The sequence below is a fragment of the Rhinichthys klamathensis genome, unplaced genomic scaffold, assembly GCF_029890125.1.
Source record: "Rhinichthys klamathensis goyatoka isolate OS25496 unplaced genomic scaffold, OSU_Roscu_1.1 h1tg000105l_1, whole genome shotgun sequence".
NCBI lineage: Eukaryota > Metazoa > Chordata > Actinopteri > Cypriniformes > Leuciscidae > Rhinichthys > Rhinichthys klamathensis.
Window position 1 is genome coordinate 489047 of NW_026606644.1, and position 129768 is coordinate 618814.

Genomic DNA, 129768 nt, shown 5'->3' on the forward strand with positions numbered 1-129768 from the left:
ACAAACCAGAAACATGACAAAATGAATAACACCGTAACACCCGGCGCATGCGATTCTTTATGTCATCATTGTACCTTCATACATGGTCCGCCGAATCAGCGTTTGATTGACAGGGACCAAATTTGCCAAGATGAATAACAGCTGTGTAAGACATGTAAAGACAGTTATGTCAAAAGGTTCTGGAGATCAATGATGTGCTATGTAGGATATTTTGTTAATATTAAGTCATTGAAGAAAAAAGATATGGTCTGTTTTATAAAAATGTTAACCTCATAGAGGAGCATCGGTCAGAAACCTAAAATTTTGAAGCAGCCTTTATGGGAAGACCAGATGTGGTGGTATTGGACCCCACATTGGTCTAAAACGGGGGACTGAAGGGGGTGGATTGGGATCCACTGCAGCTTCAATGTATTTGTAATTATTATAATTATTTGTAGTTATTATAATCAAGGTATTAATCAATATTTTTCCTTCTAAATCAAATCAAATGAGTGGAATGACTTTGGAGATTCTACTGTGTTATAGAAGTTACCAGTGTGACTACTGAAATATTCTACCCTTACCTTACGGAAAGAAAAAGGAAAGAAACAACAAAATAGTTATTTTTAAAGGTTCTCTAAGCGATCCTGTGATTTCACTTCTTGTTGATGGTCGAACTCTTGTCAAACAAAACGGAGGCTAGCTAGACCCTCCCTCCTCCTCATCCGCTCACTAACCCCCCAAACCACACCCCCAAACCCTTCTTGTCGGTCATTGGCTGGAACAGTTTGTTATGTTTCGTGGTGCGGGTTAGCCCAGTTTGTTTTTGTTGCTGTTTGTGTAGCCTGGGCTGTCTGCAGAGACCGCGTTTTTTTTACAGTGTGTTCAGGGGACAGGCAGCCAGCGGATAGTGAGGAGATGTTTGCTGTATGTGACAAAAAAAGTTTTGGCCAAAAAAACGCGTGACATCGCTTAGAGCACCTTTAACTAGTCTATTGCCTCATAGACAGTAAAAGATTGCCTGTGAGCTTCTCCTCCTGTCTATATGGTAATTTCTCTATTGTGCGACAGAAAGTCGCGTGGTTATGACGCAATCGTTAGCCTATTTTTTACAAAAACGGCTTCTACGGGGCCATAACGTAAGATACAAAGTAATGGAGCCTTTTATAAAATTGTCGTGTTTCTTTGGAAATAAATAATGGACAAATGAAGTCTTTGGACGCCTCAGATGTAAAGTTATTCGCTGTCAAAGTGACGCCAAAATGAATGGGAGTCAATGGAATGCTAACAGCAGGTGATGGTCTGCTACAATGACGGCCCCCGCGAGGCTTCAGTTTCCGGCTGATGGATTACCCCCTTGACCTATACATATCTATGCACTAACAAACAGTCCAATCAATAACTGATCAAAGTTCAGGGCTGAGGGAAACAGAGAAATCCAAAATAACCTATATAGAAAAGAGCAGGCAAATAATCAAAAGAACCAGGAGATGGTAATGAACAAGTGGGAAGTGGTAGACAACAACCAGGGCACTCCAGCTGGTGATCATGTTACCCTGTATGTAATTAAACAGGTTAATCCCAGATATTAACATACACTGGACAAAAGTATTGGGACACCTGACTATTACACCAACAGGGACTGTAATGACATCACATTCTAAATACATAGACATTAATATGGAGTTTTTCCCACCTTTGCAGCTATAGCAGTTTCCACTCTTCTGGTAAGGCTTTCCACAAGATGTTGGAGTGTTTCTAAGAGTTTTTTCCCTACAAAGTTGGAGACAGTGTCCGAAATGTCTTGATGAAGCATTAAAGGGACATTGTGTAGGAATTTCTCCCATCTAGCGGTGAAATTGTATTTTGCATTCAAACGAATTGTGCTCTCCAGCGTCTCGCTTTTTCCAACGCGTGTTGCATCTACGGTAGCTGTTATGTACCAAAAAGCTATGCCAGGATGTCTTCTAATAGCACTTTGTCGAGTTTTCCTTCGGGTGAAAAGGTTTGTTATTTCAAACAAACTGCAACTTGACACAACGAACACACGAATGTTACAGTATGAATAATAACAGTGCAATGCAGCCTTTTAAACTTGCCGGGGCTGTGACAAGCGCCTCTCACTGCTCTGCTCCTCCGTTTCTGCTGCTTTCAGTCACGTGACGCTGGCTCTGAACGAAAATGCATTGTGGAAATGCGTTGGCCTATACTTTTTGACCCTCTCTGCTATTATAGTTTTTCAAGATGGCGGAACTACATGGAAGCCTCCGTGGACCTACCCGTCATATGTATATAAAGATAATAAAATTATTCGTTTACGAGGATAAGACATATTTATGAATAAATATATTGATTTTAGATAATAAAATACCTAAAAAACTACACATAGTCCCTTTAAGGCTTCCCTTCACTGGAAGTAAGGGGTCTTTTCACAAATCTTTGTAAATGCAGTCTGCATGGTGCTTGATTTTATACACCTGTGGCAATGGGTCTGAAAAAAACACCTAAATTCAATAATTAAGAGGTTTGTCCCAATACTTTTGACCTTAATGTGTATTTTGTTTAAGAGAAAGCAGCAGTCAAGAAAAGCAGCAAACAAATTCAAACTACATAAAAACACTCAATGAAGAGTGTGATTGCATTAACCTATATTAAAGTGCATGAGGGAAGCAGAGAAGCGCAAGTTCATGACATCTGCAGTAACCGAATGAAGTTCATTCACACCAGTAAGAGTACACTTCCACAAGAGTTAAATCAAGTACGCGAGTCCAGTCAATCACAAAAGTATTTTTATGCTTTAAGTCATGAGCAGATGAAGGTGTTTGGTGTCCTGCTGTACGGTAGGTGATGGTGGTCCAGGTATCTCCTGTCATCTTCTGCATCAGAGTCTGAAAAGAAATCAAACAAACCATCACAGATCATCACAGAATGTGAATGCGTTAATACAGTATTGGGTGACAGGGTAACATAGGGAACTAAGAAGTGAATTCAATGAAAACAAATCAAAACCAAAACAGGAAAACAAACATGATACATTCAACGACTGACAAGAACAAAGGAAACACAAGGGCTATACATAGTATACACAAGGAGTAACAAGCTAACAAGACACATCTGGGACAATCAGAACAATCAACAGGGAATAGGGCCTATTACAAAGGACTGCCAAACTGGCACTCGGAACAGGAAGTAACACAAAAAGTCCTAACAAGACATATAAAAGATATGACATTTATTATCTGTGACGTCTGCAGGAATAGATATGAAGTAATTTGAATCTCACCTCAACATCATCGTAGTCTGTATCATCACTCTGTTTGACACCTGAGAGGTCAGAATATGGACGTTTACTGCACAGATTACAGGTTTGTGTGGAAACATATTTCTTTGCATTTGATTGCTGTCAGATGTTTGATTTCTCTCATCTATCAGACTGACAGCTTACACGTTTAATATTGACCAGAGTTCTGGATTCACTACACAGCTCTTAGTAATGATAAAAGGGCACATTTATTTGAATAGTTTCTGCAGAAGTTATAACACATTCTCATTTCCCCTCGTCGCATTTGGAAACTTAGTCAGGACCCCTTGGAGTCACTTTTTAAGGTACAGGTTCCCCTTTAGTGCATTTTTCAATGTTCAGGGTATTCTACTGCTTTCAGTAAGAAACCTTCGGTGTCAATACACAGACACGATAGACATGGTTTTGCAATAAATACCTGGTTAGGTTTAGAGTTATATAATTATTAATCTCATTTTTGGCTTTGTAATAATCAAGCATGTCTTGTTTGCTCTTAAACCTTTGTTTCAAAGAAACTATTTCAGTTATAAATGTGAGATTTCAGTATTTCTGTGATGGACATACCTTTATTATTCTTGCAGCAACAGTAAAGGACCAAACTAGAAAACACTATAACTCCTACAACCATCACTGTAATGATCAAAATATGACCAAATGGTGAACTATGCCGGATTGCTCTTCTTTCATTCTCTAAAAAGCAAAAGATGAAGAACAGCATTAATCAGCTTATAGTAAACTATACAGTCACTTAATTATATGTAATATTTAACATAAGTATTAGTATTTAATAACGTGCCAAAAGTAGTATGATTTGTGAGAATAAAGACATGTAGATAATGCTCACTGAATGCACACACACATGTATTTAATATGATTCAATTCAATTCAAATCACTTTTTTCATCCCCAAGGGGCAATTTAAATGACACAAGGAATAGCATATATTCAACTACACACAGTACATCATTAATAAAACATAAATAAATAGATAAAAAATAAAAATAAAAGTGGATAGGATGAGTACATCAGTCTATGGCATGTTTAGCGCAGTTCAAAGATTTGGGGGGCAGATGGTGACTTGGAGTTTAGTAGCAGGACAGCCCTGGGGACAAAGGTCACCTTCCTCCTCTTGGTCCTACACACTTGACAGCGAAGTCTGCGCCTTGAGGGTATAGCCACTCAAACGTAGAATACATAGCATGTGATGGATCACGAATGATCCTACAGGCAGTCTTCAAGGTTCGCTGTTCACATAAGATGGGCAGAGCTCTCAGGGTGTGTCCAATAATTCTGGAACACACTTTAACAATTCGATGTAAACAGTTTCTATTTTGAAGATTAATAGAGTAAAACCAACAAGTAAAAGAAAATGTTATCACTTTCAATAAATGAGTAGTAAAATATGGTTAAAATGTCCTTGTTTACATCAAATGATTTCAATTTCCTGAGCAAGTATTGCCGCTGATGGCATATCTTCAGAATTTTCTCTGTTAGACGAAAACTTCAGCTGGTTATCAAGAATAGTCCTAAGGTATTTATACTCCCCTACGAGCTCTACCAGCTTTCCCTGGATAATAGTAGTGACTGCCTCAGACAGCTGTCTCTGCTTTGGTGAAAAGGTCAACTGAGCAAGCGACGTCTGTGGACATACAAAACAGGTTGATATCACGTCCGTCCGTCCAGGCCATAATCTGAACGTCCATTGACATCCAGAATTAGTTGATTAATGACAATGAGAAATTATGTCCAATCTGGCTATAATCTAAACGTCCACTGACAGCCAGAACTAGTTGAGAAAAGACGTTCATACTGGCTATAATCTGAACGTCCGGTGACATCCAGAATTAGTCGATGAATGACTTAAAAAAATAGGTCCAATCTGGCCATAATCTAAACGTCCACTGACAGCCAGAACTAGTTGAGAAAAGACGTTCATACTGACTATAATCTGGACGTCCGTTGACATCCAGAAATAGTCCATAAATGACGTGAATAAAGATATCCAATCTGGCCATTATCTTAATGTCCACTGACAGCCAGAACTAGTTGAGAAAAGACGTTCATACTGACTATAATCTGGACGTCCGTTGACATCCAGAAATGGTCCATAAATGACGTGAATAAAGATGTCCAATCTGGCCATTATCTAAACGTCCACTGACAGCCAGAACTAGTTGAGAAAAGACATTCATACTGACTATAATCTGGACGTCCGTTGACATCCAGAAATGGTCCATAAATGACGTGAATAAAGATGTCCAATCTGGCCATTATCTAAACGTCCACTGACAGCCAGAACTAGTTGAGAAAAGACGTTCATACTGACTATAATCTGGACGTCCGTTGACATCCAGAAATAGTCCAGAAATGACGTGAATAAAGATGTCCAATCTGGCCATTATCTAAACGTCCACTGACAGCCAGAACTAGTTGAGAAAAGACATTCATACTGACTATAATCTGGACGTCCGTTGACATCCAGAAATGGTCCATAAATGACGTGAATAAAGATGTCCAATCTGGCCATTATCTAAACGTCCACTGACAGCCAGAACTAGTTGAGAAAAGACATTCATACAGACTATAATCTGGACGTCCGTTGACATCCAGAAATGGTCCATAAATGACGTGAATAAAGATGTCCAATCTGGCCATTATCTAAACGTCCACTGACAGCCAGAACTAGGTGAGAAAAGACGTTCATACTGACTATAATCTGGACGTCCGTTGACATCCAGAAATGGTCCATAAATGACGTGAATAAAGATGTCCAATCTGGCCACAATCTAAACGTCCACTGACAGCCAGAACTAGTTGAGAAAAGACGTTCATACTGACTATAATCTGGACGTCCGTTGACATCCAGAAATAGTCCATAAATGACGTGAATAAAGATGTCCAATCTGGCCATTATCTAAACGTCCACTGACAGCCAGAACTAGTTGAGAAAAGACATTCATACTGACTATAATCTGGACGTCCGTTGACATCCAGAAATGGTCCATAAATGACGTGAATAAAGATGTCCAATCTGGCCATTATCTAAACGTCCACTGACAGCCAGAACTAGTTGAGAAAAGACGTTCATACTGACTATAATCTGGACGTCCGTTGACATCCAGAAACAGTCAATAAATTACGTAAATAAAAGATGTCCAATCTGGCCATTATCTAAACGTCCACTGACAGCCAGAACTAGTTCAGAACAGATGTTCATACTGCACTGTAAAAAAAATATCCTAATTTTACAGTAAATAACTTCCTATTTTCATCATTGTGGTGGCGTTCATGTGTGTTCAATTCGTAAATACGATCTTTATGACATGTCTTGAATGCATCAATAGCTCTATTTTAGGGACAATCCTTACAAACAATCATTGCTAAAATACATTACAGACTGTCACAGTGAGAAGATCTTTGTCCTTTATCAATGCTAAAGACCTAACCACTGCAGTCAACACCTTGGAGTATCCATGCTGTTAAATAAAAGTCTGTAGACAAGGGTTAAGGTTAGGGTTAACCCCTTAATTTCTAACCCCCGGTTTCACAGACAGGGTTTAGATATAAAGCCAGGATTAGGCCTTAGTTAAATTTGGGCATTCAATTATAGCTTTTAAAAATGTACCTTAGAAGAAAAAAACATTACTGGTGTGCATCTTGAGACAAAACAATGGCACTGACATAAGATATGTCAGTATAGCCTACAAGTTGCTTTCAGGTAATACAGCTCAAACGTGCATTTTAGTCTGGACTACAGGAGGAGAACTCCGGCGCAAAATGAACCTCGGGTGTAATAACACATTGGTACAGACTAAATCGTTCCCTGAGATTTGTTTTCATGATAATCGAATGTAAAGAGTTTTATCTCTAAAAACAGTTTAGCTTATAACGCTAGTATATTGGGCATCGAGTAAGCAAAAAGAGATCGCTAGTTAATACCATTAACAAGGCTCAAATTAGCCCCACACTAACACGGCAGCATAATGAGTGTCCTTACATGCAAACCGAAGCATTGAGAACTTTGTAAGTGTATAGACAGTTTAATAAGAAGATACTTTACACAGACAGTACAGTTAGCGCATACAGACAGCAGCCATCTTGGAAAACAGTCTCGCATAAGAGAAGCACTTAACGCAACAGAGAAAATAAAAAAATAAATATAATTTATCTTATCTTCAATATCTACACGTACTGTTCGCTCACTCTCGTGGTTCGATTGGTCGAGACTGTTTTCCAAGATGGCTCCTGTCTGTATGCGCTAACTGTACTGTCTGTGTAAAGTATCTTCTTATTAAACTGTCTATACACTTACAAAGTTCTCAATGCTTCGGTTTGCATGTAAGGACACTCATTATGCACTGTTCTGATAAATTGCTGTTTATCAGAACAGTGATAAATAAATGTTATTATATATGGTATACAAGTTACTGTTTAATCTTTCATTTTTTATCTTTCATTTTTTATCTTTCATTTTTAATCATGCACTGCAATGAAAACACATTTAAACAATTGATTAAATATAACAGCCAGCCTACAAATACAACTAAATAGCACGTGTATATTTTTTTCCTATTCTTTCTTTTAAAACATTTCATATTGTCCTGTTATTGCAATGTTTTCACACTATTGGCTGTCTCTCCGAGTTGTTTTGAGCATGATTGGTTATTCTGACTGTCATCCAGGAATCTGGCCAATGACAACTATGCGCGCCTTTACCAGTCAAGTTTGAATACGTCAGTTGAAGTGAGTGGGTGTCTGTGCTCCTGCTCGGGACCTACTTCGGTTTTGTGGCTTTTACATTGTTTAAAACATGGATTATTTTACATCGGACTGCTAAATGTTTATTTTGAGCGAGTTGCGGGATGTAAATGAAGAACAAACAAGGAATATGGACAACGAACAATGGACATATTGCAATCTACGGAAGGTAACGTAAATAACTTTTTATTTTATACAAATTCTAATACATCAAAATATAGTGTATTAAATTGAGAATCTAAACGCGATTAGAGAAATATTGATATTAGTACGGTATTCCAATGTATTAGGCTAATTATGTGCTGAGCTAGCATGTGTATTGTCAGCTAACTTAGTTTATGATAAAAAAATAAAATAAAACTCAGCATTGGAGCTTTACAATGAGTGAACTGAGAACATTGTCTCTTTAGACAGAAGAACTCGAACCACACTCCTTTACTCGAGTCTAGAAGAATCTGCAAACTAGGCTTTTAAATTGTTGATCGCGGGATTTAACGTTAAAGTTAGGCCTAACGTTATTGTCTTGGAGCTGGTGAGTCAATTTTGCAAGCTTTTGTAAATGTCTCTGTTAGTAGCCTAAGTAAAAACAAATAGCTAATATTGCTGTGTGTGTTTCCTTCATGATCCAGGCATTTTGGGAGTAACGTTAAATATTATCCAGCCACACGATCTTCAGATGGTGAGTATTGTCATAAAATACACGTGAAATAGAGGCAGAACATGGACACTCTGCTCAAAGGCACACTGGTTCAAACCCTCCAGACAATGTTTTATCTTCTATCTTCTTGAGTTTATACAGGCCTAGCTGACCCAAAAATAAATGTCTAACTTACTTTTGTGAAACACAAGAATGTTGGGAATAAAACAACTGTATGAGAAAAACAAAAACAAATAAGGCATTTCTCAAGATATCTTAATTATGGTTCTACATAAGAAACTCATACAGTTTCAACATGAGGGTGAGTAGGCTAAATAATGAGAGAACTTTTCTTTTTTTTTTGGATGAGCTGTTCTTTTAAGGACATTTGCTAAATTAACCATGGTTTTTATTATAGTAAAGGTGTAGAAACCATGTTTTTTTTATGGTGGATTGATTACAATAATTTATTACCATTTGGTTAGTGTCACAAAACATTGTTAATTTTAGTAAGGGTTCTCCAGATTTATATAACACATAACCTGTATAATTTATTTAAGGAACACATTCAAAATGGTCCTATGTCACCCAGATCAATAATTTATTAACGCACTTTTTAACTTTTTTTTTTTTTTAGATCAAGCATTGGAACAATGTTTACGGAGCAGAACAGGCACCAACAGAGAAACAAGTCCATCACTAGTAAGTATCCATTGCAGTATCTAAAACCGTAGTCAATTTTAAAGGCACAGTGCACTCCAAAATAAAAAAAAATCTATTTTTTCCCGTGCCATTCCAGATGTATATTTTCCACAAAGATTTTTTGAAAAATTATCCATTATTGTAAGCCAATATAATGCAAGTGCATGCACCAGAAACTTCATACAGTACAGCCTGCTGTGTTGTTCACACAAGATGTTTTCTGCATTTATCATGTGAGCTTTACAATGCTCTTGGACTTTTTCGACCTTCCGCATTTTGGTGTCTATTCACTTGCAGTATTTAACACAAACACAAGAGATGGATAATTTTTCTAAAAGTCTAGTTTATTTTTTCTAAAATGTGTTACTCTGAAGAAAGAAAATCACATACCCTTTCGGACGGCATAAGGTAGAGAAAATAAAGGGGGTATCAGTTTACTCTCCTTTAGCTACTATTTATAAACCTTACATGTGATTTAATAAATTTACAATTAAAGAGGTGTTCCAAGCAAACAGCTATGTGTGTTTATATTAGGGGTGTACGATTCAGAAAATGTCACGATTCCGATTTTTAGGCTCAAGATTCGATTCAATAGCGATTTTCGATGCAAAAACGATTCTCGATTTAAAAAAAACGATTCACAGTATGTAAATGTAGTTACTTTTCCTATGTAGGTATTAGGGATGTGCATCTCCATAACTGAGGCCGATGCGATACGCATGTCGATGCATAGCCAACGATACGATACATTAAAGATAGGCTACATATAAGCAGCTACCGATGCAATGCAATGCGATTCACTATTATTACGATGCGGTGCGATTTGATTTCAACTCAACGCGATGCGATTCAATGTAATACGATGCAATGGAGAAAAATATGATGCTATGCAATTCAATATTCAATTATTTTATTTATTTTGTTCATATTTTGTGCCATCTGACTTTTAACGCATGGCTCTTTCACATACAAAAGATTTGGTTTTCAAAACAAAAAAAAAACATAGCGTTGCGACGTTCGTCTGTTATAGGACAACTTAGTTTGAATAAACGAGCAGACACTGCTACTTGCTCTACGTTTATTTAGAATTAACAGCCAGACAACTAGCAGTGACTTGAGCTTTCCATTAAATGAATCACACACAGTAAACAAATCCTTAAAGACCCACTCCGATGAAAATAATGTTTTTCTAGGTGTTAACATGTTCTTGTGGCATTTTTCTGATGTTAGAGGACATATCTTGAGAAAAATAAGCTTGTATTTCTGAGTATTTCTACATTCAAATGGCTGTGAATCAGTAGCAGACGCTAAAATGCCGGCTAAAATAGACTGGAGTTGTGACGTAGTAACTCCACTGGGCGTCTCCACACGCGATGTCTTGGAGTGAAATAATGATTGGTGATCGGTGATAACTTTGATTAACTTCGTATAATAATAATTAACGTGTATATAATACTGTTGCCCCACCGGTATTGGGGGTGTAAGCTAGCGGGAGAGACAGAGCTCTCAGCAACGGGCAGGGGGAGGGTCGTCTCCGTGCCAACGGCACCGCCCACAACGCAGAGGCGATTTGCTAATGAGCTACTGCCACTCTGCTGAAGCGAAGTCCCAGAATACGGCACAGGTTTTGTGATTTTGGCTAAAAATGGCATAATCATAATTTAAAGACCACTGGGAATGTTTAAAAATAGCTCAAAATATGATCGGAGTGGGACTTTAACAAAAAAAAATCAAACAGGCCTATTCTGGTGGGTGCGGTGATGCGGTGGTGTAACATGTAAGGCTGGTGCTGCCAATAAGCACCTAAAATCTGTCACAAAGAACCGGCAAAAGTAATGATTATGAATATGTAAAATATAGCAATGAGATATTTTAATTGTTTATTAATAAACAAGTGTTTTCTTTGCCAGTGTCGGCTGCAAAGATGAAGTTGACGATGCTGACTCACGATCTTCGCAGTAGTCAACGCGCCAGAGAGAAATACACAATTCATACGGATTATCTGCTTATTACATAAGCAGAGAGCAGTCTGTATTCTTACGTTTTGAATTGTTCTGTTTAAAAGTAGACCTGTCTGTGAGGCAAGTAGGCTACCTTATATGCTGAGTTTCGGTTCATTTATGAGACGAGCTCCAGTTCACACGCCGGCGCCTCCGTGTTTATCGTCTGCTATATTTACTTCTTATTTATTAAATCCAGGCAATTGGTTGATGAAACATTGATTAAAATTAAGATACAATTAATACAAAACTAAATGCACTTTAAAGAAAGGTTTTGTGCTTTCTGTTTGGTGTGTCTGTGAAATTTTTAAAGCATCTTTTAGTGCCGCGTTCAGAGCGCTCATGTCCGTAACATTGTTTTTTCCTCATAAATGCAAACCCAATTTTTTTTTTTTTACAATTTTTTTTGTTCTGTGGAGACTACAGTTAGGCCTACTCATAATTTGTATTCTGAATACGTAACGCTGGTATATGTATTCCGTTACTCCCCAACACTGATATTAGTATAACCTTATCTGCAATATATTTTAATAACACGGTTTTGGCGGTTATAGAGTTTATTGTGGCAAAAATTCATCTCAAACAAACATCACTGCGTAAGAGACACTCAGAGTCAAATTATATAAAATAGAAGTATTTATTCTTGCAAGAATAGGAGCAGTCTAATACACAGTTGTTACCCTGTGCAGAAGAGTGACACACCCCCAGACAGACTGAACTAGCTTTTATCTTAGTTTCAAGGCCTTCTTCCCCCCAGAGCCTTCCTCCCAGTAGTTTTCCATAGACGTCACTAGTTGGCCCACTAAGCTCCCCTGCACTAAGTGGCCTTCTGACATCTAGGTCAGAGGTCCTTGTTCGTCTGTTCTCTGGAGTGTCTCCCTCTTCTGCCTCCCCAGGTACATAAACAGAATCCTCTCTCACTACAAGTGAGAGACACACATGTGACATTCTTTGAATCATCTATATTTAACTAAAGATCAATGAATATCATTAAAATTGCCACCACAAGTTCTAATGACGGTGTTCAACTATAACCATCGGTCTCACGGTTATATAATAACCGTCACACCCCTAGTTTTAACATAAACAATAATAAAAATAAAAAACCTTTCACAAACAGGTCTTTGATAACTATTCAAATGTAAATAAATATATATGTTAGGGGTGTGACGGTTCACAAAATTCACGGTTCGGTACGTTTTTGATACAGCAAAAAGAAAGAAAAGCCAGAGAAATTTCCTTGATTTAATTTTTTTAATAATTTTTCATCAAAGTATGATAATTTTTTACTTTGAGCAGTGATGGAGCTACACTTGACTCTTCTTAGGAGCATATAAAACAAAAACAGCTCCTTGCTCCTTGAAAAAAATTAATTGTAATATTGTAGTAGTTATAAACAAAGGTTTATTTTATTTCAGATTAACATTTGAGGGCAGCAATTTTATTCATAATGTCGAAATAAAACCGACGTAACGTTACTTGAAAGCATTATAGCCTACTATTCCTGCCAAACTTCCATGGTTACAGTTAGTAGTGTTACTACAGTAAATCCATGGTGAATGTTGCTGATCTGTGGGCACTGGATAGTTCATTCATGGCACAATGTTTATTCCTGTTTTCCACGTCAGCGCTGTTTGATCCGTTAATAACGGAGAAATGTGAATGTTTCTCACTAGATCTCGCTGCGATATTATTACTTCAGTGGCAAATTCAACTGCTTTCTTTACTGGATCTCTTAGTGCTGTGTAGTAACAGTGTCGCTTGATCAAGACGCTGGATTGGTCCAAACTGATAAACGATCCGTCAACCACACAATAACGAGTAGCGCAGCTGCAGTTTCGTTCCGCTTACATTACGTTTGCTATTTGATGTTGGGCAATGTTGTGGTCGCGGCAGCATCTCTTACATTATGAGCACGCTTGCCACGCCCCTACATTTTAAATAACGAAATTTTGGTCAGCAGGAAAAATAGTCCAACAAACCGTTCGGTTTGTAATGCACACTGAACCGAAAGCCTCGTACCGAACGGTTCAATACGAATACGAAAATATATATGTATATGTGTGTGTGTGTATATATATATGTATGTGTGTGTGGAATGCTTTATATCAGGCTTGATGTAATTTTACTTGATTTGTGATTTAATAACTGTTTCATTTCATTGATTCGAGTACTAAAATTTTCTATGCATCTCTGCTGCAAGCTAAACCACAACAGTGGCGTTTGTATTTATTTATTTTACATGTGTATTTTTTTGCTTTGATTGTAGCTGCTGTCATGAAATGGGACCCAGCTGCAACAGAGGCCCGAATAAAGTCTGCAGCCGATCATCTGAAACATGCCCCCGGGAGAGTCGGGGCTTGCCGCTATAAATGAAGCTTGTGAAGCTTATAGCAGCCACATTTTGTTAATTGATATGTTATACTGTTTTAACAACATTTTATAGATTATTTAAAGGGAAATTGTGTTAATTTATAACTTTACTGTTCTGGCTTTTAAGTTTTGGTCCAGTAGAACAAAATAGTAATAAAATATATATTTTGAGATTTAAATAGTTGATTTCTTGGAGTGATCAGTTTGGTTTACAGGCAAATGGTAAGCAGTTTATTACAATTATATTGATAAGATATACAAATGCAAGACTTGTATATACACTACACAGTTCCCGTATTCAATTGAGTATTCAATATTATCAAAATTCTTTCAAATCTTATTTAGGTCTATGGTCTGTGTGTCTGCAGTTTCATGACACGACAACCATTAACAATGAGTAACTGGGTCTTTCTCAGTGAGAACTAACTCACTGCCACTGTTTTGAAGTAAAGATTTTTTAAAGTTGGATCCTTGCAAAATGCACAAATGGGATTTCCGTTTCAATATGGGTCTTTAACAGTCTTCTTTGACATTTATACTACAGAAAACGTGACTAATACAACTTTTATTCTGGCTGCCTTTAGATGTCTAACAATTACGTCTGTAGCATGTCTTTAATTGACGTCTAAACAATGTCCAAAATTTTTTTATAAAAAACGTTCATTCTGGCTCCTGTGAAGACGTCTTCTGGATGTCTAACAATTACGTCTGTAGCACGTCTTTAATTTACGTCTAAACAACGTCCAGAAAAGACGTATAAAAACCTTTCATTCTGGCTCCTGTGAAGACGTCTTCTGGATGTCTAACAATTACGTCTGTAGCACGTCTTTAATTTACGTCTATACAATGTCCAGAAAAGACGTATAAAAAACTTTCATTCTGGCTCCTGTAAAGACGTCTTCTGGATGTCTAACAATTACGTCTGTAGCACGTCTTTAATTTACGTCTATACAATGTCCAGAAAAGACGTATAAAAAACTTTCATTCTGGCTCCTGTAAAGACGTCTTCTGGATGTCTAACAATTACGTCTGTAGCACGTCTTTAATTTACGTCTAAACAACGTCCAGAAAAGACGTATAAAAACCTTTCATTCTGGCTCCTGTGAAGACGTCTTCTGGATGTCTAACAATTACGTCTGTAGCAAGTCTTTAATTTACGTCTATACAATGTCCAGAAAAGACGTATAAAAAACTTTCATTCTGGCTCCTGTGAGGACGTCTTCTGGATGTTTAAAAATTACGTCTGTAGCACGTCTTTAATTGACGTCTAAACAACGTCCAGAAAAGACGTATAAAAACTTTCATTCTGGCTCCTGTGAGGACGTCTTCTGGATGTCTAACAATTACGTCTGTAGCACGTCTTTAATTTACGTCTAAACAACGTCCAGAAAAGACGTATAAAAAACTTTCATTCTGGCTCCTGTGAGGACGTCTTCTGGATGTTTAAAAATTACGTCTGTAGCACGTCTTTAATTGACGTCTAAACAACGTCCTGAAAAGACGTATAAAAAACTTTCATTCTGGCTCCTGTGAGGACGTCTTCTGGATGTCTAACAATTACGTCTTTTAGACGTATTATAGACGACTGTTTGCTCGCTGGGTATCATCTCTTTGGTCTTATCCAAATTCATCTCTAAACAAGACTCTTCACACCACTTCACAAACTCCTGCAGAGCTGGACTATGACCATGGAGGGAACCCGAGAGCAGAGACAGGACGACTGTGTCATCTGCAAATTTTACAATGTGACAGTTAGATTGAGTAGACCTGCAGTCATCTGTGTAGAGGATGTAGAGGAGGGAAGAAAGGAGGACACACCCTTGTGGCGAACCTGTTGACGTAATCCGAACTTCTGAGTAGGTGTCATTGACCAGAACCCTCTGTGTCCTGTTGGTCAGAAAGTCTATAATCCACAAGATAAGTTGATGACTAAGGCGAAAGTGGTTAATGAGCTTCTCTGCCAGGATGTGTGGCTGCATGGTGTGAAATGCAGACGAAAAGTCAGCAAACAAAATTCTGGCTGTGGAGTTTGGAGTTTCCAGATGTTTGTGGATATTGTCTAGGATGAAATTTTTTGCATCGTCGACCCCCTTGCCCACCCGATATGCAAATTGAAGCATCAATGGATCAGACACCTTGGTGATGTAATCCTTTATGAGTCTCTCCATGGCCTTCATTACCAGAGAGGTCAGGACCACAGGCCTGAGGTCATTCAAGATTTTGGTGGTACCCTTCTTGGGTATTGGAATCACCGTTGCTTCCACAGCTTGGGGACTGTGCTGTTGTTAATAGAACACTGAAACAGGTATTGGAATACACCCCCCAATTGCTCAGCACAGTGCCTAAGGGTCCGCCCACAGATATTATCTGGGCCTGGCGCCTTATTTACTTTAGTCCTCTTAAAGGCGCCGATCACTTCTCCAATTCCAATAGTGATACCACAATCATCACATTTACCTCCACAGAGCGATGTAATGTTTATTCTGTCTAATTTTCCAGCTAACCGGGTTGCTATGGTTACAGATGATGGATTCCTCACTGCAGTTCAGGATTAGAGTGTTGATTTGTGATGTCACTTCCTGTGCAGAGCATCTGTTGTTCTGATAGCTAGAGTTTATCATGAGGTCATGAGCTCTGCATGTGAAGTTCACAGTACAGGAGTCACTGCTGGAGTGTGAGTTTACAGTCAGAACAGGAGCCTCTACAGCGTCTGAAACACACATTTACTCCAAGATCAGAATCAACTCACAGCCCAGTGATGTAAAAAGGTTTAAATGCTTGTTTTGGCGAATAGAAACCAAAGTAGTGATGCAGTACACATTTAAATCTGAAGACAACACAAAGATATTTTTTTAAATTAATTTTTCTCTTCCCAAAAATACTTCTTTAACCACATTATTTATGTGCATAATATATAAAAGTGAAAATTAAACACAAATTACTCTTATGAATTGTTGTTTATGCAGGAACTCATTAAATCACACAATGAAATGAGACTCAACTATAACAGATACTCTGTATGTAACAATATTGTTCTCTGAATCTCCACTTGCTCTTGCTGTATAGAGTCCACTGTCTGTCTTCTGTGTGTTCTTCAGTGTGAGAGAGAAAGTTTCATCATTGAAATCCACTCTGTCCTTGTAGGAAGGGAGAAGTTTTACTTCTTTAGTTCCACGTATATATTTAACTATATTCTCTGATTTATCATTTCTCCAGGATAAAAGATCAAACTCTGGTAGTTTCTGTGTCTGTATATCCAGTTGAACAGAATCTCCCGTCTGCGCAAACACAGAGATCTCAGCACTGAACCCTGAGGAGAGAGAAACACATTCGGACCCATTTTACACCTCCATCTTACTCCATCATCAACTCTTACTCCTGTATTTGTTTAGGTGAATAAATAAATCATAAGGCTCATTGGTTCAGTAATTTGTTGGGGCTGTGCTCACAGTAATATAAATGTGGTATAAAGACACCAGACAGAAGTCTGATTACTGTAATACAGCATTAAGATCTTGGTCAAGGACATGGCAAACATCAAGTCAACCGGACCAACTGTCATATACTGTATGTTTTATTATTTTTACATCATCACCAGCTGACTGAATTCGTAAAGCATTTCAGAGTGAGGCTTAATCCATGAACATAAAATACTTGCTTCTATGATACATGAATCATGAAATATAACTAAAATATTTCTAAGTTACTGTATAACTTTAGGGGCTTTAAAGCATCAGCACTATCACTTTGTGTTTTAACCCCTGAAAAACTGGTGTATGTAAACAGATATACATTTGTTTTTCAATCCCTAATGTAACAGAAATGATTCTTTAGCACTCTAGTGTTAGTAAAGTTAGAGACGAATCACTTAGTGCTTTAGTCTCATCAGGAGCAGAACTAGCAGACTAAACATAATGCTTTATATAAGCGACATTATAGATAAAGCACTAGAGAACAATACATTTCAGTTATTTATACACATTTAATAACTGAGTGTATTACCTGTGTTACAGATGAGGAGAAGAATGAAGATTGTAAGCAAACAATCTACTGCCATTGTAACAAACATCAAGATGTTCCATAATGTTGGAATATGGAACAATAATTTCCATATTCCAACATTCTTTAGCTACTAAAGAATAATTTTTTTAGGTATAAATATCAGGGTTTTTAAATATTTGTAAGATGGATATACCTTTATTATTCTTGCAGCAACAGTAAAGGAGCAAACCAGAAAACACCATCACTATCACTGCCACAACACCAAACACAATAAACATACGACTAAACGGCATAAAATGGTGAGTTTTGATTTGTAGTCTTTCATAATCTGGAAAGTGAAAGATGAAGAACATAATAATTAGTCTATAGTAAGCAGACTTTATTTGTGAGATTAAAAATTAAAAGCAGATATTCACCTCTACAGAGTTGTTTTATATTAATTCTGACTTCCTTCCAGCTGACAGTGTTGCTATGGTTACAGAGGATTGATTCCTCACTGCAGTTCAGGATGAGATTGTAGTTCTCATGTGATGTCACTTCCTCTAGAGAGCAGCTGCCATATTGAAAAATGGAGCTGAGTGTGAGGTCATGACCTCTACATGTAAAACTAAAAACAACACAGGAAACACTGGACCAGTGTGGTGCCCCTAGGGACATTATTCAGAATTACCTTGCATATACATGTACTTTTCCTCTCACATACACATATAAAACCAAATTCATTCACATACTATAATGAAATGCTCACACACATACAAGTGAAATGCTTTGACAACCACAACTGAAACGCTCTCATACATACAACTGAACATGTTAAGCTCACACACACAACTAAAACGCTCACACACACACAACTGAAAATATTATGCTCACACACATAACTGAAACACTCACACACACACAACTGAAATGCTCACACACATACAAGTGAAATGTTTTACAAACACAACTGAAACGCTCTCATACATACAACTGAAAATATTACGCTCACACACACAACTGAAACACTCACACACACACAACTGAAATGTTCACACACATACAAGTGAAATGCTTTTACAAACACAACTGAAACGCTCACATACATACAACTGAAAATAATACGCTCACACACACAACTGAAACGCTCACACACACACAACTGAAATGCTCACACACATACAAGTGAAATGCTCTCACACACACAAGTGAAATGCTCACACACATACAAGTGAAATGCTTTTACAAACATAACTGAAACGCTCTCACTCACACAACTGAAAATCATTTCAGTATGTTGTATGCAAGCATTTCAGTATGTTATATGCAAGCATTTCAGTATGTTGTATGAAAGCATTTCAGTTGAAACGGAAGCACATTTCAGTTGAAACGGAAGGTGGTTAGAGTCCCCGCCCACTCCAGCAGGGTTGCCAGATGCCAAGGTTTTCCATCACAAAACCTCGCCAAAAACTGCGAGAATGCACAAAAAACCGCCCAAATTTGTTTTGGCTTGTTTCTCGTTTAAACACAGTGAAATCATTAACAAGCTTCAAAATTACCCATGGTCTGTGTACTTTTGCGTGCATTCGTTTTTCCCTTTTTAACCCGTAATTGAAAAACGAAAAATGGTTGTTGTAGGCCCTATTTTTAAAACGCAAAGTTGAACACCAAAATTTGAATTTGAATTGTATACACCACAGGGCTCGACATTAAGGCTTGTCCGGGACAAGTGGATTTTTTGTAGGACAAGTAGGCCTAGAGGAGAAAATTAGTTGTCCGACCGGACAAGTTATATTTCAAACAAAATAAAATGCCATGTTACTTCACGTTATGTGCCACTCGTTACGTCTATTTTACAGATTTAATTTTACCGATTTGAAACGAACACATTTTTTCGCGCTGCCTGTGAATGTCCTGAATGTGACTCACAGAAAGACGCGCGCCAGAAGTTCTCTTTCGCGCTTGAACGAACATCAACAACACACACAATTAAGCCAAAATGTCATTTGTCGAGTATCTTCATAACATAAGAACAGTCTTATGATGGACATAAAGAGTTGTGACTCGTGAGAGAATGAGGCGCGTGTGATATCCGCGTCTCTGTCCACAGCGGCTGCTCTTAAAGGGCCAGCTACCAATAAAGCGTTCTGTCAGTGTAGTATCTTGGAGTAACCACTAGGTGTCATTGTATTAAAAAGTGTTGTGTTTGATCCTGGAAGACAGTTGAAGAAGATGTGACATGCAGGAGGCATGGTGTGTGTATGTCTGTTGCAACAAACTAAGTAAAGTATTCACTTTAACTTTATTCATGTAGTAGTCTGCTTCTTGTAACGATACTACATTTTGGCGACGAGGATTGTGACACCCAGAGAAAAAAAAAGCCTATGATGACAACAGATTGAGGATTAACCATGGCTACAGGAACTATTGGCTCACTAGCAGCATTTGATGCAAAAACTCAAACATGGGAAGAATATTCTGAAGTACTGGAGCAATTTTTCGTGGCTAATGGAATCGAAGATGAGGGTAAGCAAAGAGCTATTCTCATAAGTGTTGTGGGACCACAAACTTACAGTGTGATGCGAAATCTTCTTAGCCCAACAAAACCAAGTGAAAAGACTTATCAGCAACTGGTAATGATGCTAAAAAATCATTTCAATCCGAAGCCAAGTGAGATTGTGCAGCAATTTAGATTTGATTCAAGAATGAAGAAGCCGACAGAGACGGTGACAGAATATGTAGCAGAGTTGCGTCGTCTGGCACAAGATTGTAATTATGGAGCAACTTTAAACCAAATGCTGAGGGATCGACTTGTGTGTGGCATAGATGATGATCGGATTCAGAGAAGGTTGCTCTCAGAAGCAAATCTGACATTTGAGACTGCTTTTAAAATTGCAGTAGCCACTGAAGCCGCAAGCAAAAATGTGCTCGATTTACAAAATAAATCCGGTGTACAGGCATGTAACAGCGTCATGTTTAAAGAGAGGAAACCTGATCGCTGGAAAAAGGGAGAAACTTGTGAACAAAAAGAATTCAAGGAATGCTACAGATGCTGTGGAACAAACCACAAAGCAAACGATTGCAGATTTAAGAAGGATAAATGTTATGTGTGTGAAAAAATAGGTCATATTGCCAGGGCCTGTCGCAACAAAAGCAAACAGAGTGGACCCGCAATAAGTGGAAAAGGGGTGCGTCCGCATCGAGCATTCAATGTAACTGAAAATAAGGATAGTGATGAATTTGAAGAAACATTTACTTTGGCATGTGTACAAACTGATGCACTGAAGAAAGTAAAACCCCTCACTGTTGAGTTACATGTTGATGGCAGACTGATAACCTTTGAGATTGATACCGGCTGTAGTGTCAGTCTTATGAGTCAGGAAATGTACAAGGTCAGCTGGAAAGACTCTGAAGCTCCCAAACTGAGACTTACAAAAATCAAGTTGAGAACGTATACAGGGGAGCCATTGGGGATAGTGGGTGTGGCTGATGTACAAGTAAAATACCAGCAGCAGGAAAAGTTAATGCCACTTGTTATAGTGAAAGGAAAAGGGCCATGCTTACTAGGACGATCCTGGCTGGAAGAACTCCAAATGCAGTGGAGTGAGATAAAGCTGGTGCAGTCGGAGATGACGTTGCAGCAGGTGCTATTCCAGCATGAGGAAGTTTTCAAGGAGGAGCTGGGGACATTAAGGGGCACTACTGCTACTCTTCATGTGCCGACTGATGCCACACCCAGGTTTTTCAGACCTAGATCTGTGCCATTTGCCCTGAAAACAAAGGTGGAGGAAGAGATTAATCGACTGCTGCGGGACAAAATCATCTCACCTGTTAAGTATTCAGAGTGGGCAGCTCCTGTTGTTCCTATCTTGAAACCAGATGGCAGTATAAGATTATGCGGTGACTACAAACTCACAGTCAACAGAGTGTCAACATTGGAACAGTATCCAATACCAAGGGTGGAGGACCTTTTTGCTCAGTTGGATGGAGGAAAACGGTTTACAAAACTGGACATGAGTCACGCATACCAACAAATTATCATGGATGAAAGCTCCAAGAAATACTTGACAGTGAATACACAAAAGGGGTTATTCACATATAATCGGTTGCCTTTCGGAGTTGCTTCAGCTCCTGCTATCTTCCAGAGAACAATGGAGGGATTGTTGCAAGGTATTCCTGGAGTAGTTGTTTATCTGGATGATATATTGCTGACTGGTGTAAATCAAGAAAGTCACTTGAAGACACTGGATGAAGTGCTGGTCAGACTGAAAGAAGCTGGTTTGCGATTGAAACGAGGAAAATGTGTGTTCCTGGCAGATGAGGTGGAATATTTAGGCCACCGAGTAGATGCACAGGGTTTGCATCCTGTGGCAATCAAAGTGAAAGCTATTGAAGAAGCACCAGAACCAAGTAGTGTTGCAGAACTCAAAGCATACCTGGGCTTGCTGAATTATTATAATAAGTTCCTTCCAAACCTGGCAACGCTGCTAGCTCCCCTACATCTGCTGCTGAGAAAAGATGTTCACTGGATGTGGAAAAAGCCACAACAAGAAGCTTTTAAAGAATCTAAATCCCTACTAAAATCAGCAGAGGTGCTATTTCATTACTCCTCCGATTCTGAACTGGTTCTGGCTTGTGACGCCTCTCCATATGGGGTTGGTGCAGTGCTCTCGCAGCGTAGAAAAGGAGAGAGTGTGGAGAAACCCCTTGGGTTCATGTCAAGAACACTTACGTCTGCAGAGAAGCGTTATTCACAGTTGGACAAAGAGGGCTTAGCTGTGATTTTTGGCATCCAAAGATTCCATAAGTACTTGTATGGTCGGGCATTCACTATTTGCACTGATCATAAGCCCTTGATCCATTTGTTCAATGAAACGAAGGCAGTTCCTCAAATGGGATCACCCAGAGTGCAAAGGTGGGCTGTAATGTTACAAGCATATCAATATAACATTGTGTACAAGCCAGGAAAGTATCATCAAAATGCTGATGCTCTGAGTAGACTCCCAGTGCCAGGTGAGGGAGAACCTGACGATACTAATGATCAAGTGTTGATGATGGACTTAATGGATGACTCGCCTGTAAGTGCAACACAAGTGCGGAAGTGGACGTCACATGACATAACACTCTCAGTGGTACATGAGTACATATTAAAGGGTTGGCCTGAGAAAGTAGAGCCTCACGTGTTGCCGTACCATCACAGGAGAGATGCTCTGAGTGTCAAGGATGGATGTGTGACTTGGGGAGCGAGAATCATCATTCCATCACAAGGTCGAGCTGCTGTATTGAAGCAGTTACATCAGACTCATTCCGGCATGTCAAGAATGAAGGGATTGGCCCGATCATACATGTGGTGGCCTGGTATGGATCAGGATGTAGAGAGAGTGGTTCAGAATTGTGAAGTATGTCAAAGTTCCAGAAAGGCACCTGCTCAAGCTCCTTTGCACCCGTGGGAGTGGCCGGGCTCACCCTGGGAAAGACTTCATGTAGACTATGCAGGGCCCTTCTTAGAAAGAATGTTCCTCATTCTGGTAGATTCTCATTCTAAGTGGATGGAAGTTTATCCTGTCACACATGCCACGTCCCGAATTACAATAGAGAAACTGAGAATGTGTTTCAGTACACATGGATTACCCAAAATGTTAGTGTCAGACAACGGAACATGTTTTACCAGTAACGAGTTTGAAATGTTCATGAAAAACAATGGCATTCAGCATGTAACGTCAGCTCCTTACCATCCTTCTTCAAACGGCCTAGCGGAACGTGCTGTTCAAACTTTCAAGGAGGGGATAAAAAAAATGAAAGGTGACACTGTGGAGACAAGAGTAGCAAGATTCTTGTTTAATTATAGAATCACTCCTCATGCAACATCTGGGTTGTCACCTGCTCAAATGCTAATGTCACGGAAGTTGAGATCCACATTTGATTTACTTATTCCTGATATGAAGTCCAAAATTCTGGAAAAACAGCAGAAACAAAAAGAAAGCCATGACAAAACCTGCAAACTCAGAAGTTTTGAAGTGGGAGATTCAGTGTATGTGAGGAATTATGGTGGTGGACCCAAATGGATTCCTGCAGTAGTGGAATGTTGTACAGGACCTCTTTCATACAAGACTGCTCTAGGACATGGACAAACGGTGAAAAGACATGTGGACCAAATAAGAAATCGCAGTACAGATGAGATGTTTGAGACTGCACTACCTACAGAGAATGAACAGGATGGTGACACTTCTGCATTACCTAGTGCGGATGTTGTTAATGCACCGGCCGAAAAGGAGATGGCTTCCCTTGAGGAACAACCATCACTAGAAGGGACTGTTGTAGAAAAAGAGACTAACCAACCTACAACCCTGAGAAGGTCTGCAAGAGAGAGACGTGCTCCGGCTCACTTGAAAGACTATGTTGCATGAGTCAAGTATGTAATGGACAATTAATATTTGTTGAAGTTTAACTTAAAAAAAAAAAAAAAAAAAAAATTAAGAATGTGGGGGTTACAATGTTTTATTCTGTAAGGTTATTGATATTTAGCTTAAGAAGGAGGGGATGTAGTATCTTGGAGTAACCACTAGGTGTCATTGTATTAAAAATTGTTGTGTTTGATCCTGGAAGACAGTTGAAGAAGATGTGACATGCAGGAGGCATGGTGTGTGTATGTCTGTTGCAACAAACTAAGTAAAGTATTCACTTTAACTTTATTCATGTAGTAGTCTGCTTCTTGTAACGATACTACAGTCAGTAAAGTTACTGAAAGAACAAAGGGAACAGAGAAAATTACTCACTGCTCTTGACTAAAGAACTTGTGTAGCTTCAATAAGTAGTCTATATAATTTATAATTTATGCAGCCCAGACTGTTTGATAACTTTATTCAACTTCTGTATATGTCCTACCTATTAGACAGTTAATTTTTATCCAGACATCAATGGCTTATTGATCATTATAGGTGTTATCAATCATTTAGTTGTTATTGCTAATTTCAGAATTATCACTAATCTGTGTGTGCATTTGGTTTAGAACCAAACAAGTTGACTCATGAAACCATTTGTTTATTATATCGCAATCGCATATCACAACCGCAATATTGAACTCAATAATCGCAATATGACATTTTCCCCAAATCGTGCAGCCCTAGATAAAATTATAAATCTTTACCCGGACAAGTGACTTTTGTGCATGGACAAGAGAAACATAAATTTACTTGTCCGAAGGACGTGCCTCAAAAAGTTAATGTCAAGCCCTGCACCAAATGCTACGCAAAAAAATAAATGTTGAAGTATTTTCCGATTTTTGTATGTGACTTTTTGCCCCTTTATTAAACATTTAAAATATTCACAAATTAATATGCAAAAAATTGATTTTACTGGTTTTCTAACTAAGGCCAAACCAGGAAATGATATTTTTCCAGCAGTGCTGAATGAAAAGAGCCATAGCCTACTCTCGAACCATACAGAGAGGTGATTTAGGCTATAGGTGATTTATAATCTGAAAAAATAACGAGGCTATACCTCCATCTCCGCTGTAAGGATGGGCCTTTAGAGAGAAATTCATATGGATTACATTATCAGACGGTATTTGCTTTCGATTCGAATTGGTTCTTTAAAAGTGGACATTTCAAGCTTTAGCCTACATAGGCTATATTTTGTTTCAGTTCATTTTTGAGACGCGATCACGGAGACCATGAAAGCTCGCCTGATTGTTTTATTTTATTTTACAAAAGCACAACGTTTTCTTGTTATTGTGAGTTTACACAAATAAAAGTAGTTGCGAATGATGTATTATTATTTTCTGTATGACCAGAAATTATAGAGTATTTTAAGTTGTTTTCACTGCTGATAGGAAAACGGAAGTGTTCGCGCCTCCGTGCCATGCAGTGCGCGCTCCACACTCGCACAAACCTTTGGATAAGCGTCACAATCTTTTGTTTATTTGTAATAATCTTAGCCCTGTATTATTATTGTCTAACCTGTATTATGACTGACATTTGACGAATGCTTTGTTCCTTTTTTGGATAAAACCGTCTTCTAGCCTAAATGTAGGATAATAATAATAATAGCCTAATAATAATAATGGCAATTATTATTTGCGGTTATAACTATAAATGAGTTCACTTAAGACAGTAATTATGTTTCTCATAAAATAATTTATTAATGTTTTATTTTTTATATAACCTGACATTTTACAGTTTTTGAAATGTTTTGTTTTATGTTTATTTTTTATATGTGAAGTCTTTTCTTTTAATTATTATTATATTATACTGAGCTCCCCCCCCCCCCCAAAATGACTTAAAAGATGTAAATGTTGTTTTTTTAGAAAATTCAAGAAATGACCAATTTTCAAATGTCAGTCATAATACAGGTTAGACAATAATAATACAGGGCTAAGATTATTACAAATAAACAAAAGATTGTGACGCTTATCCAAAGGTTTGTGCGAGTGTGGAGCGCGCACTGCATGGCACGGAGGCGCGAACACTTTCAGCAGTGGAAACAACTTAAAATACTCTATAATTTCTGGTCATACAGAAAATAATCATACATCATTCGCAACTACTTTTATTTGTGTAAACTCACAATAACAAGAAAACGTTGTGCTTTTGTAAAATAAAATAAAACAATCAGGCGAGCTTTCATGGTCTCCGTGATCGCGTCTCAAAAATGAACTGAAACAAAATATAGCCTATGTAGGCTAAAGCTTGAAATGTCCACTTTTAAAGAACCAATTCGAATCGAAAGCAAATACCGTCTGATAATGTAATCCATATGAATTTCTCTCTAAAGGCCCATCCTTACAGCGGAGATGGAGGTATAGCCTCGTTATTTTTTCAGATTATAAATCACCTATAGCCTAAATCCTCTCTGTATGGTTCGAGAGTAGGCTATGGCTCTTTTCATTTAGCACTGCGGGAAAAATATCATTTCCTGGTTTGGCCTTAGTTAGAGAACCAGTAAAATCAATTTTTTGCATATTAATTTGTGAATATTTTAAATGTTTAATAAAGGGGCGAAAAGTCACATACAAAAATCGGAAAATACTTCAACATTTATTTTTTTGCGTAGCATTTGGTGTATAGGCTACAGTTCAAATTCAAATTTTGGTGTTCAACTTTGCGTTTTAAAAATAGGGCCTACAACAACCATTTTTCGTTTTTCAATTACGGGTTAAAAAGGGGAAAACGAATGGACGCAAAAGTACACGGACCATGGGTAATTTTGAAGCTTGTAAATGATTTCACTGTGTTTAAACGAGAAACAAGCCAAAACAAATTTGGGCGGTTTTTTGTGCATTCTTGCAGTTTTTGTAATGGAAAACCTTGGCATCTGGCAACCCTGCTGGAGTGGGCAGGGACTCTAACCACCTTCCGTTTCAACTGAAATGTGCTTCCGTTTCAACTGAAATGCTTTCATACAACATACTGAAATGCTTGCATATAACATACTGAAATGATTTTCAGTTGTGTGAGTGAGAGCGTTTCAGTTATGTTTGTAAAAGCATTTCACTTGTATGTGTGTGAGCATTTCACTTATGTGTGTGAGAGCATTTCACTTGTATGTGTGTGAGCATTTCAGTTGTGTGTGTGTGAGCGTAATATTTTCAGTTGTATGTATGTGAGCGTTTCAGTTGTGTTTGTAAAAGCATTTCACTTGTATGTGTGTGAGCATTTCACTTATGTGTGTGAGAGCATTTCACTTGTATGTGTGTGAGCGTTTCAGTTGTGTGTGTGAGCGTAATATTTTCAGTTGTATGTATGAGAGCGTTTCAGTTGTGTTTGTAAAAGCATTTCACCTGTATGTGTGTGAGCATTTCAGTTGTGTGTGTGTGAGTGTTTCAGTTATGTGTGAGCATAATATTTTCAGTTGTATGTATGAGAGCATTTCAGTTGTGTGTGTGTGAGCGTTTCAGTTGTGTGTGTGAGCGTAACATGTTCAGTTGTATGTATGAGAGCGTTTCAGTTGTGGTTGTCAAAGCATTTCACTTGTATGTGTGTGAGCATTTCATTATAGTATGTGAATGAATTTGGTTTTATATGTGTATGTGAGAGGAAAAGTACATGTATATGCAAGGTAATTCTGAATAATGTCCCTAGGGGCACCTCATACCTCATACTCCACAGCGTCTGAAACACACATTTACTCCAAGATCAGAATCACACTCACAATTTAACAGCCCATTGATTTTTAAAAAAAAGTTTAAACATTAATTCATGCTGTATAAATATCACAGCAGAGATGCAGTATACATTCAAATCTAAAGATAACATAAAGAATAAACACGAACCAACATCTTTAACCACATTCTTTATTTAAAATGTTAGAGTAAAAATAAACAAAGTTAATAAACTGATGAATATAAAAAAAAGTGACACAAGCTTAAATGTGCACACTATATAAAAGTGAGAAATTAAACATAAATTACTCTTATGAATTGTCTTTTAGGAACACAATGAAATGAGACTCACCTATAACAGATACTCTGTATGCAATATCTTTATTCATAGTGTTGAGGAGATTCCCCCTTCTATGTGAAGCGCTTTGAGTGTCCAGAAAAGCGCTATATAAATGTGATGAATTATTATTATTATTATTATTATTCAATAATCCACTTGTCTTTGCTGTATAGAGTCCACTGTCTGTCTTCTGCATTTTCTTCAGTGTGAGAGAGAAGGTTTCATCATTGAAATCCACTCTGTCCTTGTAGGAAGGGTGAAGTTTTACTGTTTTAGATTCATGTATATATCTAACTATAGTCTCTGATTTATCATTTGTCCAGGATAAAAGATGAAACTCTGGTAGTTTCTGTGTCTGTATATCCAGTTGAACAGAATCTCCCGTCTGCACAAACACAGAGATCTCAGCACTGAACCCTGAGGAGAGAGAAACACACTGATTTGTTAAGCGTCTCATGCTCTGTGTTCAATACCAGAGTTGATCAAAACTACTGTCTCCATTCTGGAGTTGCAGTCTTGCAGATATTTTAGCCCTTACATTATGCATTGATCTCAGGCGGCAAAGTTAAATTACAGGTTAGATGTGTTTGATGAACATTGAAAACACACAAATAACAAAACAAACTATGAGCGAGTCGCGACGACAGTGAAGGACAGGCCTGGACTTTATGTTGTGTTTCTGATTTATTATGTGACAGCACTCGTCCGTGAGGGGATACTGCCTTTACTTTCCTTTTGTATTTGTTTATTTTATTATTAAAAGTCTTTGATCGTTCGCCGGTTTCCGCCTCCTTCCCACAACAACTGACTGTGTTACAACATTCATGAAATATAATCAAAATATCTCCTATAAATCTGATATCTGTTTTTCAATCCCTAATGTAATGGAAATGATTCTTTAGCACTCTAGTGTTAGTAAAGTTAGAGACGAGTCACTCTTTCTCTCTAGTGCTTTAGTTTCTCATCAGGAGCAGATCCTGTTCATCAGATGCAGAACTATAGCAGACTGAACATGATGCTTTATACAAGCAACATTATAGATAAAGCAACAAGACATTTCAGTTATTTATACACATTTAATAATTGAGTGTATTACCTGTGTTACAGATGAGGAGAAGAATGAAGGATGTAAGCAGACGATCTACTGCCATTGTAACAAACATCAAGATGGCTGAAGTTTTATTTAAAACAGGAAGTTGAATATGTTGAAATAATGCTCATGTAACCTCATTATAACTCTCTCACTAGCTCAGCTTTTGTCATGATCCTTGGCTGGACAATTATTAGTTTAGTTATATCAATTAGATTTAATGTTAATGCTTCTAAAACCAAAAAATAAAGCAGGAGATGTTTAAGAAAGATACAGGACAATTTAAGAAAGTTACAGCATTTTAATAACCTGCATATGAGACTAGAGTATGAAAACTGAAAACAAACATTAGTTTGGACCAGTCACAGAAAACATTCCAGCATCCAACAATAAACTATTTTAAATGAGTAACTGTATATAAATGTTGATCCCCATTCATAATACAAGCCACACACAGGTTTACATAAATGAAAGTGACATTGACATTTGTAAAGACCAACTAACATTGGCCAGTTTATCTGGTTAGAAGACCCTGAGCCTCTGCTGGTAGAAGTTATAACTAAACCATCTGACTGCAAAAAGCATTTTCACCACCAATGACTGACACCCATTCAAAATATCATTGTAAAAAAAAACAGCAGAAATTCATTTCTTAAAGCAATAACTTTCCTGTAATGTCCACAACATAAAGCTTCTGATGTTTTATAGTGCTTTCATCGAAAGCGTTATGATATTCTATATTATTTGTTATGGAAATGCTACTTAGGTATAGAAGAAATCAGTAAGAAAAGTGGTAGCAATGGCAAGTAAATTGTTAGGGACTGCATAACCTAAGCATAGAAAGTGTCAATGAAGAGAGAGCTTTAAATAAGAAAAATAATATCGTGAATGATAAGAGATAAGAGGCGTCTTCTCGCCTCTGCTTTTGAACTGTTGCCGCCAGCCATCGGTAGTTTTTACTCCATTGTAAGAAAAACACATTCAAATGGTCTTTCCTCAAGCAATTACATTTTTTTTTTTTTTTTTTTATAACTGATGATTTGGTCATTCTTGTTTTTATTGTATATGTTTATCTATGCATTGTGACCTCTGATCTTACTCACACTTTGAAAGTGCTCTGACAATTTCTAAATAACTGGTTTTTAAATAATGCTATACTTCATTTAGAAATGATAAATTGATCATTAATACAATTATTAAACATATTACAGATATACTTTTAAAACAAGAATAAAGCATTTATTATAGCTGTATTTATATACTGCTTATTAATGTCTATTAATGCTTCATAAATGATGAATTACCTGTTTACTAATGCTTAACCAATGATTGATAGCGTGCAGTTATTATAAAGTTACCAAAATTTCCTTATCTAAGCAGCGTGTTAAACAGCAGCTCTACAGTCTCAGAGCCTTTCTAGGACAACAAGCCATTCAAACTATAGAAAAGTGTGAACTCCTACAGGAGCACTGCTGATTATGGGCTTAAACACACACACACACACACACACACACACACACACACACACACACACACACACACACACACACACACACACACACAGTCACTTGGCCAAAAATGTAAAAAATTCACCAGAGCGTTTTTTTTAGCTGATTTTAACATGTTTTAAAGCATGACCAACAGGGGACTTGAAAAATGTCCCCACTTGGCTTGGCAGTCCACTGTTGATGAGTGTGTAACGACACCAAGGTCCCCACTTAAATAGGTAGACGAGTACACACACGCACACGCGTGTCTTTACCTCCACAGAGCTGTTTGATGTTTACTATGTCTTTTTTCCAGCTAACTGGGTTGCTATGGTTACAGATGATGGATTCCTCACTGCAGTGCAGGATTAGAGTGTTGATTTGTGATGTCACTTCCTGTGCAGAGCATCTGTTGTTCTGATAGCTAGAGTTCATCATGAGGTCATGAGCTCTGCATGTAAAGTTCACAGTACAGGAGTCACTGCTGGAGTGTGAGTTTACAGTCAGAACAGGAGCCTCCACAGCGTCTGAAACACACATTTACTCCAAGATCAGTATCACACTCAGCACAGTGATGTAAAAAGGTTTAAATGCTTGTTTTGTTGAATAAAGACCACAGTAGTGAAGTGACTCAGTACTCATTAAAATCTGAAGACAACATAAAATGAGTTTTCATCTCTACCAAAAAATATTTATTAAACCACATTATTTATCTGTATTCTCTATATAAAGATCTAAGGAAAGGACTCCAATGTTGTTCTTTTTCGCTTTAATTAAAGTTGCAGAAAAGCATAATGAATTAAAAAAAATGTGCCACAAGCTGATTTCAATTTGCACATTATATAAATATAAAAATTAAACATAAATTACTCATGAATTGTTATTTATGCAGGAACACATTAAATCACACAATGAAATGAGACTCACCTATAACAGATACTCTGTATGTAACAATATTGTTCTCTGATTCTCCACTTGTCTTTGCTGTATAGAGTCCACTGTCTGTCTTCTGTGTGTTCTTCAGTGTGAGAGAGAAAGTTTCATTATTGAAATCCACTCTGTCCTTGTAGGAAGGGAGAAGTTTGACTGTTTTAGATTCAATTATATATCTAACTATAATCTCTGATTTATCATTTCTCCAGGATAAAAGATCAAACTCTGGTAGTTTCTGTGTCTGTATATCCAGTTGAACAGAATCTCCCGTCTGCACAAACACAGAGATCTCAGCACTAAACCCTGAGGAGAGAGAAACACAGTTCAGCAGATTTTGGATTTGGACCCATTTTACACCTCCATCTTACTCTATCATCAACTCACTCCTGTATTTGTCTGGATAAATAAATAAATCATATTGGTTCAAAAGTTCAGTAATTTGTTGGGGCTGTGCTCACAGTATATGGTATAAAGACATCAGACAGAAGTCTGATTACAACATTAAGACCTTGGTCAAGGACACGGCATACATCACATCAAGTCAACCAGACCAACTGTCATCTACTGTATGTTTTATTGTTTTTATATCATCACCAGCTGACTTAATTTAGTTAAGCATATCAGAGAGAAGCTCAATCCACTATAAAATACTTGTTTCTGATACATGGATCATGAAATATAACTAAAATATCTCTAATAAGTTACTGTAACTTTCATTTCATTTATTTGTTTATTTTACAGGGACAGTGCTCATTAATTAACAGTAAAATAACTGTAAATGAGCCAGAGTTAGCTCAACAGGCTAATTTTCATCTGTTGTCCCTGGCCAGTTATTATGAAGGCAACCTAAAATCAAGATATAAAAACAAAAATGACTTTTTACAGTCCACAAATAATAACAGCATAGAAAAGTAATGATAAGACAGATACAACACACAACAATAAATAACAAGTAACATCAGCACACAACATAGCCTATAAAATGAGAGATAAACAAGTTTGACACAAGACAATCTGCTAGCAAGCAACAATTATCAGTAGGCAGTCAGTAGTCTAATGTGCACATTTCTGATTATCAATTAGCCAGTTCTTAAGCTGACCAGTAAAAGAACGATAAGTCTTTGTTTCTCTTATCAGACTTGGCAATAGATTCCACTGTTTAGTTGCAGTTACAGAGAACGCTGACTGACTAAAGGCGCTTTTTCGAGTGGGAATGATACAGTCCCCTCTTGTGATACCTCTGGTGACATGAGTGCCTGCTCTCTGCATAACAAATCTCTTCAGTGGAGGTGGAGCCGTGCTATGCAATATCTTATAAACTAGACAAAGGTTACTATAAGTGATCAAGTTTTCCCAACTCAGAAGTCTATGGGTATTTAAAATTTGACAGGTGTGAAAACTATTAGGTTTCTGAACTAAAACTTTAAGAGTACGTTTATAAAGACTTTCAAGTGACTTCATTGTAGACTTGTTAGCTTGTGCCCAGCTTGTCAAACAGTATGTAAAATGCGGGATAATCATGGCATTCATATATATCATAGCAGTTTCAAAGTTGAATGATTCCCTAACAAATCTGAAATTACTTAAATTAAATCTAACTCGTTTGCACATACTTTTTACATGAGTTCTAAAACTGAGATTTGAATCAATCCAAACACCCAGATACTTGTATTCAGTCACAACTTGCAAATTTTGACCTGATATCATTATGTCAGGGTCTGGAACGCTACATGGTCGTTTTGAAAAGAACATGCTAACTGTTTTACAAACATTTAACGTTAGACATGAAATGTCAAGCCATGTAGTGATATAGTTCATTGCACTGGTTAGTTTTAAAGCAGCTTGCTGTTTTGTGCTGCTATGTACATAAATAACAGCATCATCAGCATATAATAGGATTTCTATATCGGGACAAACTAAAGGCAAATCATTAACATAAAGACTGAACAGCAATGGCCTTTAGGAGCTTTAAAGCATCAGCAGTATCACTTTGTGTTTTAACCCCTGAAAACGTCTCGGTTACGGATGTAACCCTCGTTCCCTGAGTAGGGAACGGAGACGTTACGTCGGATGACGGAGAATGGGGGTTTCGCCAGAAAGCATATCATCTTCGAGTATTAAAAAACGAGCCTATGGCAATGAAATGCCATGGGTCTGCGGAATTTGCATAATGTATCTCCGCCCCACCGGGTGGGTATTTAAGGAGAGACACCTGCAACAGCAGATCATGTCTTCGCTGAGGAGCCGAGACTGAACTCAGGCGTCTACCCAGCGGTACAGCGGAAGTGGCAGGGAGACGTAACGTCTCCGTTTCCTACTCAGGGAACGAGGGTTACATCCGTAACCGAGACGTTCCCTTTCGTAGTCACTCCGAGTTACGTCGGATGACGGAGAATGGGGGTCCCCGTGTAATCACGCCACCTTCACAGCTGTCTTCAAGTGCCCTGCGAAGTCTGACCTCCCTGTCGTGATATAGGCACGGACGAAGGAGTCCTACTTAACACAGGAATACCAAGGTACACTGGGAAGCATATCTCAGGGGAGATATGCCGCAGCATGCCTACCCATAGGGAGGACTTAAGAATACACATATGGCCGAGGGGGCTTCATATGGAGGAACACTGGAGTGACCAGCCCGTGGGGTGGCAACTTTCAACTCCAGGAGTGGCAAGGTGGCTTGCCGAGGGAAAGACACATGCTCAAAGAGGCTTACAGTGGAAATACACATGTGGGGGTTACTCAGAGGAGGAACCATGCACACGGAGGCACCTAGCCGACGCACAGGCAATAGTGCTGGAGGAACTCAGGGCTTCAGAGAGGAAGGCTCACCTGAGGAAATATCGCACGTATCCAGTCCGTGGATTGGAATGGCGAGCAAGCGAGACACCTAAGGGCTCCCATGTTAGCTTGAAAAACACAGTACATGGGGGGAGACTGGCTCCACTCGGAGATTGTAAAATCTGCGAATGTGTTGGGTGTCGCCCAGCCTGCAGCTCTGCAGATGTCTGTTAGCGAGGCGCCACGCGCTAAAGCCCAAGAGGACGCCACACTCCGAGTGGAGTGGGTGGTCACACCAAGGGGGCACGGTCGACCTTGCTGCTGGTATGCCAAAGCAATGGCGTCCACTATCCAGTGGGATAACCTTTGCTTGGAGAGAGCCTTTCCCTTCAGCTCCCACCATAACAGACAAAGAGCTGGTCTGAGGTCCTGAAACACTGCGTCCTGTCTACGTAAGCACGGAGGGCGCGTACTGGACAGAGCAGTGCCAAGGCTGGGTCTGCCTCCTCCAGGGGCAGCGCTTGCAGGTTCACCACCTGGTCCCGGAAGGTAGTGGTGGGAACCTTGGGCACATATCCAGGCCGGGGTCTCAGGATCACGTGAGAGCAGGCCGGCCCGAATTCCAGGCACGCTTCGTCAACAGAGAATGCGTGCAGGTCCCCCACCCTCTTGATGGAGGCCAGTGCAACCAGGAGCGCTGTCTTCATTGACAGGAACTTAATCTCCACTGATTGCAGAGGCTCAAAGGGAGCCCTCTGCAGGGCATATAAGACCACTAAGAGGTCCCAAGAGGGTACAAGAGGAGGGCGAGGAGGATTCAGTCTCCTCGCTCCTCTCAGGAACCTGATGATCAGGTCGTGCTTCCCCAGAGACTTACCTTCAACTGCATCGTGATATGCGGCGATAGCGGCCACATACACCTTCAGGGTGGAGGGAGACAGCCTTCGCTCCAACCCGTCTTGCAGAAAGGAATAGGGTTGTGCCGATGGACGATATCATCGTCCATCGTGATGGCTGACAGACATCACGATGTTTAGACGGCATCGGCTAAACATCGTGTGTCCCGTTTCCATGGTGACGCGTCATGCTTGGCACGTGATTCACCACAGCCAAAATAGCGCTGTATGACAGATTTAGCGCTTTTATTTCTAAATATTAACAAACTTGCTTACCATGTCATGAACTATCTTCTATTCCGATTCTCAAATATGTGTAAGTGAGTTTTTGTCGTTTAAAAAAACTTTATAAATTATCTTGATCTGTAACGTGAGATGGGCGCCGTGTTTGGACCGGAGTTCAGAGATTCCTGTCTGTTGGATTTATTATAGCGCGTGAATTCACCAGTTTCTCCCGAAAAACATGAAAGTCAGTGGTCGGTGAACTGGGAGAAAAATTTAGTTGACATTATAGTTATTTACTGCTACACTGTGTCTCTCTGATATGAATAAAAACCGTCGTCAAATTGTTATTGCTGCTATAGACACCATTGTGTATTTTACAAACTATAAATGTATTGTTTTGCTATAGATTATATGTATTTAAATGTCTGAAACCTAAAATAAACATTATGTGGTTAAAAACACCGAACAGTTGTGATATAGCCTATGACAAGCGCTGAGCACGTCCGTCTTTGGCTCAGTGCCAGCCATAGCGCGAAAGCACGCAGTTTGAATCTGGCAGTGATGTCATGTCACTGTACATTCGCTCCTTAGTGCTCAGCTACCGCAGAGCTGCCGACATCGAAATTGCTGATGAGATATAGAGGAAAATATCTAGTGGAAAATGAGAATTTTACGCAAATACACCCCCCCCGATGTCATCGTCCATCGCGATGTTTCACTGTAGACATCGTCTGATGCCAAATTGGTAGACATCGCCCAACCCTAGAAAAAAAAGCACGACACTGATCGAGCATCTCCTGGGGTCTTCTCGCCGAGAAGAGCACCAGTTGACGAAGAGGTTCCACTTCAACGCATAGACGTGTCTCGTGGACAACGCTCTAGCGGAAGTGATGGTAGCCGCCACCGCAGGTGGCAGGGTACTCAAACCTGCCTCGTCCCGTCCAGGAGCCACACGTGGAGTCCCCAAAGATCGGGACGAGGGTGCCATAGGGTGCCCCATCTCTGAGAAAGGAGGTCCTTCCTCAGAGGAATTGGCCAAGGAGGTGCTGTCACGAGGAGTATCAGTTCGGAGAACCAGGTCTTGCTGGGCCAGTATGGGGCGACCAATATGACCTGCTCCTCGTCCTCCTTGATCTTGCACAGAGTCTGTCCTCGGACAGGGAGTAATACAGGGTGCAATGGGATGAGTCGTGGGAGGCAAACAGATCTATCTGTGCGTCCCCGAACTGGTCCCATATCAGCTGGACCGACTGGGGATGGAGTCGCCATTCGCCAGAGGTTGGCCGGAGCCGTGACAGCTCGTCGGCTGCAAGGTTCCGCTCTCCTGGAATGTAAATAGCACGAAGGGACCTCAGGTGCTTCTGACTCCATAAGAGGAGGTGGCGTGCGAGTTGCGACATACGGCGAGAGCGTAGACCACCCTGACGGATGATGTACGCTACTGTCGCGGTATTGTCCGAACGGACAAGTACGTGTTGACCCTGGAGCAGGGCGTGGAAGCGGTGCAGGGCAAGGCGTACTGCCAGCAACTCGAGCAATTGACATGCATGAGGCGCTGGGGTCCTGTCCAGGAGCCCGCGGCTGCATGTCCATTGCACATGGCGCCCCAGCCCGTGGCAGAGGCATCTGTGGAGACAACAACATGCCTGGAAACTCGTTCTAGGGGAACTCCGGCCCGTAGAAAGCTGAGGTTCCGCCACGGGGTGAAGGTCTGACGGCAGGTCGGAGTTATTGGAACTCTGAGCGTACCACGATGCCATGCCCACCTCGGGACCCGATCGCGAAGCCACAGCTGAAGCGGTCTCATATGAAGCAATCCGAGTGGCGTTGCCGCGGCTGCGGATGCCATATGCCCCAGGAGCCTCTGAAAAAGTTTCAGTGGGACCGCACTCTTGCCCTCGAACTGTCGAAGACAAGTCAGCAGTGAGTGTGCGCGCTCGCTCGTAAGCTGCGCGGACATGGCGACCGAGTCTTTCTCCATACCAAGAAAAGAGATCCTCTGCACGGGGTAAAGTTTGCTCTTCTCCCAGTTGACCCGAAGGCCCAGACGGGCTAGGTGCCGGAGCACAAGGTCTCTGTGTTCGCAAACCTGATCTCGAGAGTGAGCTAATATTAGCCAGTCGTCGAGATAATTCAGGATGCGAACCCCGTGTTCGCGAAGGGGAACAAGGGCTGCCTCGACGACCTTCGTAAAGACGCGAGGAGACAGAGCCAACCCGAATGGGGGAACTGCGTACTGGTATGCCTGCCCCTCGAAAGCAAACCGAAGAAATGGTCTGTGTCGAGGTAAAATGGAGACATGAAAGTAGGCGTCCTTCAGGTCTATCGCTGCAAACCAATCCTGTGGCCGCACGCATTCGAAAATGCGTTTGGTCGTGAACATCCTGAACGGCAGCCTGTGAAGGGAGCGGCTCAAGACGCGCAGAACCAGGATTGGCCATAACCCACCGGTCTTCTTGGGGACAATGAAGTACGGGCTGTAAAACCCTGACCTCCTTTCGGCTGGAGGGACAGTCTCGATTGCACCCTTCGCCAGCAGGGTGGCAACCTCCGCTCTCATGATCGAGGCATTGCCACCGACCATAGTAAACGGACTCCCCTGAAGCGGGGAGGAGACCGTGCGAATTGGATCGCATAGCCGAGCCTGATAGTTCGGGCGACCCAGCGGGACAGGTAGGGAAGCTCTAACCAAGCTCCCAAGAACTGAACCAGCGGAAACATCCGAACGACAGACGTCCCCCCGGAGGAGCAGCGAAGCGGAGTGACCGGCCCAGGCGTGGGTGGCATAGCGGCCCGGTGCGGGGGCACGGTCATGCTCCGCGTCCTGACAGAGGAGACCAGGGAAGGACCAGCGTTCCACGGGGGTCTGCTCTGCCAGAGGTCTGGCGACAGAGGGGGACGAGAGTGGTGTGGTCCGGAGACGGCACACACTGTCATCCGCGCCCTCAGAGACAGAGGGGGACGAGAGCGGCAAGGCCCGGGAGCGTCGCGCACTGTCGTCCGGCCCTCTGAGGGCTCAGAGATGGGATGCATCTCCTTGGTTTAGAAAAGATTCTCCCCCAGCCCTCCACCGGGGGAAGGAGTGGCCCTGCAACCACTCCCTGAAGAACTGCAACCCACATCTGAGCTGCCCGTAATGGGAGCGCCGCAAGCCTGGCCTTGGCGGGGCTGCGGGGCCGGTACGGGCAGGGGCGCCTTCCTGCGACCACCTCCACGGCACGGCCCGGTGCTGCTGGGGGCCGGGCGGGAGGGGGCGGAAGTCGCAGGAGGGCGCATTCGGCAGCAAGCGGACTGAGGCGTCTGAGCCGGCGGCTGGAGGCAGCAAAGCCGCAGGGTCAGACAAAATAGCCACAGTCCACTTCTGGGCGGCCGAGAACTGTTGGGCAGAGTCCTCGACCGCGCCGCCGAAGAGGCCAGCCTGGGATATGGGGGAGTTGAGGAAACGAAATCACTCAGCCTCGCGCACATCAACCAGGTTAGCCAGAGGTGTCTGTCCACCTATGTGGACATCACCTGACTCAGGGAGCGTGCGGTCACCTACGTCGCTCGTAGAGCAAGGTCGGTGACGGCAGGCAGCTCAAGGATGAGCCCTGAATCAGCCCTACCCTCGTGCATGTCATTGAACACCCAGAAGGATGGCAATAACACGCAGTGAGGTGGCAGCCTGCCCCGCAGCTCTATAGGTCCCCGCCACCGGAGTAGACAAGAACCTACAGGCATTGGGGGGGTGCTTAGGGTCGCAACGCCAGGTGGAGGCGCTATGGGGACACATAAGTGTTGCCACAGAACACTCCACAGGGGGAACCCCAGTGTACCCTAGGCCGCGGCCTCTACAAGGGCAGAGAAGGCGGAAGAGGCCACTGAGCAGTCGCGAAAAGTCAAAGGAGACTTCCACGATCTCATGATCTCTTCATGCACGTCCGGGTAGAAAGGATTTGGGTTCGCCACCCCCAAAAACCAATCATCAGCCTTAAGTGCTCGGGACATGGCAGAAGGTTCCACACAAGCCCGATACTCGCGGCAGCCCGGGAAAGCATAGCTGTGCACTCCGGATCAAACTCGTTATGCTAGCACATCCGAGGACGGCAGCACAGACGAGCCATCATCTCTAGAGGACTCCAGCTCACCTTGTGATGCGGTGATAAACATGATTTCATCAGCCGGGGGACCGAATGATTTCATCAGCCGGGCGAACTCACCTGGGACCACGCGGGTTGCAATGTGAAAGACGGGGTGTGGACCGAGGAATTTTTCGTCGGTTTAGTTCCAACCCTGCCGTCTTAGGTCACCCTGGCCACCAGCCGAAGTATTATCTCACGTGGAGAAAAATAGATCGGGGTGTGGAGGAGGGGACTCTCACTCATTGAGCTCATCGAGTCTCGACCGTTACATTGCGATGGTCACGTTCCCAGTGAGAGAACGTGACACACCCACGAGCGCTGTCTGAGCGCGATCAAAGCCCAAACACTCAAAACAGCGCTCGCGCCCATCAGCTGAATCTATCAGAATACCACACTCAGAAAAACACGGGCAGATCGTCTTTAGAAAGACGCGTCTTTAAAAAGACATGCCGCGTGCAGCTCTTTAGTGAGAGGAAAAAACTCTGCGGATGTTGAAGCGACCAGGGAGAACACACAGACTGGCAGACCACTGCTCAGCTCGCAGGCAATGTGAAACTCGCTGGATACCGCCGTCACACCAACACCGGAGAGTTCACTCGTCTCGAAGAGATGTAGTCACTGAGAAAACTCAGGATTTGGCTTGTGGAGTGAAGAGATGCTCTTGGCTCCGAAGCGAAAACATGATCTGCTGTTGCAGGTGTCTCTCCTTAAATACCCACGCAGTGGGGCGGAGATACATTATGCAAATTCCGCAGACCCATGGCATTTCATTGCCATAGGCTCGTTTTTTAATACTCGAAGATGATATGCTTTCTGGCGAAACCCCCATTCTCCGTCATCCGACGTAACTCGGAGTGACTACGAAAGGGAACTTGGTGTCTGTAAACATATTTACATTTGTTTTTCAATCCCTAATGTAACAGAAATGATTCTTTAGCACTCTAGTGTTAGTAAAGTTAGAGACGAGTCACTCTTGCTCTCTACAATCTAAAAAATGGTGGGTTGTTTTAACCCAACTTTGGGTCAAACATGGGCAAACCCAGCCGTTGGGTTAAAATTTAAAATAACCTTTTCAACCCAATGTTTGGGCTTGTCCATATTTGACCCAAAATTGGGTTAAAACAACCCAGCATTTTTTAGAGTGTAGTGCTTTAGTTTCTCATCAGGAGCAGATCCTGTTCATCAGATGCAGAACTATAGCAGACTGAACATGATGCTTTATACAAGCAACATTATAGATAAAGCACTAGAACTAGACATTTCAGTTATTCATACACATTTAACAACTGAGTGTATTACCTGTGTTACAGATGAGGAGAAGAATGAAGGACACAAGCAGACGATCTACTGCCATTGTAACAAACATCAAGATGGCTGAAGTTTTATTTAAAACAGGAAGTTAAATATGTGTGAAATGACGCCCATGTAACCTCATTATAACTCTCTCACTAGCTCAGCTTTTGTCATGATCCTTGGCTGGACAATTATTAGTTTAGTTATATCAGTTAGATTTAATGTTAATGCTTCTAAAACTAAAAAATAAAGCAGGAGATGTTTAAGAAAGATACAGGACAATTTAAGAAAGTTACAGCATTTTAATAACCTGCATATGAGATTAGAGTATGAAAACTGAAAACAAACATTGGTTTGGACCAGTCACAGAAAACATTCCAGCATCCAACAATAAACTATTTTAAATGAGTAACTGTATATAAATGTTGAACTCCATTCATAATACAAGCCACACACAGGTTTACAAAGAAATGAGAGTGACATTGACATTTGTAAAGTCCAACTAACATTGGCCAGTTTATCTGGTTAGAAGACCCTGAGCCTCTGCTGGTAGAAGTTATAACTAAACCATCTGACTGCAAAAAGCATTTTCACCGCCAATGACAGCCATTCAAAATATCATTGTAAAAACAGCCGAAATTCAAACAGCATAAAAAAACAATAAACAGTATGATTACAGTATGAGATATACACTCACCGGCCACTTTATTAGGTACCCCATGCTAGTAACGGGTTGGACCCCCTTTTGCCTTCAGAACTGCCTCAATTCTTCGTGGCATAGATTCAACAAGGTGCTGGAAGCATTCCTCAGGGAGTTTGGTCCATATTGACATGATGGCATCACACAGTTGCCGCAGATCTGTCGGCTGCACATCCATGATGCGAATCTCCCGTTCCACCACATCCCAAAGATGCTCTATTGGGTTGAGATCTGGTGACTGTGGAGGCCATTTTAGTACAGTGAACTCATTGTCATGTTCAAGAAACCAATTTGAAATGATTAGAGCTTTGTGACATGGTGGAAGTAGCCATCAGAGGATGGGTACATAGTGGCCATTAAGGGATGGACATGGTCAGAAACAATGCTCAGGTAGGCCGTGGCATTTAAACGATGCCCAATTGGCACTAAGGGGCCTAAAGTGTGCCAGGAAAACATCCCCCACACCATTACACCACCACCACAGCCTGCACAGTGGTAACAAGGCATGATGGTTCCATGTTCTCATTCTGTTTACGCCAAATTCTGACTCTAACATCTGAATGTCTCAACAGAAATCGAGACTCATCAGACCAGGCAACATTTTTCCAGTCTTCAACTGTTCAATTTTGGTGAGCTCTTGCAAATTGTAGCCTCTTTTTCCTATTTGTAGTGGAGATGAGTGGTACCCGGTGGAGTCTTCTGCTGTTGTAGCCCATCCGCCTCAAGGTTGTGCATGTTGTGGCTTCACAAATGCTTTGCTGCATACCTCGGTTGTAACGAGTGGTTATTTCAGTCACTGTTGCCCTTCTATCAGCTCAAACCAGTCTGGCCATTCTCCTCTGACCTCTGGCATCAACAAGGCATTTCCGCCCACAGAACTGCCGCTCACTGGATGTTTTTTCTTTTTCGGACCATTCTCTGTAAACCCTAGAGATGGTTGTGCGTGAAAATCCCAGTAGATTAGCAGTTTCTGAAATACTCAGACCAGCCCTTCTGGCACCAACAATCATGCCACGTTCAAAGTCACTCAAATCACCTTTCTTCCCCATACTGATGCTCGGTTTGAACTGCAGGAGATTGTCTTGACCATGTCTACATGCCTAAATGCACTGAGTTGCCGCCATGTGATTGGCTGCTTATAAATTAAGTGTTAACGAGCAGTTGGACAGGTGTACCTAATAAAGTGGCCGGTGAGTGTATTAAAGTGACATGAGGGAAGCAAAGAAGCACTCGTTCATAATATCTGCAGCAACGTACTGAAGTTCATTGGACTTACAAAAGTATAAGATATTCTGTACACTTCCACAAGAGTCATGAAATCTGGGAGTTAAATCAAGACTTTTGTGAGTCCAGTCAATCAAAAAATATTTTTATGCTTTAACAGTCATGAGCAGATGAAGGTGTTTGGTGTCCTACTGTACGGTAGGTGATGGTGGTCCAGGTATCTCCTGTCATCTTCTGCATCAGAGTCTGTACAAAAATGAATTGAATCACCACAGATCATGTGAAATACAGTTAATATTCATTGGGTCACGTGACATTTATTATCTGTGACGTCTGCAGGAATAGATATGAAGTCATATCTCACCTCAACATCATCGTAGTCTGTATCATCGCTCTGTTTGACACCTGAGAGGTCAGAATATGACGTTTACTGCACAGATTACAGGTTTGTGTGGAAACATGTTTCTTTGCATTTGATTGCTGTCAGATGTTTGATTTCTCTCATCTATCAGACTGACAGCCTACAAGTTTAATATTGACCAGAGTTCTGGATTCACTAGACAGCTCTTACTAATATAAAATAGTTTTTTTGTAGTATCTCCTTAGAATTTCATAAAGAGTTAAAAAGTGTATGAAATTTAAAAAATTGAGTTTTTATTTCCAGAAGCAAATATTTAGTGTAGTCAGAATTGTAGTTTAAGGGATTTGAAAGGAATATTTTATGCTGTGAAACAGAAGAAAACTAAACTATAAACATACAATATGGCCAGACAAATAGACAATGATGTATCTTGACTTCTAAATGTTTAGACTGTGCAGTAATCATGTGTTGTTTCTCTATATAAACCTTATTGCTTATGTTCCCCTTCAATAATTTCCATATGGCAACATTCTTTAGCTACTAAAGAATACATTTTTTAGGTATAAATATCCGTTTTTTAAAATATTTGTAAGATGGATATACCTTTATTATTCTTGCAGCAACAGTAAAGGAGCAAACCAGAAAACACCATCACTATCACTGCCACAACACCAAACACAATAAACATAAGACTAAACAACTGAGATGATGTTTTGATTTGTAGTCTTTGATTACCTGGAAAGTAAAATATGAAGAACATAATAATAAGTCTATAGTAAGCAGCCTTGATTTGTGAGATCAAATTAAAAGCAGATATTCACCTCTACAGAGTTGTTTTATATTAATTCTGTCTTCCTTCCAGCTGACAGTGTTGCTATGGTTACAGATGATGGATTCCTCACTGCAGTCAAAAGAGTATAGAAGAACAAGAGGCGAAACTCTGATGTTTTTTTTTGGGAACAGCCACTAGGTGGCGCTTCGGTAGCGCGGCCGCCATTTTGGGGTGAAAATTCCAACTGGAGTTACTGGACGACAGCACAGATAACAGTTTTTTTAGGTAGTTTTTTCTTGCATTAGTGAGTATTTCCATTTTATGCAACTTAACACATTTACTACTATTATTAGTTACCAACTCCACTAGGCCTGAAATATATTTTGTACGTTTTAATCCCCTGGATCATGCTACAAACATGATGATCTTATAGAATATGATGCTGGTGCATTGCTGTGTCCGTTATCCTATAACTTTAATTGCCACTTTGGACAGTGGCTGTGTTTTTTTGTTTACATAGTCTTGCTTTAACGGTCATTAATATAAGATAGTACTGCAAAAAAAAAAAAAAAAAAGCTTACTGTAAAGCTATTCTATTGCTGTTATATATTTATTGTCCAACATTTACATTTTAGTACAATTTATTTGCTGAACTCATTTACTTCATTGATAACTTATTTTTGTATGTAACGTTATGTGTACCTCCTGGGAAACGGTCTAACGTTATTATAACTTTATGAACTGATATCACTTTATTCTTACCTGTCACACTTAATATGAGTAATATAACGTTAATTAATTAAATCCTTGAAAAGCCTGGTTAAGTAGCAACTTCTTTTTAACTGCTATAACGTTAACTGTTGTGAGTTAAAGTAACAACAGGTAACTTTTCAACCTTCATAATATATTTCCAAGTCTCTTGTGATGGTACATCGACTTACAATAGGTTGAATGACACGTCTGCCATAGCCTGACGGGGTCTGTAGCGTTTTTAATCGTACTTTTAAACTTCGGGTTTCGGGTAGTAACCGGCGAACAAAGAGAACTACAAAATTCGACTGCTTTACGGCATATACGTCACTTCCACCACCACCCCCACTTCCTTAAAATCGGACTTGCGAGCCAAATGTTATAGTCATGGCCGAAGCAGCACAGAAAAACAAGAAAGCAAAGGTTTTATCGGAGCAAAGCAAAAAGAGAAAAAGAGAAAGTGATCGCGTTAAAGGCAGAACGAGGATCAACATTGCAGAGCTGCCAACTCACGCATTGGCCGTGAGACACCCGCATTTGATTGGTTTCACACGCTCACACGTACGCCACACCCCCGGTTTCTCACGCTAAATTGTCAACCCGGTCGGTCAAATCCCTGAAAGATGAGTTTATCTATAGATCTACCTGTTGAGCCACTCGTGATCGACAAGTTATACCGCAAATTAGTTCAAATCTCCCGGAATCTAGAGCGAGCGCGCACGCGAGACAGAGACTGTGCTCCAACGCGCGCGGACGGCAGAGAGAGAAAGTATGGCGTTATTATCCTGTCAGATGTCGAGAGCGCATTATTGTAGCGCGAAAGTACATTAATATTATGCGCGAGCGTGAATCTCTCTGCTCGCGCGCGGAATATGATGTGCGCGAGCGTGAATCTCTCTGCTCGCGCGCGGAATATGATGTGCCCAGCGCAAATCTCTCTGCTCGCGCGCGGGAACTGGGCACGCGCTCTCAGATACACTTCTCTTGTAAGAGTTCTCTCTCTGGGCTGATTGGGCTCGCTGCCTTGCTCAGAGAATATGCCTGCACTTAAAACGTGTTCAGTGCAATCGCGAATTGCTCCTCTTCCCCAGCTAACAATTTTAGGTTATAAGAACGTTTTCATAACGTTCCCATTAAGTTATAAAAACGTTATTTCTGAATGTTCTAGGGAGTTTCAAAAAGTCCAGTTTTTTAGACGTTGTATTAACGTTATTTCTTGGTTATAAGAACGTTCAATTCTCCCTTTATATAAACGTTGTATTAACGTTCTTGTTTGGTTATAAGAACGTTATTCAAACGTTCAATTCTCCCATTATATAAACCTTCTCTTAATGTTTTTCTAAGATAATGAAAAACGTTTCATTCAATAAAAAAAAAAAAACATTAAGAAATGTTTTAATAATTATTAAAACCTTTCTTAATGTTTTTTATATAACAAGGTAGCCTATATAATAGGCCTAGCCTATATGAAGAACCTAAAATTAAAAAAAAAAAGACCCATGAATCATGTCTACAATATGTGTAATGTAGTCCACTGAAGTCGAGTTGAATTGAACCGAAGTAGGCCTATAGTTTATTCCAGTAAACCGATTTGGGTTGAAGTGACCATATGAAATTAACATGAACATAAACTTGGACTAAACATAGAATCACCAACAATGGTTGCCTACAGGGAACAAAGCTAGACAAGAGACAATGGGAACACAAGGACAAGGATTATGACCAAAAACAACCAATGACATCCACAAGTTAAAGTTAATTTAATTTATATAGCTCATTTATACAACAATTTCCAAGTTTATGTTCATGTTAATTTCATATGGTCACTTCAACCCAAATCGGTTTATTGGAATAAACTATAGGCCTACTTGGGTTCAATTCAACTCGACTTCAGTGGACTACATTACACATATTATAGACATGATTCATGGGTCTTTTTTAAAATTTTTATCTTAATTTTAAAATCTGAAAGTTCTTGTTTTAGGTTCTTCATATAGGCCTATTATAGGCTACCTTGTTATGAATGAAACGTTTTTCATTATCTTCGAAAAACATTAAGAGAACGTTTATATAATGGGAGAATTGAACGTTTGAATAACTTCTTATAACCAAGCAAGAACGTTAATACAACGTTTATATAAAGGGAGAATTGAACGTTCTAACGTTATTATAACCAGGAAATAACATTAATACTGTTTACATAATGGGAGAATTGAACGGTCTTATAACCAAGAAATAACGTTAATACAACGTCTAAAAAACTGGACTTTTTGAAATTCCCTAGAACATTCAGAAATAACGTTTTTATAACTTAATGGGAACGTTATGAAAACGTTCTTATAACCTAAAATTGTTAGCTGGGGAAGAGGAGCAATTCGCGATTGCACTGAACACGTTTTAAGTGCATGCATATTCTCTGAGCAAGGCAGCGAGCCCAATCAGCCCAGAGAGAGAATTCTTACAAGAGAAGTGTATATGAGAGCGCGTGCCCAGTTCCCGCGCGCGAGCAGAGAGATTCGCGCTGGGCATATCATATTCCGCGCGCGAGCAGAGAGATTCACGCTCGCGCACATCATATTCCGCGCGCGAGCAGAGAGATTCACGCTCGCGCATAATATTAATGTACTTTCGCGCTACAATAATGCGCTCTCGACATTGGACAGGATAATAACGCCATAAGAAAGCGAGTGAGAGACCTTACGTGTGCAGGGAGCATCGAACGCATAGGCGTCATTTACGGGGGGGACGGGTGGGACATGTCCCCACCACTTTTTGCCAGGGTCGATATTGTCCCCACCACTTTTGAAACATCTCGCGTCACGGATGTAACAATACAAATAAAACATCTCCAGTTAACTAGCAGCATTCGTTTCATTCATTTGTTAAATAAGACGCGATCTAGCGCTGAAATGTGTTGTCTTCACTCGGACGCGCGCTTCAATCCGTTGCAGAGATTCTATTCGTTCCAGAGAAATCACAATTCAAAATGCACACAAACGTGTCCCTGCTTCTCTGGGTTCTAATCCGCACTCGTATAGTTTTTTTTTCCCTCATCAAAACCGATAATGTTTATCAGTGATAAAGTATATCAAGATTCTTGATATACAACCACTGATAAACATTATCGGTTTTGATGAGGGGAAAAAACTATACCGAGTGCGGACTAGAACCCTCAACCCCCGACACGCTTGGCAAAAATTCTGCCACTGGACTATCACAAGACATAGGCAACGCAGGCGGATCTGACAACATTATATTAGATCTCATTTTACGACCAATTAAACCCAAAGTACCATCACATTTTTGGTCGGACATCATACATTTTTATTTATTTCAATCAGTAAGCTACAGGACATCGTCTTTCAAACCATGACCTGCGCGAAAGAGAAAAAAGAATGAATGCGTCATTGTACCCAGCACTTTTGAAAATGCCCTTCCGAATGCGTCTCTGTCCCCACCACATTTCAAACCAAACTGACGCCCATGATCGAACGCCCCATCGAAAAAAGAATGCCTCTCTCTAACCTCTCTAATTCGCTAGAGTAGTAGCGAATTATCAATCTGGTAGCTAGTAAACGATATTCTAGTTTTTGATGGTTAGCTATCGCTAGTATTCTCGTTCTGATTTGAACTTTGCAATCGATGAAATGCAAATAGCAAATGTTTGACCTAAAAAGTGTAGTCTACTCAACATGTACAAAGAAAGGAGGAAGATTATTAATAAAATCATATTTTTGGATACCTAACATGTCTGTGATATTTGTTTATTTGTCTTGCCTCAAGCTATAATGCAAATCGATTTGTAAAATTTGCAGATTCATTTATGGTAGCTTGATATTATAATATTGACGATATATGGTTATTATCAACCACTCAAACATTGCATTGAAGTATCATATAGATCCAGTAAAACGGTAACCAATAGACTAGGCTACTATAATGACGCTGGCTTGTAAACGTGAGCATCGCGATCATTTGTCGTTAGAAAAAAAATAAAACCCATGAAATTATATTCATATGACATGCTGAAATATATGCCACTGTACCTGGGATGAAGACATTTCACACGCGACGCAAGCAGAACACCTGCATGTGACCTCCTCCTACAGTGTTCAGGGCTATCCTCGTTGTCAACAATTGCACGTGCATGTAGGATGACAGAGTTTACGACAGTAGTAGAGGACAATACTGTTTCCCAACTGTAGGGGGAGCCCGAGAGCAAAAAACGACCTGTTGTTACTTTAAAATAATCACCTAATTATTTCAACCTAAAAATGACCTCTGCACTGGACTAAATATATGTATAATATACGACTGCCGAGTCGCTTTCACCCCAAAATGGCGGATGCGTAGGGCTGCTGCTGGGCGCTGGTGTTGCAATGGAACGTATTGGCTTTCACTTCTTGTCAATATACGTTCTTTGCTGCAGTCCAGGATGAGATTGTAGTTCTCATGTGATGTCACTTCCTCTAGAGAGCAGCTGCCATATTGAAAAATGGAGCTGAGTGTGAGGTCATGACCTCTACATGTAAAACTAAAAATAACACAGGAAACACTGGACCAGTGTGAGTTTACAGTCAGAACAAGATCCTCCACAGCGTCTGAAAAACACATTTACTCCAAGATCAGAATCATATTCACAATTTAACAGCCCATTGATTTAAAAAAAAAAGTTTAAACATGAATTCATGCTGTATAAATATTACAGCCGAGATGCAGTATACATTCAAATCTAAAGACAACATAAAGAATAAACACGACCCAACAATATTTCTTTAACCACATTTATCTGTATTCTTTATTTAAAACGTCAGAGTAATAATAAATAAAGTTAATAAACTGATGAATAAAAAAAAGTGCCACAAGCTTAAATGTGCACACTATATAAAAGAGAGAAATTAAACATAATTGCTCTTATGAATTGTCTTTTATGCAGGAACAAAATGAAATGAGACTCACCTATAACAGATAGTCATATGTAACAATATCTTTCTCTGATTCTCCATGTGTCTTTGCTGTATAGAGTCCACTGTCTGTCTTCTGTGTGTTCTTCAGTGTGAGAGAGAAGGTTTCATCATTGAAATACACTCTGTCCTTGTAGGAAGGGAGAAGTTTTACTGATCTAAAGTCATTTATATATCTAACTATAACCTCTGATTTATCATTTGTCCAGGATAAAAGATGAAACTCTGGTAGTTTCTGTGTCTGTATATCCAGTTGAACAGAATCTCCCGTCTGCACAAACACAGAGATCTCAGCACTGAACCCTGAGGAGAGAGAAACACACTGATTTGTTAAGCGTCTCATGCTCTGTGTTCAATACCAGAGTTGATCAAAACTACTGTCTCCATTCTGGAGTTGCAGTCTTGCAGATATTTTAGCCCTTACATTATGCATTGATCTCAGGCGGCAAAGTTAAATTACAGGTTAGATGTGTTTGATGAACATTGAAAACACACAAATAACAAAACAAACTATGAGCGAGTCGCGACGACAGTGAAGGACAGGCCTGGACTTTACGTTTTATAGCTTACGTGGCTAGACATTTTAATGAATTTGGGCATGATATTTGTACTCTGAAATTTCAAGGCATTGAGTTAAATCTCTGGAGATAGAGAGCGCTATCTCCTTCAACAAGAGGCTTTTTGGATACGCTTCAAACAGTATACCCTAATGGTTTAAATGAAGAATTGGCTTTAAATTGTTTCATGTGAAACTATTTTGATCTGAAATTAATTTAATCCATTTAATTCTTATGTTTAAATTTGTGTTTATTTTCATTTAATTATTATTTTCTTATTCTTGTTTTTCTTCTTTTACTTTTTTGGTAATTGTTCATACGGGTTACATGTGAGCATTATCTATGGCCTGTTTTGTAGTATTATTTCTAGTGTGTATACAATTTTGACGGTGCAGATGATTTGATGACGTTAATGGGGTTCACCTGTAATGTTTAAAAGCATTCCCCTTGTTGTTTCACACCACACACTGATGATGGCTTAGGCTGAAACGCGTCTGTGTGGACATGGTATTTATAAATATATGAGATATAACTAGAGAGTGCGCTTTTTATCTTTATCTGGTTTTTGTTATGCACTCGTCCGGGGCTGCTGCCTTTACTTTCGTTTTGTATTTGTTTATTTTATTATTAAAAGTCTTTGAACTTAAAAGTTCGCTGGTTTCCGCCTCCTTCCCACAACAACTAACTGTGTTAAAACATGGTTCATGAAACATAATCAAAATATCTCCAATAAATACAAATCTGATGTCTGTTTTTCAATCCCTAATGTAGCCTAATGGAAATGATTATTTAACACTAGTGTTAGTAATGTTAGAGACGAGTCACTCTTGCACTCTAGTGCTTCATCAGCGGATCCTGTTCATCAGATGCAGAACTATAGCAGACTGAACATGATGCTTTTTACAAGCGACATTATAGATAAAGCACTAGAACAAGACATTTCGGTTATTTATACACATTTAATAGTTGAGTGTATTAGGCTACCTGTGTTACAGATGAGGAGAAGAATGAAGGATGTAAGCAGGCGATCTACTCCCATTGTAACAAACATCAAGATGGCTGAAGTTGTATTTAAAACAGGAAGTTGAATTTCACGAGTTCACAATTACAAATAAGTCAGATAGAATAAATGCATATTTGGCGTGCTGTCCGAGGAGAGGGCTCCGGGCTCGGTATGCGGCCCGAACCCATAGTACTCCCCCCGTTCCTGACTGTGGAAGAATGAGCCAGGAGTGAGGAGTCGGGGTGGTGGAGGGATGCTGAAACTGTCAAGGAATGTTAGGTGAGTTGACAGTGGATATTTATATATGCTTCCTCTCGTGCTGATAGGGTAGACATGTAATAGTTTGGTGACGAGTTGATTGGAATGATTTATTTGAACGTGCTCCTCCCGAACCTTGTTTATAAAACATCATTTCACGAGTTCACACTTACAAATAAGTCAGATAGAATAAATGCATATTTGGCGTGCTGTCCGAGGAGAGGGCTCCGGGCTCGGTATGCGGCCCGAACCCATAGTACTCCCCCAAAAACTGTGAAATAAAATGCAGGACAGCCGCCAGAATGATGCTGATGACCCCCCAAAAACTTGTGAAATGTAAAGCTTAAGATATCAGCTGCGGGAAGAGGTGGTTGCTGGGAGGTTTCTTTTAACGTAGGACGGGAGTAGGTTGACTTGGAGTTGGATGGGTGTGCCTCTTGGGTGGAAGGTTGTAAATGGTGCAGGGACGGAGGAGGATGGTATGGCTGATACGGTGGAAATAAGGTGGATGGAAAAGAAGGAGAAGACACCGCTGCGGCAGTGGATCGGACTTCTTTGGTAAACGGAACTCCTGCGGGAGAGGAGTGCACGACACTGCTGCGGCAGTGGACCAGACTTGCTTTAAGTAAATGGAGCTCCTGCGGGAGCGGAGTAGATGGCACTGCTGCGGCAGTGGAGAAAGCTGGATGGAGTAACAGAGCTCCTGCGGGAGCGGAGTAGATGACACTGCTGCGGCAGTGGAGAAAGCTGGATGGAGTAACAGAGCTCCTGCGGGAGCGGAGTGCACGACACTGCTGCGGCAGTGGACCAGACTTGCTTGAAATAATGGGGCTCCTGCGGGAGCGGAGTAGATGACACTGCTGCGGCAGTGGAGCAAGCTGGATGGAGTAACAGAGCTCCTGCGGGAGCGGGGTGCATGACACTGCTGCGGTAGTGGACCAACCTTGCTTTAGGTAATTGGAGCTCCTGCGGGAGCGGAGTAGATGACACTGCTGCGGCAGTGAAGCAAGTTGGATGGAGTAACGGAGCTCCTGCGGGAGCGGAGTGTACGACACTGCTGCGGCAGTGGACCAGACTTGCTTTAGGTTGGTGGAGCTCCTGCGGGAGCGAAGTAGATGGTACTGCTGCGGCAGTGGAGCAAGCTGGATGGAGTAACAGAGCTCCTGCGGGAGCGGAGTGCACGACACTGCTGCGGCAGTGGACCAGACTTGCTTGAAATAATGGGGCTCCTGCGGGAGTGGAGTAGATGACACTGCTGAGGCAGTGGAGCCAGTTGGATGGAGTAATGGAGCTCCTGCAGGAGCGGGGTAGATGACACTGCTGCGGCAGTGGATCAGACTTTGGTCGAGTTAATGGAGTTCCTGCGGGCGGAGTAGAGGGTGCTGCTGCAACGATAGATGGACTTGCCTTTGGCTTGCTTCCTGGGATCCTATGGTAGGTTGAGAGGACGTTTAGCTGAGTAGGGATCGTTGGGCTTCTTTGGTATGGAGGTGGTTAGAACGGATGTAACTCTTAAAGGCCTCCGACGACCAGCGGCCGAGCTCTTGGATTTGCTGCTGGGAAAGGCCTTTTTGGGCAGCTGTGGTTGCTGCACCTATGCGGAATGAATGGCTGGAAAAATTATTTGCTGGGATGTTTGCTTGGAGTAAGATGGATTTGAGATGTTTTTGGAACCAGAAACGTGTAACGGGGCGATTGAAATCGTCGGTGAAGAGTGGGTCGGAAGGGGACTTGGTCTGAGAGTTTCTGAATTGTGAGTACGCGAAGAGAGTTTGGTATGGTTGGATTGGTGATTGGAGATTGAAGATGTATATGAAGTGGCCTTTCTTCATTTGGTCTGTCTTGCTTTGTTTGATGAAGTAAGAAATGGTTTGTTGTCTAATACTGAAAGATCTGAGATTGTGGGATGGACTTAAGGGGTTGAAGTTGGAAGTGATGGTGAGTTCTGAGCATCTGAGGAAACCGAAGAAAGCCAATATGAACATGGCATCCAGTGTGCGGGCGGTGTTGGTGGAGTGGTAGCCTCGGCGGAGGGTGAAGATACATTTGGTGAGTATGTCCAAGGTTATTGGTTGTCTGGCATCTGGACGGGTTGGTTGGGTTTTTTGGATGCCTTTGATAAGCATTGATGTCTGGGAATTTGCTATGTCTGCGGAGGGTGAACCAAAAAGGAGTTTGTGAAAGAATTGGATTCCGCTTAGATACCCCTTGATGGAGCGGGCTTTGAGGTTCTTGGTGCTGTCCAGATAGGATATAAATAAAGTGATGTTGAGCAGAGAAAAACTGGGAAAAGGCTGGTTGAATGTGAAGTGGAAAGACTTAAAACACTTCCATGCGGTTAGGTAGGATTGGAGAGTGCTGGGTGAAACGGCTTGCAGAATGGAGTTAAGAGAGGCATCTAGAAGTGGTTTCAATGGATGGTTTATGGGAATATTAACTCTGAATAGTGAGGTACTGGGGTTGGGCATGGGTCCGCCTCTGGTGCCAACAGCCTGAATTTCTGGAAAGCAAACCGAGAGAGAGAGTCAGCTATTTGATTTTTGGACCCAGGAACATGTTTTGCAGTTAAGATGAACTGGTCGCAAGCTGCGATCCAAATGAGGCGTCTTAGGAGAGGCATTAAAGCGGGGGAATTTGAGCGGCCTTTGTTGATGCAATGCACGGTTGCTTCATTATCACAGTGTACCATGATGCTGTTAGTCGACCATTCTTTGCCCCACAAGAAGGCTGCTACCACTAAAGGATACAACTCGAATAATGCTGAGGATGTTAGTGATTGTGGTAAATCTAACAACTGGGCTGGCCATGTAGACGCGAACCAACGACCTTGGTAGAAACCTCCGAAACCAACGGAAGGAGCTGCATCTGTGAACAGTTGGATATCCGTAGGGAGAGAAATCAGATTATTATAGAAAAAAGACAGGCCGTTCCATTGTTTAAGGAATGTTATCCATAAACTGAGCTCGTTGCTACATGAAGTAGTTAGGGAGATTTGGTCCTCTAGCTCGTGAACTGATGATGCAAGGAAGAGGAGATGTGAGATGAAAGGGCGACCTTGTGGGATAATGCGCATCGCAAACTTTAAATGGCCGAGCAGAGATAGAAGCTCTCGTTTAGAGCAATTTGGATTTTCTAGAAGGGTGGCTGCGACCAGAATAATCCTGTCGATTTTTTCCTTGGGTAGTGAGGCCTGGAAGTTGATTGTGTCCAATTTAATGCCCAGGAATTCGATGGATGTGGCTGGACCCATGGTTTTTTCTTGGGCGATTGGAATCCCGAGCTCGCTGAAGACTTTTTGGACTGTGAGAAGATGTGCGGCTGGGATGGATTCAGGCGGAGAGATGATCAGGAAATCGTCTAGCAAGTGGATTAGGTAGGGTATCGAGTAGTTATTGGAAAGAATCCAACAAATAGCCTCTGATAGCATGTCGAAAATTTTGGGGCTACTTTTGCAGCCGAAAGTTAAACGGACAGAAAAATAAAATTTTCCTTGCCATCGTACGCCGAACAAATGCCACGAATCCGGGTGGATGGGCATCACTTTAAAGGCAGAGGTGATGTCAACTTTAGCAAGCCAAGCGCTGTAACCTGCGTCTTTAATCAATGTTATGGCTTGATCAATGGTGTGGTAATGAAGAGAAAATTGTTCGAGCGAGATGAGGCTGTTAATGCTTGGAAACGGAGAATTATGGGGGGCTGAAAGATCGATTATAAGGCGTTTTTTGCCTGAAAATTTCCTGGTGGCCACTCCAATTGGGCTGATACGGAAATGTTCAAAAGGAGGAATGTCAAAAGGTCCAATCATAAAGCCCGATTCGATTTCTTTTTTAATCAGGGTGTCGACTGTGTCAGGTTCGGCGAAAGTAGATTGGAGATTATCACATATGATACTCTGTGTGGGGAGGCTTTCGACGCCCGGATTAAAGCCATGCTCGAGACCAGACAGTAAATAGTCCTTAAAATCAGTGTTAGGGTGGTGGGATAATTCAGAAGACAGACGGGAAAAATTCACAGGAGTCGATAAGTAGTTTTTTGAATCTTTATTTACGGACCTTTTGACAGGGCATATAGTGCGCGCGTGCGCGCCGCCACAGTAGCTGCAAATATGTAAAAAACGGCAGCGTTGCCTTAGGCAACGCCCCGCATTGAAATTATTGCAGGCTTGGTTGTTGGATGGGAATGAGATCTTTCTTCTTTGGGAATCCGTAGCTGAGTCGTTGGGATTAAAGTTTGCTGGTCGCGGGACATAACTGGTTGATTTTCCAGCTGCTGAATCTGGGCGGGGAGGATTTTCGGGGTTAATCAAAGGACAAGCTGTGGTGGAATGAGAGACGGATCTGCAAACTGCGCAGGATATGTTGCGGCAGCCTAAGAACACTCTGTTGTGTAGCTCTGTGTCAAGGGCTCCCCAGTAAGGGCACTGGTTCCACTGAGCTACACGGACGGCGCATTTTGCTGAGAACAATTTGTGGTAAGTGTAAAAATTTGTTCCTCCATATGACAACGCGAGCTCTGCAATTATCGCGAGATAGTCGTTCAGTTCTCGTCTTCTGTGGGGGAGTGCAGCACAAATGATTTCGCTATACCGGCTGAAAGCAATTGCGAATTCGGAAAATGACAGGATGCGGAATGAATTGTGAACTGGGTTTTTCAAGGTGACTGCAAAATCGCCGCAATCGATTTGCCTATTTGAAACAGAGGAAGGGAGGATAGATAGAAGAGAGGATAAATCAATATCCGCACCTGTGAGTATCTGGGCTCTGATGTTGTTGGTCACGAGGGGCGGTTCCATAGCTGTAGCGTTCGGCGGGATGGGCATCGGCGTTGCGGAAAATAGGGTGAAAGAAGAATGGTTTTGGGGAAAAGTATTAGGAGGGAAAAAGCCCGGGACCGAAGCCGTTTGTGGAGGCAACCTCACACTTGGGTCGGTCCCTAAAGCTTGGGGGGGAGCTGGAAAAGTTGGGAGAGAAGAGAGCTGGAGAGGTAGGAAGTGTGAGTGGGCCTGCGGCTCTAGCTGAGGCAACCTCGCGCTAGAGACTGACGGTGGGACTGCAGGCCAGGGACAGGAAAAAGGGTTGGAAAAAGTTACGGGAGGATGGTGGGGTGGTTGGGCTTGAAGCGTTGGCATACTCACGTTTAAAGAGCGGCCTGTTTCTTGCTCAGCAGAGCGGAGAGAGGAGTGGGGCCTGGCGGCGGCGGAATCTGGGGCGCGGCCCAGGCTAGCTGAAGGCCTGCTGTGGCCTGGCGCTCGCGTAGAACTGGGCCCTGCGGCGTCGGGAGAAGGAGTTTTCTGAAAACGTGAGTTTGATGTTTTGTTACTTGCCTTTTTTGCTGTTTTTGAAGGTGGAGTGGATTTCGGAGAAGGGAAAGCTGCCTGGAGAGAAACATACAAGTTGTACAGTTGCGATTTGTTCATCCTCCTAGAAAAATGAACGTCAGCGCTGATTAGCGCTTGTCTCAGCCCCAGCACTGTCCATTTCTCGATTGCCGGAATATTGGGTTGTGCTGAGGTGTAGGAGGAAGCTGGAGATGGTGGAGGTCTTGATGGTGGAGGTGAGGGCAAACCACGGCGCCTCGGGGTACGATAGGCGGCTCGGCTAGGCCGGCGGCCGCGCCGTGAAGCTGGAGGTTCGGGAGCAGTATCCTGTTGAGCCTGGGAACTCGTAGCGGTGATAGGGAGCTGAGATGGAGCCTGGCTGATGAAGGAGTCGTCATCGGAAGGGTAGAGTTCAATCTCTGACATTGTGGCAAAAGGGCGGGACCAAATGCTGAAACTGTCAAGGAATGTTAGGTGAGTTGACAGTGGATATTTATATATGCTTCCTCTCGTGCTGATAGGGTAGACATGTAATAGTTTGGTGACGAGTTGATTGGAATGATTTATTTGAACGTGCTCCTCCCGAACCTTGTTTATAAAACATCATATGTTGAAATGACACTCATGTAGCCGCTTTATAACTCTCTCTGTCAGATGAGGATAACCACTGTTTCACACTGATCTCTGAGAAACAGCTTTTCCCTCCATATTGATGAGACTAGAAACTATGAAACTTGAACCAGCCACAGAAAACATATGGAAAAAAACACATACAAGCATGTTGTGAATAGCATTGCTTATACTATTACTACATGAGCAATCACTGTTAATGCACACCTTACATCAACATTAAGAGGTTATGTTACATTACATTAACACTCCCAATGTGTGTGCTCTAACTTGGTTTAAATGCAGAGGACAAATTCCAAGTATGGGTTACCACCTTCTCATAGTAGAGTATGCTTGCCATAATACTATCCCAGCTACCACAAATATTGTTAGGGGAGCGGCCAGCCTCAGGGGCTTCAGTGCGTCATCAGGTAGGGGCGGGGCCAGGAGCTCAGGCACTCTAGTGCGTCATCAGGTAGGGGCGGGGCCAGGAGCTCAGTCACTTCAGTGCGTCATCGAGTACCCTTTTAGCCCCGCCCAAAAAATCCGTAAAATATCAACGGTGAAAAACTGTTTAACGGTCTAACTCCACAATTCAGTACTTCACAGTTCACAGTCTTTGCAATGTGTTTTAGCAATACATTTCTAACATTTATAATGTGTTTAGAATTTTTTTTTAAATGCCTTTACAGGGACTTTAAAGACCATTTGGCCTCGTTTACCTGGTATTAAGATTCTATTTTATCTATTACACTTCAAGTGGTTAGTGCTACTTACAGATGGAAACAGGCCCAAAACAAACACAATTTTGCAAATGAACTGAGATCATCTGATTTGAAGCATCAGCTACAGAATGAAAACAAGGTAATTTAAAAATACATAATCTGACCAAATGTTAAAACAATGTATCTGAACACATGAGATGATCTACGCTTGATACACGTTAGCCTGACTTAAAGTAACTTTTAAAGGGGTCATGACATGAAAAACCAAAATTGCCTTGATCTTTTGGTATATAAGAGCTCTTTGTACCATTAAAACTTTCTGCAAGTTTCATAGCTTAAGACGTCAATTTTATGTAATCAATTTATGTAATCAACCTCTAAATACAGCTCGTTGTGGATCCATGGTATGAAGTGACGTCACGGTACGAAGTGACGTACCAGTCGTTTGCATATGATATGACCGCCTCAAGCGCAAGACGACTACGCCTCAGTTCGCATCATCGTCGCGCCCACAGGTGTTCAGTCGACGAGCAGCGAGTGGGTCTGTTTACAAGAAGATTGCGAGGCCACGCAGATGTGCTGTTCTTGGCTGTGGTCAAACAACATGTTTGAATATGCTGCCGAAAGATCCAGACGTCAGGGGAAAATGGATGCAGTTTATCTTTTGAGGACGTCCCAGTCACGGCAGTGTTAATTTAAGCGTGTTTTCTCTACATTTCGAGGATGACTGTTTTGAGAACAAATCACAGTATGATGCTGGCTTTGCCAGAAAACTTTTGCTTAAAGATCAGGCTGTGCCAACTATTCTAGGCCCAACAACGACGCCGCACACTGTCAGTAATGTAGGCTATTTCATCTTAAAACTAGGCTACTTTTTAAAACGTTAATTGCAGTTTCATTCATTATGAATAATCACAGTATTTTTACTTAGCTTACTTGCATATTGTTTTCAGAGTCTGTCATGTTCATGCCCCGTATTAAAAGATGTAGGATGTAAAACTGACCGACCCACTCAGACAAATAATGTTCAACTGTTAGCAAATTATAGGATGATTACGCAACAATAACCCGTTTTCAAGAGTCTCGGGTTACAAATGACATATTAATTCAAAATAGTTTCACACTTTCCATGTGGCCACGGGCTGATCCATTCTTAGTTGCTGTGGTGATGGTTCTGATTCTGGCTCAAACATATAGGGTTGTATCATTACAAGATCGAGCCATCGCCTCACATGCAGCAATCGGCAGCACCCGCTACTATTGTAAACAGTTCCGCAGAATTCGCACATGTTCTGTCTAGGGCAGTCTAGGGGGTATTAATAATTTATGTATAAGCACTGACGTTAGCCAATCATAACAGTGGGCATTGTTATGGGAAAATTATTCCCATCTCTTTCAAACCAATTAATGCTGCTGTTGCTGATTGAAGCGAGCAGGTGAGATGGGTGGACGGGGAGAGACGGATGGACTTTGACCCCAAAGGTCAAAGTACAGGCCGGTTTTAGAGCGAGCGAAAGAGCATAACCAAACTCTGAAGCTCAGGTTTTCCTGACGATAGGGAACTGAATTTTAGTCCATCTATGGTAGAAGAACAGACCTTGAGATTGTCACGGAATGGGTAGATTAAAGGTGCGAGGACTCAAGTGCAGAAACAATGGGTAATATTTATTAAGTAAACAATCAAACATAAACTACAAACAAAACTCCCTCGTGGGGGAAAATAAGAACGATAACAGGCAGAACCAGGAAACACAAGGAACATGGAAAACTTGGACAACGAACCAGCACGGGACTGCAAACACAGGGAGACTAAATAGGGAACAAACAAAGGAAGGTAACGAGGCAGGCAGGTGAGGGACATTAAACAATAACGAGATAACAAGATGGGCGGGGTTTGACAATTGACAGGAGAGCACATGGCACAAGGAAATAACGTGACAGCCATGTGCTCACAACAGACCAGACTAACACAAACACATGACAAACAGGGAGTGTCACAGCTCTGTCACTAAACCAAGAGAAAACCCAGACAGGGGTGACAGAACTGTGACACTACCCCCCCTCAAAGGAACGCCACCTGGCGTTTCCAAGGAGGGACACCAAAAACGAGACGAACATCAAACGTGCAAGACCAAAGAGCAGACAAGACAAGCAGATCAGAACACAGAAACAAAGAGAGGGGGAAGGGAGGGGAGCCAAAACAGAGCCAACATGACAGTCCATAAAATCCTAAACAACGACCAGGGAGGGACGGGAGGGTTGAGCCAGGGAGGGACGGGCGGGTCTGGATTCCTGGCTGAGGACCAGGGTGGTGCCGGCGGGACGGACCAGGGAGACTCAGGCGGGTCCGGATTCCTGGCTGAGGACCAGGGCGGTGCCGGAAGAACAGACCAGGGAGACTTTGACGAGTCTGGAGTCCTGGCTGGGGGCCAGGGTGGTGCCGGCTGAGCAGGTGGCCAGGGCGAAGCATGCGTCCAGGGCGGAGCAGGCCGTGCAGGCGGCCAGGGCGGAGTAGGCAGTTCAGGTGGCCAGGGCGGACCAGACAGTTCTGGTGGCCAGGGTGGACCAGGCAGTTCAGGTGGCCAGGGTGGACCAGGCAGTTCAGGTGGCCAGGGTGGACCAGGCAGTTCAGGTGGCCAGGGTGGACCAGATAGTCCATCGGGCGGCCAGGGCTGAGACGATCCTTCAGGCGGCCACAGCGGAGATGACCCCTCGGCCGGCCACAGCGGAGACGACCCCTCGGGCGGCCATAGCGAAGATGACCCCTCGGGCGGCCATGGAACAGGAACAGGCACCCACTCAGGAACAGACACAGACACCGGCTCAGGAACAGACACCGGCATGGCCATCTTGTCTAGGGACGTTGGCTCGGCGGTGGCCATCCCGTCCGAAGACCCCGGCTCGGCGGCGGCCATCTTGTTCGGAGACACCGGCGTGGCTGACCTGGTGGGAACTGTCTCTGGCTCGGCAGATGTGACGCGAACAGATTCGGGCTTGACTGGTAACATGACCGGCGCCGGCAGGGCCAGGAGCTTGGGTGGCGCCGGCAGGGCCAGGAGCTTGGGCGGCGCCGGCAGGGCGAGGCGCTTGGGCGCGGCTGCAGGCCTCCTTGGAGGCTTCGGGGGTTCGGCTGCAGGTTTCACTAGAAGCATCAGTGGTTCAGCTGCAGGCTTCACTGGAGGCTTTGGAGGTTCGGCTGCAGGTTTTACTGAGGGCTTCGGGGATTCGGCTGCAGGCTTCAGAACCACCTCCGGACCCTGTGGTCGGAAGCTCTCCTCCTCCGTCTACGTGAGCGAGTCGATGCTACGAGCTCCTCGGCCACCTCTGAGAGCACTGCAGGGAGAAAGGACAGCTCTGGGACCACCGGGCCTGGGACCACCGAAGTCGGATCCTTCTGGACCACCGGGCTTGGGACCGCCAAAGTCGGGTCCTCCTGGACGACCGGGCTTGGGACCGCCAAAGTCGGGTCCTCCTGGACTACTGGCCTTGAGACCGTCGAAGTCAGGTCCTCCTGGACCACCGGCCGAAGGGAAGCGACAGGAGCCCTCCTCCTCCTGCGCTGGCGAGGCGGTGTGAGAGTAACCGCCTCTGGGGGTGCTGCAACTCCTTCAGCCTCCACTGGATTGGAGGCTGATGGGTCGCACCCTTTCTTCCTCCTCCCTCTCCCTGAAGGGGTCATCGGAGGACCGAGGACTTGGCAGTTTGTGAGATCAGTGGGAGGTGGGCCAAGAGGTGGAAGACCACCCTCCCAGTCTGCATTGGCCCCGCGATTGTAAATGTACCCCACAAACTGCCAGAAAGATAATATCCCCAGCATTCCCATCTCCCAGGCAGGCACAGGCTCATTAAGGCTGGTGTTGAATCTGTCCTTGAGCACTGCGTCGCCGATGTTGAGCCCCTCCGCAAAATACAGGAACTGGTAGGCAAGTTCCTTCACGCTGTTTTCCCCTTGCCGAAGCGAAAGGAGCTTGTCAAGTCTTTCCACCATCGGATAAGCGGAGGGGCAGGGAGATGGAAAAAGGAAGATACCCATTGCTTCCTGAGTCCTCAGTTGGCTGGTTCGTTCTGTCATGGAATGGGTAGATTAAAGGTGCGAGGACTCAAGTGCAGAAACAATGGGTAATATTTATTAAGTAAACAATCAAACATAAACTACAAACAAAACTCCCTCGTGGGGGAAAATAAGAACGATAACAGGCAGAACCAGGAAACACAAGGAACATGGAAAACTTGGACAACGAACCAGCACGGGACTGCAAACACAGGGAGACTAAATAGGGAACAAACAAAGGAAGGTAACGAGGCAGGCAGGTGAGGGACATTAAACTAACGAGATAACAAGATGGGCGGGGTTTGACAATTGACAGGAGAGCACATGGCACAAGGAAATAACGTGACAGCCATGTGCTCACAACAGACCAGACTAACACAAACACATGACAAACAGGGAGTGTCACAGCTCTGTCACTAAACCAAGAGAAAACCCAGACAAGGGTGACAGAACTGTGACAGAGATAAGCTGTATAAAAACTGCTCTCTCCCTCCTGTCCGTGTCTCACTTGCCTCGCAGAGCTGTACACTGTCTACCTCTGGGGGCCAATTGAACCTTTCTTATAAGAAATAAATCATTTTAATTCTCAGACTGTCTCTTACGCATTGATGATTGCTTAATTAATAAATTTACAGGCTTAGAAATGTATTTATAGTGAGAGAGACTGCCTGAGTTGGAGGAAGGGATGGTAACTGTGTCTGTCTTTCTGTCATCGGCCTGCTAGAGCAAGCTGAAGCAAAATAATGATAATGAAACAAAACGACCAAGCTGACTTGTTAAATTCAAATGAATAATGAACAGACATGCTTTGAAAGTGGTGGAGAGACCATGTACAATTAGGTAAAAGCTACAAGAAAATTAAGTTTAGAATCTTATTTAAAAGATATGAATATGATAATATGAGCAGTTCATAGTCAGGTATGAATGTGTGTGTTTGATGGTGAAAGCATTGTATGTTTTTTGAGTGTTTTATTATCACAGATGGGTTAAGGCAAATGACAAACTTTAAAGAAGCTGATAATTATGATGAAAAGACAATACAGAACATGGGACGAGCTTTAAGTTGATTGGACATCAAGCTCTGTCTGGTAGTAATACTTTTGTCATACATGATGTAGATTTGAAGATCAGTTTAAGTATTGATGTAAATTGGAATTGTGAATTCGTAGATCGCCGTCCGTCATGGGTTGAGATAAACGAAAAGGTTATAGATTTGACGGCAACAGCAAAGCGACACATTGGCTAAGTCAATTTCGAATTATCAAGAGAGCCCTTAACATTTATGATTATTGTGAACAAAGGGGGAATAATTATTGACTGACATTGACCAAGTCTGTACAGCACGACCTGACCTGATAGAAAAATTGATGACTTTGGAAATGTTTGTAGATGACTGACTTGAGAGACCAAACAACAGGCCTGAAAAGCAGGATTCGCTGTGAGACTCAGGGCCATTGCCCTTAAAATAATTAGATAAGAAGATGAGATTGGGCTCTAAGTGTAGAGTGTAATATTTTGTTTCAGAGGCAGAGAAAGATGTCTGGGCAAAATTTGGCTGAAGGACGCCGTTTGGGTTGGTGTTGATGGCAAATCAAATTAGTTTAAATTGATGAATGAGCGGGGTCATGCATCAAAAGGGGGATGGTAACAATTGCCAAATATGGTTTACTAAGGGGTTCACATTTGCTGAAAGCCATTGCACAGGTGGGGCAATATTGCTGTCTGTAAGTGTGCCGCACACGCTGATAACAAAATTGCAGGACTGTTTCAACAGGAGACGCCAGGGCAGATGCAGCAGCGAAGGCCGCGGCAGCACAGCAGACAAAAGAAACTACGTGTATTTTACTATCTGAAAATAACCTCGACATTTGTTTTTCTCTACAGATCATGCAGACTTTTGATACAGGGCAGAATGGGCCCAATAAAATGATGGCTATGGATGAATTTGGCTAACTATCCTGGCCTGGGTTATTATTGTAGCAGAAAGGTGCCACACCTGCGCAGCGCATAACTTAAGATTTTCCTTTTGCAGAATGTCAGGAAGGATTGCAGAAAACAGAACTGATTCTGTTCCAAATGTATAAATATTGTGTTGTGGACATGACCAAAGTGGGTTGAGTGTTTTTCAGGGGAAAAGGACCCTGAGTGCTATTAAGTGAGCAAGAGATTATCCGGGGATAATGTTTCAGGTTGTTGATTCCACAGGTCACACCAAAAGGGACGAGCGGCTAGACAAGCGGTCACTAAAAAATACTTAAGGTCTCCATTCACAGGTGAAAGCAGGCAAGAAATGGTTCACTCCAGTGGGGGTGCGGTCGTGATTTAAGGGAAAACCTTATAAGGATCAGAAAATGGTTGGAGAATGTGTCACCTGGGTCCAAGCCTCTCACCTTAGACTACACCAACAGGCCTCAACCATCCAATAGAGCATAAAGTGAGGTTTAAAGAAGACTGTGCTAGTAACTGTCTGCCTCACCTACGAGGGAAAGACCGTTGCAACGGCACGCAAAGTGTCACCCTGGCGAACACGGAACGTCCGTGGGGCGAACGAAATGATCAAAAGGAGGAACCAACTGCCAACTGATGGTTTAAGTTTAAAAGAAGTATCTGTTTTTGTGATGATTTTTGATGATTTTGTTTGATTGAATCAAACTAGGTATGGATGTGATTAGAGTTAATTTTGAGCAACTAATTTGGTTAGAGGAATGGATAAAATTATAAGACTTCTGTGGTTAGATTTGTTAAACAGTGCGTTCAATAGAGCTTACTAAATTGAATTAGAAGTGAATAATATATGGAGATGGGCATAGATTAATGGGAAAGGCTTAATGATAGGAGTTAGGATTGTATGTGTTATGATAATTTTGTTATTCATGGGTGAATACGATAACAGAGACAGCTGAAAACCTGCTGTCTGTTCAATTGGTAAAAAATGACAGTCTATCCCAAGGATGAACAAAATTATGCGACGATACAGGTAGCGGAAGCTACAGTGAGATGTGTGTTAAATGTATGTATGTCTTGTTTGTTTCTGTTCTATTTTTCCTTTTCTAAGAAAGATTAAGGGCAAAAGATTTTAAAGAAAGTTACAAACAGCGGTCATCCGTGTTACGAGGTGGCGTACAAGGACAGGGTTTGAAATGAGGGATTTTATTCTACTTTTATTCATTATATTTTGACTGATGGTTTTCCTACTAATCTGTAAACTTTTTTTCTTGTTTATGATGAGATGACTGAGGGTCCGACCTAGGTTGGGGGTGCAGTAACAGTGTTTATTCGTCTAGCCCGGTCTCAGAATAAACCTTTATCTTTGCTTGCTATAAAATTAAGGGCCTATCCCTATAAAAACAGCCTACGCCTATTTCATTTTTAACTATTTCTTTCTTACAAGTTTGAAGAAGAGTGACCAGTTATACGGAAATCAGAAATGAAAGTATAAGTGTGATGTAAGCTTAAAACTTGGGTTCATTTATTTACTATTATTGTTTGAAGTGTTTGATTGATTAATCAGTGAATGATAAAAAGTGGGGACTGTTATGGGAAAATTATTCCCATCTCTTTCAAACCAATTAATGCTGCTGTTGCTGATTGAAGCGAGCAGGTGAGATGGGTGGACGGGGAGAGACGGATGGACTTTGACCCCAAAGGTCAAAGTACAGGCCGGTTTTAGAGCGAGCGAAAGAGCATAACCAAACTCTGAAGCTCAGGTTTTCCTGACGATAGGGAACTGAATTTTAGTCCATCTATGGTAGAAGAACAGAACTTGAGATAAGCTGTATAAAAACTGCTCTCTCCCTCCTGTCCGTGTCTCACTTGCCTCGCAGAGCTGTACACTGTCTACCTCTGGGGGCCCATTGAACCTTTCTTATAAGAAATAAATCATTTTAATTCTCAGACTGTCTCTTACGCATTGATGATTGCTTAATGAATAAATTTGCTACACTGTAAAAAATTACCTGTAAATTTTACAGTAAATTACTGGCAGCAGGGTTGCCAGCCAGTTACTGTATTTTTTACAGTAGCGTCTGTAATTTAATTTACAGAATTTTACTGTATTCTCTGATTACAGTATTTTTTTAATTGTTGTATTTTTTACAGTAAGTTACATGATTCTCTGTATTTGCTATATCTAGAGGAAATATGTAAAATGCAGTATATACAATATATTTTCCTGATGTCTGAATATTAATGACTGGCAGCTGAATTTGAAATGTTAATTATTCATGTTTTTAAATACATTAAGTGTTGTATAATGCACAACTTAATTTCCCTATTTTACTTCACAAAACAAACAAATTATTCAACATCCTAATCTTGAAAAACAGGTCAACATTTGTTTAATTTATAACTTTAAAATATGCATGAAAAAAAGTAATAAAACAGTGTATTTTGTATATTTTGATTTAATTTTTATTTACAAACTTGTATTTTTTTTAAATGGACATGAAATTAAATATTTTTTAATTACTTGAAACAAATTAGCCGTCATGGCCCTTCACACAAAGAAGAAATACGCAAACGACATACATTTAAAACAAGTTGACCAACATGATCATAATAAAATGGTTCTGAAAAACACAGACACGGATGAATTTTCACCACTTCATTACCAGACAAACATATCCAAACAACAAGGCCCCAAGTGAGTCCAACAAACTTCTGATCAAAAATGGAGAATAATTCAGCTCCAGATGCTGTTCCATCATAGGATGCAAAGAGTGGCTAGAAATATTGAAAAGGACAATATATTAGATATATTACAAAACATAATGATATAGTCAGAGACAGATAGAGGGATGACAGATACAGGGTAACACTTTATAATAACTACACGCTAATAATCATTAGTTAAGCATGAGTAAACAATTAATTCATCATTCATAAAGCATTAATAGACATTAATAAGCAGTTTATAAATACAGCTATAAATGCTTTACAGTCTATGAGCACCATTCAAAATGTAGGCTAACGTTATATGACACACATCCTCTGTGAGTCTGACGCAAGGTTTTACCAACGCCGTTTTAATTTCGGCGCCCATTTTAAGGCGAGACACGGCAGGCAAAAACATAGGTTTTTTTTCACTGGTCAATTTTGAGATTTCGGGATATTTGTCTTCAAAAACATGTCTTCTTTCAGACTTGAGGTGAAAAAAAGTCCGAAATACACATTTAGGTCTTTATTTTACTACACTTTGCGACTGTAGATTTCTCATAAATTCATCAAAAGTTGGCGTTGTAAATCATCCGTTGCTCCGCGATCGCGATCTGCACCCTGTCATCACACACACCGTTAGAAAGCTCTCTCTCTCCTGTACAATGCTGTCGGATCCAAATATGGTCATTTCCTTTTTATCAGCAACCAATCGTGAAAGTAAAAGGGCGCAAATGCGCAATCTCATTGGCTGATGCTAAACCTTTAAAGCCCGTTTTCTCAAAATGACTTTTCTCTCATACTCAAAGTCCGAAATCTCCACTTCGGTAGCACCCATATACACCAAACTTTCCAGTCTTGTACCTAGTTATATTATGAAGACATTTACAGAGGGATTTGTAAATATATTATTCCTAGCCCGATTTACATAACATTTTATTCCAAAAAACATGGCAAAAATCATTTTTTTAAGGCTATTGACAGTGTATTCTGATTTATAGGATAACAAAAGTAGATATCCATAAATCCCTCTGTAATTTTTTCCCCATCTAATATGTGAACACAATGAAAAAATAATTTTGAACCTGGCTTTATCCAATACTCAGATTTCATTTTTTGAAATATATGTAAATTAGCGCATATTTAATTAGATAATGCCTAATTTGCATATTTAAACATTAAATTACAGAAAACTTGTAATACATTTTTTTCTCATCTTAATGTAGGTAATCAACTGGGAAAGTTTCATGGTGATATCTTCTAGTTAAAAAAATTACTCTATTCACCTGTAGTGTCTCGCCTTAACAGATGACTTGATTTTGATTTGATTTACACCATAAAATAATCACGAGGAAGTGTGCTGATCAACACGAAGCTCGTGTGAATACCGACTGTTGTCATTAAAGCATGTAATTCTTAACATAGGAGCCCATAGATCCCAAGGAATATGTGAAATAACGTTACTACCGCGTCCGCGCTGCTGAAGCCCCACGCAAGTCTCCATCGCGCCCCGCGGTCGGAGGATGTGTGATCCGGGGTTAAGTTACCAATATGAACCGCAAATATAACGTGACCTTCATAGTCTACGAGTAACCCAGCATGAAAAATAAGAAACTGAAATAATAAGTCACTTACCACAGAGTTGAGAATCACTCCTCTTGCCGCCGCCGACACGACCGTTGAAGATCACAATGCCTCTGAAGATTTGAAATTTACAGCAATATTCTGTATTTTGAATCAAACCACCGCGCGACCCCAGAATGCATTGCAGTTTACAGCAATATGCTGTATTATTAGAATACAGCCAGCGGCTGTAAAATAATGCTGTAATTTTTACAGCAATTCATTACAGTGTATTACAGCATTAACATTGAACTCTTAAAGGGGAACATCCCCAAAATGTTCTATATAGATCAGTGGTCATGACCCCTTTAAGTCACAATTGAGGTCACTGCATTAGATTTTTTTTAAAAATTCAAACCAAGAGACAGGTTTTTAAAAGAAAGATGGAACTAACACACTTCAAGCAAAACATTTTACAATTGTTTTTATCAATATTTATAAAATTGATGCACAGCATTCCTATAGCTCCGACATGCAGCTCATGGGTTCGATTGGAATGCATTATACAGTATACCTTCAATACAATTTAAGTCATTTCGGATAAAAGCTTCTGCCAAATGTAAATATATTGTTCAAAATATAAGACAACATTTTTTGCCACTTTGTTGAGGTTATGAAACGTTATAACATATTGTGGGAAGTGAGGGTTCTGACTCCCACCCTCTAAAAATCACCACATGACCTGACAGAAGTCACTGCACAAAAAAGGCCCAGAGAATTAAAGTTAGTTCTGAGAAAACATCTAGCATCGTTTGCTTGCATACAGTTTGCTGCTTGGTTTGACATTTTGTTATGTCGTGTGGCTTAAAGGGGTCATATAATGGTACATGCACTTTTACAAGTTGATTGTACTGAAATGTGTGTTGGCAGTGCCTGTACACAAACATCATATAATGATAAAAATCCATCCAGTGGTTTTATTTTAATCTCCTTATATGTTTTCCCCTGCCTCAAATCGAGCCGTTCGTTTTTGTGACGTCAATAAAACGGACGCCCCTCCCACGATTGTTGATTGACGGGAGCGTTTCAACACAGACCCGCCCTCGCACATGAGGTAGCTGTCAATCATAGTCTGCGCGGCGCGGACCGGACCGGACCGGCGCGGTCATTGTTGATGTGCCGGAGCACTGTCTATGAGCAGAATGGCTCTAAGCGATTGTGGTGTTCTGTTCTTGGGTGTAATAACGAACACAGTCATTTTAATGTTCCTGAATCCGAACTGCTGAAGACGGAGTGGCTGAGTTTTGTTTTCGAAGGGAATATTCCACACGAGCAACGTCAATGCTCTCATGTTTGTGCGAATTATTTCACACACCAGACTGCTTTATAAACGAGGGTCAGTATAAAGCTGGATTTGCTTAGAAGCTTTGCTAAAAAGGATCGGTACCAGATATTCGTGTTCCTGCTGAACCTCCAGAAGAACGGAAGTGAGTGAAACGTTTTATTAAACTTTATATTAATATATTAATCTTTTGCAAATGAAGCTGCACGCTTCACAATGAATGCGTCTAAGGTTTACACTCAGTCAGGGTACATTACGGCATGTTTTCTATGTATGACGTTCTCAATATAATTCATAATTCCACGTTTATACTAAACAACGCGTTATGGTTATTGTGTTATTGTGTTACAAACGGTGTATGCACAGAACAGAGGGGCGGAGTGAGCGCAGCTCATGATCATTTAAAGTCATATACACTGAAACGGCGTGCTGAAAACAGAGCTGTTTTTGACCAGGTAAAATAAGTGTTTTCTTACAATACTAATGAGAATTTTTAATCAAAGTATATTACAAACTTTTAATTTAGACCCTAAAGAATCATATTAGCTTGTACAAAAATGGCATTATATGACCCCTTTAAGTGTGTGAATCTTTCCATGCTGTAAGCAATATGACCATGACATGTCACATGTGTTTTTTCCCAGTGTTACTTTCTGTTTCTGTCCACATCTAAATAAGGTTGCTGATATTACCATTTCTCATCCTTTATACATTCTGATCAACTTTTGTTTCATTAGAGTAATAGTGCTCACACACACACTGCTGAGTAGGAAGTGTTTTTTGCTGAAGCTTCAGCTGACTGAGCACTGGAAAGTTTGCTTCTTTTTTTAATGCTCATGTTTCCTGCACAGACCATGTAGTTCTTTTGTGTTGCACATCTCACTATTTCCAGCCGGCTGGAATTTCTGTTTCTACACTATATGCATCTTGATGCAAGTAACAGGATGTGCTGCTAAACGTGTAAAAATGTATCAGAAAGTGTATTTGGCTGAATTCATAAATGGTTTTTTGCAACTCTGTAGCCAGGAGAAAGGAAGGAACTTGTTATATGTAAGGTTTTTTGTTAAAAATTATTAAAAACCCTTTGAACAACACACACAAAAGCTTTGTGTTTTCATGTTTTATGGGGACTTTCCATTGACTTGATTTTTATTCTGTACAAACTGGATATTCTATCCCCTAACCCTACTCAAAACCGAAACCTTCAGCATATTTATTTCAAAAACACATTATTTAGAATGACTTAAAAGCTGTTTTCCTCATGGGGGCATCGCTAGGTTTTCTGGGCCCCTGTAGAACTCGGCCCCCAATGCTCTGCACACAGTGTTTGTTCCTCCAGCTTAGCGACACGCCTTTGAGGCGGAAGAGGAACTTGCTTTCGTTCTACAAGCTTCATGTTTCCGCTTTAACACATAGGAAGCCACATAATTCATTTGATCTTTTTAGTTTATTACAATGGCAGTAAATAATCTACTTGTATTATTTCTGTTTCTTCTGACCTTCAAAACAGGTAAAAGACATGTTTGTTATATAACTGTTGATTGATAATGATTATTGTGACAGTGATGATTGCACATGGCAAGGGTCAGATCACCATATTTATCCTCTGAAGGCTACCTCTTTATATATATTTTTATAAAATTATAAAAATGTACACTTATTTTGTTTAATCTGTGTTTTTTATTATGCATTTGTAAAAAAAAAAAAAATCTGAAAGAAACTTACCACACTTTAGTTCTTATTTTAGACCTCTATTACAGGCACAATAATTTTGTATTTTTTTTAATCATAAACCATAGGCGTGAAGAGTGTTGTGTAAGGGAGAGATTGTTAGTCACTAAATGTTTTGCAGTTCTGATCAGTGAGGTTTACACGCACAGCTCTTACTAGCTTGTCTCCATTACACAAAGAGAGTGAGGAACTGAAAAAAAGGTCATAGCTTCCTTAGGTTATAGGGTAGACATTCATAAAGTTGATATGGTGCTTAGAAAATGAGTTCTGGCCTTTAAAAAGTTTACTTAATGTGTGATAACAGACCACTGAAGTGGGAAACATAGGACCCTCCAACTTACATGACCCTTTTCATGTAATCCTTAATGTGCCATATAAATCTGGGGAACATATGGACCCTGGTAAATATGCTCCCTTAGAAAGTACCCGCATTTATACAAATCTAGCCTAAAAGATGTGTATATATATATATATGAGTTATAACTATTAGTGAGAAATTATCCAGGTGAGGTAGTGCAAGTTTTCGTAATTCAAATGCTTGACTGCCTGTGTACATGTACATCTATATGGAGTTTATTTGAAAGGCGATAGATGCGTCTCATTCAGCTAACTAGCTCTCTAGGTCGTGAATCAGTATATCGTGTACTCAAATTCAGGCACTGCTGAAGACCCTCACTAGTACACACTGACACTCATGACTATTTCTGGTGACATGACCACATCCTCGTTGTGCAAGCTACTCTCGAGCTGCATGGTATTTATGCACAACACCAGTGCAAATATTATTCTGACATTATTTGTTTATTTTATTGAAAAGTACATTTTGTGTATCACAAATTGTGGCTGTATTAAATCACACCACACCAGAGAATCCCAACAAACACTTATTTTATGAATCCACAAAGGAACGTACAGGAGATAGGAGCAAACTAACACAACCACATAAAACAAAGATGTTACCGGGCAATGAACTGAGGAAACTAAGGGCTTAAATATAAAGCGATACATAATGATTGACAGGTGAACATAATCTGTAATCAAGGGACCAATTAGGGACTAATCAGAACTAAACTGAACCAAAAGAAAGGAACACATGGGAACAAAAAGGCAACTAAACTAAACATAATCCTGACAATAATAAATAAATACTTTATACTTCCCTGCAACATTTAATACATAAAATAATGTAAGACATAAAATAATTATAAATGTTCACTAGATTATATTCTGTACCTGTATAGTGATTTATGTTTATGCTGAAACCTAATTAATATATTTTGTGTGTCATTATGTGTATTGAGTTGGTTAACACGATTTATGATTTATTGCGCTTTAGAATTTCCGTTAAGGGGACATAGTGGCTGTGTCACATTTTGAAGGCTGTGTCCTCCGAAGGTTTGTTAGTCACATACGTCGACATAGAGGCTTCCTCATTTCAGTAATGTAACCATTGAATTTGAAATGGAGGACTGACAAGAGAAACAGCACATCATCTACGACCTGCGAAAGGGAAAGGGAAAGTGAGAGAGAGAGAAAGAGAGAGACCAAAAAAAGAAACACACAAAAGTCCCTAAGGACGTAACAGTCATAAAGAATCTACAACAATTTACGCTCCACAAAGAATAAAAGTCAGTCTTAAAATGGTATTTTTTCTGAAATGAGACATACGTATGTGAATGACAAATACGACCTCTAGAAGATGCAGCCTTCGAAATGATCAACACTAGCTGCATCCCAGAGGCTGGATCCTTGGAACGCTGCATTTGAAGACTTATTGCGTCACGACGAAGGTCCTAAGTCAAAAGGCTCCTGAAAATGTGTCCTTTGTTTTGCGGGAAATAAAGGATGGATCCTTTGCATCCTCCTCTAATTCATTGCGCGCCTGATGACAGGATTTGAGAGGATTAAACTTATATTGGGTTTCAATTTATCTTACTTAATCTAATGTTTTGTAAAAAATAATGCTGACTATCTTACAAAGATGCGATTTACAGTTTATACTTGTTATGTGATGGACCAAGGTGAACATATTTCAACAGGTTTTGAACCACATTTTGTTTTAGACAGTTGAATTTAGCTTTCAATTAAAGTCCAATACAAATGTTACTGCCGCTGATCAACAGCTGTCACAGTTCCTAGACAACAAGAACAGTCCTCAGTAGGTTACACAGTTAACAATGCTAGATCCAACCTTCGCTGCCATCAAATGTGTAGCCTGTGAAGTCTGAGTGTTTCGAAGGATGCAGGCTCTGAATTGGGTTAGCACTGATACTTCCTGTTTTCATTGAGAAAGCCCTTAAAAATGGCAGACTTCCTGACCAGTCCCCTTAACTATGGGAAGCTGATTGAGCTCCCTGCACTGTCTTCAATTGCGCACTTTGGGTTAAGCAACTGGTTAGCATTCCTCTGCCCAAGCACACCCTCGACACTTTACCACAATAGTTACCCCCCAAAACACCAACATAACAGAAATGTTCAAATACCAACGTAATCAAATTAAATAAACACTAACAAGACTGATTGTTTTATCATCCTTCTAAAAACAAATGCAATAACTCTTTATTTAAAGGAACACTCCGACTTTTTTGGAATTAAGCTTATTCACTGTATCCCCCAGAGTTAGATAAGTCCATACATGTCTCTTCATCTCCGTGCTTGCTGTAACTCTATTTGACGCACCCACCGCTAGCCTAGCTTAGCATAAAGACTGGATGTAAATGGCTACAGCTAGCAGTATATATACTAATCCCAATAAGTGACAAAATAACGCAAACATTTTCCTATTTATATGTTGTGATTTGTATAGTCACAGAGTGTACAAATCACAAGGTCATTTGAGACACAGACATCTTTTAACCGTATAAATATTGAGAACTATATTCTCAAAAGGCGAAGCACTGCTACTTGGGCGGAGTGATAACCGCAGCACCTGAGAAACGCACTGTTGTTTCCTCTTGTTTACCTTTAGCTCCATATGTTAAGCTCCGCTCATTTGTTACTGGGGCGATAGAGCGCCTTTGTGACAACACAATACTAACATTACAGGGGATACATGGAGCCTGGGAACAACTGCAATAGTAGTGACCACCCTATTCATATAATAGTGTCACTAACGTAACATTAGATCTAGCTAATGGCACTATTACAGTAGGCTAACCATAGTCATCTAAAAACATAAAGGAACACTTACCGTAGCCGATCCACTTTGTCCTTTCTGTACTATCGATGGGATGGCCGTATCCTTCAGCACACGTTTCATGGTCCGTGAGGCAAATTCCATTTTTTCAAAATAGTCGTCCTCAGTGAAATGTACTGAGCAAACAAGATGGTCCTTGATGATGTCTGCAGGTGTGTTTGGGATCGATATCCAGAGCAAGTATAGCCATTGATTCATCAGGTCAGCGTTTTTGGTTGGAATTCTATGAAACATCATGGTATTACCTGGTCTCCTCTGTTTATTGTCGCAGCTCTTTACAATACAGCGAACACCTATGACTGTAAACTATGCTTTTACTATCTAGTAATTGCTGACTCTATTACTCCAACTCTGAACAAACTCTCTGCTCCTCAGCACCGACAGCACGGCGCGTCTCAGGTGCTGCGGTTGTCACTCCGCCCAAGTAGCAGTGCGTCGCCTTCCAAGAATATAGTTCCCAATATTTATACGCTTAAAAGATGTCTGTGTCTCATATGACCTTGTTATTTGTACACTCTGTAACTATACAAATCACAACATGTAAATAGGAAAATGTTTGCGTTATTTTGTCTCTTATTGGGATTAGTATGCTAGCTGTAGCCATTTACATCCAGTCTTGTGCTAAGCTAGGCTAGCGGTCGGTTCGTCAAACAGAGTTACGGGACGCACGGAGATGAAAAAGGTATGTATGGACTTATTTAACTCTGGGGGATACAGTAAATAAGCTAAAGTCAAAAAAAGTCGGAGTGTTCCTTTAAACATTTACTCTCCCTATCCAGCTCCGTGCAAAACATGATAGGAAGTGGAAATCATGTTCCCAGTTTCTTAATGCTACTGTTACATAGATACTCATCTAGGGTTGGGAGCAAGTAATAAAATAAAGAAATTAATAAACAAAAATAAAATAACCATGGCGAGAAAAAGGTTGATCCAAGCTTCTGCTCAAGAATCAAAACACAAACACCAGTCCAACACAAGTAACTTTTAATTTGTCATATACAATAGTGGCCAGAAGTGATGTCCGCCGGAGAGGGATATTTGTTTTTAAAAGGATCCTACAAGTTTGATTATACCATTAAAATATATTTATATATTTATTAAATATGAGTGAAGAACAAAACAGTAAACTTAGTTTAGGTATTTATCAGCAGCTACAAGTTTTATTTTACCATGCAAATAAATGCATAGAAAAACAAAAAGCTCACAGGAAAACGTCTCCGGTTACTTTCGTAACCTCGGTTCCCTGAAAGGCAAGGAACGAGACATTACGGATGTCGTATATGGGAACTCCTCTCATCCTTCACTTCCGCTGAAATCTTATAGGCTAACGCCAGCAGAGCTGGCCAATTGACGCAAATATGCAAATACTAAACTTCGTAGCAGTAATAAGCAAGTGCAGCGTCAATTCCCTTCAGAATCGAACAAAAAACGCTAAATCAGTAGCGAACACGGCGGCGAGCGTAATGTCTCGTTCCTTGCCTTTCAGGGAACCGAGGTTACGAAAGTAACCGGAGACGTTCCCTATCAAGGCTACGGAACTCGACATTACGGATGTCGTATATGGGAACTGTATAGAATCCCGCCGTGGCAGCAAACAACCACTGACAACAGACCCAATACCAAAACCGCCCCTCCCCAGTATGCAAGCGTCTGATAGGCCGAGATTGACCAATAGCGAACCTCTAACCTCTGATTGGCCCAAGGGGACCAATCACAAGCTCACAAACACTGCCAGAATTTGCATATCCCGAGCAGTATCACCGGGGGAAGTTTGCACTGTCGAAAAACAGGGCAATAACAACAGTAAAAGAAGTCAGCGCATAGCGGTGACAACAGTACAAACACACAAATAGCACACAGAACAACTCATAAGCAAAGCGCAGAGCAGCTCTATCCAGTGCTGTGTGTGCAATCAACTCACCGAAAGCACTTGAGACGCTACAGAGGGCAAATCCAACTTGTAAAACCTGGCAAACGTGTCCTGAGAAGACCAGCCAGCCGCAAGACATAAATCCTGAATAGACATACCCTTAGTCCAAGCCCACGAGGAGGCAATCGCTCTAGTCGAATGGGCCTTGACGTTAAGGGGGCATTCCTGCCCCAGGAAATCATAAGCCAAAACAATAGCGTCCACAATCCAGTAAGCAAGCCTCTGTTTAGAGACCCCCCGTCCCTTGTTGCACCCACCAAAGCACACAAACAGCTGGTCCGATTGTCGAAAAGCTGCCGAGCGAGAAATGTATTCCCTGAGCGCTCTGACTGGGCAAATAGCACTCTGAGCAACCGAATCCTGGGAGGTTGATGGCTCAGTGGACAGGGCAGGCAGAGAAACAATCTGCGCTCTGAACGGGGTATTGAGCGACTTAGGAACGTAACCCGGCCTCGGTCTGAGAATTGCATTACAGTTTCCCGGTCCAAAGCGAATACAATCTTCACTTACCGAGAAAGCCTGTAAATCCCCAACCCGCTTCGCCGAGGCGAGAGCGAGAAGCAGTTCCGTCTTAACCGATAGCTCCTTAATGGCGATCGAAGCTAAGGGCTCGAAAGGCGGTCGCGACAAAGCGTCCAAGACCAACGTTAAATCCCACGGCGGCACCGAAGGCGGCCGTGCAGGGCAAAATCTCCTAGCTCCCTTGAGGAACCGTGTCACCGACGCATGTCTACCGATAGACTGTCTGTCAACAGGGGGGTGAAACGCGGCAATAGCGGCCACGTATACCTTCAGAGTGGATGGTAGGCTCCCTTCGTCCATCCTGTACTGAAGGAAGCGTAGAATAACCGACACAGAGCAGTTCGCTGGGTCTATACCGACATTCTGACACCATTTCGAGAACACACCCCACTTCAAAGCATACAGGCGCCTGGTGGACGGAGCTCGCGCCTCCGCGATGGTATTCAAAACACGCGCGTGCAGCGTGTCCTGCCCGCTCAGCGACCCTGCAGCGGCCACACATGGAGGTTCCACAGCCCGGGGTTGGGATGCCAGATCGTTCAGCTCGCCTGAAACCGAAGGTCCTTCCTGAGCGGAATCTCCCATGGCTGTCCTGCCAGTAACTCTACCAGATCCGCGAACCAGGGCTAATTCGGCCAGTTCGGGGCTACCAGAGTGACCGCCGCCTTCTCCTCACTGATTTTGCACAACACCATGGGCAAAATTTTCACCGGAGGAAAAACATAGAGGCGGACTCTCGGCCATCGCGCAATCAGCGCGTTTACCTCCCGGGGGGAACGAGACAGCGAGAAGAACATCTGACAATGCGCATTCTCGCTCGTCGCAAAGAGGTCGACCTCCGCTCTGCCGAAACGATTCCATATCAGCTGAACCGTCCCGGGGTGAAGCCTCCACTCCGCTTGGGGAATCCCGCTTCTCGAGAGCATATCCGCCCCGCGATTCAGAACGCCGGGGATGTGAGCCGCTCTCAGCGAGAGGAAAAAACGGTCCGCCCATAGGGAAAGGTGCGCTCTCATTCTCACTGCGCGCTTGTGAAGCGCTCTGTTGACCGGTCTCAGATCCAGAATGGGGCGGAGACCCCCTCCTTTCTTCGGTACAACGAAGTAGCGGCTGTAGAATCCGTCCTCCCACTCTTTCGGGGGAACCGGTTCTATAGCCTTCTTTTCGAGCAAGCTGCACACTTCTTGCCTCAGCACGTGAGCGTTTTGGGGCAAAGTTAATGACTGAATTACGCCGCGGAAGCGGGGTGGTCTGCGTTTGAACTGAAGTGTGTATCCGCGCCGAATTATATTCAACACCCGCGGCGAAATGCCCGGAATAGCTTCCCACGCTGCCTGAAAACAACTGAGTGTGGGCTGATCCAAACCTGCGGTCATCACCGCTGCGGTCATCGCCGCTATGTGAGGGCTGGGAATATTTTTTGACCGTGACTCTGCGCTCCTCGAAGGCAGGGCGGGTAACACAGTGTGTGGAGCAAGAGGAGAAAAAAGCTCTGTTTGTGAAGTAGTGATCTGCTTTATTTTTGAACAAGAAACAACATTGACAACATTCACAAAACAACTGCACGCGTCGCTCGCAGAACGCCGAGGGACCAAGTGCATTAGAGCGTGCCGCTTGGACGCGGGGCCGACCTGGCGGTCTCTTCTCCTCTTGCCCGAGCGGTCAGGACGACTGCTTAGGCCTCGCAGGGGACGCGCTGGGCTTTCTGCGCGGGCTCCTCTGCGTCCTCTTGCTGCCCGCTCCATGCCACTGGCCGCTACGGCCTCTACGGGCATCCGGTCCCGGGCGGGGCGCTGCCTGTCTTCTAGCCGCGGCCTGAGGTTGGCGGCCCGAGGCGGAAGACGAACGAGAGCGAGGCTGCGGCGGCGGCGGCGCCCTCCGAGGAATCACGTGGCTCATGGCTTTCGCTTTCTTCTGCGTCTCGGAGTAACGCTCAGTGACTTTCTCCACGGCGTCTCCGAACAGGCCTGCAGGGGAGATCGGTGCGTTCAGCAGCGTCTTCCTATCGGCCTCCTGTACGTCCGACAGGGTGAGCCACAGGTGTCTGTGGAGGACCACCAGGAACCCCATCGAACGGCCAATTGCTTGGGCCGAACGCTTCGTGGCCAGGAGCGCGAGGTCCGTGGCCGAACGGAGATCTCGGATGGCGTCAGCGTCGATAGAGGCGGCGTCATCCAGAGACTTGAGTTGCTTAGCCTGCAGCACTTGGAGAACGGCCATGGCATGCAACGCAGAAACCGCCTCCCCCGCGGCACCGTAGGCCTTGTTAGCTTGGTGGGCTGTAAATCTGCAGGCTCGGGACGGCAGGCTGCGGTCCGAGCCCAGGGCGGGAGCCGACGGGCAGAGGTGCGCGGCGACGGTCTCCTCGACGGGGGGGATGCGGAGGTAGCCGTGGTCCCCCGCCTCGTCCACGGGGGCAAACATGGCTTGGGTGGAAGTGAGGGTGCGCGCCGATTGCGGGGCCACCCACGACTTCACCACGTGCTCATGCAACGGTTTTCCCCTTTTCGAAGCGGCCTGACGGCGGCTCGATTGGAGGAACCACGCATCCAGTTTGCTCTTTGAAGGTTCGTCGGGAGCCTTCCACGACAGGTCCAGTTCCTCGACGGCCTTCGAGAGGATACGGAAGAGCTCGTCCTGCAGGTCCGCCGGGGTCTCTTGCTCCGCGGCCGTCCGCGATGCGGCCTGCTCCACACCCCAGTCGTTCTCGGAGGCAGACAGAGACATGGAGTCGTCTTCCTCACTCGCCCCGAAGGAAACGAAGTCAGCGACCTCGCGAGGGGGCTGAAAGGTGGGGTCGGGAAAGCTCACCGGGGGACGAACCTCGACTCCGCGGTTGGGGGGGGGCTACCAGTGGCTCAGTGGCGGCGGTAGGCCCGATCCCCGCTGCTGCGCGAGCCTCTTCCCTCCTGGCTTTGAGAGCTCGAAGAGACATGTCCGCGCAGTGGTCGCAGGACCCTCCGTCCCTGAGGGCTGACTCGGCATGGGCCAGCCCCATACACGCGACGCAGAACAGGTGCGTGTCGGGGGGCAAGATGTGGCCCGAGCACAAGTTGCAGTTAGTTGCCATCGGATGCAGGAGACAGTGCAAGTATCTCGGCGCAACTTCAACGACGGCGAAATAATCCAAGTTGTAGTGTAGTATCAGCTTTCTAGCACACGATTTGAGCGTGAAGAGAGAGATTCTGAAGGGAATTGACGCTGCACTTGCTTATTACTGCTACGAAGTTCAGTATTTGCATATTTGCGTCAATTGGCCAGCTCTGCTGGCGTTAGCCTATAAGATTTCAGCGGAAGTGAAGGATGAGAGGAGTTCCCATATACGACATCCGTAATGTCGAGTTCCGTAGCCTTGATAGGGAACGCATGCATTGACTTCAGCACATTACGTTATTAAAGGTTCTCTAAGCGATGTCGGGTGATGTCACTTCTTGTTGATGTTTAAAGTATTGTCAAACAAAACGGAGGCTAGCTAGACCCTCCCTCCTCCTCATCCGCGCACTAACCCCCCAAACCCTGCCCCCAAGTCCTTCTTGTCGGTGATTGGCTGGAACTGTTTGTCATGTTTCGTGGAGCGGGTTAGCCGCGTTTCTTTACAGTGTGTTCAGGGGACAGGCAGCCAGCGGTTAGTGAGGAGATGTTTGCTGTATGTGACAACAAATGTTTTGGCCTAAAAAACGCTTGACATCGCTTAGAGCACCTTTAATGTTTTGTTGGTTTTCTTTTGTTTTTACGTGTTCATTTTAATTGTTCATTCAACTTCTTTGTATGACAGCCTGGGCAAAAATTATTTTGCTCAATTTGGTATGTTTCATTGCGTTGATATCACAAATAAAACATTTGACTCCAAGCAAAAAAAAAAATGCAATATGCTTACAAAATCTTTAAAGGAGCTGTATGTAAGAATGTGGCCAAAACTGGTACTGAAATCACTTTCAAATTAATGTAGAGCGGTGTATCCCCTCTCCCTCCTCGCTGACTCGAGGTTGCCAGATAGGCTGCAGGATACAGCAGGAACGTAGGCTGCTACAAGGAGCTTTTTCTGTTAATTATGTTTATGCTTCAAATGAGAGATGTTTTGCAAAGTAATTATATATCGCAAAAATTGACTAATGGCGATTAGCCAAATATAATCGTAAAGATGTACGCTCGTATGTGACAGTACATTGTTAGAACAGTAGCTGTTAGTCTAACTTGTAACGGTAGGTATATGTCATTAACGTAAGTACAAGCACAAGCCTCTGTCACTGTGTGTAACCGATATCAAAGATACACCTATTCATTCAGCTGACGCTATATGTGAAAGCAGCTGTATTTTTTAACTTACCCTGTAGTACACGTCCATAACGCTAAAATATGTGATGTGAAAGATTACGTGTCATTCTATTATTTTTGGCTGTAGAACTTGCATGATAAACAATAATGGGCGTGCTAATGTTGTTTTCCTCAGCCTCTCATCATAATGACAGAGAAACGGGCTCTGATAATGCATTGCTAATGTTAGTAATGACGACTGTTGAAGATTTTAGTATTTAGAAACTAAGTAATTTAGCTATATAAGAATACACAATTATTTCTTGTATGAGTTATTTCCTCTAATATGACTGTCTAGGTGACTTTGAAAGCTGCAAGACCTTCTGTAAAAAGACCCGGACATCAATTCTATTCTGAGAAGTCACATGGTACAAGACCTTCACCCAAAACTATCTATAAGTGTATGACCATCTTTGGAAAAGGATGTATGTATATAAGTCTGAACCCAAAAGCACTCGGGAGCGCTAGAAGGCATCATGTGACTTTGTCACAAAGTATTTCAGATTTATAAAGAGTTTTTTTTGGTTTCGCAACGTTAGACATTTTTTTTTATCCGATTCCGACACGTTTGTAGCTGCAGCTGTGGTAACTAGCAGAGCTGGCAACCCGGATGCCGCAACACTACTGACTTCGTGATAGGTGGAGGGTGGCGCATCAGACCAAAACACAACATGACAACATCAACATCAGTTGAGGGCTGCAACTTCACTTTTTAAATGACAATATCCTGGCCGGCCTACTGTTGTCAGTGATATAAGTATTTGAAATGAACATGATTTCTTAATGTCTAGTGACATATCAGGGCCATTTTATGATTAATTGAAATACATTTCTTACATACCTTTAACCAATTTTAAATAGCATTTGAATAAAGGGTGAAGATTTCCATTTTCCTAGGCTGGACATCACTTTTGGCCACCACTGTATAATAATAACGGACATAAGAATAAGTAATAATAATAATAATAATAGGGATGGCCACCACAAACAAAACGTAACTAACCCAGGAGTCCTTTAAATTACCTAATAAAAGAAACCAAGGAAAAGAAGGCCCTTACGAAAAGAACATGTTTTTTAATGATCAATATATTAAATGATATAACAGTATGTTTGAAAATTTACAGAATAATATATTGTGTTAATATATTACAATATTGAATGCATAAGGAATTGCCGCTTTTCACATATTGAAAAATATGTGACGATATATTCACACACACACACATATACACTCACCTAAAGGATTATTAGGAACACCTGTTCAATTTCTCATTAATGCAATTATCTAATCAACCAATCACATGGCAGTTGCTTCAATGCATTTAGGGGTGTGGTCCTGGTCAAGACAATCTCCTGAACTCCAAACTGAATGTCAGAATGGGAAAGAAAGGTGATTTAAGCAATTTTGAGCGTGGCATGGTTGTTGGTGCCAGACGGGCCGGTCTGAGTATTTCACAATCTGCTCAGTCTCTGGGATTTTCACACCCAACCATTTCTAGGGTTTACAAAGAATGGTGTGAAAAGGGAAAAACATCCAGTATGCGGCAGTCCTGTGTGTGAAAATGCCTTGTTGATGCTAGAGGTCTGAAGAGAATGGGCCGACTGATTCAAGCTGATAGAACATTTACATTTACATTTAGTCATTTAGCAGACGCTTTTATCCAAAGCGACTTACAACTGAGGACTAAACCAAGCGAGTCATCGTGAAGAGGCAAAAACAACGCAAGAAGTGCTCAAAATACAAAGTTCAGACATAGCTCGGAGTAGCATAAGCCAGGCAAGTGAGGATTTAGAGGAAAGGATTTTTTTTTTTTTTTTTTTTATGTGAAGTGCTCCCGGAAGAGATGAGTTTTCAGTTGTCTTTTGAATGTTGTCAGGGATTCTGCATTCCGGATGAGGGTGGGGAGATCATTCCACCAGCATGGAACCGTGAATGAGAATGTTCTGGAGAGTGATTTTGTGCCCCCGCTGTGATGGTACCACGAGCCGTCGCTCATTGACCGATCGTAGGCTTCTGGTAGGGATGTAGACTTGTAGTAGTGAGTGGAAGTAGGAGGGAGCTGAACCTGTGGTCAATCTGTAAGCAAGCGTCAAAGCCTTGAAGAGCAACTTTGAAGAGCAGACTTTGACTGAAATAACCACTCGTTACAACCGAGGTATGCAGCAAAGCATTTGTGAAGCCACAACACGCACAACCTTGAGGCGGATGGGCTACAACAGCAGAAGACCCCACCGGGTACCACTCATTTCCACTACAAATAGGAAAAAGAGGCTACAATTTGCAAGAGCTCACCAAAATTGGACAGTTGAAGACTGGAAAAATGTTGCCTGGTCTGATGAGTCTCGATTTCTGTTGAGACATTCAGATGGTAGAGTCAGAATTTGGCGTAAACAGAATGAGAACATGGATCCATCATGCCTTGTTACCACTGTGCAGGCTAGTGGTGGTGGTGTAATGGTGTGGGGGATGTTTTCTTGGCACACTTTAGGCGCCTTAGTGCCAATTGGGCATCGTTTAAATGCCACGGCCTACCTGAGCATTGTTTCTGACCATGTCCATCCCTTTATGGCCACCATGTACCCATCCTCTGATGGCTACTTCCAGCAGGATAATGCACCATGTCACAAAGCTCGAATCATTTCAAATTGGTTTCTTGAACATGACAATGAGTTCACTGTACTAAAATGGCCCCCACAGTCACCAGATCTCAACCCAATAGAATAGAGCATCTTTGGGATGTGGTGGAACGGGAGCTTCGTGCCCTGGATGTGGATCCCACAAATCTCCATCAACTGCAAGATGCTATCCTATCAATATGGGCCAACCTTTCTAAAGAATGCTTTCAGCACCTTGTTGAATCAATGCCACGTAGAATTAAGGCAGTTCTGAAGGCGAAAGGGGGTCAAACACAGTATTAGTATGGTGTTCCTAATAATCCTTTAGGTGAGTGTATATATATATATATATATATATATATATATATATATATCTCATAAAGTATGTAATTTTATATTCAGTAAATCCATTTAATATATATTCAATTCACCTTTATTTCCAGACTCAAGGTCCATTAGAGAGAAAACAAGTATCAGCCTACACAAAATTACATACAATACAAAACATTTAAAATAGACAATTATGCCAGTACTTTATCATAGATGACTGGTATCACACCACACTTTGCTTAGGGTTTGACAACAGCATAATAATAGAATTCTGTGAATTATCCAACCGTCAAATAAATGTATACATCAAATTTCTCAGTAAAGCCATAAAGGTTTTTACTCTTGACATACAAAATAGTTTACTTGCACTGCTCCACGTCGTTTTTTTTTAATATAGTCCTCATGCAATCATTGTAGCCAACCTTAAGCTTACATATGCTTACTTTTTTTAAATTAAATTAACCCACAAAGGAGCAGTATAAAAAGAAGTACAGTATGCTCAAAAAAGGTTTATCTCAACCTGATCCGAAAACATGTAAAATTCTCACCAACATATTAGCTTGGGCATATAACATTCAGCGCTGCCTATACATATTATCATACATTTCATTATTAATGATATGTCCCAAATTGTAGTGCATACATTTAGTATTTGGCCAAACATAATTTATAAAAAAATAAATAAAAAAACACAATAAAACAACGAACAAAAATGAAAACTGACCAAAAACAGGAACACAAACATAGATTTAGGATTAGGAAACAAGACTACCGGAGACTGGGCATGGAACAAACAATACTCGATTAAGACACAGGAGGGCTTATATACATACAGGACTAATGACGAGACAGGGGATACCTGTGAACATTTAAACAATCAACCAATGACAACATGACGCAGACAGGGGAACACAAAGCAGGATCACATGATTAAAACAGGGAATCACATGACAGACCAGAACCCAAGAAGTCTAAAACTCTGTATTTAGTTAAATGGTTTTCAAGATCATGTCAAATTACTTTATTTTGATTAGACTCTAAAATGCAAACTGATGTTTAGTCATCTATTCAGTCTATTGTCTAGCTATTGTTTTGTGGTGCAAAACGAGCCCCATTCAGTGTCAGTCTCCCCTGCACACATTTACACCTCTCCAGACTGGTTATGGCTCTAAATATGTATTTCTTTTGTCTGCATTATAGCTACTAACGACTGGGTATTCACAGGCTATTCATAGGGTTTCAAACCCTAATTTCTTTTATCAAAGTTCTCACTAAATATTTGAAACTGGTATCAAATGCACTGAAACATTTCAGTAAGCATTCCTATTTAGAAAAAAAATCATAAAACAATAACTGCTGGTAGCAGGTGCACCTGGGCTAGCTAGCATGTTAGCTTAGCACACCATCAATACACAACCATTTTTGAGATTAAAACCATGTTTGTGCTCCAAACTTACTTTATAACGCAAGTCGAGTGTTTTAAATAATCTTCTGTGATCTGATTTGGCTTCAGATAAAAAAAAATCAGACAGAAAATGTATTATTTATAGTGTTCTGCACGATGATGAAATCTATCGATTAGCATTACATTATAAATATAATCTATTATTATGAAATACCTGGCATGGCTTGAAGAACACAGGTAACTCAAATATCATTGCAATCATGTTTATTGTCTTCAAAACATCTTTATCTGCATGTTACAGCGATCTCTGTCAGCTACTTTCTGTATCAGTGACGTCCATAGACAGTAAAAGAAATGGACAGAGCGATCTCATTGGAACTCAGTTGAGACAGTTAAAACCCACTTTTAGCGATTTTTGAGAACTTCCGTTCCTGACGCGCAGACTCAGACCGACTCAAACTAAGCTGGATGACGTGAGCAACCTGTCTGACAGACGTTACTCTTCTAGTAGCTGTGCGTGAAAACTGCCAACGTTAATCTTGCAGAGACGGGGAACTTGAGCAAAGAGTTCTTTGGCGTGAGTGAGCAGGAGTAAGAATTCCGTTGCTTTTATGGACTCATTATCTATGGGCTTCTCCCTTGACGGGACGTCCCCCCGAGTGCCTGCGAGCTTCTCCTCCTGTCTGTACGGTAATTTCTGTACAGCGCGACAGAGAGTCGAGTGGTTATGACGCAATCGTTAGCCTATTTTTACTAAATCTGTTTCTACGGGGCCATAGTGTAACATAGAAGGTAATGGAGCCCTTTATACATTGTCGTGTTTCTTTAGAAATAAATAATGGACAAATGGAGTCTTTAAACGCCTCAGATGTAAAGTTATTCGCTGTCAAAGTGACGCAAAAATGAATGGGAGTCAATGGAAATGCTAACGCAAGTGAAGTTCTGCTACAACATGGCGGCACCCGGCCGGCTTCAACTTCCGGTCGATGGATTACCCCCTTGGTGACGTCCTGGAATGTCACATGACTATGGGTCTTCTTCATGATCCATATATGGACTATTATTGTGCATATAGCGCCCTCAGGCTATTGGTATGAATTGAAAACACAGCACATCTCAATAAGAAGCGATCATAATGATTACATCGACGCATTTGGGTATAAATTCAATAAATATTATTCCTGTCTATAGAAATATGATGTGAATCTATGAGAATATACCAATATTTCTCCAAGTCTGCACATTTTTTAGCTAAAGCCCTGAGGGACGTTGTTTTGTGAATCGCTTTCATTATGACAGCACGGAGTGTTTTTTCCTGAATGGACCAGCTGACGCTCATAATTCATATTAAAGGTAGCGACTCATTTTTTCATTTAATAACTCCTGACACAAATTAAGACATAACTGTCACTATAATTTTCACAGAATACAATAGTGGTCAAATACTGAATCTTGAGTTTTATATCTGTTTAATGATGTATAGTTTGTCAAGGTATAACATTAAATCTGATAGTAAATTTGAACTAAATAAAAAAAAAAAACGCTTCAGTGCGCCGACGCACTGGCGAACGTTAAGAGGTTAAACGATGCCCAATTGGCACTAAGGGGCCTAAAGTTTGCCAAGAAAACATCCCCCACCCCATTACACCACCAGCCTGCACAGTGGTAACAAGGCATGATGGATCCATGTTCTCATTCTGTTTACGCCAAATTCTGACTCTACCATCTGAATGACTCATCAGACCAGGCAACATTTTTCCAGTCTTCAACTGTCCAATTTTGGTGAGCTCTTGCAAATTGTAGCCTCTTTTTCCTATTTGTAGTGGAGATGAGTGGTACCCGGTGGGGTCTTCTGCTGTTGTAGCCCATCCGCCTCAAGGTTGTGCGTGTTGTGGCTTCACACATGCTTTGCTGCATACCTCGGTTGTAGTGATGTATGTCTCGAGACCACGTGTCACGGCCTTGACGGTACTTGTCACGGCCTACACGGCCTTGACGGCCTCAACGAGCACTTTGATCACTTGATTTAAAAAACACATATCATGTACAGTTTTTGATATATTAATATTTAGTAAAACACATATCAGTGACATGATGGGTTTTACCTTCATTCAGGAGATTTTGGGTAACTGCACAACTGACAGATGACTTTGAGCGCACCGCCAACGGTGTGTGTGTGTGTGTGTAACCATAGCGACAAAAACGACCAACTTTCGGATCCTGCACTTAAGCCTATAATTTCGTTTTTAAAAATATAATTATGTATTTAAAAGTTGCAGAATGGATTCATTTGGAGACTTCGAAATCAGCAGAGATAGGCAGGCAAATGCAAAACAACATTTGACAAGTTATTGCTTAGCTTCAACACTAATGTTTTTTTCCCCTCCGGTCTCGACTTGGTCTCGGTCTTAGTCTCGACTTGGTCTTGGTCTAGACTTGGTCTGTCTTGGTCTTGGTCTTGGTCTTGTCTTGGTCTCGATACCATCTGGTCTTGGTAGTGTCTTGGTCTCGGTTTAGGCGGTCTCGACTACAAGTCTACTCGGTTGTAACGATTGGTTATTTCAGTCAAAGTTGCTCTTCTATCAGCTTGAATCAGTCGGCCCATTCTCCTCTGACCTCTAGCATCAACAAGGCATTTTCACCCACAGGACTGCCGCATACTGGATGTTTTTCCCTTTTCACACCATTCTTTGTAAACCCTAGAAATGGTTGTGCGTGAAAATCCCAGTAACTGAGCAGATTGTGAAATACTCAGACCGGCCCGTCTGGCACCAACAACCATGCCACGCTCAAAATTGCTTAAATCACCTTTCTTTCCCATTCTGACATTCAGTTTGGAGTTCAGGAGATTGTCTTGACCAGGACCACACCCCTAAATGCATTGAAGCAACTGCCATGTGATTGGTTGATTAGATAATTGCATTAATGAGAAATTGAACAGGTGTTCCTAATAATCCTTTAGGTGAGTGCATGTATATATAATATATATATATATATATATATATATAGCACATACATGTCACACATGCACATACATATAGCACATAAATGTGAATGTATGTACACAATATAAATGATTGTATATGTATTAATATATAGCCATATCAGTGCATATATTGCAGTATATTGAAAAATATAAGCACTATTTCCCATATATGGAAATGTATTATGTAATATATCGCATTATATTTTGCAGTATATTGTTATTCCCATATATTTTTGTACCGAAAGGGTGTCCTCCTAGCCTGATGTCGTCATACTCAGATTCTAGTCAGAATGTGAGTCTTATGGTGCGTTCACACCGGACGCGAATAGCGCGTCAGGCGCGAGTGATTTCAATGTTAAGTCAATGCAAAGACGCGTTGCGCGCTTAAAAAATTCCTGCGGCGCGAATGAGGCGTAGAGCGCGGCGCGGTAGACGCGAATATGCCTCATTCGCGCGTCAAGTTCGCGCGAATGGCGCGAATTGAAGCGTCTGGCGCGGAAGCGCGTTACGGGCGAATGATTTAGTTAGTGCTATTTGTGCATTCACGCGTTTGACGAGAATTCGCATCTGCCGCCCGAGTTGAAAAATTTGAACTTCTGCGTCAATTCGCGCCGCGTTAACCAATCAGGAGCCTGCTTGCTGCTGTCACGTGGTGAAGTGAAAGTATTTTAATAAATTATTTTGTAATATTACTAAAATGTCTGGTGTGGTTCTAATGCACTACAAAGCAAATCTTTCACATAAAAACTCGATTTTAATATATGAGAGATAGTACTCATTTTGTATTGAATGCTATTTATTCCATATCTATTTTAGATTATATGAAACATTATTATTTTGAATGTAAAAACAACAAACACTTAGTGTATAATAAATAAAAATCACAGGACAGGTTTCACTTTTGGACCAAATAAAGCTCCATTTATTATCAAATAAATGTGTGGGCGAGGGTGAACATCTTGCCGGGCTGTAGAGCGCGGGCTCGTCAGGCAGCGACCACTCGAGGCCGAGGCTTTATACGGCCTACGCTGTCCTCGTCAGCGTCCTCACCGTTAGGTCCACCAAACCTAGCTCCTGGAACAAATGGTGAAACTCCTGAAACCCTCCGTAGGATCTGGTGGATCCGAGTACAGCGACGATGTACCCTACGCAGCTATTTCTGCTCTCCAGAGCAAACACGAGCGGTGACTCTCTCGATTAATGCTAATGCTAATGCTCGATAAACATCTAAAAAAGATGGCCGCCTCCGGATTTCGCTTCTGACGCGCGTAAATTTCGCTTCAAACTTTTGTTTTTACGCGCGTCAGTTTCACTCTTGACGCGCGAATTAACACAAAGTGGTCAAGCGTCAAACTAGACGCGAATTTGACGCGCTATTCGCGTCCGGTGTGAACGCACAGTATACTGCTCCATAGAGAGCCTAAGTCCCTCCCCTCCGCTTCCGGCTCATGGACCTTATTTCGGAAAAAATATGTATGGTAGTCAATGGCGAGAGACAACTTATCTTTTTATTCCGTCTGAACTGTGCCCTGAATTTCACACATGATGTTTGTCAATTTAAAAGATAATTATGAAAGTCACAGTTTCTCATAAAACAGAAAAGTAACATTTAGTTTTATGTGAAAATCGCTCAATGAACTACATCTCTCGTCTCGCACAATGTACGTCACCAAACTCGTGTGAGTGCAGTCTGGTACAAAACACATAGGCATGACGGCGTAACGTTACGATTATAACCTTAGACTATAGAAAAAATGACAAACGTTAGCTTCAGTAAAGTTAGCTTCATTCATTGAGAGAAAAGGCAAGACGTCACATGCGCGCCGTTTGGGTTTGTAGTCTTTGTAATTACGTATTTTCACAGTCGTATACCTCAACAGTTTTACATCAAACTGCGACTTTCCTAACTTTAAAATTTATCTTTTAAATTGACAAACATCATATGTGTAATTCAGGGCACAATTCAAACGGGATCCAAATATTTATTGTCTCTCGCCATTGACTACCATACAATATTTTTCCGAAATAAGGTCCCATGGTGGTCCAACGGAAGGGGAGGGACTTAGGCTCTCTATTGGGCTGTGATTATGGGGCGTGTGTCAACCGAACCAGGAAATAAAAGACCTCTGCACTCAATTGGATAGACCTAAAACCAATCAGAGCAACGGAGTTAGTGACGTATGTTGAGAGATAGATTCAAGTTGATAGATTCAACTTTTTCCGAATCCCGTAGGAAGGACGGCAAAAATATCTTTCCCATCGACAAATGCCTTGATCGCGGTTCTCTGTTCCTCTTCTAAAATTAATGCGCTGTCTATATCTTCTATAACACACGCGATAGCGGAATATACACAACTCAATTCTCCAGCGGCAGCCATAAATTCAACCCAAGCGCTCTGATGACGTGGATGGTTACGTTACCGTTGCTCACATAGATATGATGTCTGTGGTTGCTCATCTGTCCATCATCGTATGAAGCCGGCCCTGACAATTTGATTGGTCCGAACAATTTTTGTTCGGGCATAATAGCTCCTCAACGGATCGAGTCCAGACCGAACTTCCCGACCTAAAAAATTTGTGGGCGGGGTTCGGGCTGGGATCCAGGCTAGTGTCCTCCCTCTCTCCCAGTCTACTCATAATAAACAGGAAAAACTACAAACAAAACATTCCCAAAAAAAAAAAAAACTGAACAAAAAGAGCTACTTCAAATATAAATGAAATATCAGAGGAAATCAATAAAGCACATCGGTTTGGTTTACTTTCCATCAAGAAACATTTCATCACATTATCTTGAGAACACTTACCTACTCCAAAGACAACACAAATATTGAATCAACAAATGATTCTGGAAGTCAGGAGAATGAACCCATCCTGGTAAAAGGATCATCTATCCAACTCCACAGATCCATTGCTGCTTATATCTGTGCTCCTGCCCTTCACCATCCAGTCATCTGCAGGCACAAGCTAATCAACCCCAGCTGATAACAATCTGAGTGCCAAAAACAAATCAAACACACCAAAATAGCACAATATATAAAACTATAATCAAGCACAATTCACATGATATAATACACCAACATATGTCTTGGACATAACACTACTTTAACACAAATAAAATGATTTATGTCGTCTCAACTCAAATGGATTAAGTAAACTGAATGAACAGTTAATTTGTTTAATTAAAGTAAATTGAACAAATTTCTTTCTGAGTTTTTGATCAAGATATTTCAAAATGAAAACATTGAGTAACAGTCACACAAACAAACAAAGAGAAACAGTTTCAGGTCAGTTTAACATTATGCAATCATGTTTGAATGAGAAATCTGTTACAATGCTGTTAAATCAAAATTATTTGTTTAAATAATGTGAACAGCATAACTGTAAAACCCGCGCTGGATCAGGCCAACGAGGGTCTTCCGATCAGCGGATGAAGGGCTCTGCGTGTTACTGTCTTTTCTCGCGGCCAAGTATTTTTGATTAAATTCAATACATTTTCTCATATGTATTAACTCGTTATTTCATCTGACCCCATAAATGAAAAATGTTTTAATGATACCCGTGTATCATTAAATGTGAGCGATGTTTGACTATTCCTTTTAACTCTAATGAAAATAATGTCAACGTCAGTTAGAATAATCAAATAAATATAATAATTTATTACATCAGATAAATGTATCATTACAATTTCATAATCAATTCAAAGATAATCATTGCAAAACATCAAATGCTCTAGAACAAAGAGGAAAAATGTTTAGCCAACATTGGAAATACGTGAGGCTGAGAGACCCCTCTCAGCCTCATGGGCAGATCTGAGATACAGAAAAAGGCCCTGAGCTCTCGTGGCATTTCATTATATAGACAGACCTCATTTCAAATGTAAATATGAGTTCACAGTGGAAATTTACCTTGCTGTCCCAGGCTTACTGGGGGTAACCATTTGCTAACAGTGGGACACTGTTAACACCCTCTGAGGGCAGAGGGCAATTTGCCTGGAAGACACCCTTCTGTGTGCAAGATATTTCTAAACTCTTAAGAACTTTATTACCTTTTGGTTTACTTCTTTGGGAATGAGACATTTGTACCAGTCGCACTGAGACATTTCAAATAATACCAAACATGTATAAAATGTATGATAATTGTTCACATTAAAACCATATATATTTTGGATGAGTTTTAGGCCCCGTCCACACTACTGCGTTTTCGTTTAAAAACGGAGACCTTTTGCTACGTTTGCACCTCCCGTCCACACTAAAACGGCAAAAACGGAGACCCAAAACGGAGAAGTTTAGAAACGCTGCCGATCCGTTTTTCGTTTTGAATCTCCGGAGGGTGTTTTAGTGTAGACGGGTCAAAACGGAGGACTTTAGAAACGATGACGTAGTAGAGGCTCACACTCGGCTCTATGATTGGGTGTCATCCGTCATGGCGTATATCTTTGCTAGCCGCTGTTGTACAAGTAAATTCTGCATTTTACAACGCTATAACTGCCTACATGCGCCGGAGTCAAGCTATTATTCGAGCGATCTGTGACAATTCCCGTGTGCAGCGGCGGCGTTGACCGTACATGGAGCGTCGGTTTGGGGTTAACCCAGAGCATGGTGGGATAATTTTATCAATGAAGTTGTGTTTACACTGGCACGCGCATGCCCAGTGTTGGTGAATGGTCACGTGATCCACGTTTTCAGTCGTTTTAATGTGGACGGAGATCAATTCTAATACGCAGCTAAAACGCTGGTGTGGACGGAGATCGTATTCATTTTAATTATCCGTTTCTAAACTAAAACGCAGTAGTGTGGATGGGGCCTTAGGTGATCTCATCACCACGAGAGTGAGAGAGTGGGGGTGGAGGTAAAGAGATGTAGATTAGAATGATTCTGAAGTGAGACTTGAGTCTCGAATGGAGCACAAGAGGGGGTCCAAATGCTAATTTCCTTTGTTTTCTCAGAGAGTAACCTTCTCTTACATTCTTACAGTTTTTTCCAGTCTTACATAACAAATAACGTTTTGAGTGTTGTAATAGAAATATAATATTTAATTTCCATAATTATGTCACCTCCTTCTTATTTTGATTATTTGGGTACGCAGTGACAAATAGCTCCAGATATGTGCATTATACCTGTATTACATTTTTAAATATGCTATTCTCCATATAAAAAGAAAAAGTTTTGAAAGCAGTATTTTTAAATCTAAAACATTTGATTTATTTGATCATGTTCATTTCAGGAAAAAAATGTGTACAATGGGTCTAGTGAATACACCAGCTGTACTCAGAAACACTTTCTCTCTTCTCAGGGTTTAGTGCTGAGATCTCTGTGTTTGTGCAGACGGGAGATTCTGTTCAACTGGATATACAGACACAGAAACTACCAGAGTTTGATCTTTTATCCTGGAGAAATGAAAAATCAGAGAATATAGTTAAATATATAAGTGGAACTAAAGAAGTAAAACCTCACTCTTCCTACAAGGACAGAGTGGATTTCAATGATGAAACTTTCTCTCTCACACTGAAGAACATGCAGAAGACAGACAGTGGACTCTATACAGCAAAGACAAGTGGAGAATCAGACAAAGATATTGTTACATACAAAGTATCTATTATAGGTGAGTCTGATTTTGCTTACCGTTTTCAGATCATAAGACTAATTTATTCAGTATTTTATTCTTTGGACTGTTATACAGTACATGTAGTGAAATTAAATGTAAAAATTAAATATTAAATATAAAAATGTGTTTTTTTATTCATCATTTATCTGCCAACGTTTCAGTCAGTACATGCTGTAAACAGCTAGGAATTTAACAGCTTACAATAGAGTGATGTATGATATTGTAAAAAAAAAAAATGTGTGTTTCAGACGCTGTGGAGGCTCCTGTTCTGACTGTAAACTCACACTCCAGCAGTGACTCCTGTACTGTGAACTTCACATGCAGAGCTCATGACCTCATGATAAACTCTAGCTATCAGAACAACAGATGCTCTCCAGAGGAAGTGACATCACAAATCAACACTCTCATCCTGAACTGCAGTGAGGAATCCATCATCTGTAACTATAGCAACCCGGTTAGCTGGAAAAAAGATAGAATTAACATTACACAACTCTGTGTCAAAGGTACACACACACACACACACACACACACACACACACACACACACACACACACACACACACACACACACACCATTTAGTAATCAATCATATGTTAAATCAAATATCTCATTTTGGTTTACTAAAGCTAGTCTAACTGCGTAACTGACAACTACAGTTCTTAATGATATGTTTATCTTTTTCCAGGGAATGAAGAGATTAAGGCACCTCTCCAGTCTCAGCTATATATTTTGGTGGGAGTGTGTCTTTTGGCAATTTTAATTCTAGTCTTTCTCTACTGGAAGTGTAAAAAAGGTATGCCCATGTTGCCTCAAACATATTTTCTATATGGAAAACATCTCTGTTCATCAATTTGATCAAGTACTTTGTACTAAAATAAGTAATTGAAAATGAAGTTAAAAATAGGTTTACAACATTTTTTTTCCTCTTTTGGTCAATTTTAATAATGCAGAATACTGTTTTCTCCTTTAATTCAGTAAAGACTCTCATAACATAATTTAAATATCATAAGTTAGTGACCAACTAAAAAAAAATCTGTTCATCTTAAACTATTCTGTTTTTTCCAGTTAATTTCATATTCACCACAAGACCTTTTCAGTTTTTAATATGACAATGTTTTGGACATAAATAAATGTATTTGTTCTTTGCTGGTGCCTTAAAAGAAGGAAAGGAAGGGTTACTATAAAGACTAATGCAATAATTATCTTTATTTATAACTGAAATGGTTTACACTATGTTTTTTACAGTGTAAAACAACCTTTTCTGTACTTTTCTATCCAGTCAGATGCAGAAGGTCCACAAATTAGAAGAGACACTGATTAGAGCAGTTTGAGAAATTAATACATTCCCTTTTATTTTGATGTTAATATATTATTGTACATTCTAAACTCACAGGTGCCCAAGAGGCTGATAGTACAGTCTATGCTCAAGTTGAGGTAAGCTTCACATTACTATTCATCATTTTGTTCGCAGACTTTATGAATATGTTGTCATGCTGTTTTTGTTTTATTCATGTTATGTTTTCTATTCATGTTAATTCATGTTTCTTCTCAAGAGAACATTGATATTCCCAAATCCTGAATTAATCCTTCTGCAACTAAAATCAATAATCTGAATTGATTACAATTTTACTTTTTTGGCACCAGCAAAGATTTGTTTCTCTTGCAAATAGAGCAAGAGTAATATAATACACTTCATGCATACAGGTTCACAGTGAAAATAATTGTAGATAAAACTTTCCGATTGCTAAAAAGGTATGTTCTATATAGTATGAATGTGTGTATAAATGTAATCCAGATGTACTACATTCACCTATTATCATTATCATGTGATCCACCAGCGTCAGTTGCGTCACTTCAGTGCCATTCATAAATCCTCTGCCGTGGCCTCATGGAATAGTAAAGTCTATATTGTATGCGCACTTCAGAATCTCGCTGGGAGTATTAAGTCATCATACTTTTTGTCTACTCGTTTATGAGTTTGGACATACTACTCTTGTCACATACTGTATTTCGCCTACTATATTGAGAAGAATGACCATTCGCTTCTCTTGTCCTGCCTCCTTGTTTCCTTTTGCCACGTCCACTCGTTTAGTCCTTTTCTGAATTCAGGACAGCATACTACACTTATTGCTGCCATAGAAAAATATGGTAAGAATAATAAGAGTAGCATACAGTTCCGAATTCAGAATCTGTCTAGTCCTCGTTTGACTAATTGACTTTCCTTTCCTCAAATGTCCTCTGGATTGTGTTGTGCCTGTTTGTTCTGTGCTTTTCACTTGTTTAGTCCTGGCTATAATCTCTGTAGCCTTGTTGTGTCTCCGCGTTGTTTCAGCTAAATGCCTTATCCAGAGACTTGCTTCTCAGCTGGTGTTGCTCTCTTTTCAAACTGCCTATCACAGCGTGGCAAGCCTAAGCCAGTGTGTGTCCATAGACTCCATATATACACATATTATTAGTTTTTGATAGAACATTATAAATAAAGTTTTTGGTTTGAAAATGTCAGACTCAAGAAATGCAGAAAACCAACAGTGATGGTCATACATATGATGTTCCAGAACGGGTGAGAATAATCTAAAAAGTTAGCAGGCTAAGATTATGAAAAATACTTCTATTAAATGCTTGTTTTGTAAACTGTAGGTAAGTGAATGTTTGATTGAATTGTCTTTATTTTAGTAATTGTTCAGCTAAGCATGATTATTAAGGGGACATTTTAAAAATACCACTTTTTATATTTAATTCATAAGGTACAGGATCAGACGCAGGAGCAAACGGGAGATAATCGACCCAACACAACCTACTACACAGTAGGACAACACCAAAAACCTGCAGTCCCTGCCGAAACAGACCATACAATTTATTCAGTGGTGTGCAAACAACCAACCAAGAAACCACCCACCATTTCATCTGATGACCCTTGTGAAAAAAAAGTGCACTTTAGTGTACTTTTCTAAAGTGTACTTATTACAAAAATAATACACTTTAAATGTATACACTTAAGTGTGACTTAAATGCAATGTTTTCGGGGCACTGAATGCACATTAAGTGTAATTTATTTCAAATATATCACATATTAAGTTGAAATAAAGTGTAATAAGTTGCAATTAAGAGTGATTTTTTGGAACAACTTAATACAACTTTATATATACTTTCATAATTGCTTCTATTGTATTTAAATTATAGTTAAAGTGCACTACACAATATAATGACACGCAATTAATGTGATTAAAAATATACTTTAATGTCAGTTAACAATACACTTAAGTGTGAATTAAATGCAATGTTTTCAACTCACTTAATGCACATTAAGTGTAATTAAGTTCAAATGTATCATATATTAAGTTAAAATAAAATGTAATAAGTTGCCATTAAGAGTGATTTTTTTAAAACAACTTAATTGGTACTTTAATACAACTTTATATATACTTTCACAATTGCTTCCAGAAAATACAGTTAAAGTGCACTACACAATATAATGACACGCAATTAATGTGTTTTAAAATATACTATAATGTCAGTTAACAATACACTTAAGTGTGAATTAAATGCAATGTTTTCGCCACACTGAATGCACATTAAGTGTAATTGATTTCAAATATATCACATATTAAGTTCAAATAAAATGCAATAAGTTGTCATTAAGAGTGATTTTTCTGGTACCACTTAAGTGGGACTTTAATACAACTTTATATTTACTTTCATAATTGCTTCTAGTCTATTTAAAATGTATTTAAAGTGCACTGCTCAATGCACTGACAAGCAATTAATGTAAACTAAAATGTACTTTAATGTCAGTTAACAATACACTTAAATGTGAATTAAGTGTAATGTTTTCGACAAACTTATTGCATATTATATGTAATTGATTTCAAATGAATCACAGATTAAGCTCAAATTAAATGCTATTAGTTGATATTAAGAGTGTTTTTTTGGAACAAATTAAGTGGGATTTTAATACATTTGTATATGAACTTTGAAATATGGTAAAGTGTACTTCCAAATATACTGACAAGCAATTAATGTGAACTAAAATATACTTTAATGTAATATACATGTACACTATTATATAATTAAATACATTTGTAATTAAAAATAAATAAATAAAGTTGCAAATTATTTCAAATTTGAACAAAAAAAAGTCTTAATAACCTTGCTACAATCAACACAAATTCAATTTAAAACCCTCCACATTTACTGACAAAACAATCTCTAAAATAAATACATAAAAACCTTTCTGTTGATGCACAAGAAAAAACCCAAGAAACACTATATATAAACAGTTACAACACTTTAAAGGGATAGTTCACTTTAAAATGAAAATTCTGTCATTATATACTCACCCTCAAGTTGTTTCAAACCTGTATGAATTTTTCTTCTGCTGAACACAATGAAGATATTTTGAAAAATGTCAGTAACCAAATAGTTAACTGGTCCCATTGACTTCCATGGTATTTTGTTTCCTACTATGGAAGTCAATGGGACCAGTTAACTGTTTGGTTACTGACATTCTTCAAAATATCTTCCTTTGTGTTCAGCAGAAGAAAGAAAGGTAACACTTTATAATAACTGCACACTATTATTCATTAGTTAAGCATGAATTAACAGTTAATTCATCATTTATAAAGCATTAATAGACATTAATAAGAAGTTTATAAATACAGCTATACATGCTTTTTCTTGATTTATAAGCATATCTATAATGTGTTTAATAATTATATTTTCATACTTTGTTAATGATCAATTAATAATTTCTAAATGAAGTATAGCATTATTTACAAACCAGTTATTTAAGAGTAGTCAGTGATTCATAAGATCACTTAAGTGTATGTTGAGGGTGAGTATATGATGACAGAATTTTCATTTTAAAGTGAACTATCCCTTTAACTCTCATTTAGAAAGAGTCTGGAGGGCAATGATGCTTATATGCACAATCATTTTCTCCCTCATACAAAGGTACCTAAACCTATCATCACAGAAAACATTTTTGTGTTTTTACATTTTCAGAAAACATCATTCTGTATGATTTATAAGATTGTTTCCATGTAATTTACTGGTATTACTATACTTTTGGGGTAATTTGGTCCCCATAACCTAGGGATTACCAGTACAAACATCATTTTAGAATACAAACAAAATGTGATGTGACGTTATACTGCAAAATGTGATACTGCAAAATGTGAACACTAAGATTCAGACGGGTAATGCTTTACAACAAGGTATTATTAGTTAACTCCTTCAGTTAACATGAACTAAGAATGAATAATACTTTAAGCATTTATTAGTCTTAGTTAATGTTAATTTCAACATTTAATAATCCATTATTATATTCAAAAGTTGTGTATTAAAATTATAATGCACTGTGAACTCGCATGAACAATGACTATAAATTGTATTAACTAACTTTAACAAACCAATTTTAATTAACTAATATTAACAAAGATTCATAAATACTGTAAAAATATGCTCATTTTTAGATCATGTTGGCTAATATATAAACTAATATTAACAAATGAGACCTAATTAAAGTGTTACCGAACCTTGTTAATTTTAGCTTTTAAACCTTTTCATAGCACCAAGATTAAACAGGACAAAATGCTTACTCCAGCATTACAGTGAATATAAGGTTGTCTAAAAACAAAAAACAAAACAAAAACTGAAGAAATCTAAAGGCACAAAAACAAGAAAACCAAAATCATTTGTCACCAAATGTTTTGAAGTAGTTGGAAAGTGCTGTTTATGTCAATGTCCCGGTGCTCTCCAAAGTAAATGTGAATGGATTTGTTCCAAAGAGGCAGGAAAGTCAGAAAAAATACCTTGAGGGAAAAAAAAGTGAAGGAAAACATTTGTTTATAAAACATATCCAGTCCATTATTATATTTGGCTCAAATGAATGAAAGTGATAGATATTTTCCCGTTAAAGTTTATATACACCTTGCAGTATCTGCACAATGTTAGTAATTTTAGCAATAAGAGGGAACACAAAAATGTATATGTTCTCTTTTTATTTAGTACTACCCTGATGAAGCAGTTTATTCTGCAAGGTGTACGTAAACTTTTGACTGCTAACTGTTGATGTGATGAATTACCTCATCAGGGTCACACCGTAGTAGAAAGCTGGGCAAGGTTCCTCTATTTCCCACAAACACCAGGATTGCACTGACCACGCCATCTTCACTGACACTGGGCTTAAAGTTATTAAAAATAGAGAACATTTATTTTGCTACTTTACAAGGAATTAAACATAACTTTATCAATTACACACATATAGGTTAATGACCCATGCAAACCCAAGACCCATGCAAATTGAGAAAGGTAATCTTGAATTTTAAGCTTACCGCACGTATCTTCATGAAGGATGTTCCTGTATTTACCACGGTTGACACAGTAATGCGGCAGCCTTCTTCATTTGGTTTGTTACCTTTAAAAATATATGATGATTATAGGGGCATATGTAAATGCACAGGTGGGAATCTATAACTTGCAAATGGAAAAGATACAAAGCATTAAAAGCTATAGGGATACTTGGTGACTTGATAGCAGTGTTTTAGCTTGGTGTGCTGGCTGGGCAAAAATTCATAATAACTCTTGTAACATCACCTCATCAATACAGGTCTGTGATTCCACACCGCTTGCCCTGTATCTCCAATAACAAATGTGAACTGATCCTGAAAAATGAATGTTTAATCCAGATAAGCACAAAAATATTACATATTCCAAAACAAATAGTAACTGAACAACTCTCTCTTCAAATGCAAAACGAAATTAACGTTAAATACATTACAAGCATTATTTATAGAGGTGGGTGATATATTAAATATGTAACGTTATGGTGGTTAAGATTAATTAATATAAATGACTTCGAGAGTTACAATTGGATCAGCATTCAGCATGCAAATTTAACTTTAAGTCATTTAGTTTGTTTAAAATTATTTTAAAAAGTCGGTTTAAAATAAATAAATGAAAATATATATATATATATATATATATATATATATATATATATATAAAACACATTTCAGTAGACAAATTCCTCGAACACGGCCACACACGCGAGCACATTACGATGTAAGACATTATTAGAATGCAATCATAGATAAATTAGTGGAAACATGATTAATTTACCTCCCGAATCTGTTGCGTATAACTTTACTATCTGCGATTAAAAAGCACTCTTAATCGCAATATCAACTGCGGTGAAAAAAATTTCAATAAAGAAAGCATCAAGATATACTTACTTGACTGATTATTTGCAGTATAACATCTCATCTGCAAACAACCAAACGTGGCGCTCCTTTTGTTTGGGAAGCTTCAGTTTCTTCATGCACCGCCATTACAGAAACATAACAGCGCATTTTTCAAACTCTAGTGAAGTAGTGCGTCATCATGACGTAGTATTTCTGGCGCATGCTCATTAAACACCATGTTCGTATAGACCATTTCAACGGCTATTTGTAGATGTACGGAAGTGACGTGTTTGGCCCTCAGACGTTTCCGGTTAGTTAGAGCGCACATTCGAAACAACGGCGGGAAGCGCTTTATTTACTGTCTATTTACCGCAATTGTGCGATAATTTTCTTATTCATGCGAATAAAACATGTCAAAATTAAAATTAGGAGCATGTTGTTCAGTGGTTGGATGTTCTCTCAGGCCCGGAAATAACTTGCTCTCGGTAATCAAAGCGTTTATATTTTCGAAATTTGCTGCGCCTGGATTGCAGCAGTGAAGCGAGAAGAATGGATACTAAGCAACTAGCAATATACAGTGTACACATTTCGATTCTGGTAAGTAAAATACTTATTTTTTCATTGGATTATTTGTATTTCTCTACTTTAACTGTTTTAAGTGTGATGCAGCATAATTTAAGATAGCACTGTGGGTCCGACCGTAATTGTTTACATATTATGCACCTAGCAATTTGACGCGCGTGTATTGAAAAAAGGCCAAGTTTTTATTTCCTTTTTTCCCTAAATGTTCTGTGGGCTGTAATTAATTAAGTTAGGAGTTAACATTTGTTGTCAAGCTGTCTAGTCAGTTGACAACTGCAGAATGGTGTGTAACAGCTAACTGCAGTAGTTTACAAATGGTAAAGGTAAAAAAAAATTCATCACTTAGCCTATTAAGCTTGGCTAATGTTAATTCCAACATTTACTGATGTATTACACAATAGCATTGTTTTTTAAATATTGTGCATTAACCAGATTAAGTTAAATAATTGTGTTTCTACTTTTGTCTTCAATAGGAAAGCCATCATCTGTAATTTAAGACGCTTAACACTGCTACAGGGAGACAGCTAATCGTCCTGCAGTGCCAAACCACATGTGACCATACAGTGTGTGCAGAATTATTAGACACGTTGATTTTCTGATCATATTTTTTTTCCCAGACACATTTTACCAATTCCAAACCACATTAATCTTGATAACTACTATTCATTTTGTATTTAATCATATACAAGTGATATAATTGTTTATGAAGGCTGGAAATGAAAACACCTTATATTCAGGTGGATAATAATTGATAATTATTAGGCATGTTTTCTTTTACAGATTAAATAAGCCAAAAAAAGAGATTTAACTCAGACTGAAAAGTCAAAAATCATTAAATGCCCATGAGAAGGATCCAATACTAGGAATTGCAGTTAAGGCATGACCATTGGACAGTGAAATGCTCATTGGGTCAGACGAAAACAGGTGGAGAAGAAAAGACGCATGTTAACTGTAAAACAATTAAGGTGAAGAATTAAGCGTGAAACCATCAGGAACCCTTTAGTCTCCAGCGCCGCCATTTTCCAGAACTGCTACCTACCTGGAGTCTCCAGAAGAGCAAGATATCAGGATCTCAGAGACTTAGGTTAGGTAAAGAATCCTAAAAAATTACCCCCTCTTAATAAGAATCACAAGCTGAAGTTAGTAAAATACATGAAGACTGTTTTTTATGGCTTTATGGACAGACAGATCGAGAGTGACTCCTGAAGGACCAGCACCACATCCTCTTGTACCACTGTTTGAAGAATTCATCTTCCAGAATCTGGCAGTAAGTTTTGGGAGTTAATTTTTAGTCCATCTCCTACCCTGAAGTCCGTTTTGCAGAGATGGACTAAAAATGAACTCCCAAAAGTTACTGTCAGATTCTGGAAGATCATGTATTCTACTACACTTCAGCTTGTGATTTTTTCAGTGGCGATTTTTGCTTACCTAATTATGAAAACATACCTAATTATGCACACCTGAATATAAGGCGTTTTTCATTTCCAGCCTTCATAAACAATTATATATCACTTGTAAATGATTAAATACAAAATTAAATGAATAGTAGTTATTAAGATTAATGTGGTTTGGAATTGGTAAAATGTGCCTGAAAAAAATATGATCAGAAAATCAACGTGCCTAATAATTCTGCACACACTGTATGAACCCCCAGATGTGTTGGAGTACTTGAGGATTGATATTGACCCCCTTTGTTCAGGGACTCATAACTCCATTTCTGTTTGTAAAAAAAAAAACATTCTGTGAAATGTGTTTTATGTTGTTGTCTCAGTTGTTGAAGCATTTTGTGTTCATACAAGTAAACACACAATAAGAAATTTAGTCAACATTTGAAGTGGACCTAACCCTTTCATCAAAGTTATACATTAGTATTGAACAAAACACGTTCTTGTCTTAGGACAACTTTGATTAACTTTTTTGATCCACTTCAAAAGTTGACTACTACAGGTGAAACTCGAAAAATTAGAATATCGTGCAAAAGTTCATTTATTTCAGTAATTCAACTTAAAAGGTGTCAATAATATTGTGAAAACCTTTTCACAATATTCTAATTTTGAATTCATAAGCTGTAAGCCATAATCATCAAAATTATAACAAAGGCTTGAAATATCTCACTTTGCATGTAATGAGTCTATATAACATATTAGTTTCACCTTTTTTAAGTTGAATTACTGAAATAAATGAACTTTTGCATGATATTCTAATTTTTCGAGTTTCACCTGTATACATACACAGCAAATCTGTATGTGACTACTTGAAAACCATAAAAGAACATAATTACCTGAAAAGTGTATTCTGTGTGTTTTATTCTTAATTGTACAATTATTAATCTGCATGTTTCTCTTAAATGGCTAATACAGGCATTAGAAAATAAAGACAGCCAGCATTAAATTGCATTCACCTTCTATTTATTTGTGACCACATGAATGGCTCAGATAGGACATTTAAACCCTCGCACACAGTTCCACAGCAACAAACTTCACCTAACTAAACACACACCCTTGGAAACGTATTAAATGAGTAATGGCATACAGCGATTAGTTTACTAGCGTTCATTTAGCATTGTAATATACATCAGGGTATCCGCGGGGTCTTGAAAAGTATTAAAAGGTGATAAATCAATTTTGGGAAAATTAAGACCCTTAAAAAGTCTTATCACGGCTTTATAAAGTCTTACATTTTGAAAGTATTTTTTCTGAATTAGCTGTCCAACAGTTTGAGTCTCAAAAACATCGTAAAAGTGTGTGAATTTAGTCATTTTTATTAAAAAAAATGAAGAACTGAGGCACATGTCAGCATGATTGTTGTTGAGGGTGGAGCAAAGTTTTGTTTTTTAATAAACTTTACTTTGATTTACTATCCCAGCCTATTTGATTTTTTTTTTTTTTATCAGAGTGGTCTATAGTCTTTATCACAAACTAAAACTGTTAAGTTAAAAGTATCACTGATGTAAATGGTTACAGCTTGAAGTGGCGGTGAGGTATTAAAAAATATTGAGAAGATCTTGAAAAAGTCTTGAAAAGGTATTAAAATTAACTTCAAGATTCCTGCATATACCCTGTACATGCATGTTATGTAAAGCTGCTTTGAAACGATATGTATTTTGAATTGCGCTGTACAAATAAATATGAATATTTGCATAGATATACAGACTGACCCAGCAATGCAAGTGAAATGCCCACTCGTAACTTCGTCGGACAAACCATGATAAGTACGTTTTTGACGCTGTTTGACTTGCTTCATCTGCACCAAACACAAGACAGATGTCATCCACATTGTACGAATAAATGTTCCCAACCTTTCCGCTAAGAAATTAATTGTAAGCATCCAGACTGCGATATGCTTTTATCGCATCTCTCGTGTACACGCAAGCAGCCGCAACACGCAATCAGATGAGCCGTCAGACTATTCAGGTAAAAAGTTTACGCATCAACGTCTTATAAAAGGTCCGATGATTTTAATCATCATTTATTTTCAGTTTTTGGAAATACTTTAACTTGCCTTTTGCTAGACTTAAAAAGTACGAGCTTGTTTTCACCTATGGTTTTCACAGATCTGTGGTTCTAAAATGGCGCCACCGGAAATGATTCAGGGCCAGACATGCGCAGTAGCATTCCAACGCGTTTGTTATTGTTTACGTCCTTGAAATGGTCTATAGAGTATATTTTCATTTTAGCTTTTCTGTTTAAGTTGAAGTTGTTCTAACTCAATGGGCTCTATGCACGGCGGTATTTCCGGTGAAGGTCAAGGATGCTCGATAACTTCCGCCGATCATAGAGTCCAATGCAATACCGAGAATTTATATTGAATTGTATACTCCATGGTTATACTAAAGAAGCGTTAGTCACAAAAACTGACAAAACAGACACACCTCGTTGTGTTTATGCTTCTTTTTAAAATTATATTAAATAAACATAACTATATATAAAATTACATCTAAACGTATGAAAGTTTCGTTTCAAAGACGGGAGGACAGTAAATTTTGAAGACTCTGCCATAATCCCGTTTTCCTCGTTTTCCTCCGCTTTAATCTCCCCAACCGGAAACTGACGAGCATCCTTGCGTCAAATGCGGAACTTATGCGTGCATATAGCCTATTGTGTTGTTAGACTCTGTAAGTTCACAAAACTTTACTCTTTCATCTAAAAGTCAATATTTTTGTTCAATGTAGTGTAGATTGCAATTAAATGTGTTTAATTGACTTAGAACAACATAATGATATTGAAAGTATTCTGTTCACAGATGTAAAGTACAACACATTACTGCTAAGACTCCTCTCATAAATTAAATTTTATTGTCAAATATTATGTAGAAAACTGACAAAAATGTCAACAATAGGTTGTCCTGGATTATACTGTATTGCAAATTTATTGGAAAAATACATTCCAAGTGCATTAATGCACACAGTATATATTATAGACTAAACACATTTAAAATACATGAACAAATTATTTTTGGACAACACACTTGAGTTGAAATTAAAGTGAATTACTTTCCATGTTTTCCATTAAAAATATTATTTTATTTAGTATATTAGTCAATACATCAAAATAAATTTCATTTAATAACTTATAACTTTAATAACTTTAAAACACTATAAATTCATAATTATTTAACATGTATGTTTAAGTAAAACTTAGACACAATTAAAAAGTGATTTTTTTAAAACATGCACTTAAGTGTGTTTAGAAATATTGTGATGAAAGTGTACTTACTTTAAGTTAAGCTTAATTAGATATTATTACAAAGTGCATTTGTAAAAAGTGCACTTAAGTGTGTTTAGAAATATGATCATGAAAGTGTACTTTCTTTAAGTAAAACTTAATTAGACATTATTACAAAGTGCATTTTTAAAAAGTACACTTTAGTGTGTTTAGAAATATTGTCATGAAAGTGTACTTACTTTAAGTTAAACTTAATTACATATTATTACAAAGTGCATTTTTAAAAGTGCACTTAAGTGTGTTTATAAATATTGTGATGAAAGTGTACTTACTTTAAGTTAAACTTAATTAGATATTATTACAAAGTGCATTTGTAAAAGTGCACTTAAGTGAGTTAATAAATATTGTCATTAAAGTGTATTCCCTTTAAGTACACTTAAGTGGTCTTTAATTTTAATTATATTATATTATCTGCAAGTACACTTTTCAAAAAGTATACTTTTATGAGTTTAAGCACACAAAAAGTACACTTTCAATACAATTAAGCACACTTCTTTTTCACAAGGGGACTCATAACATGAAACTGTGTTTGTCACATGGGGAAGTTTCACAAGGGCTGATCTCAAAATGGCATCCTACTCTTACTATCTCTGTCATATCAGCATATGGTAGAAATAATAAGAACAGTATTCTAGTAGCCTATGCTATTCTGAAATTAGAATCAGAATCGAAATCATAAAAAATCAGTAGTATAAAACTGCAGATGGATATAATATTGGCCTCACTTCCCATGTTATATTTAATTATTGACCTGAGGCCTTTAATAAATGAGGCCTTTATGCTACACCGTCACTCCTACGGCGTCGTGGCCGTTTTATGGTTCTGCGTCAGGTTGCGTTGCATCGCGGTGCATATGACCAATCACAGGCCTTGCGGTCTGCGTCGCCTCGGTGCGTAGTTACAATTTTTTGGAGGTGCACGTCGAGCTACAGCCCAATTTATACATCTGCGTCAAACTCACGCCGTAGCTACGTCGTAGGCTGTGTGTAGCGTGCGTACTAGACCCCGAAGCCGCCGCCAGGCGCCGCCATTTGCGCCATTTAGAATTTCAGCCGCCGCCAGCCAATAATTTCATAAGCCAAATTGAGCCGCCATCTGATAAAGTTTGGCTGAGCCGGCTAGAATTATTTGCATCAAATAATAATTCTATCATATTGAGACATACACACACGAAATAAACAATAGGGCTACACGAGATCTATTTTCCCACTGGATTCATAACAGCACAGTGTGCTCGTCGCTACTATACACAGACTTATATATAACGTGATATATTACTGCAGTAACAAACCACCACCGTTTCCATATTGCAACGTTAATTCACGACGCATGCTTCAGTGTATTGAAGTGAAATGTGCAAAACTTTGTCCAAAATAATACTGATAACAGTGTGTACTGTTTATATTAAGGCGAGACACGGCAGGCAAAACATCGGTTTTTTTTTACTGGTCAATATTGAGATTTTTGGATATTTGTCTTCAATAACATGTCTTCTTTCAGACTTGTGGTGAAAAAAAGTCTGAAATACATATTTAGGTCTTTATTTTACTACACTTCGTCTGTTTGCGTCTGTAGATTTCTCATAAATTCAACAAAAGTTTGCGTTCTTAATCAACATACTTCTCCGCGATCTCTGCCGTCACCCTCTCATCACATGCACCGTTAGGAAGCTCTCTCTCTTCTGTACAATCCTGTTGGATCCAAATATGGTCATTTCCTTTTTATCAGCAACCAATCGTGAAAGTAAAAAGACTGAATGCGCGATCTCATTGGCTGATGATAAATCTTTAAAGCCCGTTTTCTCAAAATGACCTGCTTCAGCCATTTGCCGCTATGAAAAGTTTGGCGGCTGCAGCAGCCATTTAGGTTTTGGCTGAGCCGGCTAGCCAGCCAATAACTTCATCAGCCAGCCATTATTCTCAAAACAAATAGCTTCGGGCTCTGGCGCGTACCCTTCGGCGTACCCTGACGTGCACCTCTCCAAAAATGTAACAACGCGTCAATTCTACGCGTACCGCAAGCGCTGTGATTGGCTTGCTAGAACTGCTCCCCGGGTTTCACATGCTCTCTCTGCATGTGTAATTGCGCGTCAACGCGGACAACGACGCAGAAGTATAAATGAAAACCAACGCGTAGTCTATAGCGTAGAGGCTCCGGCGTAGGTCCAACGCAGAAGTATAAGGGGTCGGAGAGGGGTTCGCGGTGACACAGAGGGGTCTGCGGGGGTACGCCGTTGATACGACGCAGAAGCATAAAACAGGCTTGAGAGTTACCATACCTAGAACAGATCAACATGGCAGAGCTGGAAATGAATGGAAATAAGATATGGCCCCTTTAAGAGCTGCGCGCACGCCCTGTTTAACTGTCGGCAGTCTGTATTGTATGTAAGCCTCGAACACCACATGTATACGGCGCTGGGTTATTTCTGTTTGATGCTCATTTTATCAGAATTTTATCAGATCTGTTTTTTGCCGTAAAGCAATTTGTTAACTCGCGAGACCTGATATCACACCATACTTCCTAACATTGAGGCCGGCGGCCCGCCGGCCCAAAGTTGCAAGGGTGGTTTCGCGGCTCACAGGCACCAGGGGGGTGCGAGACGACCACCATTCAACACGAAATCAGTAATATAAACATTACAGTGACTCCAAAGCTGTTCGGTTAAGGTAAAAAAGTTACTTAGTTCACCTTTAAGGCAACGTATGTTATATAATACAGATTACCACAGTGATATTTAACCGACCGATTTTGCTGTGGAAAGATGCTTTTTCAGAGATTATTCACGGCCTGTTGAAAGTACCTTGTTTATGCTTTTACACTTTTAAATGTCCTTTTAATGTTCAATGGTTGAAGGGTGAGTAGAATAATATGTCGTCATACGCGGTTAAAAAATATATATTATTGTGTCCACCTCCAGTGGAATTCTAATGGAACTGCAACCAAGATGATATAGACCTTATGTAGCCCCGCCCCTTTTCAGCGCTGTGCTCGTTGTCTTTTGACTTCCGGTCTGTATTTTCACAGCGATCTTGCATATGAATGAACTGCTCGTAAAAAATTTCCCGGTCGACATTTGTTAAGACATCTGCTTTACAATGCTTATGATAAACATTACAATGCTCATGATAACTTTTGTTAACTCTACAATAAGTAAATCCACTTCACCAGCTAATTACTCCTGGTGGACAGCGATGCCATAGAAATATACAGAGTGACCGCAAAAACGGAAGTTCAAAGACAATATTCTAAAGATGACGGCACCCACGTTTCTCTGGTGCATAAGGTCTATACATAGACAGTATAAGAAGGGTCTATACAATAGGGCTAATAGGAATTGCCAAGGCTCTCCGTTAGACGGGCTCTGATTTAACTTAGTTATTTTACATTGGATTACTTTATTCAGTTTATGTAGTATTTCTGACCTACCCAAAAACTTTTTTTATGTCTCTTTATTTGAATCTTTATTCTATTGTATTTATTTGTGCTACTTTTTTTAAATTCAAATATTGAAATCAAGCTTCCATGTGTTGCATAAACTCTTAACAACAAAATTAATAATTAAAATAAATGTAACAAAAAATTGTCTAAAATATAACTGATATTTATTTATCTTAAACATAAAATAACCTGATCCTGTTTGATCAAGGCATGTGACTGTTCTGACTTGTCCAATTTTCTGCATCAATTTTGCATCTTGCATCAAAATCCTGTCTATTCATTGTATGCAATTGAAATATAGAGTTTTGGTTCTGTTTTAATGTACCCACGTGTACCTAAAATAAAAAGAGTTTAATATACAGGTTTGTGGCTCTTAATTTCTTTTTATTAAATAACCACTTGTAAACTTATGTTCACTGTTCTTTTTTATAAACATAGGATTTGTATTACATCTATATTCATTGAGTCGAATCGAGAATCGAATCGCAATCGAATTGAGAGCTTGCGAATCGAAATCGAATCAAATTTGAACATCTGAATCGATGCCCTATCTTTTAGTGGGAAAATAATGATTGAAATGATGATGTGAATTTATTTTATTTCTATTTTTGAAGAAAAAAAAAGGACCATTAAGATGGTACATGCTGTGACTGTAAACTGAAGGATTTTTATTTGGGTTGCACTTCGATTGGTCAGAATTAATGTGCAGGAAAATTCCAGAGCTCCCGGAAGTTAGTTGGAAGCTAATATGGTCATCAGACCAAATTTCTATGATGGTCCGCACCTCCTCAGAACTCCACGTTCCGCGAGCTGCCATAGTGCAAATTGTCAACAAACATTAGTCCTCATCCCATAATGCACAGCGCAGCTGACTATGTCAGCTGGTTTAGTCCAAAAATGTGCAGTTCTTTGGCAGTTGGGTCTGTTCGAGGTCAGATCACGTTCTCACCACAAACGAACCGCTCCAGAGTTCGTTTGAAAAGCGTACCGAGACCACCTCTAGTCCTAGATATTACCATACACTGGAAAAAAGTATTGGGACACCTGACTATTACACGAACAGGGACTGTAATGTCATCACATTCTAAATAGACATTAATATGGAGTTTTTCCCACCTTTGCAGCTATAGCTATCGCTGCCTCTCTCCCAGATGAGCTAAACACATTCTATGCTCGTTTTGAGGGAACTAACACCCCCCTCGCGGAGAGAGTTCTCGCGGCTGAAGCTACAGAGGTTAGTACACGCTCCATCTCTGTAGCAGATGTAACTCGATCGTTCCGACGGGTGAACATCCGTAAAGCCGCGGGTCCAGACGGTATCCCGGGCCGCGCCATCAGAAAGTGCGCGAGCCAACTAGCTGATGTTTTTACGGACATTTTTAATCGGTCCCTCTCCTTGTCTGTAGTCCCCACATGCTTCAAAACGTCCATCATTGTACCTGTACCGAAGCAAACCAATATCACCTGCTTAAATGACTGGCGTCCTGTTGCTCTGACCCCCATCATCAGCAAATGCTTTGAGAGACTAGTCAGAGATTACATCTGCACTGTTCTACCTCCCTCACTGGACCCACGGCAGTTTGCATACCGCAATAACCGCTCCACTGATGATGCTATTGCATCTACAATACACACTGCTCTCTCCCACCTGGAAAAGAGGAACACATATGTGAAAATGCTGTTTGTAGACTACAGCTCAGCATTCAACACCATAGTGCCCTCTTTGCTTGATGTGAAACTCCGGGCTCTGGGCTTAAACAGCTTGCTGTGCAGCTGGATCCTGGACTTCCTGTCAAACAGACGCCAGGTGGTTATAATAGGCAGCAACATCTCCTCATCACTGACTCTCAACACTGGAGCCCCACAGGGCTGTGTTCTTAGCCCACTCTTGTACTCCTTGTACACAAATGACTGTGTGGCAACTCACAGCTCCAATACCATCATCAAGTTTGCTGATGATACGACGGTCGTAGGTCTGATCACCGACAACGATGAAACAGCCTACAGAGAGGAGGTGCTCACTCTGACACACTGGTGTCAGGAGAACAACCTCTCCCTCAACATCAGCAAAACCAAGGAGCTAGTGGTCGACTTCAGGAAGAACAACAGAGAACACAGCCCCATCACTATCAATGGAGCTCCGGTGGAGAGAGTCAGCAGCTTCAAGTTCCTCGGTGTCCACATCACAGAGGAACTCACATGGTCCGCGTCCACACTGATGCCGTCGTGAAGAAGGCTCATCAGCGCCTCTTCTTCCTGAGACGGCTGAGGAAGTATGGAATGAACCGCCACATCCTCACACAGTTCTACACCAGCACTGTCGAGAGCATCCTGACTGGCTGCATCACTGCCTGGTATGGCAATACTACCAGCCGTAACCGCAAAGCCCTGCAAAGGGTGGTGCGCACTGCCATCCGTATCATTGGAGGTGAGCTTCCCTCCCTCCAGGAAATATATGCCAGGCGGTGTGTGAAGAAAGCTCGGAGGATCATCAGAGACTCTAGCCACCCGAGCCATGGACTGCTCTCACTGCTACCATCAGGCAGCCGGTACCGCAGCATCACACACACCAGCCGACTCCATGACAGCTTCTTCCCACAAGCAATTCGATTTCTAAACTCTTGATCCCTCATGATCAAATACCATAAACAGTCTAACTGGTAACACAGCACAACATAAACTACTGCTTATTACATAATATATGTATATATATATATATTTCCACCTTATGTGTATCTATTGTATGTATAAATACCTCTTTTTATATTTTTGTATATTGTTGTATATTGTACATTGTTGTATATTGTACATTGTATATTATTTATTGTTTTGTTAGTGTATATGGTACTGTGAGTAATTGTGCACACATTAGATGTGTAATCTATGTAAATCTAATGTTTGCTGTTTGCTGTAAATTGTTACGTCACATCGTGTCATGACTGCTATGTTGCTCGAAACTGCACCTAAGAATTTCACCCACTGTTGCACTTGTGTATATGGTTGTGTGACAATAAAAGGATTTGATTTGATTTTGATTTGAGCAGTTTCCACTCTACTGGTAAGGCTGTCCACAAGATTTTGGAGTGTTTCTAAGTGTTTTTTCCCTACAAAGTTGGAGGCAGTATCCGAAATGTCTTGATATGCTGAAGCATTAAGGCTTCCCTTCACTGGAAGTAAGGGGTCTAGTCCAACCCCCTAAAAAACATCCCCATACCATTATACTTTCTCCAACAAACTTTACAGTTGGCACAATGCAGTCAGGCAAATAATGTTCTCCTGGCATCCGTCAAACCCAGACTCATCCATCAGACTGCCTAACTCCACAGAACAAGTTTCCACTGCTCCAGAGTCCAGTGGTGGCGTGCATTACACAACTCCATCCAATGCTTGACATTGTACTTGGTGATGTGAGGCTTGCCGGTGCTCGGCCATGGAAACCCATTCCATAAAGCTCCCGCCGCAGTTTTTGTTCCAATATTAATACCAGAGGAAGTTTGGAACTCATCAGCAATGGACTCAGTGGAGGCTGGTGACTTTTACACACCATGCGTCTCAGCACTCGGTGACCCCACTGTGACTTTATATGGTCTTCCTCTTCATTGCGGAGTTGCTGTTGTTCCTAAACTCTTTCACTTCCCAATAACACCACTTACAATTGACCGTGGAATATCTAGCACAGATGAAATTTCAAAAACGGACTTATTGACAGTTCCACACTTGAATTCACTTGAACCCATTTTTTTTCACAAATCTTTGTAAATGCAGTCTGCATGGTGCTTGATTTTATACACCTGTGGCAACGGGTCTGATTAAAACACTTAAATTCAATAATTAAGAGGTTTGTCCCAATACTTTTGACCATAATGTGTATTTAGTTTAAGAGAAAGCAGCAGTCAAGAAAAGCAGCAAACAAATTCAAACTACATAAAAACACTCAATGAAGAGTGTGATTGGATTAACCTATATTAAAGTGCATGAGGGAAGCAGAGAAGCACAAGTTCATTACATCTGCAGTAACCGACTGAAGTTCATTCACAACAGTAAGAGTATCTGTACACTTCCACAAGAGTTAAATCAAGACTTTAAGCTCCGTTCGTGAGTCCAGTCAATCATAAGTCTTTTTATGCTTTAACAGTCATGAGCAGATGAAGGTGTTTGGTGTCCTACTGTACGGTAGGTGATGGTGGTCCAGGTATCTCCTGTCATCTTCTGCATCAGAGTCTGAAAAGAAATCAAACAAACCATCACAGAATGTGAAACATAGTTAATACAGTATTGGGTGACATGGTAACACTAGGGAACTAAGAAGTGAACTCAATGAAAACAAATCAAAACCAAAACAGGGAAACACTGGGAAAACAAACATGCACATGATACATTCAACGACTGACAAGAACAAAGGAAACACAAGGGCTATATATAGTATACACAAGGAGTAACAAGCTAACAAGACACATCTGGGACAATCAGAACAATCAACAGGGAATAGGCCTATTACAAAGGACTGCCAAACTGGCACTCGGAACAGGAAGTAACACTAAGTCCTAACAAGACATAAAAGATATGACATTTATTATCTGTGACGTCTGCGCAGGAATAGATATGAAGTCATTTGAATCTCACCTCAACATCATCGTAGTCTGTATCATCACTCTGTTTGACACCTGAGAGGTCAGAATATGGAGGTTTACTGCACAGATTACAGGTTTGTGTGGAAACATGTTTCTTTGCATTTGATTGCTGTCAGAAGTTTGATTTCTCTCATCTATCAGACTGGCAGCCAACAAGTTTAATATTGACCAGAGTTCTGGATTCACTACACAGCTCTTAGTAATGATAAAAGGGCACATTTATAGTTTCTGCAGAAGTTATAACACATTCTCATTCCCCCTCGTCACATTTGGAAACTTAGTCAGGACCCCTTGGAGTCACTTTTTAAGGTACAGTTTTTAGTGCAGTTTTTCATATTCTACTGCTTTCAGTAAGAAACCTTCGGTGTCAATACACAGACACGATAGACATGGTTTTGCAATAAATACCTGTGACTGTACCTTTATTTTCCTGTTAAGTGTTTTATATTGTTGAAAAGTGTTTAGAGTTATATAATTATTATAATAATTTCTACTTTGACAAATACATGCAATGAATTAAATGCATCTTGATCTGATATATACAAATGAAAAACAACTGAAAGCAATGGAGGAATCTGCACATCAAAAAATGAAGGGATACCCTGTGAGTTGTGAAAGTGATGCCAAATTGGTGAATCTAATTTTTGGCTTTGTAATAATCAAGGAATGTCTTGTTGCTCTTAAACCTTTGTTTCAGTAACAAAGAAACTATTTCAGTTATAAATGTGAGATCAGTTTTTCAGTATTTCTGTGATGGACATACCTTTATTATTCTTGCAGCAACAGTAAAGGACCGAACTAGAAAACACTATAACTCCTACAACAATCACTGTAATGATCAAAATATGACCAAATGGTGAACTATGCCGGATTGCTCTTCTTTCATTCTCTAAAAAGCAAAAGATGAAGAACAGCATCAATCAGCCTATAGTAAACTATAGTCGCTTAATTATATGTAATATTTAACATAAGTATTAATATTTATTAACATGCCTCTTACAAACCAAAAGTGAGAATAAAGACAAGTAGATAATGCTCACTGAATGCACACACACATGTATTTAATATGATATTTACCTCCACAGAGCGGTGTAATGTTAATTCTATCTTTTTTCCAGCTAACCGGGTTGCTATGGTTACAGATGATGGATTCCTCACTGCAGTGCAGGATTAGAGTGTTGATTTGTGATGTCACTTCCTGTGCAGAACATCTGTTGTTCAGATAGCTAGAGTTTATCATGAGGTCATGAGCTCTGCATGTGAAGTTCACAGTACAGGAGTCACTGCTGGACCAGTTTGAGTTTACAGTCAGAACAGGAGCCTCCACAGCGTCTGAAACACACATTTACTCCAAGATCAGAATCACACTCACAGCCCAGTGATGTAAAAAGGTTTAAATGCTTGTTTTGGTGAATAGAAACCAAAGTAGTGATGCAGTACACATTTAAATCTGAAGACAACACAAAGATATTTTAAATGAATTTAACGAGTTCGTTTGCCCATAAAATCTTTAAGATATTAGGTTAAACTTATTTGGCTTGCTGTCCGCTGGAGAGGGGCTCGATGAAGCAGCTTCAACTCGAGCTCTGATATACCCCCCAGTGGCTAAATGTAGGACCTGTTAATTAAAGGGCAAGGTACCTAAGATGAAGGTGGAGTTTGGGGAGGTGGAGGGATACTGGAACAGCTGATACTAGGGAGAGGTAAGCGGCTGCTTATATACTCTGTTTGTTGATTGAAAGATTGGATGGGCTCGCTCCTCCCTAATTTACGTTTAGGAACTTCATTTATCTCTTTCCAAAAATACTTCTTTAACCATATTATTCATGTGCATAATATATAAAAGTGAAAATTAAACACAAATTACTCTTATGAATTGTTGTTTATGCAGGAACTCATTAAAATGAGACTCACCTATAACAGATACTCTGTATGTAACAATATCATAGTCTGATTCTCCATGTGTCTTTGCTGTATAGAGTCCACTGTCTGTCTTCTGTGTGTTCTTCAGTGTGAGAGAGAAAGTTTCATCATTGAAATACACTCTGTCCTTGTAGGAAGTGTGAGGTTTTACTTCTTTAGTTCCACTTATATATTTAACTATATTCTCTGATTTATCATTTGTCCAGGATAAAAGATCAAACTCTGGTAGTTTCTGTGTCTGTATATCCAGTTGAACAGAATCTCCCGTCTGCACAAACACAGAGATCTCAGCACTGAACCCTGAGGAGAGAGAAACACATTTGGACCCATTTTAAACCTCCATCTTACTCCATCATCAACTCTCACTCCTGTATTTGTTTAGGTGAATAAATAAATCATGAGGCTCATTGGTTCAGTAATTTGTTGGGGCTGTGCTCACAGTAATATAAATGTGGTATAAAGACACCAGACAGAAGTCTGATTACTGTAATACAGCATTAAGATCTTGGTCAAGGACAATGCAAACATCAAGTCAACCGGACCAACTGTCATATACTGTATGTTTTATTATTTTTACATCATCACCAGCTGACTGAATTTCGTTTAGCATTTCAGAGTGAGGCTCAATCCATGAACATAAAATACTTGTTTCTATGATACATGAATCATGAAATATAACTACAATATTTCTAATAAGTAACTGTATAACGTTAGGGGCTTTAAAGCATCAGCACTATCACTTTGTGTTTTAACCCCTGAAGAACTGGTGTATGTAAACAGATATACATTTGTTTTTCAATCCCTAATGTAACAGAAATGATCTTTAACACTCTAGTGTTAGTAATGTTAGAGGCGAGTCACTCTTGCACTCTAGTGCTTCCTCAGCAGATCCTGTTCATCAGATGCAGAACTATAGCAGACTGAACATGATGCTTTATACAAGCGACATTATAGATAAAGCCCTTAAAAACAAGACATTTCAGTTATTTATACACATTTAATAATTTAGTGTATTACCTGTGTTACAGATGAGGAGAAGAATGAAGGATGAAAGCAGGCGATCTACTGCCATTGTAACGAACATCAAGATGGCTGAAGTTGTATTTAAAACAGGAAGTTGAATATGTGTGAAATGACACTCATTATAACTCTCTCACCAGCTCAGCTTTTGTCATGATCCTCGGATGGACAATTATTAGTTTAGTTATATCAGTTAGATTTAATGTTAATGCTTCTAAAAAATAAAAAATAAAATAAAGCAGGAGATGTTTAAGAAAGATACAGGACAATTTAAGAAAGTTACAGCATTTTAATAACCTGCATATGAGACTAGAGTATGAAAACTGAAAACAAACATTGGTTTGGACCAGTCACAGAAAACATTCCTGGATCCAACAATAAACTATTTTAAATGAGTAACTGTATATAAATGTTGAACCCCTTCATAATACAAGCCACACACAGGTTTACATAGAAATGAGAGAGACATTGACATTTGTAAAGTCCAACTAGAACATTGGCCAGTTTATCTGGTTAGAAGACCCTGAGCCTCTGCTGGTAGAAGTTATAACTACACCATCTGACTGCAAAAAGCATTTTCACCACCAACGACAGCCATTCAAAATATCATTGTAAAAACAGCCGAAATTCAAACAGCATAAAAAAACAAACAGTATGATTACAGTATGAGATATATTAAAGTGACATGAGGGAAGCAAAGAAGCACCCGTTCATAATATCTGCAGCAACGTACTTAAGTTCATTGGACTTACAGTAGTATAAGATATTCTGTACACTTTCACAAGAGTCATGAAATCTGGGAGTTAAATCAAGACTTTTGTGAGTCCAGTCAATCAAAAAAGTATTTTTATGCTTTAACAGTCAAGAGCAGATGAAGGTGTTTGGTGTCCTGCTGTACGGTAGGTGATGGTGGTCCAGGTATCTCCTGTCATCTTCTGCATCAGAGTCTGAACAAAAATGAATCGAACCACCACAGATCATGTGAAATGCAGTTAATATTCATTGGGTCATGTGACATTTATTATCTGTGACGTCTGCGCAGGAATAGATATGAAGTAATTTGAATCTCACCTCAACATCATCGTAGTCTGTATCATCACTCTGTTTGACACCTGAGAGGTCAGAATATGACGTTTACTGCACAGATTACAGGTTTGTGTGGAAACATGTTTCTTTGCATTTGATTTCTGTCAGATGTTTGATTTCTCTCATCTATCAGACTGACAGCCTACAAGTTTATTATTGACCCGTTCTGGATTCACTACACAGCTCTTAGTAATATAAAATAGTTTTTGTAGTATCTCCTTAGAATTTCATAAAGAGTTAAAAAGTGTATGAAATTTAAAGTATTTATTGCCAGCAGCAAATATTTAGTGTAGTCAGAATTGTAGTCAAGATTTAAAAATAAATAATTAGAAACAAGATCATTTTGTGTATTTAAGGGATTTGCAAGGAATATTCTATGCTGTGAAACAGAAGGAAAATAAACTATAAACATACAATATGGCCAGACAAAACTAGACAATGATGTATCTTGGCTTAATATCTTCTAAATGTTTAGACAGGAATCATGTGCAGGAATCATGTGTTGTTTCTCTATATAAACCTTATTGCTTATGTTCCCCTTTAATAATTTCCAAATTTCAACATTATTTAGCTACTAAAGAATACATTTTTTAGGTATAAATATCAGTTTTTTTTATATTTGTAAGATGGATATACCTTTATTATTCTTGCAGCAACAGTAAAGGAGCAAACCAGAAAACACCATCACGATCACTGCCACAACACCAAACACAATAAACATAAGACTAACCAGCGGCATAAAAGATGTTGTTTCGATTTGTAGTCTTTGATTATCTGGAAAGTAAAAGATGAAGAATATAATAATTAATCTTTTGTAAGCAGCCTTGATTTGTGAGATACAATTAAAAGCAGATATTCACCTCTACAGAGTTGTTTTATATTAATTCTGTCTTCCTTCCAGCTGACAGTGTTGCTATGGTTACAGATGATTGATTCCTCACTGCAGTTCAGGATGAGACTGTAGTTCTCATGTGATGTCACTTCCTCTGGAGAGCAGCTGCCATGTTGAAACATGGAGCTGAGTGTGAGGTCATGACCTCTACATGTAAAACTAAAAATAACACAGGAAACACTGGACCAGTGTGAGTTTACAGTCAGAACAGGATCCTCCACAGCGTCTGAAACACACATTTACTCCAAGATCAGAATCACACTCACAATTTAACAGCCCATTGATAAAAAAAAAAGTTTAAACATTAATTCATGCTGTATAAATATCACAGCAGAGATGCAGTATACATTCAAATCTAAAGACAACATAAAGAATAAACACGAACCAACAATATTTCTTTAACCACATTTAACTGTATTCTTTATTTAAAACGTTAGAGTAAAATAAATAAAGTTAATAAACTGATGAATATAAAAAAAGTGACACAATAAGCTTAAATGTGCACACTATAAGAGTGAGAAATTAAACATAAATTATTCTTATGATTTGTCTCTTATGCAGGAACACAATGAAATGAGACTCACCTATAACAGATACTCTGTATGCAGCAATATCTTTATTCAATAATCCAGTTGTCTTTGCTGTATAGAGTCCACTGTCTGTCTTCTGTGTGTTCTTCAGTGTGAGAGAGAAAGTTTCATCATTGAAATACACTCTGTCCTTGTAGGAAGAGTGAAGTTTTACTGTTTTAGATTCATTTATATATCTAACTATACTCTCTGATTTATCATTTCTCCAGGATAAAATTTCAAACTCTGGTAGTTTCTGTGTCTGTATATCCAGTTGAACAGAATCTCCCGTCTGCACAAACACAGAGATCTCAGCACTGAACCCTGAGGAGAGAGAAACACACTGATTTGTTAAGCGTCTCATGCTCTGTGTTCAATACCAGAGTTGATCAAAACTACTGTCTCCATTCTGGAGTTGCAGTCTTGCAGATATTTTAGCCCTTACATTATGCATTGCTCTCAGGCGGCAAAGTTAAATTACAGGTTAGATGTGTTTGATGAACATTGAAAACACACAAATAACAAAACAAACTATGAGCGAGTCGCGACGACAGTGAAGGACAGGCCTGAACTTAACTTTGTGTTTCTGATTTATGATGTGTTTATTAATTTCGTTTTGTATTTGTTTATTATGTTTTATTATTAAAAAGTCTTTGATCGTTCGCCAGTTTCCACCTCCTTCTTCCCACAACAACTAACTGTGTTACAACATGGTTCATGAAATATAATCAAAATATCTCCAATAAATACAAATCTGATGTCTGTTTTTCAGTCTCTAATGTAGCCTAATGGAAATGATTCTTTAGCACTCTAGTGTTAGTAAAGTTAGAGACGAGTCACTCTTTCTCTCTAGTGCTTTAGTTTCTCATCAGGAGCAGATCCTGTTCATCAGATGCAGAACTATAGCAGACTGAACATGATGCTTTATACAAGCGACATTATAGATAAAGCAACAAGACATTTCAGTTATTTATACACATTTAATAATTGAGTGTATTACCTGTGTTACAGATGAGGAGAAGAATGAAGGATGTAAGCAGACGATCTACTGCCATTGTAACGAACATCAAGATGGCTGAAGTTGTATTTAAAACAGGAAGTTGAATATGTTGAAATGACACTCATGTATAACCTCATTATAACTCTCTCTGTCAGATGAGGAAAAATCACTGTTTCACACTGATCTCTGAGAAACAACTTTTCTCTCCATTTTGATGAGACTAGAAATGATTAAACTTGAACCAGCCACATAACAGACTATATGGAAAAATACACATATACAAGCATGTTGTGAATAGCATTGATTACTACTACATGAATCACTTTTAATGCACACCTTACATTAACTTTAATAGGTAATGTTACATTACATTAACACTCCCAATGTGCAGTGCTCTAACTTGGATGGCTTAAATGCAGAGGACAAATTCCAAGTAGCACAAATATGTTCTTAGAACGCTTTGCTAACGTTTCCATTAACTTAAAAATGTCCACTAACGTTAAAAATGTCCAGTTTTTCAAATGTTTAAAATAGTTTTTTTTCTTGGTTATGCAAATGTTAAGGGAACATTAAAAAAAAATGTTTTGCAAACATTATGGGAATGTTACTTTGAATGTTCTTTGAACATTCTGAAACAAAAAGTAGCATTTAAAATCGTTTAAAAATACAAGCCTCCAACTAAAATGATTCAGATGAAAACCTATAGAGCTAGGCTAAATAGTGTTGTTGTGCTAACGTTTTGAGAACATTATTAAAGACCAGATAACTCTAATCAAACAGTTATTAACATTAGGCTACTAGAAGAATGTTTGTTCATAATTTTTATGTCCTCTCATAATATTTCTTTCTCTTCATCATGATTACAATTAATAATCACGTGTTCAGTTTCGCTCTGTCCACACCATTCACTCAACCCTTGGATGTTTAGATATTAGATGAAGCGTTTTATGTAGAACGTGCTCCAATCTGAATCTTGAGATACTACTACTTATACCTCTCCCAACGTTTCCTTGTATTCTCCCTTTGATTTCATTACTCCAATACTGTTGCCATTTTAGTAGCATTTTTCTTTATCTCTGTCAATTCAATTTCTACCATTTCTTCTTCCACTGCTTCCTTTTCACTGTTAGCTGGGATCTAGATTGACTAGACAGACAAAACATACGAAACAGCATCACATCCAGTTTAAAGCTCCAGTCCGTAGCTTTTCCTCTTTGTCGCCATCTCTCTGTTCGAAATCTGTAACTGCAGTGATTCGCGGAATTATCATCTTTACGTGGGTTGTAAATCGGCATGAAACAGCGCGGATGAACACAGTGCTTTGAGGCGAGTGCTGCTGTCACTCACCGCGCTGTGTGGATACTGTCATACAGAATCACAGATTCACTTTTTGAAAGTTTGACCAACATAAGAATTTTCATAAGAAAATGTCTTCTGAACAAGTAACATCCATTTTTGTTCTGACCAACTAAGGGGGAAAAAGCATTCGACATGATAAGCTTCGTTAGATTTAATCAACGCGATTTACAGCAACCGTGCAAATTATAGCCTACTTTGTTCTCAAATTGTTCATGTTAATAACATCAGCATTGCGCGACTAATGTTAAATTTAATGTGTTTTATGGTTAGCAGCTACCTGCGTAGTTCAGAATTCATATTCTCCATAATAGCAAAACGAGAAAGGCACAACAAAGGAAACTCCATAACTGTGTGAATTAAGAAAACGTACTGTTACACGATTGAACTATTGAAATGTCTTAACTTACTTGTTCAGCAGAAAAAAGCCGTCTCTTCTTCTGTTTTGAACCCCTTCAAAACACGGAGTTCACGCACTTTTCAAAAGCCCCGCCGATGTTTAAATCCTTGTGTTCGCATGAGACGGTTTCTTTCTCTTTCTCTAGCCACCTTACATCCGAAGTACGAAGTCTTTTGGGTTTTATAACTGCTGAATCTCCAGTTGACACTAATGATTGTTGTTTGGATCTTTCTGGATGCCATAAGTTTAATCATGTAAAGTGCTGCGAGAAAAGCCTATACATCTAAACATCTCGTCACGCGCAGTATAGCCGGCTAGCCGAAACTCCTTCTTTATGTGTACGGGTGTGACGTAATGACGCAAAGACATGCTCGAATATGTTTTTTTTTAATATAATTATTTTGGATTATTTTTAACTTAAAAAAGTTACGGACAGCAGCTTTAATGAATAAATGGAAGGAAATACACTCTTACCTAACTCATTTTAAAAGATGACCTTGTGAAGCAAGACTAAAATTAAAGCAATCAAATTATATTATTATTTATTAAAAGTTATAATTTTCTGAAATCAAACACTAATATATAATACAGGAGGACCAGGGCCGGCCCTGACCAATTTGCTGCCCTAGGCAAGATTTTACCTGGTGCCCCATGCATTACAGCCCATTTCACCCCATCATTGTGTTGGTGATTATTTAGTCATATATATATATATAGCAAGAGCATTACATCTAGCATTCAAGTCAAGTCCCCTTTATTTTTATATAGCGCTTTTTAGCCTACAATACAGATTATTTCAAGGCAGCTTTAGTGATAACTGGAAAATAATGCAACAAAGTTTGCTTCTCCTGTACAGCAGATCTAGAAGAAAATAGTGTCATAATCAAGCTTAAAGGGTTAGTTCACCCAAAAATGAAAATTCTGTCAGAAATTACTCACCCTCATGTTGTTCCAACCCCGTAAGACCTTCGTTCATCTTCGGAACACGAATTAAGATATTTTTGATGAAATCTGAGAGCTGGATCACTCCTCCATACTAGTCCATAGGCTTCTTCAGGGATTGAACTTGTCGGCCTCAAAAAGTTATTAAAGACATCATTAAAATAGTCCAAGTGACTACAGTGGCTCAATCTTAAGTTTATCAAGCGACGAGAATACTTTTTGTGCGCAAAAACAAACAAAAATAACGACTTTATTTCAACTATTCATGTCCTTCTCTGTGGGCCTCGAGTCAGTTCACTAGTCTAATAGCGTAAGCTTCTGTTGTTGTACGTCACACGCATCACGCACATGACCAGCGTCGGCCAATAGTGAGCCTACGTGTGACGTAGCTCTACGGAATCACACTACGTTAACTGACTAGAGGCCCAAAGAGAAGGACATGAATAGTTGAAATAAAGTCGTTATTTTTGTTTGTTTTTGCGCACAAAACGTATTCTCGTCGCTTGATAAACTTAAGATTGAGCCACTGTAGTCACTTGGACTATTTTAACGATGTCTTTAATAACTTTTCGATGCCGACAAGTTCAATCCCTGAAGAAGCCTATGGACTAGTATGGAGGAGTGATCAGCTGTCAGATTTCATCAAAAATATCTTAATTCGTGTTCCGAAGATGAACGAAGGTCTTACGGGGTTGGAACAACATGAGGGTGAGTAAATATTGACAGAATTTTCATTTTTGGGTGAACTAACCCTTTAAGTATTGTTCAGTGATGGTTTATTTTGTTGTAAAAAAAATATTAATTTTTCTAATTTATATATAGCTTGCTCTGGATAAAACAGTGATGTCATCGTCCAAATGTCATTCATGCACAAACTATTCATTGAGCACTAGCAAAAGTGTTTGTTTGGGAGTTGATGGCAGCAATCTTGCACTAAATTATGGCATGGTTCATGTTTTCAACATGAATGAAACTGCAAAATGTCGTCTTTAATGTGAATTTTACATAAAACATAATAAACCTGTAGCCTATAAATATCGTTAATAATTTTGGCAAATAAATTTTAAAAAATGCCATATATTCACCTCAAAACTGCACAACTGTATAGTAAAACATTAATTAATAAAAGTGATAATAAATGCTTCTAAAAAAGACTGACATGATTGTTACAAATCCCATTGTCTGGGGGCTCTGAAGAACTCAGAACTACTGTTAGCATAAAGTTATAAGGTAAAAATAACTGCCATTAAAGGTCCCATTCTTCGTGACTCCATTTTTCAAACTTTAGTTAGTGTGTAATGTAGCTGTTAGAGCATAAATAATACCTGTAAAATTATAAAGCTCCAAGTTCAATGCCTAGCGAGATATTTTATTTAACAGAAGTCCACTTTCAAAGCCTACAGCGAACGGCCGGTTTGGACTACATCCCTCTACTTCCGTTTTTAATGACGTAACTAAAACAGTTTTTTGAATAATCTCTGCCCACGGGAATACACAAAAAAGGGGGCGTTGTCTTGTTGCGCTCCACGGAGAAGAGGAAGAGTTTCGTTTGTAGAGTGTGTTTGTCGCCATGTCGTCGAGACACTGTTATTTTCATGCCGGAGTCAATTCACCTGTGTCTGGCCTTCCCAGGGACGCTGTGCTTAGAGATCAATGGTTACAATTTATGTTTAACTCGGTTCCCGAAAATGTGCGCATGCATCTCCACGTTATGGTAAGAGGCGTGACCTTTCCGGGCAACGTGCGCTAAGCTGCTGTCGAATCACAACACAGGAACCGCTGGCCCAATCAGAACTCGTGACGTGTTTCTGAAGGAGGGACTTCATAGAGCAAGGAAGTCATCAGCCCGTTTTTTGGACAGTGAAAACAGCGGTATACAGATAAGTAAATTGTGTGAAAAATACTGTGTTTTTTTACACGCGAAACATGACCACATGTTATATTGCATACTGTAAACACAATCAAAGCTTCAAAAAACATGAAGAACGGGACCTTTAAATTATAGTATCTCACTACTATATGCAATAGGCTTTATGCCGAGCGTCACGTGACCAAACCGGAAAACGGGTCTCATTGAATCCGCTTGTAACAGAAAGTGTTAACTGCCGTAAGAACTAACTACGATATCTATGGATTTTTAAGGTAATCAGCTAACCTACTAAGTTCACTTTGTTATTGGTGTTTTATGCTATTTAAATATCTAAATGTTAGTGTGAAGAAGAAAAATTAAAAAACTTTTAAATATTAATCTGCACATGCGAGGGACATTGGTTATGCTCATTTTTGCTTGCTCCTTTTAAGTTATCTTGAGTAAAACCGCAAAAAAAATGTATGAAGCACATACAAAAGACCTGAATCGGAAGCGATGTGATCTGTTTTCCGGCTTGGTCACGTGACGCTCGGCATAAAGCCTATTAGATAAACTGTTCATTCATTACATCACTTTACCTCTGTCTTTATCCCCTTGTAGCCTCTTCTCTTTGGCACTGTAGCCTATCTATCGCAGGCTATAATGCTAATTTAAATGTGTCATGAAAATTCGGCCATCCGTCACAATGAGGTAACTTTCACCGTGTCTAGACCTGGCGCGAGCTGCCGTGCCCGTTTCTAGTGCTTGAGCGCCCTCAAACGAAAGCAATGCTGTCTACATTGGATTTGCATTGGATGCGGCGAGGGGCGACGCTACGCTACACAACAAATTACCAACATTAAACTGATCGCGCGCGCTCTGTTTCTGGCGCACTTCAAGCACTCGCTGGGCGGGGGAAGATTGATGCGCCGGGGGACTTAGTTAAGTTGTTGTGGAGTTGTTTTGCTTTATTTTGTAGTATTTCGAATTAATGGTTTTAAAATAGTATTAGTAAAAAAAAAAAAAAAAATTCACTGCTAGTGTTGCGGAGCGGGCGTGTTACGGATACGTGGTATAAATTTTTTAGCAATCAAAAAGCATGTCTAATTAATTGAAATAAGTGTATTATGAATCATTAAACGTATACAACATTGGAAAAAAAATATGAAAAAAAAATTCACACTAATTCTGTGTTGTTTTTCTGGTAATAAAATGAAGACATAAAACACAAATTTTATAATTTATCATCAATTTTAATCATATGAAGTTAAACTTTTTGTCAAATAACTTGCTGCACAATGAGCTTTACTGTTAAAATTAAAACATGGATTAGTCCTAAAAAATTCAGTTTGGATGATAATTTATTTGGATTAGTGTTAGTATTATTACATTGTGACATATCTAAATTCTACTGTACAACGGTAATATATTTCTGTCAAGTTAAACCGAACTTTTATTTTGACGGGTTGCCGTGAAGACCTTTTGAGTTTGTGTGTTTATGTCATAATAATGATAGTTTTTCTCAAATGAAGCGGTTAAATGATCATGAAGTGACTTTCGGAGTGTATCTAGAGCCTGGAGAGGAAGATTATGCATTTGTGGCAAAAAAACAGCGCAAGCATCACACATGCTTCAGTGTGTGTGTGTGTGTGGTAAATGAAACTGCGCGTCGGCTGCGCCATTCATTCACACAGAACAAGCAGGATTCGTATTTAAATTGTCTTTGTGGTTTAATATCCACACACACTTGTCTACATCGCGATTTGATTTCAAGTGTACACTGAACTGCTTTCTATTTATTCCTCAAAAGATTTACAAATTCCATGAAATTCCGCGTTATACAGTAAATTTCTTTTTTATGACTGGATTTCGTCAGCAATTTATAGGGGAGGGGGGGTCGTCCCAAAACAATGGTAGGGGAAACGTCTCCGGTTACTATCGTAACCTCGGTTCCCTGAGAGGCGGGAACGAGACATTACGTCATACTGACGTATATGGGGAACTCCTCCCTTCTCCATTTTCACTGAAATCTTATAGGATAACGCCAGCTGGAGACAGCTGGCCAATTGACGCAAAACATGCAAATGCTGACCGGTCCGCGGGCAGTATAAAATAGCATGGGCGCGACAATTACGTCAGAATCAAGACTGAACGCTAGCACAGCTGATCAAACGGCGAGCACGGCGGTTGACGTAATGTCTCGTTCCCGCCTCTCAGGGAACCGAGGTTACGATAGTAACCGGAGACGTTCCCTTTCAAGGCGGTCACTTCGACATTACGTCATACTGACGTATATGGGAACTGTATAGAATCCCGCCGTGAGCGCAGTGAAGATAAGCCCTGAACGGGGTCAAGCTACACTCCCACAGGAACAACAGTTCTAAGCCAGCAGCGCCGCTAGGAGCACTCAAAACTGATAGGCGAAACTAGACCAACGTCTGCTCCGGCTTACCAAGTTGCGCATCCACTGCAATGAGGCGAAGGCTGCACTGGACAGGGCAGCAGAACACCATAAGCACTCGAGCACAAGAGCTAACACAGTGTCGACGGCATAGCGGTGACAGCTGCATAACCTTAAGCCACACACAGAGTTAACAGTACGTTGGAACTACTGCGTAATGTGGAAAAAGCTATGTAACCTTATAGTCATAACACAGAGTTAGCAGCAATGGTAACTCTGCAATACAGACTACTGCACAGCTGGTGGTAACAGTTTCATGAGTACATTGATAAAACTCACCGAACCCACGACGCTAAGGTGGTGCATCAAACTTGGAACCCTGGCGAATGTGTTCTGAGAAGACAGCCAGCATACCTAAATCCCGTAGGCATTAAGCAACCATATAAGCATCGAATTCAGAGAGAAGTCTCTGTATAAAACAGCACGTCCCTAGTACCATCCACCAAGCACACAACAGCTGGTAGACTGCTGCCAAGTGATCCACGTACATCCACAAATCCCTTACAGGGCCAACATCACTCTGAGCATCGGCATCATGCGAGGCTGAAACTCAGCAGATAAGGCGGGCAGGGATCAACCTGTGCTCTGAACGGTGTAAGCGACTTCGGAACGTAGCTTGGTATCGGACTGGGAGTGACGCTGCAGTCATCAGGTCCGAGACAATGCGACAACATTCACTAGAATGAGCGTAAGTCTCCAAGTGCTTCGCTGGGGCGAGAGCCGGTGGTAAGGCCATCTTAGGGAGAGCTCCGTTTCTCAGCACTTGTCAGTGTGAAGTGTCTTGCTCAACTAAGGACCCAGCAGCGGACACACAAGAAGGTTCCACAGCTTGGGGCTGGGGTGCCACCTTGTAGAACATAGCCGATGTTCTATAGCCAATGTACAGAAGTGCAAATCAACACATAACTGAATGTACATAAACACAGTGCCAGTGGCCGTAGCGACGACAACTGTGAATATACGCAGTTAGAAAATAGCCCCATTATAGCATAGCACCTCAGTAAGCAAACAAACAGTCATAACTGTAGCTACAACTGTGAATATATGAGTTTGCACAGAATAACCAGTTGCCCTGATAGGAACGGGGCAATATAACAGCGTAGCACATGCACGTACAGCATTTTACAGAAACTTAAGATGCATAGTTAGATTAGGATGGCTAGCAGCACTGAAGGAAACAGGGCAGCATTACTAGCATAACACATCCGTTTACGTACATACATCCAGAACTGTGAATA

At 40.2% G+C, this 129768-nt stretch overlaps 3 protein-coding genes and 5 long non-coding RNA genes across 8 annotated transcripts; 1 reads left to right on the forward strand and 7 right to left on the reverse strand.

Moving 5' to 3' along the window:
* Window positions 1–2786: 2786 nt before the first annotated feature.
* On the reverse strand, window positions 2787–18031 carry LOC130087213 (uncharacterized). Its single transcript, XR_008807334.1, has 3 exons — window positions 17945–18031; window positions 3263–3303; window positions 2787–2867 (listed from the first exon to the last, which is right to left on the reverse strand). It is a non-coding gene; the product is annotated as an uncharacterized LOC130087213 (long non-coding RNA).
* Window positions 18032–20103: 2072 nt separating this feature from the next.
* LOC130087179 (uncharacterized protein K02A2.6-like) lies at window positions 20104–24137 on the forward strand. Its single transcript, XM_056253405.1, has one exon. The coding sequence runs from the start codon at window positions 20142–20144 to the stop codon at window positions 24135–24137; it is 3996 nt and encodes a 1331-aa protein (XP_056109380.1). The 5' UTR covers window positions 20104–20141.
* A 6825-nt stretch (window positions 24138–30962) lies between these two features.
* Window positions 30963–41120, reverse strand: LOC130087214 (SLAM family member 9-like). The gene is made up of 3 exons (XM_056253443.1): window positions 40999–41120; window positions 31674–31982; window positions 30963–31273 (listed from the first exon to the last, which is right to left on the reverse strand). The coding sequence occupies exons 1-3, from the start codon at window positions 41063–41065 to the stop codon at window positions 30978–30980; spliced, it is 672 nt and encodes a 223-aa protein (XP_056109418.1). The 5' UTR covers window positions 41066–41120; the 3' UTR covers window positions 30963–30977.
* Window positions 41121–42895: 1775 nt separating this feature from the next.
* LOC130087215 (uncharacterized) lies at window positions 42896–43972 on the reverse strand. The gene is made up of 3 exons (XR_008807335.1): window positions 43881–43972; window positions 43281–43321; window positions 42896–43162 (listed from the first exon to the last, which is right to left on the reverse strand). It is a non-coding gene; the product is annotated as an uncharacterized LOC130087215 (long non-coding RNA).
* Window positions 43973–43977: 5 nt separating this feature from the next.
* LOC130087180 (uncharacterized) lies at window positions 43978–121658 on the reverse strand (the record flags this gene model as incomplete). Its single annotated transcript, XM_056253406.1, has 4 exons — window positions 121523–121658; window positions 120538–120846; window positions 119922–120179; window positions 43978–44012 (listed from the first exon to the last, which is right to left on the reverse strand). Coding segments are annotated over exons 1-4 (669 nt in total), but the record flags the coding sequence as incomplete, so codon positions are not given.
* On the reverse strand, window positions 97138–107539 carry LOC130087218 (uncharacterized). The gene is made up of 2 exons (XR_008807338.1): window positions 107466–107539; window positions 97138–97380 (listed from the first exon to the last, which is right to left on the reverse strand). It is a non-coding gene; the product is annotated as an uncharacterized LOC130087218 (long non-coding RNA).
* LOC130087217 (uncharacterized) lies at window positions 100300–101766 on the reverse strand. Its single transcript, XR_008807337.1, has 3 exons — window positions 101709–101766; window positions 101071–101138; window positions 100300–100658 (listed from the first exon to the last, which is right to left on the reverse strand). It is a non-coding gene; the product is annotated as an uncharacterized LOC130087217 (long non-coding RNA).
* On the reverse strand, window positions 114500–115825 carry LOC130087216 (uncharacterized). The gene is made up of 3 exons (XR_008807336.1): window positions 115796–115825; window positions 115025–115065; window positions 114500–114622 (listed from the first exon to the last, which is right to left on the reverse strand). It is a non-coding gene; the product is annotated as an uncharacterized LOC130087216 (long non-coding RNA).
* Window positions 121659–129768: the final 8110 nt, after the last annotated feature.

Excerpts from the sequence above, each read along its gene's own strand:
- LOC130087179 (XM_056253405.1), top strand. The coding sequence starts at position 20,142 with ATGGCTACAGGAACTATTGGCTCACTAGCAGCATTTGATGCAAAAACT.
- LOC130087214 (XM_056253443.1), bottom strand. The coding sequence starts at position 41,065 with ATGTTTGTTACAATGGCAGTAGATCGTCTGCTTGTGTCCTTCATTCTT. Across the intron at positions 31,983-40,998 it reads TCTCCTCATCTGTAACACAG|GGTTTAGTGCTGAGATCTCT; the intron begins GTAATACACTCA and ends CTCTCTCCTCAG. Across the intron at positions 31,274-31,673 it reads ATACAGAGTATCTGTTATAG|ACGCTGTGGAGGCTCCTGTT; the intron begins GTGAGTCTCATT and ends TGTGTGTTTCAG.